The sequence below is a fragment of the Perognathus longimembris genome, chromosome 17 (assembly GCF_023159225.1).
Source record: "Perognathus longimembris pacificus isolate PPM17 chromosome 17, ASM2315922v1, whole genome shotgun sequence".
Lineage (NCBI taxonomy): Eukaryota > Metazoa > Chordata > Mammalia > Rodentia > Heteromyidae > Perognathus > Perognathus longimembris.
The window spans coordinates 10,642,217-10,748,743 of NC_063177.1; the positions used below are offsets into that span (position 1 = coordinate 10,642,217).

At 47.6% G+C, this 106,527-nt stretch overlaps 3 protein-coding genes across 3 annotated transcripts; 2 read left to right on the forward strand and 1 right to left on the reverse strand.

The window, feature by feature from the left end:
* The first annotated feature begins 10,133 nt into the window (after window positions 1-10,133).
* Itgae (integrin subunit alpha E) lies at window positions 10,134-74,225 on the forward strand. Its single transcript, XM_048366257.1, has 31 exons — window positions 10,134-10,226; window positions 22,377-22,497; window positions 31,992-32,083; window positions 34,054-34,121; window positions 34,573-34,690; window positions 34,917-35,069; window positions 35,383-35,498; window positions 36,287-36,438; window positions 37,008-37,161; window positions 37,978-38,128; window positions 38,462-38,529; window positions 38,991-39,132; window positions 39,584-39,726; window positions 40,232-40,372; window positions 41,146-41,370; window positions 42,260-42,390; window positions 43,848-43,978; window positions 45,056-45,225; window positions 47,615-47,743; window positions 49,086-49,159; window positions 52,955-53,087; window positions 54,476-54,574; window positions 55,001-55,086; window positions 56,585-56,659; window positions 58,074-58,137; window positions 58,314-58,421; window positions 61,785-61,853; window positions 62,014-62,109; window positions 67,003-67,098; window positions 72,879-72,989; window positions 73,922-74,225. The coding sequence occupies exons 1-31, from the start codon at window positions 10,196-10,198 to the stop codon at window positions 74,015-74,017; spliced, it is 3,543 nt and encodes a 1,180-aa protein (XP_048222214.1). The 5' UTR covers window positions 10,134-10,195; the 3' UTR covers window positions 74,018-74,225.
* Window positions 58,995-61,652, reverse strand: Haspin (histone H3 associated protein kinase). The gene has a single exon (XM_048365960.1). The coding sequence runs from the start codon at window positions 61,614-61,616 to the stop codon at window positions 59,514-59,516; it is 2,103 nt and encodes a 700-aa protein (XP_048221917.1). The 5' UTR covers window positions 61,617-61,652; the 3' UTR covers window positions 58,995-59,513.
* An 8,615-nt stretch (window positions 74,226-82,840) lies between the features above and the next one.
* Window positions 82,841-102,751, forward strand: P2rx5 (purinergic receptor P2X 5). The gene is made up of 13 exons (XM_048365595.1): window positions 82,841-82,977; window positions 89,960-90,110; window positions 90,728-90,799; window positions 90,994-91,069; window positions 91,153-91,249; window positions 91,740-91,820; window positions 92,015-92,153; window positions 92,932-93,065; window positions 94,831-94,924; window positions 95,046-95,111; window positions 98,048-98,130; window positions 99,385-99,555; window positions 101,477-102,751. The coding sequence occupies exons 1-13, from the start codon at window positions 82,841-82,843 to the stop codon at window positions 101,544-101,546; spliced, it is 1,371 nt and encodes a 456-aa protein (XP_048221552.1). The 3' UTR covers window positions 101,547-102,751.
* The last annotated feature ends 3,776 nt before the right edge of the window (window positions 102,752-106,527 follow it).

Consider the following 106,527-nt stretch of genomic DNA (forward strand, 5'->3'; position numbering starts at 1 on the left):
AGAGTTAGCTCTAATTCCTCTTCAGTTGAAAGCTGAGGGTTCTCAGCTCTTGCTCTGGGAAGCACACAGTTTAGAGCTAGGCTCATAGGAGGAGGGCTTGGGGTGTGCTTAGATTAAGAGGTATAAGAACGTGAGAGTCATTAGCTCTGTCCTGTGGGTTTGGGCCTTGGTTTCATCTAGCAAATGAACGGTCTGGTAGACAGCTGGTATTTTTGACACCTCTCGGTGGTCTTAACTCTTTCCAAAGTTGTGGCTGCAGTACCATTTTCTTGTATGTGACAGGATGGTCAAGGAAACAACTAGGGATGGGCAGGAAGTTGTGGATAGGGACTTAATCCTATTGCAGTCTCTGGTTTGACTGGTGAGTTACACTGGTTCTGCTTGTTCAGAAAATGCCCCTTCATAGGCATCTCTCTTTGTTTCCCATGATGGCTTTTTTCCACTGGCATCTCATGCCACTTTGTCCAGAGCCTGTCACCACTGTCTATCTCCTGGTAGAGATCAAGGGAAGCTTTATAAAAAAGGGTGCACACTCAAAAGTGAGCCAAGAAAACTGCCCTTTAGCAGCCTAACATGAAACTTAAAGTTATTGGCCTTCCTAGCCTCTTGTGTTTTTTAGCTTGCACTTAGCTGCTCAGGTCTTCCAATATCTTAAGCATGTTCTGTCTGCCCAGCCTTGTTTTTGGTGATTAGGGGTGAGTGAATAATAGGACAGCTGCAGGCAGCTTGTTGTACCTTGGGTGCTTTCTGTACATGCAGGCTGAGTCCTTGCATGTAGATGTTAAATATAGTTTTGCTACTTGATGATAATTGCAGATACCTCATTTCTGTTTCCTGTTGTTCTCCCTGGGGAGAGAGGTACCAGGTACCAGGAGATCTTGAGGAACCGCCTTCCATCCCTGGTGCTCTTCTTTTTTTTTTTTTTTTTTTTTTTTTCTTTGGCCAGTCCTGGGCCTTGGACTCAGGGCCTGAGCACTGTCCCTGGCTTCTTCTCGCTCAAGGCTAGCACTCTGCCACTTGAGCCACAGCGCCGCTTCTGGCCGTTTTCTGTATATGTGGTGCTGGGGAATCGAACCTAGGGCCTCGTGTATCCGAGGCAGGCACTCTTGCCACTAGGCTATATCCCCAGCACCCCTGGTGCTCTTCTTGTCTGATCCTATGAATCCTTCCTCTTGCTAACTTCTGTCCCACTCTGTCTGTATAAAAGCCTCTTCTCTGTTCTCCCTCTTCTTTCTACACTCAAGGTGAATTTTTGTTGTTGCTGGTAATATAGTTGAGTTGTGATTTACATAGTACACAATTCTCCCACTTAAAATGTATACTGAGTTGGGAATGTGGCTTAGTGGTAGAGTGTTTGCCTAGCATGCATGAAGCCCTGGGTCCTATTCCTCAGTATCACATAAACAGGAAAAGCCGGAAATGGTACTATGGCTCAAGTGGTAGAGTGCAAAAGAAGCTCAGGGACAATGACCAGGCACTGAGTTCAAACCCCAGGACTGACAAAAAATAAATAAAATAAAATGTATACTTCAGTGGATTTAGGATAGAGCATTGTGTAGTTGTCATATCATATCATATGGCTGTGCCTATTATGGCCATTTCATAAATGGAATCACATGCTATATAACTACTACTGGTTTTTTTCACTATATTTTCAGGGTTCCTCCATGCATAGCATATATCAGTACTTCATTTTTTTAATTGCTAAATAACACTCCATTGTATGGATATACCACATTTTCTTCACCCATTCTTTTTATATATATATATATATATATATACTTTATATACATACAGACACACTTGTGCACAAGCTTTGGGGTGCACTTAGATTTTTTTAATTGGCCATTTTGTAAGTTTTCTGGAATTCCAGTGTCACCCATTCTTCAGTTAATGGCCATTTAGATTGTTTGCTTTTTGGCTATTATGAACCAGTTTTTATGAATATTTATATACAGGTTCGTTGTTGTTGTTGTTGTTGTTGTTGTTTTCTTTGCCAGTCCTGGGTCTTGGACTCAGGGCCTGAGCACTGTCCCTGGCTTCTTTTTGCTCAAGGCTAGCACTCTGCCACTTGAGCCACAGCGCCACTTCTGGCCATTTTCTATATATGTGGTGCTTGGGAATCGAACCCAGGTCTTCCTTCATGTATACAAGTCAAGCACTCTTGCCACTAGGCCATATTCCCAGCCCCTGTATACAGGGTTTTTTTTTCCATGGACATGTGTTTTCATTGTTCATGAGTTTATACCTAGAATTTCTGGGTAAATTGTAACTATTGTCAATCTTTGGAGGAACTGCTGGCTGTTTGTCTAAGCAACTATCTGTTTTGTTTTAGAGATCCAGTTTCCCCACATCTTCACCAATACTTTTTATTTTCCAGCATGCAGTAGTTTTGATTTATATTTCCCTAAAGACCAGTGATAGTGGGCATCTTTTTGTATGCTTCAAGATGAACTTTCTTGGGCTGGGGATATAGCCTAGTGGCAAGAGTGCCTGCCTCGGATACACGAGGCCCTAGGTTCGATTCCCCAGCACCACATATGCAGAAAACGGCCAGAAGCGGCGCTGTGGCTCAAGTGGCAGAGTGCTAGCCTTGAGCGGGAAGAAGCCAGGGACAGTGCTCAGGCCCTGAGTCCAAGGCCCAGGACTGGCCAAAAAAAAAAAAAAAGATGAACTTTCTTTTTTCTTTTTCTTTCTTTTTTTTTTTTTTTTTGTTGTTGTTGTTTTGGTTGTAAAGCTTGAGCTTTTTTTGTTCTTGAACCTTTTAGTTCTCAAGGTTGACGCTCTACCACTTGAGCCACAGCTCCACTTCCAGGTTTTGAGTGGTTAACTGGAGATAAGAGTCTCATGAGGACTTTTCTGCCTGGGCAGGCTTCGAACCTTGATCCTCAGATCTCAGCCACCTGACTAGTTAGGATTACAGGTATGAGCTACTGATGCCCGGCTAAGATGAACTTTCTTAAGTGTAAATGTAATTCCAATGTTCCATTGCTTGACACTGTTCAAGAGCTCCACCCCAGACTCCTTAAAGACTTACAAAGCTGGTTAAAATCTAGCATCTCACAGTACATTTGTCCTGTTCTCCCCTGGCATGCACCCATTAGTTCCTAATCTGTCATGATCTTTCCAGGCTGCACAGTGCACACCCACAGTGATGTTTCACCTTCCCATCTCAGCCTTGCCTTCCTAGTAAAGTCTGAGTGCTTAAGGTAAAAGTGGAGTGTCATAAGAATTCCTCTCGGAAATCCCAAGATAAGTGCCATATTGAAGACCACAGGTCCCTTGCAGTGAGTTCTTTCTGTGGGAAAAACATGTTTCTTTGGTTAAGCACCAGGTGAAGTGCTTGGCCTAAAGTTAGGATTGTGTTGTGCAAAACTCACTTATTTTTAGAACTACTTTCAATGAGCAGGTCACTTTTGAGGAGTTTGGGAACTTACACGGGCCATAGGAGCATTAGAGGTGCACACTTGGCTGGGTTCTCCTCCCTGTGGGCCCACTGAGGGGAGGAGGAGCTAGAATAGCCCAAGCAGTATGCAGCTGCTTTTCATTGTCCCTGCCTGCCTCCTTAAAAACAAAACAAAAAATTAAAATACCTTTTATGTTTAACTATAGTGTGTGTTTCATTCTAAATCACTACAGCCCTAACTTCGTGCATCTATATTTTGGAATGTAATTTCCTAGCAACAACCTAGTCCCTCTGTTGTCTGTTTGCTAACTGTAATTTCCTTGGAATTTCCCCAGTACCTAGAATCATGCCTGCCCCCTCACAGGCTGATAAGTATTTATGGAATTTGTAAGCCCCCAGCCTCATAGGCAGCTTCATCCTCTGAGACCCTAGGCCTTCTTACAGGCCCATCCTCCTCCTTCTGTGATGTACATAAAACATTTTATTTTCCTGTGTGATTTTTCTTCTAGCCTGTGAGCTCCTAATGAGCAGGTATCTTTGTGTTGTTCTCTCTCTCTCTCTCTCTCTCTCTCTCTCGCTCTCTTTTTTTTTTCCTCTCTCTCTCTCTTCCTGTTTTAATTGATTTACTTTGTTATTTTGTTTTTTTCCTTTATTCTCACATCAGGACAGCCTGAAGCAAGTAGTGCTTCAGAATTGCTCAGGAAATGAGTGGACAGCAATGCCCCATCCCACCTCTGGCACCACTGTCTACAGACTTAAGTCTAGATGGGACCCCTTGATATAAAAAGAGGAAGATATTGTGTGAAAAAACACTAAGTAGGCCTTGGTGAACATGGTATTTTAGTGACCTGCAGGTATCTGAACTGAAGCTTTATAAAAAGAATGCTTGGGCTGGGAATATGGCCTAGTGGTAGAGTGCTCATCATATACTTGAAGCTCTGGGTTCGATTCCTTAGTACCACATATACAGAAAAAGCCAGAAGTGGCACTGTGGCTCAAGTGGTAGAGTGCTAGCCTTGAGCAAAAAGAAGCCAGGGGTAGTGCTCAGGCCCTGAGTTCAAATCCAGGACTGGTAACAAACAAAAAACAGAATGTTCTTGAGAAATCATGGAGTTAATATTTGTTTTGTCTTGTATTTTACTGCCAATGGGGCTTCAACTGAAGGCCTGGGCACTGTCCCTGAACTACTTTCTGCTCAAGGCTAGTGCTCTTCCACTGGAGTCACAGCTCCACTTCCTGCTTTTTGGTTGTTAGTTGGAGATAAGAGTGTCATATATTTTTCTGCCTGGGCTGGTTTTGAATAGCAATCCTCAGGATTACAGACATGAGCCACTGGCACCTAGCCAGAATATATTTTAGCAAAGCATTCATTTGAGATTGGAGGTATGGCTCAGGTGGTAGAGTGCCAGCCAAGCATCAGATACTAATCGAGTCCTGATCTCAGGCAAAATACATACATACCACAAAAACAACAACAAACCCACATTCATTTGCCCCAAGATAAGAAAAAAGAAAGCTGGCAGATAGATAAGAGGCCCCAAAGAGGGACCTGTGAGCCAGTTCTTAGCCTCTGATACTGTCAATGAGGAAAGTGACAGCAGTATAGAAGGTGACAGGAAACAGCTCATTCCCAGCGCCAGTTCTCTACAGCGTTCCTCAGGCTTGCATGCCATCCATCTTCAAGGTTATGGTAAAGTGCTAATGAATATCTTGGCTAGAATCAGCAGCAAGTTTTAGTTTCCCAGACTAATTAGCTTCTATGCAAATAAGTCTGATACAGAACTGTTTGCTTTTAAATGTCATATAATAAGAAGTTAAGAAAGAGGTAAGTCAGTTCTCCCAAGGTTAGAACTAAAGGAGAATGCTTTTGGTTGTCTTGAAAATAGCACATTTTGCTTTAAGGTAAATCAACAACAGCATCTAGAACTTTAGTTTTACATGTTTATAAAATCTAAGAAGAAAAAATACACCCAACCTCTCCATGAAACTGAATATTTCAAATAGCTTTAATGTTCCTGGGAGCCATAAGGAGAATGCTGTCTCAAGTCTGTTTTAGTTGTGAAACTTAGAAATGGGATTTTGCTGTGCTATTAGTATAACTAGAGTCTGGGTGGTGTTTAGCCTACTTTGGTAGATCATTACCCAGCCTGGGGAGTCTTGAGCTATTGTTGTGTGATTCCAGAGCCGCTCTCTAGATGCCTGGATTCTGAAATAGTTCAGATTTGGTGTTATGTCAGACTACACTTCCATCCCTAGAGCAATGAGAGAGGCCCACACTTTTGGGGGATTGGCAGGGGAGAAGACTCGACTTTTCTGCCTCTCTTCGTAGGGTAGTCCTAGTGTTTGATCCTGTGATATATTCTACTGCTCATGGGCAAGGGTTCACTAGAGGGGCTATGAGAAATTGGCAACCCTTTTAGGAAGGCAGCCCAGTATACATCAGTCTGCCCAGACTTCTGTAACAAAACATGAGACTTAGCTTAACAACAGATACTTACTTTCAAGTGAATGTGGAGGCTGAAATCAAATCCAATCACACTACTAACCCAGTCAGGGCCTTTCCTTCAGGTGTACCACCCACCCTAGGAGATAACAGCGAAACCACCACTCACAAAATGACCTTCTCAAAGTTGGATCTTCAGATACAGAGGAATTAGAAATGAGAGTGTCAGCATCATTTGGCGGAGAATATTATTTGGTCCAGTAATGTTTGCACTTTGACCAGTAGCACAATATGTCAGTCTGTTTGTGAAATGAGGGCTCTGCTCTTCAAAAGCTCAAACCTAGGGTCTGAAGGTAGAGTTGCAAGTGGCTCAGAGTACTAATTCTGGAGGAGCCAAAAGCTGTCTGGGCCTCAGCTCAGCCCTTCACTCTCCATGTGACTGTGGGTCTTTCGAGTCGGCATCCATGCCTGGGAGGTCAGGAGCCCTCAGATGAGGTCTCACACGGCGGCCTCGTCTGGTGCTCCCCGTTTGCACTTGGTCTGTGCAGATCACTGCTCTGTCTGCCTCCAGTTCCCCTGTGGTCACTGCTCTTCACAGCTTCCAGGGACTTAAAAAGCAGGTGGGTGCTTAGAACCATTTTCCATGACTAGAGGCAGGCTAGAGGACACCCCTGAACTGGTGGGCCACATCCTGTTCTGTGACTCACTTTCTCCAGACAGTGAGTCCACCAGACTGCACTGCACACCTCTTCTCCCTGAACATTTCTTTTTTTTTTTTTTCAATTCAATTTTTTTTTTTTTTTTGGCCAGTCCTGGGGCTTAGACTTAGGGCCTGAGCACTGTCCCTGGCTTCTCTTTGCTCAAGACTAGCACTCTGCCATTTCTGGCACAGCTCCACTTCTGGCCATTTTCTATATATGTGGTGCTGGGGAATCAAACCCTGGGTTTCATGTACACGAGGCAAGCACTCTTGCCACTAGGCCATATTCCCAGCCCCCTCCCTGAACATTTCTAAAGCTTTTTTATTTTGAAATAATTTCAAAAATCACAGCACAGTGTCAATGGTAAAACAAAGAACATTTTGCCACATTTTACTACTCATGCTTTGCATCCTCTCCTCATCCGTTATCTTTCCTGCCTAGCTGAGCCATGAACTATTCTATTTGCATATATGATGACCTTACACCCCTACAATTCTTGTTTCCTGAGAGCAAGGATATCCTCTCAGATAAATAAAAACATGAAATTTGTTGACTTTTTTTTAAAATTAGTGACTACTAAAGATGTACCAGAAACATTTAAAAAAGGTCATCCTCTCATGTCTATAGTGTAGTTACCAAATTGAGGAAAGGGGATGTCTGGTCACTGTAATAGTTGGTAATTTGTAGTTCATGTTCAGTTTTGCCAGCTGTCCAAGTAATGAGAATTAAGTGTTTTTTCTTGGTCCAAGATTCAATCCAGCATCACATACTGGACTGCCTTTAGCCTCTCCTCTCTGGTTTCCTTTAATCTGGAATAATTGTGCAGCCTTTGTTTTTTTATGGTGACACTGACATACATGTATTTATTTAGGTGGTGCTGGGATTTGAATTGAGAGCCTGTGCTTGCTAGGCAGGCACTGTACTGCTGAGGCAGCCCTGCCTCCTGCCCTCTTTACATTGTTTACTTTTGAGATGGGGGGGGGGTCTTACTTCCTACCCAGGTGCATGCCTGGACTGTGATCCTATTTTGGGCTTCTGGTTGTAGCCATTATGCCCATCTTCCATTGAGATGGAGTCTTGTGGACTAGTCTACCTGGGCTGGCCTGAAGTTTGACACTCCCCATCTAAGCAAGGGTGACAGGCGTTTGCCACCATGTCCAGCTTTTGCTTGAGAAGGCAGGCATTCTGTAAACTTCTTTTTGCCTAGGGCATGATCCTCAACGGTTTCAGCCTCCCAAGTAGCTAGGATTATAGACATGAGCATTGGTATGGTTGACATTGAAGAGCACAGTCCAGTTGGTGTAGCCCTTTAAGTTGATCCCTTTACGTTTGTTTAAAATAAAATCAGGTGGGAAATTCCTTTCACATTTCTTTCTTTTCTTTTTTTTTTTTTTTGCCAATCCTGGGGCTTGAACTCAGTGCCTGAGCACTATCCTGGCTTCTTTTTGCTCAAGGCTAGCACTCTGCCACTTGAGCCACAGCGCCACTTCTGGCTTTTTCTGTTTTGTTTTGTTTGTCTTTTCTTTTTTGGTATTGGGGATTGAACCCAGGACATTGCACTTGCTAGGCAAGTGCTTTGCCACTGAGCTACATCCCAGCCCATCGGCTTTTTCTATATACATGGTGCTGAGGAATCAAACCCAGGGCTTCATGTGTATGAGACAAGTACTCTACCACTAGGCCATATTCCCAGCCTCACATTTCTTTTAAGCCTGTATCTGCTGAACTCTCAACCTTGCACAGGATACTGTCCAGCAGGAACATCACACAACAAAGGCGAAAGTGTCACCATCAGATGGGCTTAAAGGGCCCCTCTGCATGCTCCTGCAGTGACGAGCCTGGATAGATATGTCTTGGATAGATGTGGGAGGGCTACAGAGACGGAGGGAATGACCGCGCTGCCTGTCCAGCCTCTGGTCATTGACATTGCCTGGCTCCAACCACTGCATCTGGCTTCTTGAGCAAGTCTTGTGTGATCTATCCTGGGTCCTAACCCTGCCCTACCCAGGCTATGTTTTGGGATACTGGACTGCACTCTTCCTTTCTGAGCCATTGCTAGGGAGAGGGGGCTCTGTGGCTCTACCCAGTGACCTTAGAACTCAGGAGGACAGCCTCCAAGTCCTGCAGGGGTGGGAAGATGTGGACACGCAGCCTTCAGATTGTGATGTGGCCAGCAGGCCATTAGACCAGGGCCTTGTTCCGCTGTGTGGCTTCCCTGTAGGGTAGTGTACAGGGGAAGTGAGCAACTACAGTCTCTACTCCAGTAATTGTTTAAAGTCTCCTCATAAGTATTCTGTCAGACCAAAGCAGATGATGCAAAACTGAAGTGTCATGGAATCTTCACAGAATTGTTGGCCAAGCAAGTGCTCCCTGTGAAAAGCAAAATCAAAAATTGATTTTCATGTAGTTATTCAGTCACTAACTGTACACTAACATTTCAGCATGTGCTGAGGCTACCGATGCCCATCTAACCAGGAGAGATGTAACACCTGCTTTTCTGAACTTAAGATTAAATACAATTAAGATTGTCCATTGTAAATGTACAGATGTACACAGAAAAAAAAGATTGTCCATTGTGTCAGTGACATTTTAGGGCCTCATCAGCTACTTGTGACTAATGGCTACTGAATTACACGGTGTAATGTAGAGCAGCTCAGCTCCACAGTTTTTGTTTTGTCTCTGAGACTGGCTCTCACTATGTGTCCCAGGCTGGCTTTGAACTTGTGATCCTCCATCTCAGCCTCCTGAGTTTTGTGATTATAGGTATGTGCTACTGTGCCCAGCTCCACAGAGCTCCTTATATAAGGGCAGAACTCCTTATATTTGTGGCAGCCTGGGGAGCAACTGTGCTGTTAGTCACATGGGCACACCTGACTGATAGGGAATTCCGTTGACCTATGAATATGAATATGACAGCCCCTAATGGGGATGCAACCTGTAGGGTTGTGCTGAAACACTAGGGAGTTGGCCCTGCTGCTAGGCCTGTAGCTCAGATAGGTGTGTGTGTGCGCACTGTGTACACATCAATGGAGGGCAGAAGGAGTCTTAGCTTTGAATGCTAAGACTTGGAAGCAAACCCAGCCTTGATTGGATCAAGGAAGTGATTTTAGCCAACTTACGGGTCACTCTGCTCACTTGGCCCTTTACAGCCCCAGGAGCAGGAAGAGGACCCCAGTTTCTGGTGGTAAGGCACTTTGTAAGGGAGGGGTCCTCTTCGCCATGAGTGAGGTAATGGAGACCTGAACTTGTTGGCGAGCTGAAGTGTGGGATTGGGAACTCTGGGGCAGGGCAGGAGACCCGGAATTCATATGGATATGGACAACAGGCTAGGTAATAGTTGTTCCTGCACTTCCAGCATCTGCCAAGGACAGCCAGGATTCTAACCCTGGCCAAAGCCCAACTCTGAGTGATGGAAATCTGAGCGATGGAGCTGCAGGTGTCTGCAAGGTTCTGGGTCCCAACCCGCAGCTGCAAGGGAAGCCACATGCTGGCTGTGCACTTGAAAGCCACACACTGCCTGTGGGCCAATGTGTGTGTAGGTGCCTCTGTCCCCGCCCCCAACTGAGGTGGGGAAGCTGGGCTCCCACTGAGGCCAGTTGCTGACATCCCACTCTGCTCTTCCCTGCTGCCTCTTCTCCAGCAAGGATGTGGCTCTTTCACATTCTCTTCGTGGCTGGTAAGTCAACCTTACCCACTGCCCTGGACCACTGTCCCCACAACCATGTCTGTGTCTGCTGGGGGTCTGGGGTACAGATCAAAGAAGGTGCTTCCCCAGGGAAGTGCTCCTGCTTGGTGGATTGACTCTCCAGACTCTGGGAAGAGCCTTTGAGGCTTTATATTCACCACTGAAGGACCATGGTTCAGACTCCAGAGCTCTGCCACCCTGTTGCTTTCCATCCAGCCTGCTTTTATCTGGACAGGGTTTTGGACCTGTGCAAATGAATTCCCAGGGTCTGGAGGCTAGTAGTGCCCCCACTCTATCCAGCACCAGCAGAGCAGCTAATGAGGGTAAGGACTTGGGAGGATGGGGGCCTTAGCAAGAGACTGGGGGCAAATGTTGGCAAGGTAGAGGATGGGCATCTGGGGAACCTTGCCTCAGCCCCACATCCTGGCCTAGGGTCCTCAATGGCCAGAGACACCAACCCTAGTAGCTTCACTCTGGACCCTAGCAATGGTCATCCACCCCTCATCTCAGCACCTTGTCCAGTGTGTGCCATTTGCCTACCCCACTGAGGTGTGGGCACTTAATTTCCAGGCTGATGGACAGAGAAAGTACAGGGAGACTTCCACTGAAATCACTCACATCAAAGCCTGGCTGTACTGGAGGTGGGGCAGGACCAGAGCACAAAGCAGCTCCATCTGGGTGGAGAAATGACGCTGAGCTCTGCTCTGTACTGTGAGGTCCCGAAACCTGGAGATGGACCCGTGTTTGAGAGCTTCCTGGAAAAGGTGATATGTCCTGAGTCCTGAGGTTCTTGGGGAGTCTGAGAAACAGGCAAGGGAGGGGCTGGGAATATGGCCTAGTGGTAAAGTGCTCGCCTTGGTTACATGAAGCCCTGGGTTCGATTCCTCAGCACCACATATATAGAAAAAAGCCAAGTGGAGCTGTGGCTCAAGAGGTAGAGTACTAGTCTTTAGCAAAAAGAAGCCAGGGACAGTGATCAGGCCCTGAGTCCACACCCCAGGACTGGCAGCAAAAACAAAACAAATTTTAAAAAAAGAAACGAGTAAGGCAGAGTGTGAAGAACTCAGACTGTAGCCAGGTGTCTGTGGCTAGGTGGCTCGTGTCTGTAATTCTAGCTTCTCAGGAGGTTGAGGATGAAGGTTTGAAGCTAGCCTGGCCAGAAAAGTCTGTGAGACTATTTTCTGCAATTAACCACCAAAAGCCAGAAATGGAGCTGTGGCACAAGTAGTCGAGTGCTAACCTGGAGCAGAAAAACTAAGGGACAGCACCTAAGCCCTGAGTTCAGGCCCCAATACTGGAGCATGTGTGTGCCTGTGCACACGCATACACACACACACACACACACACACACCTCAGACTATAAGTGCAGGCCCAGTGCTCTAAATCCCGGGCCCTGCCTGGGCCTTCCAGAGTGGTTGCAAATCCAGAACTACTGGCCTGGTTCTGATCTACCTTCCCAGGCCCCCACCAGAGTGACAATCCTATCCATCACATACAGGAAAACAGGAAGAGAATGTTAAATGTTGTGACATTGATCAAGATGCTTTGTGCTTGTCAACTGCTTTGTTAAATGGCAACTCCTTTGTATAACTAAAGATAATTTAAAAAAAAAAAAGAAAACAGGAGACAAGTGTTCCAAGGTGATTTAAGAGAGTTAGACACAGGTACACCGACACAATGAGAGCTGGAGCTGCTCACATTCCGTTTCCCAACCCCCACATGCCCTGCGGACCTGTGACCTGCCCCGGCTCAGTCCTCAGCCCTGACTCATTCTGTGGCCATAGCCACTCACTTCTCCCTCCCGAGTCTACTTCCATGTTTATGTGGAGAAGGGAACCAGGCAATCAGCTTGTGAAACCCTACAGAGGTTCAAAAGCAAAAAGGAACCTCAGAGCCCAAGGCCTGTGCTGTTGAGGGCTCCAACCCAAAATAGCCCTGTTGGAGCATGCTGGGAAGTGGGAAGCCACCTGCCGCCTAGGTCTCAGAAGTGGGGCCTCTGGTGTCCAAGGTGGGCCCTAGAGACTCAGGAGATCCTCAGCAAATGTACAGCAAAGAAGGGATTCCTATGCAAGGGAACAGGAAAGGCAGAAACCTGGCTAGGGGAAGATGGAAGTTGCGGGGCCTGCTCCTCCCAGGCCCGGACCTGCTGGGCCTTGGCAGAAGGCACCATCCCTGCCTGGGCCCTTGTGCACTGAGAAGGCAGCTCCCACACAGCGGCCCCTCACCCCACAGAGCTCCCATGGCTGGTGCTGGGAGACTTAGAAAAAGGCCCAGAAAACTCTCCTCAGGCACTGGCAACAGCCTAAGCAGGGGGGACCTGTCAGAGGAGGGTGTTTATGGGTGAGTAGGAGGGTGGGATGCAGGCTAGAAACCCCATATCTCTAGCATCTGGGAAACTGGCTTGTATGAGGGCTACCATTGCATATGGGGCATGTGTGGAGCACACAGGTGCGGGGTGGGGTGGGGCTATGAGTATAGAATGTGTGAGAATATGGGTGTCTATGGGCTATGTGTAGTCACATGGGGTGTAGGAAGTGTGTGTGTGTGTGTGTACATGGGGCTATGTGGGATGTACAGGTATACATGGGTATGCATGCTGTACTCAGATGCAGGTGTGCTATACGGTAAGAGGTGTGCAGTGTATAAGAGGTATGTGGTACACATGGTAGCTGGGTGGAGTGCATTGGTGTATAGGTATAGTGTGTGATGAGTATGTTGTGTCAGGTACAGGTGTATATGGGGTAGAGAAGGCATATGACTGTGGTGTGTGTTGTACAAAGTGTTATGGCTGTGTGTGAGGTGTGTGCTGTGAGGTGTGTGTGGTGTGTGTTGCACAGGGTGTTATGGCCATGCGTGAGGTATGTGTGGTGTGTGTTGTATGGGGTGGTATGTCTGTGTGTGAGGTATATGTGATGTGTGTTGCACAGGGTGTTATGGCTGGCAGGGCAGGAAGGGGGGGCATGGGAACTCCACATGGACTTAGCATAGTATGGTGCCCACACACAGCTGTGCCAAGTGCTTGCAGCCATCTTGTGTCAGGTGCACTGGAAGGTGGGAGAGGACTCGGTGCCCGTGGCATGAGGCTCGGGGCCGAGGATGGGCTGCTGGCCAGGCAGGATCCACAGGTGGTTCTGACATGGAACCCTCTCCGAAGCCTTTTGGGACTTCTAGACCACCTGGATCTAAGACTATTTTTTCTAATTTTTATTTTTTATTGCTATTATTAAAGGTGATATCCAGAGGGATTACAGTTATACAAGTCAAGTAATGAATGCATTTCTTTTTGGACAATGTTACCCCTTCCCTTGCTCTCTCCCAGTTTTTCCCTCCTGTCCCCACCCACAAGTTGTATAGTTCATTTTCCACATAGTGTCTAGTGAGTTCCACTGCTGTATTTGTTCACCCTTTGTCCCTCCATACCTGTGCCTCCCCGTACTCTCCCAAGATAAATAAGTGAACAGACAAAAAGAAAAGAAAGCAAAAACAACCACAAAGAAAGGCCCTCTTGTTTCCATTTCCTGGAGTTCATTTCAATAAATACTATTTCGTATGATCTGATGCACATAGGCATTGCACCTTCATGTTCCTCCGCTAATGCGTCCTCCTTTGGTTTCACTGTGTGGGAACACCTAGAGTCCTGTATGATTTGTCATGTCCTGAGTATTTTAGATCTAGCTTCTGCATATGAGAGAAAACATGCTATTTGTCTCTCTGAGCTTTACTTATCTCACTAGATTTGTTCTAGGTCCATCTATTTCCTTGCTAATGACATAATACTATTCTTTTTAAAGCTAAGCTTACTTCTACATCAGCTTCTACTTAAATGTGGCAAACTGTGCCCCTGGGCCTCAGCTTATTGAGGACAGTGATCATGCTGAGTGTAATGGCTCACACCTGAATTCCTAGATACTCAGAGACTGAGGATCACAGTTTAAGCCAATCTGGGCAGGAAAGTCCGGGAGGTTCATTGCTCTCCATTAACTACCCAACAGCTAGAAGTAGAGCTATGGTTCAAGTCTTAGAATGCCAGCCTTGAGGTTTGAGAAACAAAAATGGCAAACTAAGGAACAGCTCTCAGGCCTTGAGTTTAAGCCCTAGTACCAGCACACGCGTGCACGCATGCACACACACACACACACACACACACACACACACACACGGGGCAGGAGGTGCTCAGAGCAATAGAACACGGGGTGAGGCAGGCAGGGGTGCTGGCAGGCTGGGGGCACTTCAGTCTGACTCAGCTGCCCTGTGGCTGGGAGCAGGCTGCGGGTAGCGTGGTGGCTGAGGCTGGTTTAGCTGACAGTCTGCAGAGGCAAGTGAGGCTGGGCTTTGACAGCCCCTCCTCTGCGGCTATGCGGCTCACACCCGTATGCGCTCACTGAGACTTCCAGCAGCAGACCCTGGGCCTCACAAGCAGCCCTAAAGAACGGTGACAGACCAAGGTCCTTCTGTGGCATATCAGAGATTTGAACTCAAGACTCTGTGCCCTTGGGGCCCATGCTGTTTTCTGAGTCTCTGTGGAAATTGCAAAGGAAGAGGTTATATGACCAAGGGAGCAACCAGGCAAAAGTGAAATGTCAAGAGCAGTGAGCCATGCCAGCCAGACTCAGACACCACTGCACCCGCTCCTGTACCAGCTCTCTTGCCACCCCACGCGCACACACCCACACCGGCTCTCATGCCACCCCATACCCCACACACCCACACAGCACAGCTTGCTCTCGTTGACCTAGTTTTCAGCTCTAAATCCAGATCTCCACTAACTCAGTGAGCTGCCAGAAAACAGAGCTGTAGCCAGCCCTGGAGGCCATTAGAGATCCCCCTTGATCTCTATTAATCAACAGATATTTCAGCGTGTGTGTGTGTGTGTGTCTGCGCACACGCACACACGCCAGTCCTTGGCCTTAATACCAAGGTCTAAGCACTGTCCTTTAGCTTTTGTGCTCAAGGCGCACTCTACCCCTTAAATCACAGCTCTGCTTCTGGCTTTTTGATGGATTTTTGTAGGTAAGTGTCTCATGGACCTTCGTATCCAGGGTTTCAAACTGCATTCCTCAGATCTTAGCCTCCTGAGTAGCTAGGATTCCACATGTGAGCCACCAGCACCCAGCGGCTTCCAGCTTTTACCAAAGACTTTAGAACAACCTGGCCCTAGACACAAATACTCAGTTTACTCAAGGTCCAGGAGCACATTGCTCAAACTCTGAGCCATATCCTGTAGCATATGGCTGGAGACGGCAGTTGCACTGACGGGGTGGTTGCGGCTGTCTCTTGCCTTTCCTCCTCTTTCCTACTCCCTTCACGGGTCTTTCCACCAAGACTTGGCAGTCAGCAAAATACATGAGACTGGGCAAGGAAGGGCTCTCTGGCCCATCCTGGCATTTTCAAGCCCCCCTCCCCCTTTAGGCCCAGTCCTGTTCTGAGCTGATTTGGGGGTTGAGGTGTTGTAGATGACTCAAGATCACAATTTTGGGGAGACAGACATCTCAAATCATGCTGATTGAGAAGGGATTTAGTCAGAGTCAGATGCTACAGGGTGGGTGTGTGAATGGGCTTCGGGCCGACCTGCTCACGCTGCTCAGCATCTAGATTGACAGCAGGGTGTCTGCACAGGGCCAGGAGGACAGGAGACCAGGCAAAGGGTGAGGAAGGAAGCATGAGGGCGGAGGGAACGATGTGGCAAGTCCTGGAAGCAGGCAGCAGGCAGATGGTGTGTAGGCAGTGGGGTGAGAAGAGACTGAAAGCATAACTGCAGTCATATTTTGGAGTAATGTGTCCTGAACCCCATGGTACACACATGCACTTAAATAATGAAATTCCCAGAGACCACCAAACAAGGGAAACTCTGGGTCCAGCTACCATATTTTCTGTGCTCTGACATTGGGGCTTGGCGGGAAGACACAAATTGCAGCCTTGAGGAACACAAGGCTGGTATTGGTTACTTCTGTGTGCTTTTGATTTATTTGTTTTGTGTTAATACTGGGGCTTAGCCTCAGGGCCTCAAGCTTTGTGGTTGGAGCTCCACCACTTGAGCTACACCTCCACTTCCAGTTTTTTGGTTGTTGTTTCTTGTTTTTTTCTGGATAAGAGTCTTAGATTTGTTGGCTAGCTTTGACACCTGATTCTCAGAGCTCACCTTCCTGAGTAGCTGGGATCATAAGACATGAACCGCCAGTGCCTGGCTCTGCCTTGACTAGAGAATCCTCAAGGAAAATCTTCAATTTTAAATAGCATGAGTAATTGTACTTTGCCAGAAGAATTTCTTTTTCCAATGTTATGGGTACTATAAATTATGTTAACTAATAGTTTTTCTCTTTATATTAAAGTTTAGTTTATTCATTTATACATTTATCCTGAAAATAACTTCATTAAACATCTACTGACTGTCATTTCTGCCTTCATAGCCAAGGTGGGACGCATCTCAGCACATCCTGCCAGCTCCTACATAGACCCCCTCACAGGGGACCTCCCTCTTGGTTCCATTGGATTCCTTTTTTTTGGACAGGGTCTCATTATGAAGCTCAGGCTGACCTTGAACTCATGATTCTCCTTCTTTCAGTTCCCAAGTACTGGGATTACAGATATACATCACTATGCCTGGCTCCGCTCTTAAAAAAAAAAAAAATCCCCAAACAACAACAAAAACCCATCATTTTCCTTCTGACCATTTTTTTTTTTTTTTTTTTGCCAGTCCTGGGCCTTGAACTCAACGTCTGGGCTCTGTCCCTGAGCCTCTCTGTGCTCAAGGCTAGCACTCTGTCACTTGAGCCACAGCACCATTTCCAATTTTTCCTGTTTATGTGGTACTGAGGAATCAAACCCAGGGCTTCATGCATGCTAGGCAAGCACTCTACCACTAAGCCACATTCCCAGCCCCTTCTGACCATTTTTTCTCTGCTCAATTGTAGGTGACTTTCATTACAGTGCATGTTTTTATTTTTATTATTATGTATTTATTTATGTATTTATTTATGTATTTATTTATTTATTTATTTATTGCCAGTCCTGGGGCTTGGACTCAGGTGCCTGAGCACTGTCCCTGGCTTCTTTTTGCTCAAGGCTAGCACTCTGCCACTTGAGCCACAGCACCACTTCTGGCCATTTTCTGTATCTGTGGTACTGGGGAATTGAACCCAGGGCCTCATGTATACGAAGCAAGCACTCAGCCCCAGTGCATGTTTTTATGAGTCAACAAAAAATTATTCCAAAAAGCCTCCTAGTCACTGGATGGGAAACACTGCTAAGAATGCCAACCCCAATAGGGAGCTGATGGCCATGCACTTAAAAACGCTCCTGAAAGTTCAAACTTAAAGAGTTCACATTCCAATATATATATAAAACAGTATTCCCCAAATTTCTGGACTCTAAAATAGGTACAGAAATGGAAATTTGCCTTGTTGCAACACACAGTGCACAAGATGAGCTAAAAAGTTACATACAAACACCTTGTATTATATTTTATATTTTGTAAATACTGTATACCATGTATTATGTGTATATTGTTCATACTTGAGAGGTACATTATAGTTTTGTTATGAAATTATGTATTTTGCCCTGCCAACGTGGTAGGTGTTTTGTATATATACAGTGGAGAAATTTCATGTGCTAAGGCACATGGAAGACTGATTTATTTGCACATGGTACTGTTTTTCTAAGAAACAGCTGTCAAATCTCAAAGTGAAAATCTAAATGTGAAGTTTACTAATGCACTACTGAAGTTTAAATTTGTGGCACAATCATTGTGAACATGAGGTTGTGTTTCCTTAAATTGATTTCTGCCATCTAATCTGTAATTATTGGAAAACTATTCCCATTTTTACCAAACATAATTGCTGGTTTTGGTATAGCCATTTTTTCATAAATTTAAAATGCTTCTAATTTAATGCCAACAAAATTGGTTGTAATCAAATTATAAAATAATAATTGGCCTCCCCCCCCAAAAAAATATTCCAAGCAAACAATGATACAAAGAAAGTAGAATAAAAGAGATGCCTACTATAAGACTATGAAAATATACATATGTAATATACTATAGCATATATAGTCAAACACATAAGTGTATGTATGTGTGCATATTTCCATTCATATGTTTGACTTTTGTTCCTTGTTAGCTGACATACAAATCCTTATATCATGGAATTTCCCCAGTGAAGCGTTCTGTAGCCAGTGCTGGAGTGGAGCTGGAAGCCCCTGTGCAGCCTCAGGATGGGCCTCCGCATAGGAAGCAAGCAAGGATTACAGGGCTGGGTGGTCTTTCAGCTCCATTCTCCATCTCCAAGGAGGGGAGAGGAACTGAAAGTCAAGTTGATCACCAATGACCAATGACTGAATCAGTCCTGGATGTATAATACAGTTTCCGTGAAAATCCCGAACAAGGGACCCACACTTGCAATCCTAACGACTTGGGAGGCTGAGATCTGAAGTCTGTGGTTTGATGCCAACCCAGGCAGTCAAATCCAAGGGGCTCTCATCTTTGGTTAGCCAGCAAAAAAGCTGGAAGTGGAGATGTGGCTCCAGTGGTAGAGTGCCAGCCCTGAGTGAAAAATCTCAGGGACTTGGGGATAACATACAGGTCTTGAGTTCAAGCCAAAAGTAAAAAATTAAAAGAACTAGATTACCAGATCTTCCACACAACATAATAGGTGCCAGGTCCCAGAGACAGAGTGCCAGGAGAGGGCAACATCCACAAGCCTTGCTCTATCTATCTCTTCATGGGGATCCTTTATGTTAACCCTTATAGTAAATCAGCAAATATACTTGTTTCCCTGAGTTATGTAACCACTCTAAGAAATTAATTGAGCTTAGACAGTATATTGGAAATGAACTTTACAATCTGGCTGGGAAGGGGAGTGGGGAATGGTAAGTGGGAGAAAATGAGGGAGGGGGTAACACTGATAAAAAGGAAATGTACTCATTACCTTACTTGTGTAACTGTAAACCCCACCCCATCCCTGTTCATCAACTATACATGTTTTTTTTTGGCAGTCCTGGGGCTTGAACTTAGGGCCTGGGCACTGTCCCTGAGCTTCTTTTGCTCAAAGCTAGTACTCTAACACTTAAGGCCACAGCACTACTTCCAACTTTTTCTTTTTATGTGGTACCAAGGAATCAGACACAGGGCTTCATGCATGCTAGGCAAGCACTCTACCACTAAGCCATATTCCCACCCCTACAACAAATTTAAAAAAATGTAATTGAACTCTCCCAGGCATTGGTGGCTCACATGTAATACTAGATATTCAGGAGGCTGAGATCTCAGGAACATGGTTCAAAACCAGCCTGGGTAGGAAAATCCATGAGACTCTTATCTCCAATTAGCTACCAAAAAGCTGGAAGTGGAGCTATTGCTCAAGTGGTAGAACACCAGCCTTTAGAGAGAAAGTACAGGAACCATGTCCAGACCCCTGAGTTCAAGTCCCAGGACACACACACACACACACACACACACACACACACACACACACTAAAATAAAAATAATAGGAAGATGGGCATTGGTGGCTGTAATCCTACCTACTTAGGAAGCTGAGATCAGAGATCTCAGTTCAAAGCCAGCCTGGGCAGGAAAGAACATGTGACCTTTATCTCCAATTAACCACCAGAAAAACAGAAGTAGAGCTATGGCTCAAAGTGGCAGAGAGCTAGCCTTGAGCAAAAGAGCTCAAGGACAGCACCCAGGCCCTGAGTTCAATCCCCATGACAACAAAAATAAAATATAATGAACAGAAGGAGGGGTTGTGGCAGCCATGTCTTAAGGCCAGACAAGCCCATCTGAGGGTTTTTGATGTGCACTGGAGTGGAAGGTGGTCTGAGACTGACCTCCACTTGTGGGATGTTAAGCTGTTTCCAGGTGGATGAGGTCAGAACAGAGCTGAGTGAGAGGACATTGGCTGATGGCTGCAACAGGTCCAAGTGCACAGGAGAATTCTGAATATAATCAAGGTGTGTTTCAGGTCCACGGAGATCAGCTGGAGTGAAGCTCAGTCTGGCATGCACTGGGCTCTTCATTCAATCTGCAGCATCTCTCTCACACATACACACACACTCTCACGCAGACACACTCAAAGACATACAGGAAAAAATCTTGTAGCTATGGGAAAATAGTGTATGCAAGTCAAGCAACTCAAGGAGAAGCAACATTTGTAACACATGGCCAATTTATTTAGAAAAAAGTACAAATAGATACAAAACTAATAGACATGGGTTCATAAAAATGGGTAATGTACATGAGTGAGAAGTAGATAAATTTAGATAAAGCAATGACATCACATCATAAAGAACCAATTTTTGTTGTTTTGTTTAACCTGGTACTGGAATCAAATCTAGGGCCTCCCACATGCTAAGGCTGCCTTCTCAGCCCTAAAAAATAGCTATCTGTCTATCTATATCTACCTAACTACTTATCTATCTGTAGTTTATTTTTTGTGCTGCAGCTGGGACTTGACCTCAGCATCTTTCACTCTGATTTGGCTTTTTCACTCAAGGTTGGCACACTACCCCTTGAGCCTTACCTCCAGTCTGATTTTTTGCTGTTTAGTGGGATATAAGAGTCTCATTATCTTTCCTTCCCAGAGTGGCTTTAAATCTTGATCCTTAGATCTCAGCCTCCTGAGTACCTGGTTTTATAGTTATGAGCCACCAGGGCTTATCTTGAGGATTATCTTTTAAAGCAAGACTGAGAAGGTATACACATAGTTCAGGGGAATACTGTGGGCAGTCCTATTTTTTTTATTGGAGGATAAGTTATCACAACCTTTTTTTTTTTTTTTTTTTGGCCAGTCCTGGGGCCTGGACTCAGGGCCTGAGAACTGTCCCTGGCTTCTTTTTGCTCAAGGCTAGCACTCTGCCACTTGAGCCACAGCGCCACTTCTGGCCATTTTCTGTATATGTGGTGCTGGGGAATTGAACCCAGGGCCTCATGTATACGAGGCAAGCACTCTTGCCAATAGGCCATATCCCCAGCCCCTGTCACAACCTTTTTTGGGCTATGAGTAAAACTCAATTCCCCACAATTTTGAATGGAAAATACTATATAGAAAGAAAACTAAAACTGAGTTGCCAGTGGTTCATGCCTGTAATCCTAGCTACTCAGAAGGCTGAGATCTGAGGATCATGGTTCAAAGCCATCCTGGGCAGGAAAATCTGTGAGACTTTTTTCTCCAATAAACTATGCAGAAAAAGCCAGAAGTGGTATGTGACTCAAGTGGTAGAGTGCTAGTCTTGAACAAAAGCTAAGGGACATTGCCCACGCTAGAGTTCAAGCCCCAGAATCAGAAAAAAAAGAAGGAAGGAAGGAAGGAAAGGAGGGAGGGAGAGAGGGAGAAAGAGAAGGAAAGAAAGAAGGAAAGAAAAGTTGAGAGACTATAAATTGGACACATTAACCTTTGTTATCCAAAGTTTTGTCAATATATAACATTTTCATCATTCTTAAAAGTTCTTTCCTGTCCCTTCCCAATGAAGGAACTTTTCCACTCTGGCAATTCCTTTACTATAGCTGAATGTTGCTAGTTCTAGAGCCACGGAACCACACAGTGGATATCTTTCTAGTATGTTTTTTTCACTCAGCGTGAAGATCTTCTGAGGTTCCCGCTACACAAAACATGTACCGCCAGTTCCTCCCTTTTCCTCCTGCATTCCCATTCTGTTAGGTGAACAAACATCCACAATTAGTTTGTATTTTCTTCCATTAATGGACTGTAAATGAGTAAAGTGTGGAAGAACATTCTAGGGTAGGTGTTTCTGAGGACCTATCTTTTCTCTTGGGTAAGCTGAAGTGGAGTTCAGCACGTGTCATACCCTCTCTGGGGGCTTGTGGTCTTTCTTAACTTTGGTGAAGGACTCAGTGACGGATCAGCTTCTTGGGACAGGAAAAAGGCTGGCAGAAGGCATGAGCAAGTAGACGGTGGCCCCACAGGGAAGGCCTTGTGGAGGAGCTCTGCGGCCCACACAGCTTGGTGTAGAAGGGGATCAGAGGCTCTGGGTCAGATGGGCCCTCATGCACTCCTACTCCTTGGGGGTGAGAGGGTCACAATTCTGTCCTGTAAAACAGAGATAATGACTCCACAGGATCGGATGGAATTTGGGGGGTAAAGGCCTCAGCAAAGTGTTCATTTCATTAAATGTTCCTCTTCTGCTCGCAGGCTGGGCCACACTTGTTGCCTTCAATGTGGATGTAACCCAGCCCTGGCTCACGCCGGAGGGAGGTGGCCCGTTCGTGCTCAGCTCCCTGCTGCACCAAGATCCCAGCACCGGCCAGACATGGTGAGTTGGGGCCTGCGAGCAGGAAGGAGAGGATTGGGAGGGCTTCCAGGAAGCCCGAGGTACATACACCCCAGGAAAGGCTGTGGCACCCCACCCCACTGACTGGGCAAAATTCCTTTCACTTTCAGAAGTGTGTCCAGGGCTGAAAGAGAAGGTGGAGAAGCTGGGCCCCTGGCAAGTCTGTGGGGTCCTCAGACCCCCCTGACCCTCTGCTCACTCACCTTCCTGGGAGAAGGGGGAACTTAGAAACAACTTTAAAATAAAGGTCATGGGCTGGGAATGGGGCTTAGCATGCATGAAGCCCTGAGTTCGAGTCCTCAGCACCACATAAACAGAAAAGCCGGAAGTGGCGCTGTGTCTCAACTGGCAGAGTGCTAGACTTGAACAAAAAGAAGCTCAGGGACAGTGCTCAGGCTCTGAGTCCAAGACCCAGGACTGGCTAAATAAATAAATAAATGTCATAGGGATTTTTTTTTTTTTTTGCCAGTCCTGGGCCTTGGACTCAGGGCCTGAGCACTGTCCCTGGCTTCTTTTTGCTCAAGGCTAACACTCTGGCCCTTGAGTCACAACGCCACTTCTGGCCATTTTCTGTATATGTGGTACTGGGGAATGGAACCCAGGGCTTCAAGTATACGAGGCAAGCACTCTTGCCACTAGGCCATATCCCCAGCCCGTCATAAGGGATTTTATGTTAATGTAGTCAGTGTAGAATATTTGGAAAGGGACCAAAAAAAAAAAGGCAAATGCAGACTGAAGACATGAAGCCCAAGAGCTGGAGGTTGAGGCCACTGCCATCAGCCACTGGCTCCACATAGAATTGCTGTGGTCCCTGGTGGCCTCGTGGAGGAGCTGAGCCAGGAGTGAGTCCTCCCCTCTCCATGGAGGTGGTCATTTCCCTACTTCTCAGGGTTGTTGCAGACTACTCAAGATAATGAACCTGTAAAGACCATCACATAACTTCTGGACAAATGAAGGCTCAATAAAAATTACCTTATGTTTTGAGAACATCCTCTGTATCCACCCACTAGATCAGCAAAAAAATGTCAATTCTGACAAGCTGTGTGAGGAAGGATGTGGTGAGACAGGCAGTGGGGGAGGGAGCTGTGTCCCCCTTGGAGACCAGCGCTGCCATATCTGGTAAAGTTGAGGGTGTTCATGATGCTGATGAAGAGGTCATATCCCTTAAATTAGGGAAACTCTTCGGACCAGGCACTAGTGGCACATTCCTTAGTCCTGCCTATTCAGGAGGTTGAGCTCTGAAGATTGCTGTTTGAAGCCAGCCTGGGCAGAAAAGCCCATGAGACTCAACCACCAAAAAGCTGGAAGTGGGGCTGGGGACATGGCCTAGTGGCAAGAGTGCTTGTCTCATATACATGAGGGCCTGGGTTCAATTCCCCAGCACTACATATACAGAAAAGGGCCAGAAGTGGTGCTGTGGCTCAAGTGGCAGAGTGCTAGCCTTGAGCAAAAAGAAGCCAGGGACAGTGCTCAGGCCCTGAGTCCTAGCCCCAGGACTGGCAAAAAAACAAAAAAAAAGCTGGAAGTTGGGAAGTGGAGGTGGCTTAAGTGGTAGGAGGCCCACCCTCAGAGGAAAAAAAGCCAAGTGAGGACAAGAGGCTCTGAGTTGAAGTCCTAGCACTAAATAATAATAATAATAATAAATTGTGCTGGTACTGGGGCTTGACCAGAGGACCTGGGTGCGGTCCCGGAGCTTTTTTGCTCAAGGAGAGCACTTTACCACTTGAATCCACAGCTCTACTTCTAGTTTTCTAGTAGTTAATTGCTACAACCCTAGCTCTCACGTTAAAATGTTGATTGTGGCAGTGCTTATAACAGTGAGCAACTATAAATATTCATCGCTAGGCAATGGGGAAAAACAAGATGGAAATTACGTGCTGCAAAATTATGCTTTAATTGTCAGTAGTGGGCTTCTGTTGCTTATTAACTGAGAACTCCAAAATACCAAGATTAAAGTAGCTGGTATTGATTGGTGTGAACGGCTTTAAAAAATCATTTAAATCTCTACTACTGGAGATGAAATGCTTCCCAAGCTGGCATGGTGTGCTCCTGGGATTCTCCCTTCCCAGAGCAGTGCAGAATGCCATGCTGGGGCTGGGGCTGGGGCTTGCCCCGGGGGTTCAGTTAGGAACAGGGGCGGTCAGGGGCAGTCAGTTCTTTCATCCACGCACGCATTCAGCAAATATTTATGGAATATCTGCTCAGTGCCAGTTAAGGTTGGAGAGACACTGCTTCTCTTGGGGAGCTCCTGGATCCATGAAGGGGGACAGAAAAATCAGACAAGGACAAGAGTGATGGATCTATCCTAAACAGCAAGTCCCAAGATATCAAAAAGACATTTGTACTTCCATGTTTATCACGGCACAATTCACAATAGCCAAAATATGGAAACAACCCAGATGCCCCTCCACAGATGAATGGATCCAAAAAATATGGTACCTATACACAATGGAATACTACATAGCGATTAGGAATGGTGAAATATTGTTATTCGCAGGGAAATGGTCAGAACTCAAACAAATAATGTTGAGCGAGACAAGCCTAGAACACAGAAAACAAAGGGGCATGATCTCCCTGATATATGACTGTTAAGAAAGGGAGACGGAGGCTGGGAATATGGCCTACTGGCAAGAGCGCTTGCCTCCTACACATGAAGTTCTCGGTTCGATTCCCCAGCACCACATATATGGAAAATGGCCAGAAGTGGTGCTGTGGCTCAAGTGGCAGAGTGCTAGCCTTGAGCAAAAAGAAGCCAGGGACAGTGCTCAGGCCGTGAGTCCAAGGCCCAGGACTGGCCAAAAAAAAAAAAGAAAGGGAGACGGAGAGACAGTAGAGACCAAGTCTGTGAAACCAAAAACTGCTTGTCAAATGGTATTTCCCACAGGATTGGGGCAGCGACCCAACAGTATGTAACTAAAACCAAACAACTACTCAACATATAAAGGTCAAAAATCAACCTCTCGGGCTGGGGATATGACCTAGTGGCAAGAGCGCTTGCCTCGTATACATGAAGCCCTCGGTTCGATTCCCCAGCACCACATATACAGAAAATGGCCAGAAGTGGCGCTGTGGCTCAAGTGGCAGAGTGCTAACCTTGAGCAAAAAGAAGCCAGGGACAGTGCTCAGGCCCTGAGTTCAAGGCCCAGGACTGGCAAAAAAAAAAAAAATCAACCTCTCAGTGGAATACAATAGCTCAAAAGCTATGTATGTACATTCATATAAGACTACTGTCGACATATTGTCTAATATCGACATCACATATAAAGCCCTAGGCGATTTTTCTTGGGCTTGGCCACGTGGCTACTGTATATGTTCTTGATACATTGTATATTGTATATATGTCTACCTGACCTAGAGAAGGGAAAGAAAAACAGGGCGTAAGATATCACAAGAAATGTACACACTGCCCTACTATGTAACTGTACCCTTTTTGCACAACACCTTGTCAAAAAAATTTGTGTTCAATTAATAAATAAATTAAATTTTAAAAAAAGTGATGGGAGCTGTGGCTAGGGATGTCTGGGACCGGAAACAGGGGTATTCCAAGGCACCTACACAAGAGCTTAGGAAACAACTGGAGGCAGCAAGAGGAGGCTGACAGAGGAGAGTCTAGGCAGAGAGCAGCTTGGTGAAAGGCCGGGAGGAAACTTCTTACTCAGAATGTCCTAGGACTGAGGCTGAGAGAGATGGAGGGAAAATGGAGGATGTAGGTAGGAGAGAAGGAGGGTTGGATGTAGGGGTAGTGAGATTGTCAGGAAGATTTGTGCTGCAAAATCTGAGCTGGAAAGCCAAGCACCAGTGGCTCACACCTGTAATCCTAGCTACTCAGGAGGCTGAGATCTGAGGAGCAAGGTTTGAAGCCAGCCTGGGCAGAAAAGTCTGTCAAATTCTTATTACCAGTTAATCACCAAGAGCCAGCAGTGGAGCTGTGACTCAAGTAGCACTAGTCTTGAGCAAAAAAGCTCAGGAACAACACCAGAACTCTGAGTTCAAGCCCAGGACTGCCCCCCCCCCTTCCAAAAAAAAAAAGAATTAGGACTTATTGTGTTGTTTTTGAAAAATATCCAATATAATTTTTATTATTATTAAGGCATTGTACAATGGCATTACCATGTCATAAGTCAGGTAATGAGTACATTTCTTTCTTTGGACAATGTCACCCCTTCAACGGCTTCCCCCCACTCCCCCTCCCATCTCTGCCCACAAGTTACACAGTTCATTTTCCACTGAATAGCATGACTGAATTTGTTCACTCTTCCTCTCTCCTTTTCTGCATCCTCCCTTTGTCCCCTCTAAAAACAAACAACAACAGTAACAACAAAACCAAAGCAAAACCAACCACCACCACCACCTACAACAACAACAACAACAAAAACATGTTTCCATTTCCTGGAATTGGTTTGGATAAATAGCATTTTTAATTTTTAGAGGAGTTACACCTTTATGTTCCTCTCCTAAGGGTATCCACCTTTAGTCTGTGTGAGAATGCCTGGAGTCCTGTATCAATTATAGTGTCCAGTTATAGTTTAGATCTAGCTTTCACATATGAGGGAAAATGTGTGCCATTTGTCTCTCTGAGCTTGGCTTACCTCACTTAACATGACTTGCACACACACACAAAAGCACTTCTCTTGAGCCCGTGTGTGCACCTAGTGAATGTTCACAGAATGTTCCTGAAAGCCCTCAGAAGCCCGAGGCTTCCAGGCAAACCTCTACCAACAGGGATCTCTCCTGACTGGAGGCTCAGGCTGAATGAAGCATTGGAGATGGGGAGATGGGCTCTCTCTGGCTTTCACTCCACATGGAGAGCTCTTTCATGGTGCTGCCTAAGGCTACAGACTTATGCTCCTTCCACTAGCAGGGTGTGTGTGTGTGTGTGTGTGTGTGTGTGTGTGTGTGTGTGTGTGTGTGTGTGTGTGTGTGTGTGTTCTGGAGCTTGAACTCAGGGACTTTGCTTAGGGCAGGAGACTTTCCTGCCTAGGTTAGATCCTCAGCTCTCAGCCTTCTGAGTAGCTAGAATTATAGACATGAGCCACTGGCACCTGACATGAGCAGGTTTTAGTCAGTGATCTGTGACCATCTTCTGCCGAAGCTCCTTCTACCATTAACCTTCTTACTGTGTGTTTCCCCAGTTCTAGGCCTCACATACCTTAGTATATTCTGTGTGTGTGTGTGTGTGTGTGTGTGTGTGTGTGTGTGCTGGTCCTGGGGCTTGAACTCAGGGCCTGGGCACTGTCCTTGACCTTCTTTTGCTCAAGTCTAGCACTCTACTACATGAACCACAGCTCCACTTCCAGCTTTGCCTGTGATTGAGTGGAGATGAAAGTCTCACGGACTTTCTTGCCCTGGCTGGCTTCCAGACTCCATCTGCAGATCTCAGCCTCCTGAGTAGGTAGAATTATAGGTGTGTACCACTGGTACCCGGCCTTTACCATCTCTTTTTTAGAAACCAAATTGTCCAGGCAAATGAGAGGTGTGTGTGTCTGAAGGGCTAGATGTGTACAGAGGGCTAGAAGTCTGCGGTGGTGGAGTCTGGTGGGCGTCTGCTGAGGCAGGGCTTGTCTCACTGGTTTGCACATGGTGGGAGGAGGATGTGGTGGACGTGGGGCTTCTGAGCCTGGGGCCTGAAGCATGGGACAGGAACTGCACTGGTTGGCTGGCCCAGGCCGCAGAGGAGCAGGGCGTGAGGAACAGCTGTGTGTGGCCTGTCTTTCTCACCTTCTTTCTTTAAAAAATATTTAAAAATTATTTTTAGCCAGGTGCCAGTAGCTCATGCCTGTAATCCTAGCTACTCAGCAGGCTGAGATCTGAGGATCAGGGTTTGAAGCTAGCCCCAGGCAGGAAAGTCCCTAGGAAACTCAGCTTCAATTAACCACCAGAAACCAGAAGTGGAGCTGTGGCTCGAAAGTGGTACAGCACTAGCCTTGAGCAAAAAGAGCTCAGGGACAGCATCCCAGCCTGGTGTTCAAGCCTCATAACTGACACACACAAAAATATTTTAAAGGTTTTTTTTTTTTTGCCAAGCTTGGACTCAGGGCCTGAGCACTGTCCCTGGCTTCTTTTTGCTCAAGGCTAGCACTCTGCCACTTGAGCCACAGCGCCACTTCTGGCCGTTTTCTATATATGTGGTGCTGGGGAATAGAACCCAGGGCTTTATGTATACAAGGCAAGCACTCTTGCCACCAGGCCATATTCCCAGCCCCTGCAAAGGGGTTTTAATTCAACATATCAATCTATGAGTACAGTGCATCTTGATCAATTCACCCCTTTCCTCGTTCTCTCCCATGTTTCCAACCCCACTCTTAGTTTCTAACATATAGCAGACTAGAGCTGATGGCATACTGGGCTGTGACTGCAAGAAGGGGTGAGGTGGGACATAAAGCAAGCCTTTCCATGGAGATTCAGAAATGCCTCAGTTAAGCCAGGCATGTGTGGTTTATGCTTATAATCGTAGATACTTTCAGTAGGCTGAAATCTGAGGATTATGGTTTGTTTTTGTTTTGTTTTTTGCCAGTCCTGGGGCTTGAACTCAGGGCCTGAGCACTGTCCCTGGCTTCTTTTTGCTCAAGGCTAGCACTCTGCCACTTGAGCCATAGCGCCACTTCCGGCTTTTTATATATATATGTGGTGCTGAGGAATCGAACCCAGAGCTTTATGTATACGAGATGAGCACTTTACCACTAGGCCATATTCCCAGCCCTGAGGATTACGGTTTGAAGATAATCCAGACAGGAAGTCCATCTTTTATCACCAAAGCCAGGAATGGAGTGGAGCTGTGGCTCAATTGGTAGAATGCAGCCTTGAGGGACAGAGCCAAGGCCCTGAGTTCAAGCTCAGTACTGGCGCAATCAATCAGTCAATCAATAACTAAATTAGCAATGTGTGAGACTATTGGCTAGGAAATCAAATGGGTGGGAAACAGCGGTGGTTTAGACTGGACACAGGTCACTGAATTGCATGACTGCTAGACGAATGGTAATCATGGATCTGCAATATGTAATAGCTCCTGGATGTCTCTTGGAAGCTCACAGCCCAAGTGGAAAGCAAAAGCTGGGATGGAGGTGGGCTTCTCCTTGGAGGGCTGGAGGAAGCTTTGGGAAGGTTCCTAAAGAGTAGTATGAAAGGTGCTTCAGGTGGAGAAAACAGCCTGGACAGAGTCTCAAGAGGAGAAATGAGGTTGCTCTAGGCCTGCACCTGAAATGTGATCTAGGGGAAACTGGCTAAGTGCACCTGCTGTGGGGAACAGAAAACAAGGGGCTGGGTCATCAGACCAAGCTGAGGTTTAGTCTGGGGAGAGAGAGGGATGCTGAAGGGTGACCTAATTTGGGAGCCCAGGGGCACCAGGCCTCCTACTTTTCAGCCCTGTGGCAGATCAGCCCATCATTGCTCAAGGTGTCATTCAAGCCACATGACAGACATAAGTTCATGTGCTGTCCAGGCACTGTTCCAGGCCTGGAATTATATGGTGAATAAAGTGGGCAAGAACCTTGGGGCTCACTGGTTGGTGGGAGAGATAGATAAGGAAGTAAATCATCAGGTGGTGACAAGTTCTGAGAGAAGGGAATAAAACAGGACGCTGTGACGCAGTCCAACTGGGTTGTGAGGCAGGGCTGGTCAGAGGAAACACTTAGGTGGCAGGCAGTGATAAGTGAATACAGGAGTATGAATGAGCTGCATTGGGGAGCATTAGGGGAGAGCTCCGTGTGGAGGGAGGAAGTGACCTAGCAGGTCTGGGCTCTGCAACATGTTAAAGCCTAAAGCATCACATTTTCAGATCTTTCTCTGACTCTGGTTCTCATGCCTTCCTCTTTTAATGACCTTTGTAGCACTGTGGATTGGCTCAAGTGGCAGGGGGTTTCCTTAGCAACTGTAAGGTCTAATCCCCAGGACAGTAAGAGGGGGAGGAAGGAGAGGAAGAGAGAGGAAGAAAAAAACTGAAAAAGAAAAAGGACAAAAAGAAACGGGCCTTGTGGTGGCATAGGTCCATCCAGATAACCCAGACTTACCTCATCTCAAGATTCTTCATTTAATCTAGTCTAGTAAGTCTCTGATGTCCTCAAAGGTAAACTATCCACAAGAAGAGTGCATCTCGGGGGCCACTATTTTGCTGACTAGAGCCATAGATGGTTCTAGTAAGATGTCAGGGCCCAGTATAAACACGACAGGAGCTCTCTTCCTGGTCTCCACCTGAGGAGGTAGTCAGGACACACACTGCAGAGGGAAGGCGAGATGGACTAAACCCTGGCATGGGAAGGGATCACTCAGGAAAGCGTGCTGGCTAGAAAGAAAGGACTCAACCCCAGAGCCCAATGACATCCAGTAGTAAGACAGCAAATGTGCCAGCAAGGTGTTTGAGGAAGAAAACTAGTGAGGGAAGCCAGGAGGAAATGATAAAGGAGAAGATGGTGGCTTGTGTGCCATGCTGCTGAGAGGCTGAAGAACATGAGTGCAGGGAGGAGCCCACAGGGTGGACACGGATGACCATGACAAGAGCTATGACAGGGGACAGAAACCAGCTTACTGTGGTTTAGCAGCTGGAGTAGCGCCATTATTCTTATAATTAGGGACTATTATGTAATAGTTAATAATAATTAGACCTGTTAGTCTGTCAACCACACAAACATGTGAATATATTTCATCAGTTAAAACATATAAACTGACAGGAGTTGGGGAAATGAAGAGGACACCTCATTTCCCTTCCTCAACCCACCAAAGCCACATCCATGACCTTTCAGAAACAAAGTCTGATCATGACTTCTGCTATGTAAAGTCTTCCATTATTTCCTGCCACCGACAGCATGAAGACCCTGAATCTGTTCACGATTGCAAGCTAAGCCTCAGATCCCCTTCCTCACCATCTTCCCTTCAGTCCCAGTAGGGCACACTGGCCGGTCTCAGGCTGGCCGGGTGCTCCCTGACCCCTTGAGCCGCAGGATGGTGAAGTCATTTGGGCTGACACTGGAACTCCTCCTAGTCTGTACTGGAGGGCGGCTATCAGGACTCACATCTAGGATGTCTTTTCAAGCCCCAAGCCTCTAGGAGAGTGGTGCCAGGAGCTCCTGTCAGGAAGTGCTGTGACCAAGGCCAGGTGGGGCAGGCCTCTGAGCGGCCACCAGGAGGCCAGCACTGCCCCCAAAGGAACTGGCTGTGCAGCTGGGGACCCTGGCTCCCCCACTGCCACCTCCCATTGTTACCAGAAGATGTTTCCCCCACCCTGCCTTGTCAGGGTGGGCGGCAGGCGAAGAGGGGCTGCGTGTCACCATTTTCTATGGAAATGGAGACTGAGGAAAGGCCTTCCCCACAATGCAGAGTGCGTGCTCTTGTGTTAGGGGAATAGCTTGTTTCTCTCCTTTCTGGGCCTTTGTCATGGCTGGTCATACAGCAAGTCTGTGGGCCTGGACTGGGCCTGTGCTTGGGCAGGCAGGGAGGAGAAGGGTCCTCAGCCAGCCTGGCTTTGTTGTCTGCCTTCCACTCAGGCTCCTGATCACCAGCCAGAGCACCAACAGGACCTCAGCACCTCTGCATCGATGCTCCCTCACCCAAGATGAAATTGTTTGTCAGCCATTAGGTAGGTCAGCCCTGTTTCCAGGGCTTGCACCCCTGGACCCCTTTCTAGGAATGCCACTCATCCTAGCCCCACCTCACCTAGTCCTGCCCACCCAGTCCTCCAGCCCCATTCCCAGGCCCAGCCTCACCTAATCCCACCCACCCAGTCCTCCAACCCTATTCCCAGGCAAAGCTTGCCTGACCCCATTCCAAGCCTACCTGTCCTGATGGTCTTAACAACAGAGTCACACACTTGAGGCTGACACTGCCATTTGAGCCACACCTCCACTTCTGGCTTTTTGCTGGTTAACTGGATTTTCCTACCCCAGCTGGCTTGAAACTGTGATTCTCAGACCCTAGCCTCCCAGGTAGCTAGGATTATAGGTGGGAGCCACCAGTAACTAGTTGCTTCATTCTCTCTGTGTGTGTGTGTGTGTGTGTGTGTGTGTGTGTGTGTGTGTGTGTGTGTGTGTGTGTGTGTGTGTGTGTTCTGGGGATTGAATTTAGGACCTGAGTGCTGTAGCTGAGCTTTTTGTGCTGAAGGCTAGATAGGACTCTACCACTGGAGCCACGGATCCACTTTTAGCTTTTTTTGGTGATTAACTGGAGATAGAGTCTCATGGACTTTCCTGCCCAGGCTGGCTTTGAACCAGGATCCTCAGATCTCAGCCTCCTGAGCCACCAGTGCTGGTTGCTGGTAGTGTGACCAAAGGTCATACCTCTAGAGTTGGCAGCACTGTGGATGCAAGATCCACTGGCTGATTCCAAACACCAGTCCACACAACTCATACCTCAGTGGACTCCAGTCCTACCAATCCCAATCTCCCTCTGGCCTTCCTGGTGTCTACCATGGCGCCTGCTGTACATTAGGCACACATAAGTGCCATTCAAATGAATGCATGAAGAACAGATCTACCTGGAGTCATCCTTGGTTCTGTGAGAGGCACTGAGACTCAGTCTCTGTCCAGACAAGTATACTGTCAACAGGAAGGCTAGAGCAGGCACTAGTGGCTCATGCTGGTAATCCTAGCTACTCTGGAGGCTGAGATCTGAGGACTACAGTTCAAAGCCAGCCCAGGCAGAAAAGTCCATCAAACTCTTATCTCCAATTAACCACAAAAATGCTGTAAGTGGAGCTGTGGCTCAAGTGGTAGAGTGCTAGCCTTGAAAACAGAGACAGTGCCCAGGCCCTGAGTTCAAACTCCAGGACACACACACACACACACACACACACACACACACACACACACACACACACCCTCCTTAATGGGAGGGCTGAGAGGTTCCATGACTTAGAGGGAGCTGGGGAGGCGGAGTGGGGTGCGGGTTGCTTCTGGCCTTGGGTTGTGGGGCAGGAAGATTCCCTGGGACGTTCTTTGAGGCTGGAAGGACCATAGATCCACACAGGCCGTCCCACAGTGTCTTGCACACTTTGTGTGCTACACACCTGCATGCAGTGCTTCTTCACTGAGACATGCCCTAGATGAGAAGTCCCTCAGGGAGAAGCCACGGGTCATGGTATTTCTGGATCTTGATCCTCATAAGTCACAAGGCTGGTCATAGAGCAGGTGTCAAAAGTCATTTGTTGGGCTGGGGATATAGCCTAGTGGCAAGAGTGCCTGCCTCGGATACACGAGGCCCTAGGTTCGATTTCCCAGCACCACATATACAGAAAACGGCCAGAAGCGGCGCTGTGGCTCAAGTGGCGGAGTGCTAGCCTTGAGCGGGAAGAAGCCAGGGACGGTGCTCAGGCCCTGAGTCCAAGCCCCAGGACTGGCAAAAAAAAAAAAAAAAAAAGTCATTTGTTAAGATGGTAAATTGGGCCAGGATAGGCACTACATCCTGGACATTTCCAGGTCTATTTCTGAAGCTCCAGCTCCAGCTTTTAAAGGCTGCTTAGCAGGCAGACCACAGCAGGCCTGTGCCCTTTGACCCTGGCTCTAGAGCAGCCTCCAGGTCTTTCTCCATCCTTATCTGGTTGACCTGTTGCAGGGCATGTCCCTATCCTAAAGGGGAGGCACCGGGGAGTCACTGTTGTCCGGAACCAGCATGGTGTGTTGGTGAGTAGGAATGGATGGGCGGAGGGTCAAGGGGAGGCTAGCACTGACTCCTGTCTTCCTTGTGCCTGGCTGAGTCATGCCTACACTAATGCCAGGGCCGGCCAAGTATTCCTCATGGCCCATGTATCAACCAACCAAAGCTTTGACCCCAGCATCAATCCAGTGTGTGGGAAGCTAGATGTTTCTGTGTTTCCTAATTGGCTAGGAAATACACTGAGTTCTGGAATGGGGTAATAGTATATAACTAGAAGACTGACTCAGCCTGTTTGGGGAGTATGTATGTGTGTGTGTGCGTATGCGCGCACACGCGTATTTGTGTACGGGTTTGTTTGAGATAGACTGTTACTTTGAACTTGCCTTTTTTCTGCCTCAGTCTCCTGAATGCTAGGATTACAGGCATGTCTACAATGGCCCAGTTTTTTCTCCTCTTCCTTCCTTCCCTTTTGTCCAGATATGCATTCAGGTGCAGGCCCGGCCACCCCACAGCCTCAGTGCAGAACTCACAGGCAACTGCAGCCTGTTGACCCCTGACCTGCAGCCCCAGGCCCAGGTCTACTTCTCTAATCTTGGTGAGAACTGGTCACTTGTTGGTTTGGGACAGCTCCACAGAGAGCCCTTACAGCCCTCAGGGAGAAGTGTTAATCCACGGGAGAGGCTGTGGGCACTCTGACCCACAGTGTGGCAAAGCAAGTTTGAGGTCCCTAATGGAAGGCATTATCAGGTCAAAGCTAAGTGCTAGCTTGCCTTGGGGAATACGAAGTCTTCTGACTGGATCCTCACGTGTTTTTCTTAAAGAAAATCTACTGGAATCTGATGTACATGTGGACACTGGCCACTGCTCCAGGAACAAAGGAGGCCTCCCAGGGGAGGAGGAGACCTTAGCCAGGAGGCGTCGGACCCTAGAGAAGGGAGAGCAGCAGGAAGAGGAGGAAGAGGAGGAGGAAGCTGGTGAGAAAAGGCACATCTGGGGCTCCCAGGTCAGATCTCCTGGCTGCAGCCTCCAGGGGCAAGGTGTTTCCAGGTCTGGAACACAGAAGGGGCTAGATTCTTCATTATTCCTGCCACGGTAGTGATTCACACAGCAGGTCAGAGCCTGAGAAAGTTCTGGCTCGCTTTGCCTCTAAGACAAGAGTTTCATTCTAGGCAGCTTCTCCAACTTCATTCCTCAACTCAACATTTGGGGCTTGAGTGGAGATGTATGCTGTCACTTCTGCCCCAACACCCGTGTCCCTCCTGACCTACTGTTCCCTGTCTTGGCTAGGAACTGAGATTGCCATAGTCCTGGATGGCTCGGGGAGCATCGACCCCCCAGATTTCCAGAAAGCCAAAGACTTCATCTCCAACATGATGAGGAACTTTTATGAGAAGTGTTTTGAGGTGGGTTTCCATGTGGCCTGGTCTCATGTCACCTTTGACTATGTGTCATCAGTGCCTTAAGACAACCCCCTCAACTGGGTGCCAGTAGCTTACACCTGTAATCCTAGCTACTTGGGAGGCTGAGATGTGACAAAGCCAGCCAGGGCAGGGCAGTCTGTGAGATTTTTATCTCCAGTTAACCACCAGAAAACTGAACATGGCACTATGGCTCAAAGTGGCAGAGTGCTAGCCTTGTGCCAAAGAGCTCAGGGACACAGCCCAAGCCCCGAGTTCAGGCCCCACAACCAAAAAAAAAAAAATCAAAAGCACTTTTGTATTTTCCCACAGCCCTTTGGAGGGCTAGGCATTTGGGCTGGATGTGGCGGATAGCTCTCCTGTAGCTCTTGCCTGCAGTCACCCTGCAACTACAGACAGGTGCCTGGCTTGGCTGGGGCTGTGTAGCCTGAGAGAGCCTCACTCACTTGTTCAAGCCACGAGTCTCCAGCTGGTCACCTTGGCCTCTCATGGCAGCAACACTCCCGTTGTACACATTTGCTTCTGTCCCACTAGCCGAAGCAAGCCACCTGGCCAATATTATAGCCAACATTGAGGGGCTTCATGGGGACATGGATTCAGAGAGAGCCGATTCACTGGGGGCCCTGATGATTACATCTTCCTCTACCTCTCAGTTACATAGTTTCTCTCCCGCTCAGGCTCGGGTATATGGGGGGTATCCAGGGAAGTCCTCTTGAGCAGGGGTGGCCTTGGACATGGTAACACACCCTCCCCACCGGCCCTGCTCCCTCCAGTGCAGCTTTGCCTTAGTGCAGTATGGGGGTGTGATCCAGACTGAATTCAACCTTCAAGACAGCCAGGATGTGATGGCCTCCCTTGCCAGAGTCCAGAACATCACTCAAGTGAAGCAGGTCACCAAGACTGCCTCGGCCATGCAGCACGTGCTGTGAGTGGGATGGGGGGTGGTGCATAGCCCGCCTGGACGCGGCTGCTGCACAGAGCTTGAGGAGGGTGCCAGGGCTCAGCTCTTCCCCGGCTGAGGGCCTGTGTGGGGCCTCACCCAGGACAGCCCTCTAGACATTCTCTGAGGGGCAGTGAAGCCGGGCTGGGGACAGGCCTCATGGGTCTAGCTTCTAGCTTGTGCTGTGTGGCCTTGGGCAAGTTATCCAACTTCTGTGTTTCAAATTCCTCACTTCTAACAGGTAGATAATTGACTTTGCTTTGTGGGATTTTGTGAGAATTAGGTGGTGCCTGACACATAATCAGTGCCATGTTAAGTATTGTCTGCTGGAGTATTGTCAGCATGGTTCCTGCCTGTGCATGAAGGGGGCAGACATGGGCGCTTTGTGTCTGGAGCAGGTGCACATGCCTTGCTGTGACATAAGGGTGTCCCTACTCTTCTCGGGGGCCTTTTGTTACTCTCTTCAATTCGGAAGCAGGACAGTGAATAAAACCTCCTCCCAGACCTTAGCCATCCCTCCCGGAAAGGACCCTTCACTCTCTGTCTATTGTTAGAGATCACATCTTCACACCAAGCCATAGCTCCAGGAAAAAGGCATCCAAGGTCATGGTGGTGCTTACTGACGGTGAAATATTTGAAGATCCCCTCAACCTCACGACTGTCATCAACTCTCCGAAGATGCAGGGTGTTGAGCGCTTTGCCATTGGGGTAAGAACCTGGCCCCCCTCCCTCGCAGTTCCTCCCCCAGCAGCCAGAGTGCGTGGGTGGGAATCCAAGGGGAACTTCAGAAAGCAGTATACCCAAACTTAACACTCATTCTTTCTGTGTCTCTCTTTTTCTCACGTCTCTCTCTGTGTCTGTCTTTTTCCTTCCTCTCTCCCCCGCTCCTGCTCTCGCTCTTCCTCTCTCTCATCTGCCTCTCCTTTTTGTACCAGAACTGGGGCTTGAAATCAGGGCCTGGACACTTCTGTCCCTTAGCTTTTCAAAGCTAGCTGCTCTACCACTTGAGCCACAGCACTTCTGGCTTTTTCTGAGTAGTGTATCGGAGATAAGAGTCTCATGAACTTTCCTTCCCAAGCTGGCTCTGAACTGCAGTCTTTAGAACTCAGCCTCCCGAATAAGATTACAGGTGTGAGTCAACAGTGCTTGGCTTCCCTTTTTTTTCCCTCATGATTCCAATATCCTGTCCACAACTTCATGGCCATAGGCCTTATTTTTGATGGTGAGCAAAAGCTTGCTGGCTGAGTGGGCTGGGGAGAGCCGACAGGAAGGGTCCTGGCGGATGACAGGGGTGGCTGGCCTCCGATGGGGAAGGTGAGGAGGGGAGGCCTCTGCATGAGCCTGGTGTGTCAGAAAAACACATGGAGTATGGCAAAACTAGAGTGTTTTCCTGAATGTGTGTGCATGTGTGCATGTTGCACATGTGTTGCTTGTGCACTCATGTAGGGGTCAGAGGCCGGAGCAGGGAAGAAAGAAAGAAGGGCAGGTGATGGACCTGCTATTGACACCGAGGCCTCTGTGCAGGTAGGGAATGCGTTTCAGGATCCTAGGAAGGACAAGGAACTGAAGCTGATAGCCTCGGCCCCCAGTGAGACCCACACCTTCAAGGTGACCAACTACACGGCCTTGGATGGGCTGCTGAGCAAGCTACAGCAGAGCATCATCCACATGGAAGGTTTGGCTGCGGGCCCCACCCAGCGCAGCAGGCCCTCCGTCCCACCCCCAGCCCCGGCCTGAGCCTCAGTGGCTCTTTGGCAAAAAGACAGCCACCTCCCCAGCATCCTCACCCCCAAGAATCTCAGTTCAGCTCCGCTGAAACTGAACTGGCACTCCGGAAACAAGGACTCCCGAGGCCCAGAAAGAGGGAGGGAACTGCCCAGGCTTGATAGTTGTGGCCAAAGCGAACCCCAAAGCTCTGCTGGCGGCCAGGCGCTCTCCCGTTATTCCAAACACCGGTTCTCCGGGGCGCTGGCGAGGTGGGGATCTCACCAGACTCTCTGGTTCCCAGGCACCGTTGGGGACGCCCTTCACTACCAGCTGGCACAGACTGGCTTCAGCGCCCAGATCCTGAATGAGGTCTGTGGTCCGGGAGGGACCGGGAGATAAAGGGGAGCCAGTCTGTTACCTGAGTCGTTTTGCTTGCACGCGGGTCGCTCGCTTCGCCCGTGGAGAGGGAGAGACGCCACGGGCCCAGCACCCTAGCCACGCAGGGCCGAGCTCTGGGGATCGGGCTCCCCGCCGGCGCGGGCCAGAGGCTCCCAAACCCTCACCTCCGACCAGCCACCAGAAGAGCCGGGAGCGGCTCAAATGGGGGAGCGCTACCCCTGGGCAAAACCCGCAGTGTCGGACAGCGCCCAGGCCCCGAGTTCAAGCCCCACGGCTGTCAAACAAAAACAGAGCAAAACAACACCCAGTCCCCGGGCCCGGAGGGGACGCGTGGCGCTGCCCAGCCGCCGAGCCCGCCCCGCCCCAGCTCCTCTCCGGTCCCGCGCCGCCGCCCCGAGCCCGGCCCTCACTGCCTCTCCCCGCCTCCGCAGGGGTGGCTGCTGCTCGGCGCCGTGGGCGCCTTCACCTGGTCCGGGGGCGCCGTGCTGTACAGCCCCGCGCAGCGCCGGGGTCGCTTCCTGAACCACAGCGCCGAGGCCGCGGCCGCCGGGACCGCACGGCACGGATACCTGGGTGAGGGCGGCCGGGAGAACCCCGCGGGAGGGAGGGCGGGAGGGCGGGGCCTGGAGTGGGGACCGGGCCGGGTTCAGGGTGCCTGGAGGCCGCCTAGGTAAGCTCAGGAGACTGGAATATTGATGCTGTCGGGAGACATTAGGATTCTGGGTGGGATCAATGGAGACCCTCGCTGGGGACCTTGAGGTTGAGGGGACAGGGTCAGTGATAAACACAAGGTGATTCCCTACACCTCGCCCTCTTAACCCTCATATACTGTTTTCTCCCACTGCAAAATATTCCTTTCTTGGCTAAGAATTCTAAGGAGTTGTTTTTGTAATAATACACACACCTGATTTCCATCCCTTGAAGAAGAAAAAAAAAAGTGGCAGGCAGTGAATTTGTGTGTACAGGTTCATTTCCAGTGGAGTGGTGTAGCTAACAGTGTGAGTCCACATCTACCTCCACACAGGTTACTCGGTGGCAGTGCTACACAAGGCCTGTGGAGTTTCCTACGTCTCTGGGGCTCCGCGGTACAAGCAGTGTGGGGCAGTGTTTGAGCTCCAGAAGAAGGACAGAGAGACCACCTTTGCACCAAGGCTGGAGGGAGAGCAGGTACCTGCTGCCAGTAGGGGCCTTGGGGACCCTAGGGAAAGAGATGAAGCCAACCTGGACAGAACTTAGGCTCCTGGGTAGAAGTTTGTAGCTCTGAGTGTCTTGTTTGCCTGGTGGTCACAGTATCCCTAGTGAGCAAAACGATCAGGGGCTGGGCCCCAGGTGGCTCATGTATATAATCCTAGCTACTTAGGAGGTTGAGATCTGAGCATATCTATCAAAGACAGCCTGAGCAGGAAAGCCTGTGAGATTCTTATCTGCAACTAACCACCAAAAAGTCAGAAGTAGAGCTGTGGTTCAAGGGGTAGAGCACCAGCCTTGAGCAGAAAAGTTAGGAATAGTGCCCAGGTACTGAGGTTCAAGCCCCAGCACTGGTGCATGCACACACAGAATGATCTGAACAATCCCACTTGATGGTCCAAGAACTGCATGAGCAGGAGCCTGGCATTGCTGTGGGTTGGAGAGGCACCCCAGGACTCAGCACTGATTTTTTTCTGGGGTTTAGATGGGGTCCTACTTTGGCTCTGAGCTGTGCCCTGTGGATGTGGACATGGACGGGACCACAGACTTCTTGCTGGTGGCTGCTCCATTTTTCCACATTCGTGGAGAAGAAGGCAGAGTCTACGTGTACCAAGTACATGAGCAGGTGGGAGTGTCTTCTGTTGGTTGTTTTTATTTTTTATTTTGCCAGTCCTGGGGCTTGAACTCAGAGCCTGACCACTGTCCCTGGCTTCTTTTTGCTCAAGGCTAGCACTCTACCACTTGAGCCACAGCGCCACTTCGGCTTTTTCTATATATGTGTTATTGAGGAATTGAACTCAGGGCTTCATGTATATGAGATGAGCACTTTACCACTAGGCCATATTCCCAGCCCCTGGGAGTGTCTTCTGTTCCCCAAGTGTGCCAAGGCTGTGGCTGTTCTCCAGGTAGTGGGGCTGGGTGAGCCCTGGCCCTGCCTGGAAGCAGTGGGCAGTAAGGGAGGCTCTCAGGGTAGATGGCTTCCCACCTCCAGCTTTTCACCCCAGGGCAGTCACCGGTACATGTTTGATAGGCTGACGCAGCACACGCTGTCCATACCATATGTGTCTTAGTTCTCCTGGTAACTGGAAGGTAGCCATTACTACTCCTGTGTTACAGATTAGGAAGTTCAGTGATACTGAGACTTCCTCAAGTTTGCCGGGCAAGTGTGTGGGAGGGCCTTGCCTGGGACCCAGGTTCCCAAATGGCTAACTCCTCCTTCAGTAGGAGTCAAGGGGGTGAGGCTGGGTGTCTTGACATGAAGATGAGAGGATCTCAGCTTTACCACACTCTGTGGAACCTCAAGAGTTCCTTACCCATCGAAGAGTCAGAGAGAGCAGCCAGAGGCAGGGAGGATGTTGTGTATGCCTTTCTAAGGACTGCCTGGTTTGTGCATTGCAGGACGGTTCCTTCTCGTTGGCACACACACTGAGTGGACATGTGGAGTTCGGTGGTGCCCGCTTTGGCTTTGCCATGGCCTCTGTGGGAGACATCAATCAGGACAGGCTTACAGACGTGGCCATTGGAGCCCCCCTGGAGGGCTTCACAGTGGATGATGGGGCCAGCTTCGGCAGTGTGTACATCTACAATGGACGCTGGGATGGCCTCTCTGTTAGCCCCTCACAGGTGACTTGGGGGCCCTCTCCTGCCTCTCCTCTGAAGCGTGTTACCCCTAAACAGGGTTACCTGAGCTAAGTCAGCCCCAGGGCTTAGTGCTAGGCTGGCCCTGAGTGTCTGGATATGTCAGTAAAGACAAGAAGGCAGCCAGGCCTCCTCCAGAACCCCCAGAAGGGAGAGACCGGGCACTGTTCACCTTCCTCATCTACTTCTCCTTTTTGTTGCTGTTCTTACCTCAGGTGCCTCCCTCTCTGCCTGGTCTCTGTATCCCTCCCATCCCCCTCATGCTTCCCCTAACCCTGGGCCCACTGCCAGCCTGGCTGCACATCTTCTAGGCCTGTCCTCTGCCAGCTGCTTTCTGAGCACCTGCCTCTGGATGGCTCCCAGTCTTCTCACTCCCACACTGCCCAGCGGGAGCCAGCCCCTCCCCAGATTCCTATGGGTTCCATTCCTCTCTTTCTCCACCAGAAACCTGGGCCAGTCACTTGGACAGTGTCAGCCCAGCCTGTCATCTCCATGTACTAATGACTCTAGCTTTGTCCCAACCCCAGCCCCTCCTTTCCATCCCCAGCATCATGGACCCAGCTCAGGCCTTGCATCCCTCCCTGGGATTCCCACCCTGGCCTTGCTCCTGTCTGTGCTCCCTCTGAGCCTTCAGTGCCAACAGTCCTCCAGCCTACAGGAAGTCTCCTTCTGCCCCCAGCTCCTGCCCCTGGCGGCCCCACCCCTACCCCCTTAGAGAATCCTCTCCTGACTCCTCAGTCTTCCTCTGCTGCTCTCCTTTGTAAGGGCTCCCTGGGGCAGGAAGTTGGGGGGTGATGCAGGCTCCCAGACAACCAGGGAAGACTTCTCTTTCTCTTTCCTCACTTCACACCTGTGGTTTTTCTTTCTGTCACAGAGAATCAGGGCCTCCACCATGGCCCCAAGACTCCACTATTTTGGCATGTCCTTGGCTGGTGGTTTGGACATCAGTGGCGATGGCCTGGTTGACATCACCGTGGGCACGCTGGGCCGGGCAGCTGTACTGTGGTAGGACAGGCAATCTGCCCTGCCTTCTAGCCTCAGCCTCACCCCTGGTCTGTCCTTGGTACAGCCACCAGGCTGCTGCAGGTCCTAAGGGATGGTGCCTGTTAAGGGAGGGACTGCGAGGGTTGGGCAGGGCTTGCAGGTCCTTTCCTGCTGCAGGAGAACCACTGTGCCCTGACCCCAGAGCTCTAAGAAAGCCTTGCCCTGGCCAATGAGCTCCCGGAGGACCTGGCTGTCTGTCCAGCACTCCCGTGGCGTTGGGGTCAACAGCCTCAATTTCCCACACACCACCATGGAGCTCGTATTCTCATCCTGCTCTCAGGCTTCCTGCCTCTGCACCAGCACCAGCATCGCCAAGTACCCAGTTCAGAACAAAAGCCTGAGTCAACCTTAAGTCCTCTTTTCTCTTTTTCTTGTTATTATACAAGGAAAGTACAGAGGGGTTACAGTTGCATAAGTCAGGTGATGAGTACGTTTCATTTTGGACAACATCATCCCTTCCTCCCTCTTCTTCTCTACCAGTCTGTCAGCATTTTGTGGGCTGTCTCTCCAGAACACCTCCGAGAGCTGGGCTAGCAGCTCACATTTGTAATCTTAGCTACCCAGGAGGCTGAGATCTGAAGATTCTGGCTCAAAGCCAACCTAGGCTAAAAGGTCTGAAAGACTATTATTTCTAATTAACTAACAAAAAGCCAGAGGCAGGGGGTATGGCTCAAGTGGTAGTGTGTCAGCCTTGAGGGAAAAAGCTAAGCAGGAATGCAAGGCCCTGAGTTCAGGCACCCACATGCATATGCATGAACATTCATTCACACACACACACATGCACACACGCACACATGCACATACGCAATACTTACAATTATAAGAGACTGTCATCTCTCCCAGGTCTGCTCTCTGCTCTGTCCCACCCAGTAGCTAAGTGATCCCTTCACTCTCCTGCCTCAACCCCTCAAAGGCTCCCACCTGAGGCCAAGTCCCAGGTCCTCATCGGATCCTGCTTTCTGTGGCTGGCTGTGTCTATGTCCTCTGTCTCATTCATTGTACCCCTGTCTTGCTGACCTTTGTGTTCTTCAGTCCAAACTCATTTCTGCTTCCAAGCCTTTGCACTAGCTGTGGTTTCTGTCTAGAATGGTCCTCGTCCCTCTGAGATCACAAAGCTGGCTTTCTTGTTAACAGACCAAAACTTTAGTGCCTCTTCATTGGGGAGGTCAACTTTGGACCAAACCATCTAAGAAGTCCCAGTCTCTGTTACTTTGTCCTATTTTATTTTCACTATAGAATTATCAATACATAACCCTCTCCCCTCCCCCCCACCACAAGTTCTTGCTTAATGTGCTTGTTGTCTGCTTCCCCATAGAGCAAGGATTTGTCTCAGAATTCCCATCATGGCTTGTGTGAATGACTCAGCCAAGCACTGGCCCATGGTCACTTCTCATGGGCCTCTTTGCTGTCTCGTTTAGCTCACGACCTGTGGTTCACCTGGAGGTGTCCATGAACTTCACCCCCAGTGCATTGCCCATTGACTTTGGTGGCCGTGTGAATGTAGATTTGTGTTTTGAAATCATTTCAGCAACCAAGGCTGCTGAGTCAGGTAATGGTATCCTCTCAGAGTCTGGCGTGCTATGTCCATTCTCTGGTGCTGGTAGCAGGCAGGGAGATGGCGGAAATGGGGGTTGGTGTGGGCCCTGTTCCTGAGCTTCCTGTTAGCCCTAAGCTCTTCTGTCAGAGCTGTTGCACGTCCCCAGCCTAAGAAAGGTGGTCCCATGTCACATCCACACTGGGGAGTCCTTGGCTTGCAGGGAGTTTCTTTCTCCATCTGTCTCTGCCTGTGTGTATGCCAGTGAGGCTCCCGAGGGTGCCCTTCCTCTCTTGTCTGAGATAGATTTTCTCTGCTCCCTTCATCAAGGCTCCCTGGCCAAGGTGAGAGTGAACAGCCTGCTGAGAGCCAGGCCTCTCTTCCATCCTGAGTGGGAAGACATTCCAGAAGTGGCTAGACATGGCTCTCAGAGCCAAGGTAGCCACTGCAGCCCAAGAGCTCCTCCAGGCAGCATCTGGGTAACAGTCCCTAGGGGGTCATCCTCAGGAGCAATCCGGAGATGGCTGCCTGCTGCCTGCAGGTTTCAGAGCAGTCTCCTGGGGTGAGGGCCACAAATGAACTTGATACTAGGAAGTGACAGACCTATTACCACACAGAGCCTGCTGTGTGACACTGGGCAGGTGCTTTCCTTTCTGGGCTCCAGCTTCTGTTCTATACAGGAACAGGCAGATAGCCCAGGCACCTTCAAGGCCTTTCTGTACTCAGATTTTACTCAGTGTTTTCCCTCTTTGTCTCTATCCTTCTTCTTCCTCCTCCTCCTTACTTGCTCACTGCATCCCAACTTCCTGCCCATCCCTCTTTCCCTAAGGGAGACAGCCTCAGCTTTGGGAATGGGCTGTACTGGTGTAGGCCAGAGCCAGAGGAGGGGGTGGGGGTGGGGGGCACACCCACTGCCAGTGCCAGAGGCTGTAAGAAATCCCTTCCAAGTGAAGAACCTGGCGCTGGCCCCAGGGAAGGGCCCACATGGGGCCTGTGCCCAGCAGGGGCTTGTGGAGCCTCAAGCAGGGTGGGGACCTCTGCCTGGGCCCTGCCAGGACAGCCTCAGCCTCCTCACGAAGTTCTGGTCTTCAGCCCCAGGCCTCAGAGAGGCCTTGCTCAACTTCACGGTGGATGTGGATGTGGGGAAGCGGAGGAAGAGGCTGCAGTGTTCCCACATGACGGGCTGCCAGAGCTGCCTTAGGAACTGGACCAGCGGGTCCCCACTGTGTGAGTCCTTCTGGCTCATCCCCATGGATGAAGAGGTAAGGGGGAGAATTTAGACGAGAGTCCAGAGAGACCAGTGATGCTGACAAAAGATCCATGCATCCGGGCATAGGTGGCTTGTGCCCACAATCCTCATGATTCAGGAGGCTGAGATTTGAGGTTCAAAACCAGCCTAGGCAGGAAAGTCTAAGACCTTTGTCTCCAAATAACTACCCAAAGAGCTGGAAGTAGACCTGTGGCTCAAGTTGTAGAGCACTAGCCTTAAGCAAAAAAGCTCATGGGGAGTACCCAGGTCCCAGGAGTGGCAAAAAACAACCAGCCAACCAACAATCCATGCAATGCAGGACACACACTGGTACATGCAGATGAGGCAATGAAAGTATTCCTAACACAGGGGTAACAAATTTGACAAGGAATGTACTCACTACCATACATATATAATTGGAAACCCTCTGTACATCACCTTGACAATAAAATTAAATTATGTATACAAAAAGTCATCCTGACACATCAAGAACCACAAAATGGCACAGACGTAGTAGATAATCATACCATAAATTCACATGAAAACAGCCAGGGCTATGAGTTTAGCTCCATGGTAGAGCCTGTGCTTGTCTCGTGCACGGACAGCCCTGGCTTCTGTCCATAGCCATAAAAACAAAACAAAATGAAAACAAACAACAAGCAAGAAAACAACAGCAGGAAGAAAAAAACCTACTAAAATTGAACACTGCATTTCTGAACTTCTTGGAACTTGGACCTAGACAAAAAAGGAAATGTTCTTATCACTGCAAATTTTTCTGGTAATAAATCAGAAATGTTATGCCAGGGTTGGTGGCTCACATCCATAATTCTAATTAATCAGGAGGTTGTGATATGAGGATGAAGGTTCAAAGTCAGCCCTGGCAATTAATCAGAAAAAAAATGGAAGTAAAGCTATGGCTCAAGTGGTAGAGTGCCAGCCTTGAGTGAAAAAGCTAATAGACAGCACCCAGGACCTGAGTTCAAGTCTCAATACCAACACAACAAACACATACATATACAAACATGGTTGTTATCTAACCTCATTTGATAAGGACAGTAGGATAAAGAGTCTTATACAAATCAGTGTCAGAAAAATTGAATAATAACAGGAAAGGTAGTTATAACACAGCCTAAAAGGACCCAGAACTCCGAACCCATATGGATCATTTATTCCAAGAAACAAAATCCTGCATTCTGCTTCTGAGTATCCTCTCCCAAAGTGTTACTTTAAAAAAGTTTATAGTATACCCATAGCCTTTTTTCACTAGAAAATGAGACTCATTTGTTCTGTATATTCAAAGCTCTTTTCTTGGTAGGGAGGCTCATTTAAACAAAATACAGCAAATGGTATCCTCTGTTATCCCTTTATTTTCAGGGTTCTGTGGTGTGTGTGTGTGTGTGTGTGTGTGTGTGTGTGTGTGTGTGTGTGTGTTAGGATTTGAACTCAGGGCCTCATACTGCTTGTTGTTCAGTTTTGTTTCACTCAAGGCTGGTACTCTTACCACTTAAGCCACTTCTGGCTTTTTCTGGTTAATTAGAGATAAGAGTCTCATGGATTTTCCTGTCTGGGCTGCCTTTGAATCTTGATCCTCAGATCTCAGCCTCCTGGATAGCTAGGATTATAGGTGTGAGCCACTGGCACTGTGCTTATTTTTAGTTTCAATATGTTCAATGCATCCCTCTGTGCTGCTTTGAGAAAAACCTTTGAAAACTCAGATGTGACTGACTCTCCTCCCATTTCCCCTCCAATGGGGCTGGGAATATGGCCGAGTGATAGAGTGCTTGCCTCCCATTTCTCCTCCAAATACAGTCCAGGACAGTTCTTGGCACCAGAGGGCCACAATCCTTTTGTGATTATTGATAGAACCAGAAGTCACGAGGCCCCAGGGCAGTTTTTCTACTGCTAGTTGGCAGCTTGCTCAAAAACAGTTTTCTTTCAGGCTGCATTCTTCAGAAAATGCTTTAGACCTTCCAATTTATTGATCTCTCTCTCTCTCTCTCTCTCTCTCTCTCTCTCTCTCTCTCTCTCTCTCTCTCTTTGGTCAGTCGTGGGGCTTGAACTCTGGACCTGGGCAGTTTAAGGCTAGTGCTCTACCACACTGAGCCAGAGCACCACTTGTGGTTTTCTGGGTTCATTGGACATGAGTCTCACAGACTTTCCTGCCTTGGCTGGCTTTGAACCGAGATCCCCAGATCTCAGGCACCTGAGTAGCTAGGATTACAGGCATGAGCCACTGGCACCTGGCTTTGTTGTTTGGTTGTACTGAGATTTTGGATTCATGGCCTCATGCCTGCAAGGAAAGCCTTTTGCCATTTGGGAATTTCTTAGTAAGAAAGAGTCTTATCATCATTTCTTCCACATGTAATTCTGCTCCTGCCTGCCATGTGCTGGTGATCCTGCAGCTCTGTGAGGAGGATTGTTTCTCCAACATCAGCATTGTAGTCAGCTACCAGCTCCAGATCCCTGAGGGCCGGAGAGGCCATCCCAGCCCCATCCTGGACCACTACACGGAGCCTTCTGCCATCTTCCAGGTGACTGCCATTCTGGGTCCATCCCACAAAAAAAAAAAAAAAGAAAGAAAGAAAAGAAAAGAAAAACCTCTCCTGACTTCCATAAAGGCTAGAGTCTGGAAGGAGGGTCTTCAGGCCTTGGTTGGCCCTTCCCTGGATAAGTAGGGAAGTAGAGTCTGGGAGGTTGTAAATTTGCTCACTGGTAGACAGCAGGCCTCCAGACAATTCCCTGAGACAGTCTCCTTTATGTTTGCAAAAGTGCTCACCGAGTATTTCATGAAGCCTATGAACATGGTGCATTCTGGGGCGTCTGAGGGGTGTGGTGGGGTCTCTTGTGGGAGTTGGACTCAAGCCACCCTGTCCTGGGCTGCTCAGAGGAAACCTTCCAGTCACCTGCCTCTGCAGGCCCCAGCCCGCCCAGCACTGGCCCTTCCTAGGAGTCACCCAGCCTCTTCTGGTGCCATCAGTGCTGCTGACACAGGCAGGTAGTAGCTCAAAAGCTCTTCACAACTAACAGGATCAGGGAGGGGCAGGAGAGAAGAGACAATTGACAATCCTATGATACCTAAGGTGATTTTGTGATCGGGACTCGGACCTGGTCTCCAGAGTACTCTGACAAGCTTTGTTTAGAGCAGGGAGAAAGAGGTGACAATGCAAGCATTAAAAAGTATTCATTGCAGGGCTGGGAATATGACCTAGTGGTAAAGTGCTCGCCTCCCAAACATGATGCCCTGGGTTCAATTCCTCAGCACCACATATATAGAAAAAGCTGGAAGTGGCACTTGTGGGTCAAGTGGTGGAGTGCTAGCCTTAAGCAAAAGAAGCTCAGGGAGAGTGCCCAGGCTCTGAGTTCAAGCCCCAGGACTGGCTAAATAAATAAATAAAAAGGATGTTGCCAAGAGGTAATTTCTGTCAGGAAGCTTAAATACTTTAACCCATTTCACTGGGATTAAGTAAAAGAAAAAGGGACATGTATATATATATATATATATATATATGACTAGGAATGAGGCTTAGTGGTAGAATACTTGTGTTAACATGCATAGGATATAGGGTCCTGGGTTCAATACTCAGCTTCAGGGGAAAAAAAGTAAATAAAAGAAAAAGAAAAAAGCATAGCAAAAAAACCCTACAAACAAAAATTCCCCATAAAACTAAAACCCCTTTAGCCCAGTTAGAGCTCTTTGACTGACTTTGGGAAGCCCAAAACCTCCTTTCAAGCCCTGGGCTTCTACTCTAAGCTCAGGCCACAAAATCCTCCTTGCAGAGTACTGCTGTGCACATACCCCTGGGCAGGGACACACAGAATCCTAGCTGAGACCCCCCCCCCCCCACTGACCCTTGCTCCTCTGTCTGATCCTAGCTGCCCTATGAGAAGCCCTGTAAGAATACGCTGTTTTGCATTGCTGAGTTCCAGCTGGCCACCACCATCTCTCAGTGAGTTTGATCCTGTCTTTACAGTTTCTGCAGTTGACTCCATCCTGGACAAACACCTCTACTGGAGCAATTACATAGTTCCTTCTATCCACACCCCTCACCATGGACTGCAGAAAGCATCAGCATTGGTTATCTCAGCCACTCTATATGTGGGAGACAAGAAAGAGATTTGAATTCTTATTTTACAGATCATAAATCAGATTCACCAGGTACAGTGGCTCAAACCTATAAGCCTAGCTACTCAGGAGGCTGAGATCTGAGGCTTGCCTGGGGTGGCTTTGAACTGCAACCCTCGGATTTCAGCTTCCTACATAGCTAGGATTACAGGCGTGAGCCACCAGTGCCCAAGGACTATAGTTTGAAGCCAGCCCATGAAGGACAGTCCATGAGACTCTTATCTCCAGTTAACCAGCATAAAGCTGGAAGTGGAGCTGTGGTGTGTGGTAGAGTTCCTGCCTTGAGTTCAAGACCCAGTACCAGTGTGGGCGCCCACACACACTCAAAGAACTGAACTGATAAGGCAGGTTTGGACATGTTGTTGTCTTAAAACCCCCTTTCTGGCAGCGAGCGCCATATGTGTATCATGACACTGGTGGCCAGCTGACCTGAATTGGTATCTGTGGGGAAGGAGTATGTTTCTCAAGTCCTGGTAAGCACTCTCAGGCTTGCATTTCAGATGTAGACAGCTAAATACTGCCCATCACTATGGACCCAATTCATGACCTTCGAGTGCTTTGGAATGCTGACCAACGAGCAGACACTGGCTGTGTACAGCAGGGAATTAGACATAACTACCCTTTAGCCAGTTCCCTGTGAAACAAGGCACACATAGCTTGCCCTGCATTGCCCTCTAGTGGATGCAACAAGCATTATCTCCTATTTCAAAAGTATGGCCAAACCTAACAGCAGCCTTTGACTTGTAGACATGGATCTAGTGAGAACTACAGGTCCTCTCTCTCTAGATTACATGTGTATTCATAAATGTTTACATCCTAAGTCCTTCTGAAACTGTCTCTCAGATTAAGAAACTTTGTCACATGTTCTGGTGATTCTCAGATCTCTTTTCAGGAATCTAGAACAGTAGAACCAACGTTCAGCGATTCTACCTTTTTATCCTATAGGCACCTCTACTCATGTCTCACAGTGAACTCGTCTTCCTCCATCCTGGGGTCTCCTTCCTCAGTGTTCTCTTCTTCAGTGAAAACATTGTTGGACTATCCAAACTAGATGCTCTAAATGTAGCTTTGTGTGTGTGCTTGTGTGCATGTGTGTACCAGCCCTAGGGCTTGCTCTCAGTCCCTGTGCTGCTTCTGCTCAAGGCTAGCACTCTACCACTTGAGCTACAGCTGCACTTTTGGCTTTTCTGGTGATGAATTGGAGATGTCTCATGGACTTTTCTGCTAGGGCTAGCTTCAAACCATGATCAGCAGATCTCAGCCTCTTGAGTAGCTAAGATTACAAGTGTGAGTCACTGGCCCCAGCCCCCAAATTTGTTCTTTAATCCTCTTTCTCTGGGTCCCTCTCCATCTCCTACCTGCTTCTTTCTGTTCTTCCAGCTTTATCATCTCTGATTTTACCTCCACTAGTGATGTCTTACTGCAGGCATGTATCTATCATTTCTTGCATGGATTTTCCACAGTAGGCCCCGTCTCTGTCTATTTTTCCCTCAACCAGTTTCAGCTGTGATAAAATAAAAACAAAACAGTAACAAAAGACATGCCACATTACTTCCCAGGTTCGCATATTCCATCTTCAGACATTTAAAAAAATGTGCCATGGCTGGGAATATGGCCTAGTGGCAAGAGTGCTTGCCTTGTATACATGAAGCCCTGGGTTCGATTCCCCAGCACAACATAGATAGAAAAAAACAAAACATGGCCAGAAGTGGCGCTATGGCTCAAGAGGCAGAGTGCTAGCCTTGAGCAAAGAGTAAGCCAGGGACAGGGCTCAGGCCCTGAGTTCAAGGCCCAGAACTGGCAAAAATAAAAAATTAAAAAATGTGCCAGTCCTGGGGCTTGAACTCGGGGCATTGTGCTTTTGCTTGACTTTCTCACTTAAGGCTGGTGCTCTACCACTTGAGCCACACCTCTACTTCTGGCTTCCTACTGATTAAATGGAGAAGAGTGTCTTGGATTTGTCTGCCTAGACTGGCTTTGGACCTCAATCCTCAGATCCCAGCCTCCTGAGTATTAGGATTACAGGTGTGAGCCACCAGTGCCTGGCCATCTTTAGACAGTTCAAATGGCTAAAATGCTCCCTTGTTTTGTATAGTAGTGTATGCTTGTAATACCAACACACAGAAGGCTGGGCAGGAGGACAGAGAATTCCAGGGCAGCCTGGACAATATAGCAAGACACTGTCTCAGAAAATCAAACTCTTTTTTTCATTGTGCTGTTCCCATGTTGTCCTATAGATCTCAATTACTTAAATCTCTTCGCAATGAGGGGAAGTTCTACATTCCAAAGGCTTCTCTCTTCTCCAAGCTGAACAGACTCATGGTCTTGAACAGTAGTAGCCTTTGAATTGGAAGGGCCTGAGTGATTTAGTGAGCGGAAAAGCTAAGGCCAAGAGAGAGGGCTTCCTGAGACAAAAGCAGAGCTGTATCTTGGGTGCTGTGCTCTCCAGCATTGAGAGGGCACCTGGCACATATGCAGGGCTCCAAAATCCTTTGTGGAACAGATGCATTTGTGTCAGAGGACCTCTTAGAAAATCTGGACTGAATCATTGCTATTTTCTTTCCTTTTTCCTTTCTCTCTGTCTTTCCTTTCCTCTTTCCTTCCTTCCTTTGTGCTGTGCTGATACTGGGGTTTGAACATAGGGTGCTCGGGGCTGTCCCTTAGCTTTGTTTGCTCAAGGCTGGTTCTACCACTTGAGCCACACATTCACTTCTGGCTTTTTGATTAATTGGGGATAAAGGATTTCATGGACTTTTCTACCTGGGCTGGCTTCAAACCTCAATCCTCAGATCTCAGCCTTCTGTGTAGCTAGGATTATAGACATGAACCACCAGTGCCTGACTTAGATTCAATTTTTGTAACTTTTTTTTGGCTGCTACTAGACCTCAGGCCTCTCTTGGCTTGCTTTCTCTTCTACAAAACAGAGATAGTGGTACTATTTTGTAGGGTTATAATGGGGATTGAGCATATGAAGCACAGTTTGGCATATGAAGCACAGTTTGGCATATGGCATATGATAAGCACTAAATGGTATATATGATCTCACCTAGCAACTGTGGTGGGTGTAGTATCCAGGTGTGTGCTTCTGTTGAGGTCAAGACAATATAAGCTAAATGCATCCTTTAAGCTGGCACGGATAGTTCACCCCTTAAATCCTAGCTACTTGGGTGGCTCAAATGGGAAGGGTTATTTTGAGGCCTGCCTAGGGAGAAAAATTCTCGAAACTCATATCAAAACACAGCAAAAGAAAAAAGGATCTGTTAGGCAGTTTATCTAAGAAGTTAAGAACATGCTATCCTAAAGCCGGGTGCTGGTGGCTCACGCCTGTAATCCTAGCCACTCAGGAGGCTGAGATGTGAGGATAGAGGTTTGAAGCCAGCCCAGGCAGATAAGTCCAAGAGACTCATATCTATGATCTATGATCAACCAACAAAAAGCCAGAAGTGGAGTGCTAGCCTTGAGCAACATAAACCTCAGGGACAGTTCAAGCTCTAAGACTGGTGTGTATGTATACACATGTGTGCGGGCATGCATACACACCCAAGAATATGTTACCCTACTGTACTGAAACTTTTGCAGGTTAAATAGACAAGTAATACTTTTATCTTCACCTGTACAGGCAGGAGCTGGTGTTGGGTCTCACCAAAGAGCTCACCATGAACATCAGCCTAATGAACTCTGGGGAAGACTCCTTCATGACAAGCATGGCTCTGAGTTACCCCAGAAACTTACAGTTTAAGAAGATGCAGAAGGTAATCACCACAGCAGCTTTGGAAGCATGCTCTCATGTCTCCTTTGCTGCATGCCTGTTTGGTGTGTGTGTGTGTGTGTGTGTGTGTGTGTGTGTGTGTGTGTGTGTGTGTGTGTTAGTAGTGTGGCTTGAACTCAGGACCTGGGTGCTGTCCCTTAGCTTTTCACTCAATGCTGGTGCTCTACACTCACAGCTCCACTATCAGCTTTTTGATGATCAGTTGGAGATGAGTCTTACGGACTTTTCTGCCTGAGCTGGCTTTGAACCACAATCCTCTTATTTCAGCCTCCTGAGTAGCTTCAATTACCAAGCCCCAGCCCCTGGCTGAGACTTTGCCACTTGAAGTTGTATCAGTAGCCATGAAATCATCTATATCACTCTTGCCTGGAGAAACTAAGTCACTTTTACAAAGAAGCAGATTGACTTTCCATCTTATATACAAAGCTTCAAATAAAATGTTCTGGACACAGCTTGCCTCATCTATAACTTAATCATTTCCAAGGAAATGGACCGCTCCACAGTCTAGACCTGTCCTGGACCGATCCCTTTACACAGCCCAGCTTTGCTTAGAGGCTGTCAAAACAGCTTTACCCATGCTTTGCCCCAACCCCACTCATTCCTAGAGATATGCCACAGTGCAGTTTTCCTCATTGCAGTGCCTCAATAAACCTCACTCACTGGAACTACAGCTTTGCCCTCAGGGGTTGGTCATAGGTTATTTGGGCAGATTGAATTTCCATCTTATATATAAGCTTAAGGTAAATTGGGACATTAGTCCACAGCCCAGTGCTGAAGTAACATGTCCCTTGTGAAGGCTGTGGTCTCTCTTTCTATCTAAAACTAATCTCCTGTCATTTCTGCTCTCTGATGCTGTCACTGAACCATGTTAGGCCTTGTATCTAAACTCCTTAGTTCAGCCAGGTACCAGTGGCTCACGTCTATAATCCTAGCTTCTCAGGAGGCTGAGATCTGAAGATGGAGGTTTGAAGCCAGCATGGACAGGGAAGTCCATGAGACTCTTATCTCCAATTAACTGACCCCCCCACCAAAAAAAAAAAAAAAAGAAAAAGGAAAAAAAGATGTTGTAAGTAGAGCAGTGGCTTAAGTGGTAGAACCCTATCTTTGAGCAAAAAGCTCAGGACAGTACCCAGGCCCCAAATTCCAACCCCAGCACAAGCAAACAAAACAAACAAAAACATCTCTTCAGCTTTCTTCCCATTGAGCTCTCCTGCCCAGCTTGTGAGGAAGACCAGGTCCCAGGCTGACTTAGTGCATCCCTAGCTCCTGCCACAGTATCTGGCATGTGGAAATCAGTGAATGATTACTACATTTGTGTTAGGAAATGGTTCCTCTTTTGCTTAAGAACAGTATTTCCTTCTGTGTTGACAGCCGTTCTCTCCAGACATTCAGTGTGATGACCCGGTGCCAGTTGTTTCTGCCCTGGTCATGAACTGCAAGATTGGCCACCCCATACTCAAGAAGTTGTCTGTGAGTCTACTTGGATGAGCTAGTTCTTTTTCCCACCAGAAGTCAGTGCTGTCCACACTTGAGCCCCATTCAGGTCTTTCAGCCGTGGTCACTGCGATTCTCTTTAGTCAGTCCACAGCAAGTGCTCAGGACTGCTAGGCAAAGTGGTGCGATGGGGAAGTTTCCCAAAATACACCCATAGCCTAACATGTTGGCTCATCCCCAGCATGCAAGCGTGAGCTGCTGTGGTTTCTACCTGTAGAAAAGGGCTGACTGAGGACCTTACTCTGCATTTGCACCTTGAGGCTTACTTGAAATTATGGACATGGAGTGCAGGGGTGCTGCCATGTGCACAATTAACACTTTTCCTGGCTCTGGTTAGTTAGGAAGCAGTTTGGGTTGTGAATGGCATATCATGTGACTATCCCCTTCCCCCCTCAAAAACAGGCAAACGCCTCAGTAGTTTGGCAGCTAGAGGAGAATGCCTTCCCCTTTCCAAACAGGACAGCAGACATCACTGTGACCATCTCCAAGTAAGTAATGCCTGCATTACGCACAGCATACTAGTGCTGTGACCTTGGAATAATGTAATGTGACTGCTGTCACAACCCCACTGCCCAGAGAGCAGGTGGACTTCAGGGAGCCTCTGTAATCTAACAGTGACTGCCTTCTCTTCTTATCAGGTCTCTTTCTCTCTCCTCATTTGTTTTTTTCACTCAAGATATCACTTCACCACTTGAGCCACATGTTCACTTCTGACTTTCTGGTGATTAACTGAATAGAAGTTCCTCAGGTTTGTCTTCTTGAGCTGAAGGCATAATCCTCAGATCTCAGCCTCTGAGAGGCTGGGATCATGGGCATGAGCCACCAGTGCCCAGCTATCAGATTCCTAGTTATGATTTTAACTTGGGAGTAACTGTCATCTGACAATCCCCCTTGTATAGGGGTAAGATGCTGTGTGGTATCAGGAAGGGGATCTCAGGATAATTCTGCTCCCAAGAAGCAACGTCTGGAGACATTTTTTTTTTTTTTTGGCCAGTTCTGGGGCTTGGACTCAGGGCCTGAGCACTGTCCCTGGCTTCTTTTTGCTCAAGGCTAGCACTCTGCCACTTGAGCCACAGCGACACTTCTGGCCGTTTTCTGTATATGTGGTGCTGGGGAATTGAACCCAGGGCCTCATGCATGCGAGGCAAGCACTCTTGCCACTAGGCCATATCCCCAGCCCATCTGGAGACATTTTTGATTGCCATGACTTGGGAGGTACCACTGGCATCCAGTGGGCAGAGACCAAGGATATTGCTATTATACAACATATAGGGTAATTCCACAACAAAGAATTGTCTGGCCCACAATGTAAACAATATTGAGGCTTAAAAAGGCCATTTAGTCAGGTGGCTCACATCTGTAATCCTAGCTATTCATAAGGCTGAGATTTGAGTATCACCGTTTGAAGCCAGGCCAGGCAGGAAAGTCTGAAACATATCTCTAATAAACTACAAAAACAAAAGCCAGAAGTGGAGCTGTGGCTCAAGTGGTAGAGTGCTAGCTTTGAGAGAAAAAAAGAAAGAAAAACAAAGCTCAAGGACAATGCCCAGGCCCTGAGTTCAAGCCCTAAGACCAGTAAAAAACTAAACTAAAATAAAAAATTCTCTAAGGGTGGTTTCCTAGCAATTTGATTTGATTTTGTTTGTTTTGACTAGATGAAATGAATTGCTTTTACCAAGAGACTTTATCATCTAATCCCACCTTAGGGCTCTGGGATACAGAATTAACTGTTGAATATAAAGCGGTCATGCTCCGAACTTTCTTTTTTTTTGGCCAGTAGTGAGCCTTGGACTCAGAGGCTGACCACTGTCCCTGGCTTCTTTTTGCTCAAGGTTAGCACTCTGCCACTTGAGCCACAGCTCCACTTCTGGCCATTTTCTATATATGTGGTGCTGGGGAACCACGCCCAGGGCTTCGTGTGTACGAGGCAGGCATTCTTGCCACTAGGCCATATTCCCAGCCCTGAACTAACATTCTTATTCCCAGTTCTGAGGAAAGGTCTTTGGCCAGAGAGACCCACAGTCTTCAACTCCGGCATGCCTTCACTGCTGTTCTCCCCAGGTAAGGACTCCCAAGAGGCTGACACCTGTGTAACTCCTCACACAGGACAGCCTCAGGCCTCCTGTGATGGACCTGCCAGCAAGGTGAGATATGGTCCTTGTCTTCTCTGAAAGGCATTTGACACTCATCTAGGACACTACTGTTTGGGTTCTAGACACTTCACAGTGGTCACCAAAAAGAGCCAGGCCAGGGCACTGGAGGCTCATGCCTATAATCCTAGCTACTCAGTGTAATATGGAGGTCAGATCTGGCCAACACCATCACTGGCTGTTGAGTGGTGTCAGATTGACTCCATCTCAGATTAGAGAACAGAATCTCCCCTGCCTATCCAGGGGAAGTTCCTCTTTGCTGTGATAAGATTGTGTAAACTGCTTGACCACCAGAGTAGTAGAACGTTCAAGGTTAAACCTGTGCCCTCCCATGAGTAGGCATATCCGCCTGCATCATGTGAGCCCCACCAAATCTGTGCACCAAGTCTAACTAACATGATAGGTTGGTTCAAACAGTTGCTATGAGGCAGATTGTAACTCCATTGGCCACCTGCATGTGACCTGGCATGCTCTGTAAGTGTTGTAACCTCATTGGCCGCCTGTGTGTGGTAAGTTTGACCACATGGTGTTTGCCTTTATAACCCAATTCTGAGCATGGCCAGGGGTGTGGTCCCAGCTCCAGTTTGGGCTGCGGCCCTGGCTGCCCAGCCTGTTTTTTACATTCACGGTTTCCCGGTCTCAACTCCTGAGTCTGGGCCATGACCCTGGCCGGTCAGTATACTTTTTACTTCCCCAGTAAATCCATCTTTTTACTTGAGACTGTCTCTGAGTGGTGGACTCTTAGAGGGATGGGGGATTCCGCCCCCCTCAGACCCCATTACATTGTGGTCCCCTCCCTTGGGGGGACCCCATTACACTCAGGAGGCTGGGATCTGAGGATCATGGTTCAAAGCCAGCCTGGGCAGAAAAGTCCATGAGACTCTTATCTCCAATTAGCCACCCACACCCACACTCACACACAGTGTAGCTGTGCCTCAAATGGTAGAGTGCTAGCCTTGAGCACAAAAGCTCAGAGACAACAAACACTCAGGCCCTGAGTTCAAGCCCCATGACCAGCAAAAAAACAAAAATCACTGACTAGATTTCTATAAGAGGGAACAGATGTGATGGTATGGGTGGAAAAGGACTATAGGGTTGGAAATTAGGAAGGGCACTCTGAGCAGCAATCATTAGAAACAAACCAGCCCAACTATTCAGAATAGTCTACCTCACCCCAACCTCCTTACAACCATTTAAAACTGACATTCAGTTTGATTCCTTTGAAGGGGCAGGCACCCTCTACCCTAGGATATACAGTTATAAACAGTCTAGTTCATTCAAAAGAAGGGGACTTTGAGGCTTACCGTATTTCTTCTCGATTGCAGACCATCAATGCTGTACATGAATACAAGCCTGGGGCTTTCTGACCACAAAGAATTCCTTTTCAGTGTGAGTGCTTAGTGCTTGTTGCAAAGCAATATTAGCTGTCATTATTTTCCTTCCTCTCTGTTTAAAGCACCTCAGGCTGGCCTCAAACTCATGATATCCTACCTCAGTATCCTGAGTGCTAGGGTCACAGGTATGCACCACCATACTTACTCTCTTGCTCTGATTTCATTTGACAGATAAATGGAGAAAATGTCTTTGGAGCCAAATTCTACTTGCAAATTTGTGTCCCAATTAAATTAAAAGGTCTCCAGATTGTAAGAGTGAGAAATCTGACAAAAACTCAGGTATGTAAAAGTGACTCTTTATCATGATCACATCTCGTTCTATTGTGTATAAAGACCTAAAAAATTACTAGAACTTTAGGGGGCTGGGAATATGGCCTAGTGGCAAGAGTGCTTTCCTCATATACATGAAGCCCTGGGTTCGATTCCTCAGCACCACATGTATAGAAAAGGCCAGAAGTGGCGCTGTGGCTCAAGTGGCAGAGTACTAGCCCTGAGCAAAAAGAAGCCAGGGACAGTGCTCAGGCCCTGAGTTCAAGCCCCAGGACTGGAAAAAAAAATGTTTTAAAAATTAGAACTTTAGGGGGGAAAAAAACCCCAAGATTAATAGCTGAGCATGACTGTAATGCCAACACTCAGAAGGCTGGCTGAGGTAGGCAGATCATGAGGTCAAGGCTACTCTAGGCTACATAGTAAAACCCTATGTCAAACAAACAAACAAAAAACAATCAACCAACAACAAAAAAAAATCAAGATTTACCTACCATGGGAAAACAGAAGAAATATTGATCACTTAGCTCTTAAAGCAGCATTTCTTTTCCCTCTGATAAGTAAAAATTCCAACATTATTAGTAACCATGAAAACATTTATTTCCCTTTTGAAAATTGAAATTCTGCTTTATGTGATAAGAGAACTTGAAAAACATTTCTCACACTTCCCTCCACAAACTGTCTGTCTTCCTTTTCTCTCCCTCTAGTCTTTCCCTGTCTTTGCTTCTGACTCTGTGCTCCCAGTTGACTGTGTCCAGTTCCCAGGGGAGGCCTAATATCTAAAGTAGCAACTCAGCCTACCAGCTGACACTTGGACTTTCTTGATTATTGTTTGCATTTTGTTTGCTCGGCCTACATAAAAGATCAAGGCTCAAAACCAAAAATATGCAATTTACAGATGGACTTTGCTGACAACTAGAAAGAGGACTTACAAGTTATAAATACTGGTTCTTATAGGTAGTTTAAAGAATATCTGTTAACAGCAACCTTAGTTAATTCAACAAACATTTGTTTCCACCTTGAGACTGGGGATGGAGACCGAAAAATAGTACCAGAGGCTTTAAGATCAGGGACCCTCTGTTTAAGGCAGTAAAATACACTGGTTTACTGAAACAGACTGTGCTGGCAGAGCAAGTCGGTGGCAGATCTGAAATCGAGTGCTGTCCTGTGGAAATGTTGGAGCTTCTTCTTCATTTGCTTCATGGCAGGGGTGTTACATTTAGACCTAAAGGTCATTTGCTTCAGAATCTTGTCTGTGAGGTAATGTAACCAGAGCACATTATTGTAAGGGTGATATGCATCCCAGCAGTTGTTGTTCTCCTTCCTCATGAGCCTGTAGATCTCAAACTGGTAGTCACCTTCACCTCTAAATAGATCTTCATCCATGGAAATGTCACAGAAAACCACAATTCCATCCCGCTCCACTCGGGACAGAGTGTAGTCAATGATGTTGACTTGCAGCCCATGGGTGCGGATTGTGCTTGTCTCCCCATTGAGGGTGTAGTGGAGCTCCTTACGGTTGGTTTTCTTTAAGAGCACATTCCCCCAGTGCAGGTCCCGGTGCTCAAAGCGCAGAGCTGTCTCTGCCACTGCAAGGGAGGCTGTGATCTGATGTAAAATGCTCTTTGCAGTTGCAAAGGAGGCCAACTTTGTTCTCATTTGCTCTAAGTCCATGCCACCAAACTCAAATTCCAGTACAATGAACAGTTGGTTTTCCTCAAAAATATCAGGCCTATCATTCTGAGACCCTTTGGTTGAGTTATAGTGATCCCAGGCCTTGAGGAGCAAGGGAGGGTAAGACCCTTGGACACAGTGCACTGAGTTCAGCCCAATAAAGCCTTCTGTACGGTTGCAGGTCTCATCAGACAAGAGGCTTAACTCTTTGGAGATTATAATTTCTGGCAGGATTTCCTCAAAGGTTTTCTGATGTGATCCATTCACTAAACTTGCTCCTTCAATGGCAATGATTTTTAGTGCTACAGGTGTCTGGCCAGCCATTGTTTGAAACACCTCACCAAACACCCCTTCCCCAATCTTCTCACAGTGTTTCAGTTTTTCTGTGGGAAAGCAAGAGATAAAGGGGATAGGACCTTCCTGATTGCATTCCCCATAAACCTTTTCAGCACCAGATGCCCTTCTGTCTGGGACGTGTACAGTCTTTAGGGGACTTAGCAAATGCATAGAGGAGGAAAGCCAGGATCCAAGAGCACTATTTGTTCCATTCATGATAGAAAGGTTTGAACACTCTGATAAGAGAGACCCAGAGAGAGAAGTGGCAATGGTGTGGGTGCTGCATACCTCTGACACATCAGTCACAACTTTCTTCTTGTGGAGATTCAAAGAGGCCCTGGTTTTGGCCCAAGAGCAGGCTTTGTCTAGATGAGTCACATTCTGGGACGGGTACGAATCTTTTTCCATCTTTTGGCCGCTTTTAGTCTGGTGATAATGGAAGGCTGAGATCTCCCCCGCTTCTTGGTGTTTCCTTTTCCGGCTAGGCCCAGCTCTCACAGGGCGGTCGATTTCCCCAGGTGAATGAAGTCCCTGACAGCCTCCGGGCCCACGGCCATCTGCGGCTCTGCTCTTTCTTGTGCTTGGGCCCTTCAGGCCCTCTCGCTGCCGCGGCCCTTTCGCGTCCACGAGGTTTCCCGATGAGTCCAAGGCGCTGAAGGTGGTCTCCCGCAGGACGCAGTCTTCTCCCGTGGCCGATTCCCGGGACGGGCGGGGCGCGGGGAGGCGGCGGCCGCGCGGGGCTGCATCCGGCGAGCCCGGGGACCCGGACGGGGCCGGCGAGCTGAACAGGGAGGCGCTGGCGTCCAGGGCGCCACAGCCTCCGGGCAGGCCGCACACGCCGGGGTCTCGGCCCGAGCAGCGCGGGCTGGGGCCGGGGCTGGGGAAGAGCGGCGGGTGGCGCGTGCTGCACGGGGTGCTGCACTTCTGCGGGGGCCGCGCCCGCAGCCTCGGGCGCCGCGGCCGGGCGGTCACCGTGCGCCGGGGCCGGGTCACCGGGCTGCCGGGAAAGTCGGGGTCGTCGGGGTCGTCGGAGGCGACGGACGGGGAGGACTCGCCGCTGCTGAAGAAGCGTCTCCGGTCCTGCGGCGAGAACCAATGCACGACCGTCTCGCCGGGCCGCCGCCGCGGCCTCCCGCCGCCCCCGGCCCCGTACGTGCGGAGCAGCCGGCTCCCCGGCGGCTGGAACGACGTAGCCATGGCCGGTGCCCGCCGATCGGTTTAAACTCAAACAACGCGAGACTTGCCGCGAGGGCGCGCGCTTCCGACGCCGCCCGCCGCGCCAGGCCTCAGTTCCCGCGGCCCGGCAGATGCCGCCAGGTGGCGCTCGCGGGGCGTGCTGGGACAGAGCAATGGCTCTCGTTTCAGGAACGCACGGTGTGCGCTCAGAGCCAGGAGCGGGCTTGCGTGAGCCAGAGCTGGAGCGGGGCCGCGCAGGTGATCCCCACCCGCCCCCCCACCGCCACCCCTGAGGGCGGAGGGAAGACCGGGAAAGGCTGGGGGAGGGTCTGGGGAAAGGCTGAGGGAGGTTCTGGGGGCAACATCAGCTTCTCATTTTTCCTGAGGGATTACACTAATAAGAGTTTTGTCTTTCCAGCACGTGGAGCAATGGCATTTAGTGAGCTGTGCCATCACATCAGATAGAGAAAATGTAACTGTGGCTGCAGAGATCTCCTTGGATCAGGCTAAGCAGGTATTTGGCACTGCAGCACTTCGGATTTGATTCTCCAGCGCTCTGGCATCTGCTTTAGAAAGGAAAACAGCATACGAAATGTAATGTCAAAAATAGGCCTCTTGCTGGAAATATATGGCATAGTGGTAGAGTGCTTGCCTTGTATACATGAAGCCCTGGATTTGAGCACCACATATATAGAAAAAGACAGAGGTGGCATTGTGGCCCAAGTAGTAGAGTGCTAACCTTGAGCAAAAAGAAGCCTGGGACAGTGCAAGTCCCAGGACAGGCAAAAAAAAATGAGAGGGGGGGAGGGAGGGAGGAAGAAGGGGGGGAGAGAGGGAGAGACTGGGGGGGAGAGAAAGAGAGAGAGAGAGAGAGAGAGAGAGAGAGAGAGAGAGAGAGAGAGAGAGACCCTCCACCGTCTGTCCCAGTTTGTTCCTTAGCCAGTCAGTCAGGCAACTCAGTAGGTAATTTACTCCGGTTCCACACTAGGAAATATAGGAATTACCTGCCACTCCTTCCCATCTTGCATGCCCATATCTGTTCCAGCAGCAAGGATCTCCCATTTCACTTCTAGAATATATTCATTTTTCTCCATCTCTACTGCTCTCACAGTCTACTATCTCTTGGGGCTATTGCAGTAACCTTGCAACTGCTTTCACTGCCTCTGCTTTTCTCTAACTTCTACAAATAATTCCTCACTTGACAGCTACCCATCTTCTGAAAGCAAACATTGTGCCAGGCCCCCTGATGAAAGAAAAAAGAAAGGAAAAGGAGGGTGGGAGGTAAGGTGGGTAATGTATAAGTGTAGAGAGCACCTGCCTAGAAAGTAGTGCAATTTGAACTTAGACTAAAATCCATGGTTTTGGGTTTGTTTGTTTTTCACCATCTACAAAGTACTACCCTGTTAATTCTTTTTTTTTTTTTTTTTTTTGCCAGTCCTGGGCCTTGGACTCAGGGCCTGAGCACTGTCCCTGGCTTCTTTTTGCTCAAGACTAGCACTCTGCCACTTGAGCCACAGTGCCACTCTGGCCGTTTTCTATATATGTGGTGCTGAGAAATCGAACCCAGGACTTCATGTATAGGAGGCAAGCTCTCTTGCCACTAGGCCATATTCCCAGCCCTACCCTGTTAATTCTTTAGCTTTAGCTTTTTTGTTGTTATTGGTGGTGGTGGTCATGAGGCTTGAGCTTGGGGTTTGGATTCTGTCCCTGAGCTTTTCTGCTCAAGGCTAACCCTGTACCACTTTGAGCCATAGCTCCACTTCTGGTTTTCTGGTGGTTAATTGTAGCTAAGAGTCTCACTGACTTTTCTGCCTGTGCTGACTTCAAACTTCCTTAGATCTCAGCCTCCTGAATAACTAGGATTACAGATATGAGCCACCGGCACCCAGCTCAAGCTTTATTTTTTATTTTTATAGCCTTTTAAAATTAAATTAAATTTATTTTTTGTTTATATGGTACCAAGGAATCAAACTCAGGGTCTCATGCATACTAGGCAAGCACTCTACCACTAAGCCACATTCACTCCCCAAGCTTTATCTTTTAATACTCACTTTTCTCTCCTATGTATTTATATTTATTTATTTGCGTGTATGCCCTTACTGGGGCTTGAACTCAGAGCCAGGGTACTTGTAGTTTGTTTCTTTCTTTTTCTTAAAACATGAACATTTTAAGGATTTTTATAGTCAAACTCATAAAACTTAAAAACTGTACTTCAAAGTAGGTATTGTAGCCTACTTTTTGTTTTTAAATTTCACAAAAACTTGAAACTCCTTTAACTAAGACAAACAATTACATAACTACTGTACATATAATATGGACTCATTGTGTACATAAGATTACTACTGCAGTGAGGGAGGATGCAATCATAATATTCAATGCAATTTGAGGGGAGGGATGGGTTTGGGAGGCATGGGGAGAACAATGAAAAGCGTGATATTGATCAAGATGTCTGGTACTCATAAACTGCTATGTTGAATGACAATCCCTTTGTATAACTACTTAAAGATAAAAATAGAAAAATATAACTTTAAAAATAATTTACGCAGGGCCGGAGGTTCATGCCTATAATCCTAGCCAATCAAGATGCTGAGATCTGAGGATTGAGGTTTGAAGCCAGGCTTGGCAGGAAAGTCCCTGAGACTCTTGTTTCCAATTAATCACAGGAAGCCAGAAGTAGTGTTAACCTTGAGCAAAAAGTTTAGGAACAATGCCCAGGCCCAGAGTTTGAGCCCCAGGATAGGCAATAATAATAATAATTTGAAGAACAAAAGTACTGGAAAATACAAACAAAAATCCTACAGTGTTCCTCAAAACTCTTTATTTCTCCAGAAAAAAATATCAGTGCTTTATCCCACTGTAGCTTTAGATTTTATAAAAGTTAACTGTTTTTCTTTTATTAGCCCCTTATATTTTATCATCATTTTCAAGTAAACCAGTTAGGAGTTATGTTTATTTTTATGTATATGTTTATACAAACCCATTAAGTGTTTATAGCTATTAGTTTCAAAAAGTTTCATTATTCTGTTGATTTATATCTCAAGTTAAATTCCAAAGTACAGGTCTTTGGTTATGATGACTTTTTAAAACATAATATGCTTTTCCTCAGTTATATCCACAAAAACATTTTTAAATTTTATACTACAGGGGCTGGGAATATGGCCTAGTGGCAAGAGTGCTTGCCTCCTATACATGAAGCCCTAGGTTCGATTCCTCAGCACCACATATATAGAAAACGGCCAGAAGTGGCACTGTGGCTCAAGTGGCAGAGTGCTAGCCTTGAGCAAAAAGGAAGCCAGAGACAGTGCTCAGGCCTTGAGTTCAAGGCCCAGGACTAGCAAAAAAAAAAAAAAATTATACTACACGGCTGGGAATGTGGCTAAGTGATAGAGTGCTTGCCTAGTATGCATGAAGCCCTGAGTTCAATTCCTGGGTTCAATACCACCTAAACAGAAAAAAATTGGAAGTAGCACTGTGACTCAAGTGGTAGAGTGCTAGCCTTGGGTAAGAGAAACTCAGGGACAGAACCCACGCCCTTACTTCAAGCCCTAGGACTGGCAAAAATAAATAAATAAGATTTATACTACAGTATTCATTGTGTTTTGCCTAAACTATAAAAAAAAGCTGGTTTTTTTTTTAAATTGCTACTGCAGTAATAGTAACAGATTTATTGTTTTTTATATAATTTGTGCGCAAATGAAAATACATCATCAAATTGTTCTTGTAACTTCTTTGCATAACATTACCTTTTTTTTTTTTTTTGGCCAGTCGTGGGCCTTGGACTCAGGGCCTGAGCACTGTCCCTGGCTTCTTCCTGCTCAAGGCTAGCACTCTGCCACTTGAGCCACAGCGCCTCTTCTGGCCGTTTTCTGTATACGTGGTGCTGGGGAATCGAACCTAGGGCCTCGTGTATCCGAGGCAGGCACTCTTGCCACTAGGCTACATCCCCAGCCCCTGCATAACATTACCTTTAGTCGTCTCATTAGTAGTTCCTTTTCTTTTTTTGTGTGCCAGTCCTAGGACTTGAACTCAAGGCCTGGGTATTGTCCTTGAGCCTTTTTGCTCAAGTCTAGTTCTCTACCACTTGAGCTACAGCACTGCTTCTAGCTTTTTCTGTATAGTTTATTGGAGATAAGAGTCTCATAGACCTTTCTGCCTGGGCTGGCTTTGAACTGTGATTCTCAGCTCTCAGCTTCCTGAGTAGTTAGGATTACTATACAGGTATGAGCCATCAGCAGCTGGCTTAGTAGTTCCCTTTTATATTATTAGCGCCAATATTATTTTCATAGTGAGGCCTGTCTGACAACTTATTATAAAGTGGGAACTAGTTATCAAGTTTCACATTTGCAATGATCCATATGAGAGTGGTAAGGTCTGAGCTGAGGAAGTAACCATGGCATTGGGACAAAATGGGCATATGCAAGACAGAATTTTTTTTGTTGTTGTTGGTCATGGGGTTTGAACTCAGGGCCTGAGTGCTGTCTCTGAGCTCTTTTGCTCAAGGATAGTGCTCTACCACTTTGAGCCACAATATCTCTTCTGGTTTTTTCGGGTGGTTATTTGGAGATAAGAGTCTTGCAGATCTTCCTGCCTGACTGGCTTTGGGCCATGATCCTCAGATCTCAGCCTCCTGAGTAGCTAGGATTATAGGCATGAGCCACCAGCACCCAGCTAGAAAGAATATTTAAAAAAAAAAAAAAGAATTGTCAAGATCCAGGTACCAGTGGCTCATGCCTATAATTCTAGATACTTAGGAGGCTGAGATCTGAGGATTACAATTTGAATCCAGCAGGAAAGTCCATGAGACTCATCTCTTACTATTCCCCTTCCCCCTCCCCCCACAAATAGGGTAGAAGTAGAGCTGTGGCCCAACTGATAGAGTGCCAGACTTGAGGGCAGAAGCTAAGGGACAGCACCAAGGCCCTGAGTTCAATCCCCAGTACCAGCACCAAGAAAAATTATGAAGAATGACTTTGGGTGGGAGGTTCTGACACAAGATGTAGGGTAAGGGAAAATGAATGAGGAATAACTGCAGATTTCTTGTTTGAGTAATTGTGTGGGCGCTGAGGCCATTAACAAGGCCCCCAAGAATTGAAGAGGGCTGGGGATATAGCCTAGTGGCAAGAGCGCTTGCCTCGTATACATGAAGCCCTGGGTTTGATTCCCCAACACCACATATACAGAAAATGGCCAGAAGTGGCGCTGTGACTCAAGTGGCGGAGTGTTAGCCTTGAGCAAAAAGAAGCCAGGGACAGTGCTCAGGCCCTGAGTCCAAGGCCCAGGACTGGCAAAAAAAAAAAAGAATTGAAGAAGAAATACCTATAAAAGGAAGGATGGTAAATACTATTCAGAAACAGTGAATCTATGTCTAAAAGATGTTTTATTTCCTTCCTTTTTTCTTGTCTTGTAGTTACTAAGAGATGTAACTGAACTGCAGGTCTTTGGTGAAATATCTTTCAACAAATCTCTGTATGAGGGACTGAATGCAGAAAACCACAGAACTAAGGTAATCCCTGGCAGGTTTCTGGGTAGTGCCCTGGGAAAACTGTGCCCACCTTTGGGGGCTTTGTACAGAAAACCATTTCTTATCACTTCTGATCTTTACTCTGCCACCAATTAGTACAAGAAGAATTTTTTTCACTCTCCCTGTCCCTGCACTCCCAATTCCCTTTCCAAAAGCAGCTATTCTTGATCACTTCTTATATGTATACTCTTAATTTATTTAGATATTTTCCCCACTTACTAAAGCTTTAATTTCTGTAGTATAGATCCCCTGAGATTCCTTTCTTTAAATTCATTGTCATAGCAAAATAAATAAGTACTTCCTGCCAATAAGCACCTGAATTGCAGTGAATCTATAGATATGAATAGCTGTGTACCCAAATGCATTTCAACCACAAGGGGAAAATCCAGTAAATGTACCATCAGAACACATGCTGCTATCTGTGTAGGTAGGGCAGCAGACCTGGGCTCAGGGGCCTCCTTTTCTGGTTCTTGTGTTGATATGCCTTCTCTCATGGATAGCACAAATCTACCCAACTCCAGATAGTGTTCAGGTGATTTCTTATCCAGAATGCTTAGGGCCAGATGTATTTCAGATTTCAGAGCATTTTAAATTTGGCAGTATTCCGTTTTGCTGGTTGAGCATTCTTTTTTTTTTGTCAGTCCTGAGGCTTGACCCTTGAGCTCTTCAGCTCAAGGCTGGTGCTCTACCACTTTGAGCCACAGTACCACTTCCAGTTTTCTGATGGTCATTTGGAGATAAGCGTCTCATGGACTTTGTTGCTTGGGCTGGCTTTGAACTACAATCCTCAGATCTCAGCCTCCTTGAGTAGCTAGGATGACAGGTGTGAGCCACCAGCGCCTGACAGCTTTTTTTTTTTTTTTTTTTGGCCAGTCCTGGGGCTTGAACTCAGGGCCCGGACACTGTCTCTGAGCTTCTTTTGCTCAAGGCTAGCACTCTACCACTTGACCCACTTCCGGCTTTTTCTGCTTATGTGGTACTGAGGAATGGAACCCAGGGCTTCATGCATGCTATGCAAACACTCTACCACTAAGCCACAATCCCAGCCCCTGGTTGTTGAACATTCTTAATCCAAAAATTGAAATAGAACATCTAACAAAATCTAAAACTTTTCAAATGCCAATGTAATACTAAAAAATTTTTGGATTTTGGGAAGAGGAGGTGTGGCTCAAGTGTATTAGCCTTGAACAAAAATGTCAAACATGGGGCCCTGAGTTCAAGCCTCAGTACCAGTGCACATGCATACATGCACATGCATGTACACACATGTGTGTACAACACATACACACACATTTTAGATTTTGGAGCATACTGGATTTTTGAGTTTTTCATTAGAGAGGCTCAACTTTAATTTTCACATGACAGAATATAAGATGCAAGGCAGGAAGCAAGAAGAGGTCAGCAAAAGGATTTTTCTTCCATGTTCCTTCCCTTTGGAACTTATGAAAACTCCCATCAGGTGCCCTTTCCATCTTGTTAGTGTGAACTGGATCTTCTCCAGTCGCTGGCAAGGGAGGATGGCTCTCTGATGACTCCTGATCAACTTCTGACACAGCGGCTTCTGTGTTGTCCACTAGGAGTCTTTGTCACCCACAGTATATACTATGTCTTGGCTCTTCCTTCCTGCTGCCATGGTAGCCTTGGGACAATTTGTGGAGAACTGTGCATTTAAGCCTTTGAAGAGACTTGGGGGAGGAAGGGAGAAGGCTTGAGGAAATAAGTTTGTGTGTGGGGGGGTGTTGTTTGTTTGATTTTGAGTGCTGGTTTTGGGGCTTGAACTCAAGAGCCTGGGCACTGTCTTGAGCTTTATTGCTCAAGGCTAGCACTCTACCATTTAAGCTATGGCACCACTTGGGGCATTTTTTTGTGATTTATTGGAGATAATTATCTCATGGTCGCTGGGCACTAGTGGTTCATGCCTGTAATCCTAGATACTCAGGAGACTAAGATCTTGAGGATTACAGTTCGAAGCCAGCCCTGGCAGAAAAGTCCTTGTAAACTCTTTATCTCCAATTAACCACATAAAAAATGGAAGTGGCCCTGTGGCTTAAAGTGGTAGAACCACTAGTTTTGAGTGAAAAAACTCAGGGACAGTGCCCAGCCCTGAGTTTAATCCCCATGATTGACACCCCCCCCCCCAAAAAAAAAGTCTCATGGTCTTTGCTGCCTGGGCTGACTTTGAACTATGAACCTCAGTTCTCAGTCTCCTGAGTAGCTAGGATTACAGACATGAGCCACCAGTGCTTGGTGCATTGTTTCTACTCAAATCTGGCCAGTTATAGCACTGTTACCTTGGGGTTCCTTTCATGTCCTAAGCCCAGGTTTGAGTCTTCCATAGAAAACAATCTGTGCTCTTGTTCTTCATCCTTTGTCCTGCTCTATTGCTTTGGTATTTCTTCATTCCCAAGCCCCAGAACGAACTTCTGTTAAGTTCAGCTACTTGTGAGTTATGCAGGGCCTGGAGGGTGAACCCTAAAACTAGTCAGCATTTTTTTTTTTTTTTGGCAGTCCTGGTGCTTGATGAACTCAGGGCCTGCACACTGTCCCTGAGCTTCTTTTTGCTCAAAGGCGCTATAGCATACTACCAGTTGAGCCACAGTTCCTCTTCTGGCTTTTTCTATTTATGTGCTACTGATGAGGAATTGAACCCAATGTTTCATACATGCGAGGCAAGCACTCTACCACTAAGCAATATTCCCAGCCCCTCGTCAGCATTTATAACTTAATTAGAAGAAGTCTCAAGGGTCAGAACATCTCTAACCTGGTGCTAAATCTCAAGCAAGAAGGGAACTATGTGTTTTGGACAGGCAGAGAGGTGTTTTTTTTTTTTTTTTTTTGTCTGTTTGTTGTTGTTTTTAATGCTGGTACTGGTGCTTGAACTCAACCTTGTGCTCTCACTTGGCTGTTTTCACTCACCATTTGAATCATGCCTCCATTTCCTGCTTTAATTAGAGATCAGCTCTTGGATTTGTCTATCCAGGCTGCCTTTGAGCTATGATTCTCAGATTCCAGTCTCCTGAATAGCTAGGATTGTAGGCCTTGGCCTCTGGTGCCTGGCAGGCAGGGAAGTCTTGATGGCCCTCTGGCCCCACCTTGCAATGTGCTCTGACCACCGCCTGGGAGCCCTTGAGTCCCAGTGGAAAAGCATGTTCCATTCCAGTCTGTTCTAGCCCAGCCTGGAGAAAATGACCCCTGACAGAGACAGAGCCATAGGAAAACGAATGACTTCTAGTGATAAGCCCTACTGGTACCACACAAGGACAGAACCTTGAATATATTGTGTCTCCCAGGAACATACCTTCTTAGGTGGTGAAAAGCAGACCAGTACCTGTCACATTCCCCTTTGGGGAAGATATATTTCGAAAGACTTTGGGGGTTTGTGCAGGATTTTTAAAAGTCTGTCAGCGGGTACCAGTAGCTTGTGCCTCTAATGCTTATAATCCTAGTAACTCAAAAGAAAATCTGAGAATCTCAGTTCAAAGCCAGCCAAGGCTGACAAATCTTCTAAGACTCTTACATTTTTTTCTTTTTTTTTTTTTTTTCCTTTTTCTGCTATTCCTGGGGCTTGAACTCAGGGCCTAGGCACTGTCCCTGAGCTTCTTTTGCTCAAGGCTAGTACTATCACTGGAGCCATAGCACCACTTCTGGCTTTTTCTATATATGTGGTGCCAAGGAATTGAACCCATGCATGCTAGACAAGAAACTCTACCACTGAGCCATATTCCCAGCCCAAGACTCTTAACTTTTGCCAGCAGAGTGAAAGCTTGAAGCCCAGAGTTTAAGCCCCAGTACAAGCATAAAAAACAAAACAAAAACTCTTTCCGACTTAAATTGGATAGCCCTTGGAGATTGTTTACATAAGTCACTACTTTAAGCTAATGATAATAGGGCTCAAGGACATACAAGAGCACAGCTAGATGTAGAACCCTGTCTTTGCTGCCAGGAGACCTTCTTTCAGACTGTCAGAGCATCATTCTCACAAGGTTGCACTCTCCTGACAAGCTGGTTTTTCTAGATAAGACACTAGAATGGTTTCCTATAAACTATTTTGGTCATTAGATGACCCAAAATGCTGCATAAGTGAACATGCCAATTTTTTGCTATACTGTCATCATTCTGGATCAATACACAGTATGTTGCCAAGGTCTCATATTTTGTTTTTTAAAATAATATGGAAACCAGGATACGGCAAGGACACCTGCAATTTCAAGTTCATTGCTGCACTGTTCACAATAGCCAAGATAGGGAAACAACCCAGATGCCCCACTACAGATGAATGGATCCAAAACATGTGGTACCTATATACAATGTAATTTTATACAGCCATTAGAAAGGATAAAATAATGGCATTCACTGAGAAATGGGTGGAACTAGAATAAATCATGTTGATCAAGATAAGCCAAGATCAGCAGCTGGGAGTGCCTGTCTCATATACATGAAGCCCTGGGTTCAATTCCTCAGCACCACATATACAGAAAATGGCCAGAAGTGGCACTGTGGCTCAAGTGGCAGAGTGCTAGCCTGGGCAAAAAGAAGCCAGGGACAATGCTTAGGCCCTGAGTTCAAGGCCCAGGACTGGCCAAAAAGAAAAAGAAAAAAGATAACCCAAGATCAAAGAGACAAAAGGTATTTGGTCTCCCTGATATGTGGGTGTTAGATTTAAAACACAAGGAAATATAACAATGTAATCAGGACTCCAGATACCAATATACAGTGAGACCAAAAGAGGATGGCCTTGGGAGAAAAACACCAAATAGTAAGACCCAAGCACCTCTTCACATGTACGTAAAATAACATACAGACTGAAAAGTGCCCCAAAGATAAGGAAACAAAGGACCTCTTCTGAAACTGTCTTACTATTTTTAGATGACTCTATATTCCCTACCTCATATATGGGGTATGCACGAACACATCTCAGGGAAGCTGGGAAGAGGGTACAGAATTAATAGAAAGCGGGTGAAAAAAAAAAATACAGTAGAGCTGGGGATATGGCCTAGTGGCAAGAGTGCTTGTCTCATATACATGAGGTCCTGGGTTCAATTCCCCAGCACCATATATGCAGAAAATGCCCAGAAGTGGCGCTGTGGCTCAAGTGGCAGAGTACTAGCCTTGAGCAAAAAGAAGCCAGGGACAGTGCTCAGGCCCTGAGTCCAAGCCCCAGGACTGGCCAAAAAAAAAAAAAAAAAAAAATACAGCAGAGGAGCCCATCAGCTACATCGGACATTGATGAAAGTGAACTGAGCAACTCAAGGGTGGTGTTGGGAGGGAAGGAGTGAGAAAGAGGGAACAGACGTTACTAAACAAAAGGAAAGAAATGTACATATCACCTGACTTGGAAGGAATTGTTTTATTGTAAAAGTTCATAGAGTTCATAAGCTTTGTAAAATAGAATGATGATTGTCATCATTGTGAAGGTTAAAATGTATACTGTAAAATATATGTGGTTACTTAAACTCAATAAAAACTTTAAAAAAATATTCCAAAGGAGAGGGAAAAGAAACTGTAATGTAGCTATAATGTCTGGAAACACAGAATTTAAATATACGTAATAAATGATTATTGGTAGTACCTTACAAAAATAGAACATATTTAATGATATTTTATGTTCAACACATTGACTTACAAGGCATGGTTTAATGTATTATACAAAAGTGTGAATGTAGCTCATTAAAATAGTATTTCCACTGGGCGGGGGGGATAATAATGTGGAATTTTTTCCCTCTTTTATCTGATTTATCAAGCGATCTTTTTGCCTCGTCCAGATCACTGTCATCTTCCTGAACAGCGAGGAGCCTTGTTCTTTGCCTCTCATAATTGGCAGCAGTGTTGGTGGCCTTCTGGTTCTGTTGGTGATTGTAGCAATCCTATTCAAGGTCAGTTCTACTCTTTTTTTTTTCACAGGGTAAGAGAGGACTGCGCTATGGGTTTGGGCCCAGCACCCTCTAGTTGACCAACTCTGAACCTAGTGCAGCTATTCTAGACTTGTGGCCACTTTTCTCTCTTGCTTTAACCATAGCATGCTTTAGGCAAAACAAACAGAAAGAACTGCTTAAACGGGTCTGACTGGCATTCCCCTTTTAAAATTCTTACCTTGTCTTCTATTCTAGTGTCCCAACTATTTTCTTGCTATTCAGGCCCCTCTATTCTTCAGCCTCTTCCCCTCTCTGCTCCTAAGTGTTTGCTTTTTCCTGTAGCCCAGTTGAAAATGGCCTTAAAGTCATGTTTCTTCTGGAGAACCACCTCCCAGGGTTCCTGTACCCACTTTTCACTTTGCTCTTATTCATTCTTCCTTGAAAACAGCCTAGCTCCTCCTTCTTGAGTTATGTGTTTGTCCTGTGACCCAGCTCCCTTCTGAAAACCTTCCAACTGTGGCACTTGTTCCAATGTATAGTAATTATTGCCCTTCCTCCTAGATTCTGAGTTCTGGTGGTAGGAGGTCCTGCTTGAGCTCATTCTGTCCTAGCAGGGCAGGCTGTACTGAGTATTCTTACATGAACAGGATTTGATCTGGTATAGCTAGAAATATATGACTATGCGGAATGGGTTAAGCTGAAAGGGTTCAAGTGCTCTGGGGGTTCAGAGGAACGTGGGAGGTTAGCTCTCATTGTAGGATGAACACCAGGAAATGCAGCAGTGAAGAAGGATCTGGAGGTACTGGTGTTCAAGGAGAGACTCAGACGAGGAAGTAGGAAAAAGAAGTATGAACAGAGCATCCTGGGGATATTTAGGCAGCCATCAAATTGATTGTTTTGTAAAACATGGATATTTTAGGTCTGTAATTGGGCTTTCTCTTCCCTCGTTTCAGTGTGGCTTTTTTAAAAGAAAATATCAACAGCTGAACTTGGAGAGCATAAGGAAAGCTCAGCTGAAATCAGACAGTGTGCTCACCGAAGGAAATTAGAACCTGCTTTCTCATCTATTGGCAGAGAATACCAACCAGTCCCCAAACATCTAGACACTTTGAACTTCCGACTACATTTCTACACAGTGGTCTAGAGCAGTATCAAATGAATAGTATTGTTTTTACCACATATTGTCTTCAAAGTATCTTTGTATTCTACAAAAAGAAACTTGAGAAACATTACTATTAAAGTTAGTTTTCTTTGTAATAATGCGTTTAATATGCAAATATTCTTTATGATTTGTAGTAAAATTTGGTCTCTCTCTCTCTCTCTCTCTCTCTCTCAAAAAAAAACCCTCAGGGACAGTGCCCAGGCCCTGAGTTCAAGCCCCAGGATTGGCACACACACAAAAATAATAATACTATGTTGAAAATGAACCATACAACACGTGAGTGGGGATGGGAGTGAAAAACTGAGAATGAAGGAAGGAGTGTCATTGTCCAAAAAGAAATATTCTCATTACCTGACTTATGAAATTATAGCCCTTCTATATCACCTTTATAACAATAAATATATTTTAAAAGATAAAAATAAGTAAAATAGGTAATAATACTGCTGAGTACTAGTGGCTCATGTCTGTTAATCCTAGCTCCACAGGAGGCTAAGATCTGCAGAAAAGTCTGTGAAACTCTTATCTCCAGTTAACTACCCCCCAACAACATGTCAGAAGTGGAGCTGTGGCTCAAGTGGTAGAGCACTAGCAGAAGAGCTCAGGGACAGGCCAGGCCCTGGGTTTAGTCTCCCAGATAAATCTTAATTTTTTTTCAGGTTTCTAAAAGAAACTCTTTGGAGTATGTGTATGCACTTGAGCCTTGTCTTTCTGTTGAGAATAGTGAGGTCTGAGATTAAGGCTAGAGTGTCAAGGTGAAAGGAAAATGCCCCTGCTCCATTTAGTGGGCAAATGTTTGTGATTTCTACATCTAGCAAAAGGCTGCTAGCCTAACATGAATTAAGACACTGAGGTTTGCAGGTAGTTTGCCTCTTAGAGACTTGGCAGGTTGGTAGACTGACTCACTGCTCAATGATGCTGTGAGTTCCAGGTCTGGGGCTTCTGAGTTGTGTGTATCACATTTGCTTTTTTGGGGGGCTGGGGATATGGCCTAGTGGCAAGAGTGCCTGCCTCATATACATGAGGCCCTGGGTTCGATTCCCCAGCACCACATATACAGAAAATGGCCAGAAGTGGCGCTGTGGCTTAAGTGGCAGAGTGCTAGCATTGAACAAAAAGAAGCCAGGGACAGTGCTCAGGCCCAGAGTCCAAGCCCCAGGACTGGCCAAAAAAAAAAAACCAAACACATTTGCTTTTGACAGTTTAGCAACTCTATTTTCCATCTTTTTCCCCCCAAACACTGTTATGTTAACATGTTCAAATATAGAAAAGTTGAAATGCATAGTGAGTATCTGTCTATTTAACTCCCTTTACTCAGTAACATTTTACTGTGCTGGACTTATTACTTATTTTCTCATGGATATATCCAACAACTTTATTTATTGGTCCTGGGGCTTGAACTATGGGCCTGGTTGTTGTCCTTGAGCTCTTCAGCTCAAGGCTAGTGCTCTACCACTTGAGTCACAACACCATTTCTGATTTTCTGGTACTTAAGTGGAGACCAGAGTCTCAGGGACTTTCCTGCACGGGCTGGCTTTGAACCACGATCCTCAGATCTCAGCCTCCTGAGTAGGTAGGATTAAAGTCGTGAGCCACCAGCGCCTGGTCCAACAACTTATTTTTTAAAATATTGTTATATTTTTGCTGGGTGCCAGTGGCTCATGCCTGTAATCCTAGCTACTCAAGAGGCTGTTATCTAAGGATCATGGTTTGAAGTCAGGCCAGATAGCAACGTCTGGGAGACTCTAACCTTCAGGTAAGTACAAAAAGCCAAAACTGGAGCTGTGACTCAAGTGGCTGAGTTCTAGTCTTGAGCACAAAACCTTAGCTACAGTGCCCTGAGTTCGTCCCCCAGAACTGGCACACACAAAATGCATATGTGTGTGTATGTATATATATATATATATATATATATATATATGTATGTATAGATGTATATATATATATGTATATACTTAAGAAGCTGAATGCTGGGGGTTCACCTATAAGCCTAGCTACTCAGGAGGTTGATATTGGGAGGATCATGTCCCCTACATGGGCTCTCTCTCTCTCTCCCCTTCCTCCCTCCCTCTCTTCTTCCCTCCCTCCCTCCTTCCCTCCTTCCCTCCTTCCCTCTTTCCCACTCTCTTTCTCTCGTCTGTTTCTCTCTTCTCTCTGACATCTAGATATGTCTGGCTTCAGACTCAAGATCTTCCTGCCTCAGTCTCTTGAATGTTGGGATTACAGACATGACTGTCAGCCTGCCCTTTGTAATTTGCATCCGGTTTTTAATCTCTCCTGGTAATACTGTCTTTGTTTTATGTGTGGAGATAACTTATTCAAGGTCACAAGGCTAGGGTATGGCAGAACTATTGTTCAGTGGAAGGTTTCTGGATTTCAAGCCCAATGCTTTTTCTTTTTCTTTCTTTCTTTCTTTCTTTTTTAATAAAAACTTCATCTCAGATGGGGCAAGGCATGAGTGACTGTAGAAGAATGCTTTTCACACCTGGCTGATGTAAGAGCTCAACTGCTCAGGACCTGTTCATCCCTGCCCACAAAGGCCCTAGCAGCTCCAGTTTAGCTTGGGAACCTGAGTTTTTGCCATTCACTGCAGGTAATTTTTGTTTAAGAACCATACTCTGTGAGCCACTAGTTGAACAGCCAGCTGTGTGATCACTTTGTGCATTTCATTGCACACTGTCCTTACTACACTTGGATCTTAATGACTGAGAGTTGCCTCAGGAGGCAAATTTCATTTATTGTTCAGGTAGAAATCTCCATAAACATATAGGGTCATTCCACTCTGAACACTGCAAGTAGGCTAAAGGAATCTCTCCTTCCCTCCATCCCTTCTCTCTTTCCCTCCCTCCCTCCATCCTTTCCTGCTTCCCTTCTTACCATGGTTTTACTAACCTCAATGACTAATAAAGGCCCTGTAGTGAAAACTGGCAAAGACTGTTCCTATCTTTAATAAGCTACAGATCTTTCCATTTAAAAAAAAAATGCTGGTACGGGAACTTGAATTCAGGGCCAGAGAATTCTCCCCTAGCTTTTTTCCTCAAGGCAGGTGCTCTACCACGGGGAACCACAGCTCCTCTTCTAGCTTTTTGCTAGTTAATTGGATATAAGAGTCTCAGATTTGTCTCAGATCTCACCCTCCTGAGTAGCTAGGATTACAGACATCAGCCAGCATTGCCCAACCAGCTCTGTGTTTTGTGTGAGAATTTCATGCTCATTTTCCCACTTTAGTCCTGTGACCTGAGGCCCGAAGGTGTGAGAGGAACGGAGAGTGCATGTCGGGGGTGGGAGACCCACTGGGAACTGGAGAAGGACACATTCTTTTCTAAACTGTGTCCCACACCCCACAGTGGTGTCTTGATTGCCTCATTTGAATCTATCCATTTAGGACCCAATGAACTGGAGTTTAACTCCTTACTATTTTTTGGTGGTGGTGGTTGTTTGGTTTGGTTTTGTTCAGTGCTGAGGATGGAACTCAGGCTTTGAACTTGGAATCCTTCTTCATCCATGTACCAAGTTCTGGGAATTACATGTATGTACCACCCTGCCTGGGTAAACTTCATTTTTTTTTTCTGAAATGCAAAAGCAAGGCTTTTTATTCAGGCGAGCTGCAGCCTGGGGGTAAACTTCATTTTAAAACTCACTCATGGCTAGAGGATATTCCCCACAGAAAGGCTCTTTGTTTTTTCTGCTGTGTTTAACAACATTAATAATGAATGTGCTAGATCTTACGTAGATCAGAAGTATCTATTAATGGATTATGTTAGTGATAGCAGAACTGCTCAGATTGCCAAGAGTCTTTCCCATTTTGGGCCTTTCATTTCAGACCTTTCCCATGCTTGGCTGCCTCCTGGGATACACAGCACTCTGAAGGAGGCTTTAAATCCACCTCTTGGTTTTCCCTCTCCCTTGGAGTGGGAAATAGAGTTATCTATCTGTAAGTAACATCTGAACTTTCCATTCCAAGAACAGTATTATTTTGTGAGATTTATGTTTTCTTTATTTTTATTTTGTTTCCCTCAACGTCATGGAGACTGTTGTTTGAGATGGTGAGCCTCTTAGACTAAGGGGAAACTTGACTTCAGTCTCCCTAGGGTTGAACAGAACAGGGGGCCCGTGTCTTTGGAGACTTTAAGTGCCCTCTCCAAGGGGCAGGTGGAAACCCCTGATGCTGTTGGCCAGTCTCTTGCAGCCACCCACCCATTACAGGTGTTTTCCCCTTTGTATACCCTTTCTGCTCATCCTCTAATGGGAGCATTTCTAGATTAAAGGAAATGCTTATGCATTGGAAGTCTCTTCCATTCTTTCTCCTAGTGTGTAGAATTCACAGGATATCAAATAGTGTATTCCTTAGAAAGCCAAAATCAAAGTTCAGCAAATAAAACACCAGAAAATGGGTACTGAAAAGGAATTGGGTGGGGTCATGGAGAAAAGGGTAGGTGAATGAAGAGAAGAGGGGAAAATGCATAGGAGAGTCCAGTGTATGTCCTACAAAATGAAGAAGAGTGAGGAAAAGGGTGGGTCAGAGAAGGATGGGTGAGAATGTTGAAAGGGATGACATTGTATTCATAAATTGTTAAATGGTAACTCCTTTGTACAACTACTTAACAATGATAATTTTTTTAAAAAAGGAAAAGAGAAAGGCACGGGAAAAGGCTGGAATTAGAGACAAGAGTTGGGAAGGCTTCACTTTGTGTGTGTGTGAATGTGTGTGTATGCACACGCATGCACACAAGCAGGCATGCCTTTGTCTGTCAGTCCTGGAGGTGTCCGTAAGCTCTTTTGCTCAAGACTAACACTACCACTTTGGTAGAGTGGAGCCAGAGCTCCACTTCTAGTTTTCTGGTGATTACTTGAAGATAAGACTCTCAAGAACTTTCCTGCCTGGACTGGCCTTGAACCATGATCCTCAGATCTCAGCCTCTTGAGTAGCTCTAAGTACAGGTGTGAGCCATGGCCCCCAGCTGCCCTGAGCTTTTTTTTTTTTTTTTAACAACTTTTTTGTTTTGTTTTTGTTTTTGTCAGTCCTGGGGCTTGAACTCAGGGCCGAGCACTGTCCCTGGCTTCTTTTTGCTAAAGGCTAGCACTCTGCCACTTGAGCCACAGTGCCACTTCCAGCTTTTTCTATATATGTGGTGCTGAGGAATCGAACCCAGGGCTTCATGTATACAAGACGAACACTTTACCACTAGGCAATATTCCCCGCCCCGCCCCTGAGCTTTTGTGTACTCCACTGGACCCATGGCTTTTTAGATAATTTGAGATGAGAGTTTCACAGATTTTCCTGCCTGGGCTGGCTTTGAACCCAGGTCCTCAGATCTCAGCTTCTTGAGTAGCTAGGACTACAGGTGTGAGCCATTAGCACCCAGCTCTGCTGTGGTGGTTTTTTTTTTTTTTTTTTTGCCAGTCCTGGGGCTTGGACTCAGGGCCTGAGCACTGTCCCTGGCTTCTTTTTGTTCAAGGATAGCACTCTGCCACTTGGGCCACAGAGCCACTTCTGGCCATTTTCTGTATATGTGGTGCTGGGGAATTGAACCCAGGGCTTCATGTATAGGAGGCAAGCACTCTTGCCACTAGGGCTGGGGAGCCCATCCGCTGTGGTTTTAAATGGAGACTTTCCTAGGACTCACAACAGAGCTAAATATTCTCAGGAGCAGATCCAAACCACACAAGAACAATAAATAGGCTTAAACATAAGACAAGCCTTAGGAGCAAAGAAGACATTAAAGTAGGTAGCTGAAAAGGGAGAACACCACACGTGTTATTCAAGCAGGAAAAAATGTTTATTCCCGAACTGCTGGCCTGTGGCAGAGATGATGCATGGCCTGAGAGAAGAGCCTGAAACACTGAAGGACCATGCCTTATCTAGGGCAGGGGCAGGAGGTATGGCAGGGGGATTGGATTTGACCTCAGAGAAGAGGGCGTTAACTGCCTCCAGGTGTGCCAGTTACCTAGTAATGCAGGTACTGGGTACAGACAGGTGTGTGTGGGGGAGGGCGGAGTATTTGCATAGAGCCCTCCTTGGGGGTGGACCTTACGGATATAAAGAGAAAAAGGCCCTTTAGAAATTTATGTGAAAGTAGGATGTGCGTGGCTCATGTCTGTAAGCCTTGTTACTTAGGAGGCTGAGATCTGAGACTCGAAGTTCAAAGCTAGCTAGGGCAGGAAAATCTACGAGAGTCTTATCTCCAGTTAACTCCAAAAGGTCAGAATGGAGGTGTGGCTCAAGTGATAGAGCACCAGCATCAAACAAAAAGGCTAAGGGGCAGTGTCTAGGGCCTGAATTCAAGCCCCAGTAAGCAACCCATTTTGATAGAAAAGATACTTCTTCTCACAACACACACACACACACACACACAGAGAGAAATTCATGTTTAACTCCCCATCACGTCATTGCATGTTCTTTAAAGCACCTGGCTGGCTCAGGGCCCCCCCCCCCCGCCCCACGAAGCCCACCCCTTGCTTCAGGTGAGGCAATGATGGGCATGTGGCAAGGGAGCGGCAGGAGAAGATGAGGCCTTTGGCAACTCTGTGCGTCCCTGACTCCTGACCCAAAGTGTGACGCAGAGGGTATACACTGGGTCCTTGGCATGTTCGGATGGTGCTCCTGGGCCACTAGGCAGTAGGCCCGGCCCAAGGTATCTGTTCTCTCTACTGATTCTCTGAGGGCATTGGGAGGGCTGTTTCCCTCTCAGAAGTGCTGCACAACTTCTTAGGAAGACAGTGTCTGTGGGTCCCTGACCCTAGCAATGGCCTCTGATGTCACATTGAACGACATGCTAAATGTCCTCCAGAATGGGCCACAGTCACCAGAGGACGGAGCCTGAGAGCCCCAATGAAGACCCAGGAGACTGGCTGGTAGATATCTTCAGCAAGGAGGAAGTGGGCTTTGTGTGACCTTTCTGATAGTCCAGCGAGGCCATGTGGAAATGGTAAAGCACAAAGAGGTACAAGGACAGTGCCCAGGCCCTGAGTTCAAGCCCCAGGACTGGCACCCAAACAAAAAATTAGTCAAGCCGGGCACTGGTGGCTCATGCTTATGATTCTAGCTACTCAGGAGGCTGAGATCTGAGGATCACAGTTTGAAGCCAGCATGGGCAGAAAAGTCTGTGAGATTCTTATCTCCAATTAACCACCAGAAAAACTGGAAGTGGTGCTATAGCTCAAAGTGGTAGCGTGCTAGCACTCTAGGGACAGCACTCAGGCCCTGAGTTCAAGTCCCACAACGACAAAAACAAAATCAAACCAAAAAACTAATTAACAAAGTACTATGTGCATACCTTGTTTTCAAATATGTGTTTCAAAAACTTTCAGTTAATGGTGGAAATGGTGGAAAAAACTGGGAAATATATTACATAAGTAAAAATTTATAGAGAAGCCAGGTGCCAGTGGCTCATGCCTTTAGTCCTAGCTACTCAGGAGGCTGAGATCTGAGGATTGCCATTCAAAGTCAGCCGCAGCAACAAAGTCCATGAGACTCTTATCTCTGATTAACCACCTGAAAACTGGAAGTGGTGCTATGACTCAAGTGGTAGAGCACTAGCCTTGAGCTGAAGAGCTCAGGGACAACTCCCAGGCCCAGAGTGACAAAAAAAAAAAAAAGACAAAAAAAAAAAAGGAGTGTGTGGCAGAATTCATCCTTTGTTTAAAGGGATATTCTGACATCAATAATCCAGATTTGGAGAGCAGGCCAACATTGATATCTCTGGGTCAGGTTGATAAGACAGTCTAACAGCAAGAATGAAGAAATGTACCAGGTGACAGAAAAAAGGGAAGCACTTATTCTAAAGTGAATTTGAGCCACACCATAAACACCTGTGGTGTTGAGGCTCTTGTTCCACCAGTGAGCAGATGCACTTGCTGTATTAATAAGCTTTCTCTACCTCAGTGTGTCTTCAAATTTCTAATTGCAACAGTATCACAGAACTAGGTGCCCAAAGGCCACCAGAGACCTTCCATTAGGAGACCTGCATGACTGGTCTGATAACAGATCTGGCTCCTGGGGAACTGGGGACCCACCTGGGCTTACCTGAGGACACTCTTGTGGAGTGTGTGTGTGTGTGTGTGTGTGTGTGTGTGTGTGTGTGTGTGTGTGTGTAATGGGCCTTGAAGTCGGGCTGGGAGGTCTCCCCTGGCTTCAAACTGCAATCCTCAGACCTCAGCCTAGGGAGTAGCTAGAATGGTAGGCACCAGAACTACCACTGCCAGGCTTGAGAAGGCTCTTTGAGGTCCATCCCCTGTTCACTTACGCTCCAGCCCCCACTCTAGGCCTCCCCAACCCCGTGCCTCAGTTTCCTCATTTGTTCAATCGGAAGCTCCCTTTCATGACGTAGTTGGGAGAAGGCACAGGGCACGGGAGGGGGTGGTGCCTTGAAGAGCACCCGGCTCCTCCACGCCCTCCCTCCTCCAGCGTGCTCGCAGCCGTGCAGCCCCGCAGTGCGGCCCTTCACGGGGCCCTGGGCGTCCTGGCCGGCCCACTGGCCCGGGACCGGCCCAGCGGTGTCACCGTGTCAGCGGCGGCGGCGGCGGCGGCGGCGGCGGAGGCGGGACAAGGTCGCCGTCCAAGGCTTGGAACCAGCGCGCCCCGTACCCCGCGCGCCCAAGCCCGTTGGAGCCGTGCGCCCCGGGGCTGCGGCAGCCGGAGGCGAAGCCCCACGCAGGGCTCCGGGCCGCACACGTGGGGCTAGGCGCTCGGCAGGCCCGGTGAGCCGGCGGCATGGGGCGAGTGGACTGGAAGAGACTCTGCCTGTCTCTGTTTGACTACAAGACCGAAAAGTATGTGGTGGCCAAGAACAAGAAAGTGGGGCTGCTCTACAGACTGCTGCAGCTCTCCATCCTGCTTTACCTGGTCCTGTGAGTCTTTGGGGGCTGGGAAGGGCGGGGACCGGGCGGCTGGGCATCAGGGGCCCCCGGAGTCCCTGACCGACACGTGCCGGGCTGCGGTGCCTGGGGGGCGGAGGGGGGCTCAGCGAGTCTCTGGGCGTCAGGATGGGGTTAGGAGCCCTCTCTGCCCCCACGAGATGTGAGCTTGTCATGCATGGGCAGCTCCTTTTCCACGGGCCGAGAGCCCTCAGTGTCAGGGCCGAGGGAAGAGGTCGGGAATGCAGTGAGCTTAGTGCAGCTGCCCCCGTGCCCCCTGCCAGCCGCCCCGGGCAGCCTGGCAGGTTATTTATAAGCACGGAGAGTCAGTGTCTTACTCTTGGTGAGGACGACTCATCCGCTTGGCATTTTCCAGAGCTCCCCTCCCGTCAGCTCGCCAGGCCTGTGAGTGGCTCTGTGATGGCCTCTGCCCAGGGACCTGGAGCTGACCCCAGCCCCACTGGCCACTTCCTCGCCCCTCTGCCCAGGAGGCACCGAGGCCATCAGCCTAGAGGTGTGGCCTTGAGATGGCTCAGCCAGGCCCTGGAGAGAGCCTCAGCCCTGCGAGTTGGCTATGCTTAGCTTGAACAAGTAGAATGCCTGCATGTATGCGTGTGTGCATGTGAGTGTGTGAAGGTACTGGGGCTTGAACTCAGGGTTTTGTGCTCTCCCTTGATTTTTTTTGCTCAAGACTGGTGCTCTACCACTGGAGCCACAGCTCCACTTCCAGATACTTCTCTCCCCCCCCCCCCCCCCTTTAATTGGAGATAAGAATCTCTCCGACTTTTCTGCCCAGGCTGGCTTCAAACTGTAATCCTCAGATCTCAGCCTCCTGAGTAGTTAGGATCACAGTTGTGAATCACCAGTGCCCATATGGAATGCATTTCTTTTGCGCATCTCGTCCTGGGAGCGGGGCACTGACCCAGCCTTGCTTCAGAGGCTGAGCACACCGTACCTCCCACTCATTACTCCATAGCACCTGGCTGTCTTCCCCCTTGGGGCTTTTTTTTTTTGGGGGGGGGGCAGTCCTGGGGCTTGGACTCAGGGCCTGAGCACTGTCCCTGGCTTCTTCTTGCTCAAGGCTAGCACTCTGCCACTTGAGCCACAGCGCCACTTCTGGCCATTTTCTGTATATGTGGTGCTGGGGAATCGAACCCAGGGCCTCATGTATACGAGGCAAGCACTCTTGCCACTAGGCCATATCCCCAGCCCCCCCCCCCCTTGGGGCTTTTTATGTGCTGTTCCTTAGCAGACTTGCTTTTCTTTTTTCTTGATTAGCTTCTTTCTGTTCTTCTTGGAGACCAGGATTCTCACATAACTCTCCCTGCTTTCCTCCCTAGCATTCCCACAGTGTAATTACAAGCCAATTCTGAGAAGCACTTGCTCCCTGGCTGGGGTTGCCATGTGGGTAGGGCCTAATCACTCAGTAGGGAACAGATGTGATATGAATGGGTAAACAAAGGAAGGAAGGTACTCTAATAATTTGCCTAATATTCTCATCTGGGCCAGGCTCAGCCTGTCTTCTCTGAAATGACTGGTTGGCTTGCAGGTTACACCCCTCTCAGGGTATCTTGGAGATATGACAGCCTAAGGCCCACGATTCCCAGGGTTGCCCTAGATACGAGGAGGTGAACCCTTGGTTTGGCTGGTTAGTTACACTACTGTACTAAGTAACCTCACTGGCTCCCTGGAAAATGCTGGTATCCACACTCCCTGCTCTATGACCTCAGGCAGACAGGAGACTGTCTCCTGTCTTTTTTTGTCTGTTTTGTTTTGTTTTTTTTTGTTTTTTTTTTTTTGTCAGTTCTGGGGCTTGGAACTCAGAGCCTACGTACTGTCCCTAGCTTCTTTTTGCTCAAGGCTAGTACTCTACTTTTTTTTTTTTTGCCAGTCCTGGCGCTTGGACTCAGGGCCTGAGCACTGTCCCTGGCTTCTTTTTGCTCAAGGCTAGCACTCTGCCACTTGAGCCACAGCGCCACTTCTGGTCATTTCCTATATATGTGGTGCTGGGGAATTGAACCCAGGGCTTCATGTATATGAGGCAAGTACTCGTGCCACTAGGCCATATTCCCAGCCCAGTACTCTACCTCTTGAGCCACAGCACCTTTTCTGGCCTTTTCTATATATGTGGTGCTGAGGAATCGAACTCAGGGCTTCATATAGACAAGGCAAGCACTCTACCACTAGGCCTTATTCCCAGCCTCTGCCTCCTGTCTTCACCTCAGTTTCTCCAACTTCCCCAAGAGGGGTTAACCTGGACTATCCTAGCATCAACACCAACAGTACCCTGGTGGGTTATGTGTGAGCTCTTCACCTGCTGCCACTTCTCATTGTGCCTTGTGTGTGACATCCTGCTCATCTTAAATGTATCTTTTGAGCTGGGCACTGGTGGCTGAGTACTATAATCCTAGCTACTCGGAAGGATGAAGCCTGAGGATTGAGGTTCAAAGCCAACCTGATCAGATAAATCCAGTCATATCCAAGTAACCAATGAAGACAAACAAAAAAAAAAAAGCTGAAAGTAGAAGCCAATCAAGCAAGAGCACAATACCCAGAGTTTAAAGCCCCAGTCCTGGAGCATGTGCATAGGCATGTGCGCGTGCACACACACACACACACATACACACACACACACACACATATATTGCCAGTCCTGGGGCTTGAACTCAGGGCCTGAGCACTGTCCCTGGCTTCTTTTTGCTCAAAGCTAGCACTCTACCTCTGGAGCCACAGTGCCATTTCCAGCTTTTTCTGTTTGTGTGGTGCTAAGGAATTGAACCATTGAACCCAGGTGCATCATGCATACGAGGCAAGCACTCTACCGCTAAGCCACATTCCCAGCTTATTTTGTGTTTTGACATCATGTTAGACTTAGAGAAAAGTTACCAAAAAAATTGGAGTTTGAGGCATGGCTCAGGTGGTAGAGCACCAGCCAATGAATGAAAAGAGTGTCAGGTAATGAGTTTAAGTCCTAGTTGTAGACATACATCTATATATTGAGAGCAGGGCACCAGTGGCTTATGCCTGTAATCATAGCTATTCAGGAGTCTGAGCTCGAGTCTTGCAGTTGGAAACCAACCTAGACAGGAAAGTCTGTGAGCTTTTATCTCCAATTAACCAGCAAAAAGCTAGAAGTGGTGCTGTGGTTTATGTGGTAAAGTGCCCAATCTTGGGCAAAAAAGCTGGGGACAGTGCTCAGGTCCATAGTTCCAGCCCCAGGCCCAGCACACACACAGACATCACTAAATGCCCTTCCAGCAGAGTTCTCAGATGTTAGTGTCTTGTTCTCTTTGCGCATATTCACATCCATGCAGCTTCTCTTGACTGCTGCGAGAGTAGATTGCAGGCAAGGAACCTCCTCATTCCCAAAAGCTTTCTGTGCATCTCTTGAGATCAAGAAATTTCTCCACACACACACTTAAGTGATAGAGACTTACTTACTAAGGTTGTGAGAGCTGGAAATCCCTGGTCATAATGCCAGCACAATGTCAAGCCTCTTGACTTGAGATGACCCATGTGAATTCTGTTCTGTTATGAAATATAAGTATGAAAAGTAGAGATTAAGCTAGTGCTGGTGGCTCACACCTTCTACTCAGAGGCTAAGATCTGAGGATCCAAGTTTAAAGCCAGCCTGAGCAGAAATGTTTATGACACTCTTATCTCCAAGTAACCAGCAAAAAGCTGGATGTGGGGGTGTTGCTCAAGTGGTAGAGCACCAGTCTTGAGTGAAATAGCCAAGTGAGAACATGAGGCCGAGTTCAAGACCTAATACCAGCATGCAAGCACACGGGCACGCACGCGCGCGCGCACACACACACACACACACACACAGAAAATAAAAACAAGGGGAAAAAAACAAACAAAACCTCAAGCCTTGTGAGTCCCCAGTACTGGCACACAGAAAATGAAGAGTAAAGATTAGCATTAACATTAAAATTAGCATCAAATCCAGGTGCTCACACTTGTAATCCTAGCTACTCAAGAGGCTGAGATCTGAGGATCCTGATTCAAGGCCGGCCGAGGAAGAGAAGTCCATGAGACTCTTTTTTTTTTTTTTTTTTTTTTGCCAGTCCTGGGGCTTGAACTCAGGGCCTGAGCACACACGGTCCCTGGCTTCTTTTTGCTCAATGCTAGCACTCTGCCAACTTGAGCCACAGTGCCACTTCTGGCCTTTTCTCTATATGTGGTACTGAGGAATCAAACCTAGGGTTTCATGTATATGAGGCAACTACTCTTGCCACTAGGCCATATTCCCAGCCCTGTGAGACTCTTATCTCCAATTAACCACTAAAAAACTGGAAGTAGCACTGTTGCTCAAAGTGGTAGAACACTAGCCTTGAGCAAAAGAGCTTAGGGACAGCGCCCAGGCTGCAAGTTCAAGCCCCAAGACTGACAATAATAATAATAGAATTATCATCAAGCAATTAAAAAATCCAACCTGTAGGCCTTTTGTACATTGTTCTAATAGTTACTATATGGCAAAGGAAATCTGAAATGTCTTGCATTTAACTGTCATATCTCATAGTATCCTTTAATCTGGAATGATTCCTGAGTTTTTCTTCTGTTTTTCCTGTCATTAACACCTTTTCAAGAGTAGGAACTTTTTTTTCATCATTTCTTAATTGAGATGAAATACACATAGCATATAATTTCACATTTTACCTATTTAAAATGCTAGCCATTTAAGCATAAAATTATATCACTGAGCACCTCTTAGGACATCCACAGTGTTACACTGTTATCACTGCAGTCTAATTCCAAAATATCTCCATCCTCTCCAAAGTGAATCTGTCTCTTTTACTGGTTGACTGCAATTCTCTCCCACTCCTACTCCTTAGGAAACTCCCTGCTCTCTATCCCTTATAAATCTGTCTGTTTTGGACATTTCATAAAAATAGATTATACAATATGTAGCTTCTCCTAATCTTGTTTATTTCATTTAATGTTTTCAAGACCTGGTTGTGTTGTAGCATGAGTCTGTACTTTGCTCATTTTGCATGGCTGAGTAATATTCCATTGTATGGCTATATCACATCTCATTTATCCAGGCACCGATGACGTGGATTTTTCAGCCACCACGGATAATGTTGCTAATAACATTCTTGTGCAAGTTTTTGTGTGGATGTGTTGTTAGGTCTCTTGGTTACATGCTTAGAAATGGAACTGCTATGTTATCCAGTAACTTTATCTTTAACTATTAGAAGAAATTTAAAATTTTTCCCGGTGTACATGTCAGTTTACATTCTCACCAGGAATGTGTGAAGTCTCTAATTTCTTCACTTCCTTGCTTAAAAAATATTATTATTAAGATCCAGGCACTGGTGGCTCATGACTGTAATCCTAGCTACTCAGGAGGCTGAGATCTGGGAATTATATTTCAAAGCTAGCCTGGGCAGGGAGGTCTGTGAGATTCTTATCTCCAATTAATTACTAAAAAAGCCAGAAGTGCCGGGACTGGGAATGTGGCCTTGTGATAGAGTGCTTGCCTAGCATGAATGAAGCCCTGGGTTCAATTCCTCAGTACCACAAATACAGAAAAAGCCGGAAGTGGCACTGTGGCTCAAGTGGTAGAGTGCTAGCCTTGAGCATAAAGAAGCCAAGGACAGTGCTTAGTCTCTGAGTTCAAGCCCCAGGACTGGCAAAAAAAAAAAAAAAAAGCCAGAAGTAGGGGCTGGGGATATGGCCTAGTGGCAAGAGTACTTGCCTCGTATACATGAGGCCCTGGGTTCAATTCCTCAACACCACATATATACAGAAAACGGCCAGAAGTGGCGCTGTGGCTCAAGTGGCAGAGTGCTAGCCTTGAGCAAAAAGAAGCCAGGGACAGTGCTCAGGCCCTGAGTCTAAGGCCCAGGACTGGCCAAAAAAAAAAAAAAGTAGTCAAAAAAGCCAGAAGTAGAGCTGTGGCTCAAGATGTAGAGTGCTAGCCTTGAGCAAAAAAAAAAAAAAAAAGCGAAGGGATAGTGCTCAGGTCCAGAGTTTAACCCCAGGACCAACACACACACACACACAATTATTAATTATTATTGAGGCCATTCTAATGAGTACAAAATAGTATCTCAATATGATTTTTGATTTTTTTCCTAATGATATTTTTTGTATGTGCGTACTATACATAATTGTGATTATTTGGAGATAAAAGTTTCTTGGATTTATCTATCCATGTTGGTTCTAAACCTGTATATTCTCTCTCTCTCTCTCCCCCCCCCCCAGCCTCTTTGTGCTCAAGGCTAGCACTCTACCATTTGAGCCACAGCACCTCTTGCAGCTTTTTCTGTTTATGTGGTACTGAGTAGAACCCAGGGCTTCATGCATGCTAGGCAAGCACTCTGCCATGAAGCTGCATTCCCAGTCCTAAACCTGTATTCGCACATCTCAGACTGCTGAGCTAGGACTGTAGATGTGAGCCACCAGTGCCTGGCTAACCCTTGTTTTGAAGCAGAATCTTGTGAAGTTCAGGCTTTGCGCAAACCTTTTGTCTCTGCCTTTTGAGTGCTGGGATTATAGGAGAATGCCACTGTTCCTGGCTTGTTCTTTCATCTCACTGTCTCTGTTTGGGTTTATCTGAGGCTTCCTCATGCTTAGATTTAGGTTATGCACTTTCTCATTTCACCACCCCCACAAACCCTGGTGGGAGGGACTATTATCTCCACTCTAGGCTGGGAAAGCTCCTCTTGCTCCCAGAGCTAAGACACTTGCCTGCTGCCAGTATATGGCTGGAAGATTTCAGGCCAGGCCTTCCCAATTTGGGGCTGCAGTTCCGAGGGCTGTGTTCTTTACATCACTAGAGCTCTGCTTCTGGACTCCTATCACTTCTGTTGTTTGCAGGACAGAGTTTCAAGCAGCAGTTGGAGCTGTGTCCTCTTCCCAGGAGCCATTAGAGTTCTGAACCACACTCTACCCAAGAAGTTACTGACTCCACAGTGGCCTGGGCAGCCATTCGGCTGACGCACATTTGCTGATTTCCTTCCCCCAGATGGGTGTTCCTGGTGAAGAAGAGCTACCAAGATACCGACACCTCCCTGCAGAGTGCGGTTGTCACCAAAGTCAAGGGTGTGGCCTACACCAACACCTCAGAGCTTGGAGAACGGCTCTGGGATGTTGCTGACTATGTCATTCCACCCCAGGTGAGGCCATCCCTCCATCCCAGTCGCTGGGGCCCCAGCTGGTGGGGATGGCTTGGGGTGGATCATACAGGAAACTGCTTGGGTGCCAGGGACTTCCATCCATGATCCTCCTGGGCTCAGGATGCCCAAATCTTTTTTCCCTTCCAAGCCTTGTCTTCATTTCTGTGCCAAGGGTGACTATTCTGTTCCCAGTGACTTCCCAGTGAGATCATGAGTCCCAGAGAACTTCCAGGTCATTGTGATTAGGTGGTCTGACACAGAAAAGTCCTTCCTTACCTGCCAATGTCCTTGGGAACAACAATTCACACACTTCACAATCATCCTGGGCCAGGACTAGGGCAAGCCCATCACTACTTCTTCCAAATCGTGGCTTGCCCCAGCCTAAGTTCAGATTGAAGATTCACCTGGCAGGGTCACTTAGGGTGGTGGGCCTGGAAGGGACCTGTGAAAGGATGTCTACTTAGACTCTGCAAGTCAGCAGGAAACTTGGTGAGGTCCCCCAATTTTGTGGTCCCATTGAACCAAGCACCCATTCAGAGGGCCCATCCACCAGGGAGCCTGGCTAAGGTTCCAAGGAGGAGAGACAGAGGTTCCTCAGCCCCTCTCTGCTTCCTCAGGGGGAGAACGTCTTCTTTGTGGTCACCAACCTGATCGTGACTGCCAACCAGCGGCAGGGCATCTGTGCTGAGGTTTGGTGTGGAGGAAGGGGTGGGAGGGCTGCCAGCTGTGGTTGGAAGTGGGGGCTTCAGTCTGTTCCAGGGGTCCTGGGATTCTGCATGCACCTGCACTGTCTGGTGGAGAAGCAAGTTCTCAAAAGGGGTGTGGCCTCAGGCAGCTCCTGGATGAGGCCTAGGCCTGAGCCAAGGGTCCTCTTTCCTGACAGCATGAAGATATTCCTGATGGCATTTGTTTTCAGGACCACGACTGCCATGCTGGGGTACCTGTTATAGCTGGACATGGTGAGGAATGACCAGGGATAGGGGGAATGAAGGGGACCTGAGGCCGGAAGGCTCCTGGCATTGTTCCTGTCCCACCCCTGCAGGAGTGAAGACTGGCCGCTGTCTGAGGGTCTGGAACTCGACCAGGGGCACCTGTGAGATCTTCGCCTGGTGCCCAGTGGAGACACAGTCCAACCCAACGTGAGTGGGTTGGGACCCCCGAGAACCTACACCATGCCTTAGCCATTCCAGGAGCCTCATTCTGAGGGGATGTCAGGACAAATCAGAGGGGCCTGAGAACCATGTAGAGAGGGAGGGCTCCAGGAGAGTAGGGAATAGGTCTTGGGCCTTACCACAGGCCAGGGGTGGTATGAAGTCTTTGTCCATGAAAAGTGCTTGTGGCCAGCCACTGGTGGATCAGACCTGTCATCCTAGCCACTCAGGAGGCTGAGATCTGAGGATTGTGGTTCAAATCTAGCCTGAGCAGAAAAGTCCATGAGACTCTTATGGCCACTAAATCAAAAGTGGAAGCATGTCTCAAGTGGTTGAATGTCACTCTTGATCGAAAAAGAGAAGAACTAGAAGCCTTGAGTTCAAGCCCTAGGTGTTTTTTTGTTTTGTTTTGTTTTGTTTTTAAGAGCTCATGTGGGTAGTTCCCCTTTTGCTCAAGCTTTCCTGGTCTGGTTTTCAGAGAGCCACTCTTGAGGGAGGCTGAGGACTTCACCATCTTCATAAAGAACTTCATTCGTTTCCCCAAGTTTAACTTCTCCAAGTATGTGGGGCTTGGGACGCCTGGTTGGCCTTCCTGTGGCTGTGCATGTTTATTGGGCACGCACATGGGGCCATCTCCCTGTGAGAGAGCCTCAGGGCGATGCTGAGAGAGTGGTTGGGGCGACCAAGGGGCCCACTGACTAGTGAGTTGTACCCAGAACAGAGTCACGCTCTTATTTTATGACTTTCACCCAGAGCCAATGTGCTGGAAACAGACAACAAACATTTCCTGAAATCCTGTCGCTTTGGGCCCAAGAATCAGTACTGCCCCATCTTCCACCTGGGGTCTGTGCTCCGCTGGGCAGGAAGCAGCTTCCAGGACATGGCGCTGAAGGTGGGTGGCATGTGCCCTGGGGGTTCCCTGGGGACCAGGCTCTGCAAAGGGGAGGTAACTGTGGAGTGGGACCTCTAAGGTGAGTGGGAGGTGGCCCTGCAAAGTCACCTGCCCACAGGAACTCACTGTATTAGAACTAGCTGTGACACACAGCCAGGCTGTGCCAGGCACTCACTCAGTATAGGGCAGATTTGGCATCGGTTCCTCAGGCCTCAGGGTATCCATAGAAAAGAGTCCGAGAAAAGTCCCCTGAAAGCTTGGTGCCAGTGGCTCCTGCCTGTATTCTTAGCCACTCAGGAGGCTGAGGTCTGAGGATTGTGACTTGACCAGTTAGGACAGGAAAGTCTGTGAGACCCTTATCTTCAATTAACCACCAGAAAGCTGGAAGTGGCGCTGTGGCTTAAAGTGGTAGAGTGCTAGCCTTGAGATGAAGAGCTCAGGGACAGCACCTAGGCCCAGAGTTCAAGCCCCATGATGGACAAAAAGAAAAGCCCCATGAGTACATACTTGTTCACGTGTGAAGTTGCTGTCCACAAAACATGCTTATGTGGGCAGCTGACTCCCTGTTCTGAGCAGCGAAAGGAGCTCATGTGAGCGCTAGGGTGAGTCAGCTTCACAGTTGCTGTAGGGCTGGCGCTGGCTGGGACCTCTCCAAAGCTGCTCCAGCAGGCTGACCTTGGGCTGACCTTGTCCAGCTCTTGTGAAGAGCTGCCTGTGACTTCTGTCCATCTTCGTCTGAAGATATGCTCTAGGCACTGACCTTGTTTCTTGTATCAAGGGTGGTGTGATAGGAATTCATATTGAATGGGACTGCGACCTCGACAAGGCTGCCTCTGAATGCCACCCGCACTATTATTTCAACCGTCTGGACAACAAAGAGACCAAGTCTGTGTCCTCAGGGTACAACTTCAGGTAACGGCTATCTTGTAACAACTTCTTCTTCTTCTTCTTCTTCTTCTTCTTCTTCTTCTTCTTCTTCTTCTTCTTCTTCTTCTTCTTCTTCTTCTTCCTCTTCCTCTTCTTCCTCTTCTTCCTCTTCTTCCTCTTCTTCTTCTTCTTCTTCTTCTTCCTCTTCTTCCTCTTCTTCTTCTTCTTCTTCTTCCTCTTCCTCTTCTTCCTCTTCTTCCTCTTCTTCCTCTTCTTCTTCTTCTTCTCCTTCCTTCTTCTCCTTCCTCCTCCCTCCTCCTCCTCCCTCCTCCTCCTCCCTCCCCCTCCTCCCTCCCCCTCCTCCCTCCTCCTCCTCCTTCTTCTTTCTTCTTCTTTCTTCTTCTGCTTGAACTCTGGTCCTCTGTTCCTGAGCTCTTCAGCTCAAGGCTAACGCTCCACCACTTGAGCCACAGCGCCATTCCTGGTTTTCTGGTGGTTCATTGGAGATAAGAGTCTCATGGGGGGCTGGGAATATGGCCTAGTGGCAAGAGTGCTTGCCTCATATACATGAAGCCCTAGGTTCAATTCCCCAGCACCACATATGTAGAAAATGGCCAGAAGTGGCGCTATGGCTCAAGTGGCAGAGTGCTAGCCTTGAGCAAAAAGAAGCCAGGGACAGTGTTCACGCCCTGAGTCCAAGGCCCAGGACTGGCAAAAAAAAAAAAAAAAAAAAAAAAAAAAAAAAAAAAAAAAAAAAACTCTCATGGGCTTTCCTGCCCAGGCTGGCTTTGAACCACGATCCTCAGATCTCATCCTCTTGAGTAGCTGGATTTCAGGTGTGAGCCTCTGGCACCCAGCTCTTGGACCATCTTTTCTTTTTTTTTTTTTTTTTGGCCAGTCCTGGGCCTTGGACTCAGGGCCTGAGCACTGTCCCTGGCTTCTTCCCGCTCAAGGCTAGCACTCTGCCACTTGAGCCACAGCGCCGCTTCTGGCCGTTTTCTGTATATGTGGTGCTGGGGAATCGAACCTAGGGCCTCGTGTATCCGAGGCAGGCACTCTTGCCACTAGGCTATATCCCCAGCCCTTGGACCATCTTTTAATCCTGGCCCTGACCATGCTCTGTGCCCTTCCCTGGGCACTAGCACCATGACACCTGTACCTTGGGGTGGGAGTCACGGCAGGAGGTGCAGGGAGGGATGGCCGAGGAGAGGCCAGAGTGCCTCAGAGCAGCCTGAGCAGCCGCTGTGACCACTGGTTCAAAAGGGGGGTCAGTTTCTGTCCTGTTTGCACCCTCATGGCTCCAGGGCTTGGCTTCTCTGGGAGTCAAATCCCTCAGTGCTTTGGCGGCCTAGGGCTGGTGCTGTGCACAGTGGGAAAGCCCTGGCTCCTTGGAGAAGGCAGAGGTTTCAAAGGTATGGATGTGTCTCCCTTTTTTTCTTGTGCCTGTATTGGGACTTGAACTCAGGGCCTTGTGCTCTTGCTTGTCTTTTTCTGCTCAAGGCTGACACTTTACTACTTGCCACACTTCTACTTCTGGCTTTTTGCTTGTTAATTGGAGATCAGAATCCCTCAGATTTGTCTTCCCTGGTGCTGGCTTCAAACCACAATCCTCAGCTTCCCGAGTATCTGGGATTTCAGGTGTGAGCCACCAGCACCAGTCAGCTGTATCTTGTACGTGGCTCAGTGAGTAGGTCTATGTCCTCTATGGCTGTTGAGGGTCAGGGTCCTGGGGAGCTCTCAACGCAGTGCTCTGGTGCCACCAAGGGAAGTGCGAGCAGGCTGAGCCTCCCTGGGCCCTGTGTCCCTCTAGGTTTGCCAGGTATTACCGAGATGCCGCCGGGGTGGAGTTCCGCAACCTGATGAAAGCATATGGGATCCGCTTTGATGTGATAGTTCACGGCAAGGTGTGTGGGCCACCTTGTTCTCAAGCTGGGCAGGCCGGGAGGGTAGAGGGGGGCTGGAGAGGCCCGGGAGATCTGGCTTCCCATCCTAGCTCTCTCAATCCTTTGTGTCTCTGTTTTTCAGGCAGGGAAGTTCAACATCATCCCCACAATCATCAATGTGGGCTCTGGGGTGGCGCTCATGGGTGCTGTGAGTATCTAACCCACTGTCCTGCCCTCTGAGGGATGGGGAGGGAGACTCGCTGCCCAGAGAAATCTGTCCAATGTTTAGAGATGGTGAGGTCACACACAAGTGGGTAAAGAGGCTTCCCAGGGTTTCATGCCCTCCCAGCTGCCCCAGGTGGCAACCTCTGTTAAATTCTCTTTACAGAACAGAGAGGCATTTGCCTGTCTGAAGCTCTATACTTTGAGGTAGGGTGGGGGGTGGTCCATCTTAGGCATAGTGTAGGCTGGGAGCTTTCTGGCATCCTAGGTCAATCGAAACACAGGATCTTCTAATGTCTTCTGTCTCTGCTTCAGCTAAGAGGTGGGTACATACCTTGTTCTTCAATCTTGACACTGATGACATTTGGGGCCATTAATTAGTTACTGTGCCAGTACTGGGTCTTGAACTCAGGGCCTGGATACTGTTCCTTAGCCTTTTCACTTAAGGCTAGCACTCTACCACTTGAGTCACACCTCCATTTCTGGCTTTTTGGTGATTAATTGGAAATAAGAATCCCTAGACTTTCCTGCTCAGGCTGACTTCAAACCTTGGTTCTCAGAACCAAGCCTCCCGAGTAGCTAGGATTACAGGTGTGATCCACCAGCCCCCAGCTCAGCCATTGTTTGTCCTGCGCACTGGGGGATATTTAAGAGCATTCCTGATGTCTACCTACTGGGTGTCAGTGGCCCCTCCCATCTGCTGTGATGCCCCAAAGTGGCAGCTGCTGATATGGCCAGCTCAAAGAATGAGAGGCAGGGGAGGTAGTTCTTCCTCAGAGGAGGCCCCAGCTCTCCCAGAGGCGGGCACAGAAGCAGAAATAGTAGTTGGAGAGCAGGAAAGGTTTTTCTCCAAATGCCTGGAATGCCCTTTGTGATCCTAAAGTCACCAGTGGGAGCTTGTGCCCACACCTGCAAATTCCCTTTCAAGGTCTTTGCAGACTCTTCCCTCACTGCTCTATCTGGGCCCAAGAGGCCTAGTGGGGGTTCTATCAAGCCCCCGGATCAGATATGGTTACACTAGGAAGACAGGAGTCAGAGAGGCAGTGCTCTTGGGAGGGGACCAAGAGTGAGTCCCACACAGACTGCTGTTATCCTTAGGGAGTCCTGAATGTGTGTGCAGCTTTTTGTTTTTGTTTGTTTGTTTGTTTGTTTGCCAGTCCTGGGGCTTGAACTTAGAGCCTGACCACTGTCCCTGGCTTCTCTTTGCTCAAGGCTAGCACTCTACCACTTGAGCCTCAGTGCCACTTCTGGCTTTTTCTATATATGTGGTATTGAGGAATCGAACCCAGGGCTTCATGTATACAAGGCGAGTACTTTACCACTAGGCCATATTCCCAGCCCCATGTGCAGCTTTCTTGTACTGTGCATAGTCCAGGCATCTGAGAGCCACCCCATCTGTGAGCTCAAGAGGATGTGCAGACTCAGGTATGGTGGTCTGATGGAGTTAGAAGGAACAAGGAATGAATGATTTGCATTCATAGCATCTGAGGAAAACGTGCTGCACCCATGGCCAGAACACTGAGTTCCCCTGTTTGCCTCCTCCCCTTCCTCCTCCAGCCTTCAGGGACCACACTCCCACCCATGTGGTGAGCGGGTGCCATCTGTTGGAGCAGACAGGCATTGCATACAGGCCTCAGGCTGGTCAGGACTGTGCTGAAGGGTGGGTAAGGTCCAGCTGGGTTTCCTCAGGCCTCCTCTCTTTCCTTGGCCACTACTATAGGTCCATATAGTGAAGCTCAGGCCTCTTCCAATCTATTTCACATTGCAACCAGAATAATCTTTTTCTTTTTTGGGGGAGGTGTCATGAGGCTTGAACTCAGGGCCAGGCTATCTCTAATCCTCCAATCTATTTTGAGCCTTCCTTCCTTCCTTGTCCTGACGCTTGAACTCAAGGCCTGGGCACTGTCCATGAGCTCCTTTTGCTCAAGGTAGCACTCTACTACTTAAGCCACAGCACCACTTCTGGCTTTTTCTGTTCATGTGACACTGAGGAATGGAACCCAAGGCTTCATGCATGCTAGGCAAGTGCTCTACCACTAAGCCATATTCCCAGCCCATTCTTTTCCTTTTTTCTGTGCTTGTCCTGGGGCTTGAATTCAGGACCTTGAGCTTTTGTTCTCAAGGCACTATAGTGCTCTACTACTTGAGCCACAGCTCCACTCTGGCTTTTTGGTAGTTAATTAGAGATTAGAATCTCTCAGATTTGTCTGCCTGGGCTGGTTTCAAATGGAGATCCTCACATCTCAGCTTCCTGAGTAGCTGGGATTGCAGGCATGAGCCACTGGCACCTGGCCAGAGGAATCTTTCTAAAATTCCTCCCCATGAAGGACTAGAACTCATGCCTTGAAAACATTCTCACACAAGCTGCTTCCTACAGATTTTTCTAGAAGAGCATCTTGCTCTTTCCCCACAGGCTCTGTGGCAGCCTCAGGCACCAAACCTTGCTCCTCCCTCTGCAATGCTTTCCTCAGGCTTTGTGTCAACTCCTTTTCTGCCCTCAAGAATTCCTTTCCCGGACTTAGCGAAGTCCTGTGTTCTGCCTGCTCCTATTCTCTCCATTATAGGACATGTCACTCTGTCACAGTACACTCCCTCGCCTCTTGCAGCAGAGGTGGTGTTTTTAGAAGGTCTGTATGGTCAGTGTCCTCTCTGTCCCCCCACCGGAGCCCAGTACAGACATGTGCTGGATCCTTGACAAACGTGAAGGAATTGGAGCTGCTCAAGGTAATGTGTGTCCAGCCTCAGGGATAGGGGGCAGCACTTTAGTCTAATTTTGGGTTTACCACAGATCCTTCTGTGGCACTGGACAATGGTGCTCCATTCTGGGTCCAGTTTCCTCTTGCATTAAATGGGGCCATGATAATTTCCCTTGTCTTGTCTGTTGTTCTGAATTTGAGTCAGGCCCCCCGACTTTTTTTGCAGGGGGCTTTCTTCTGTGACCTCGTGCTCATCTACATCATCAAAAAGGGAGAGTTTTACCGAGACAAGAAATATGAGGAAGTAAGGTCAGTTAGTGTTCCTTCCTACCATGCCAGCTTATCTCCACCTGGTTGGTACTGTGGTTGGGGTGTGGAGGTGGAATGTTGGATGTAGCTCTCCAGAGAACGGGGCGCTACCTCAGAGCTTCTGGGGGAAGCCTCAGGCCACCTAGCAGAAGACCTGCTTTGCAAGCTCAGCATCACAATCTCTGTGATTTTGGATCAGTCCCAGGCCTCTTTGGGCCTCAGTTTCTCTGTCTGCAAGATGAGTGTTGATAAGAGGCCTCAGTTTCTCTATCTGCAGGATGAATGTTGGTCCAGGGGTGAGGAAACTTTTTCCTACCAAGGGTTGTACATCATGCGCAGGCCATACAAAATTATCTCTATCAGACAGCTGTAGATGAGGCACTTGGGGGAAGCCCTGTGTGTCTGTCCCATTGTGTACCAAATGATCTCATGGACCTTAGGTGTCTGGGGCTAGCAGTTCCTCTCCCTGGGCAGAGTGCCTCCCAGCACTTGTGTCTCACGATTCTTGCCCTTGGTGGTGCTAGAGGGCAGGGTGGGAGTTTGGAGGCAGTAAGGGAAGGGAAAAATGAGTCCTTCACCCCTCCCCCTCCCCAGGATCTCTTTCCAGGGTCTCTCAAGTGGGCTTTGCAATGTGCACTTGTACAGGTGCGTGCACACATGTGTGGGATGTACATGTGCAGGTGTATATACACAGCAGCAGATCACAGTGAGAAGGGACCATGTGGTCGAGGTGCACAGGAACGGGAAAGATTCTGGCCCTTGAGAAAGCGTTCAAGAGGTGCTAGGACCAGAATAAGATCCTCACCCTGGCACTAGTGGTTTAGGCCTGTAGCCCTAGCTACTCAGGAGGCTGAGATCTGAGGAACATGGTTTGAAGCTAGCCTAGGCAGGAAAGTCCATGAGACTCTTATCTCCAATTAATCACTAGAAAAGTGGAAGTGGAGCTGTGGCCCAAAGTGGTAGAGCACTAGTCTTCAGTGAAAAAGCTCAGGGACAGCGCCCAGGCCCTGAGTTCAAGCCTCACAGCCACCAACAAGAACAAAAAGACCCTGGACCAGGCACCTGTGTGATTCCTCAGCCTCAGCCCAACCTATGATGTCCTAGAAGTGGGGCCTGTGTGGTTTGCCTGGGTTGACTCCAGTTGTATCCTGAGCTCTGAGCTCTACCTGGCTATAGGCTGCTCACCTGGAGGATGGAGGGCAGATGTTGGCAGCAGCAGGGCTGGACTAGTTTAACAAGTCATGTCCTGCCCAGGGGCCGAGAGAAAAGGTCTCTGGAATCCAAGGCCAAGACTGAGGGTGAGGAGATGAAGCAGGGGCTGGAGGAGGATGAGCCCCTGGAAGGGGGTCTGCCCCTTGAGCAGCCCAGCAACAGCAGCTGGAAGCGGAATGGCAGTTTGGACCCACAGATCCTCTGGCCTTCCAGGTGAGGAGCTTCTGGGAAGATGAGATGGGAGTTCTCAATATGGGAGCTGCTAGTTCTCAATATGGGGGCTGGGCCCCTTGAGTCCCACTGCAAAGCAAGCACCATGCTGTACAGTTCCTGATTTCACAGAGTCTCAAGCCTCTCCCATCCAACACTGCCCTGAGCTATTAGTATACATTAATTTGTTTACACAACTTAATGAAGACATAGGTAGGTCCTAACTAATGAGGAAATCAAAGCTCAAAAAGGGTTAAGCAGGGCTGGGAATGTGGCTTAGTGGTAGAGTACTTGCCTAGATGCATGAAGCCCTTCAATCCTTCAGTACTACATAAACAGGAAAAGCCAGAAGTGGTGCTGTGGCTCAAGTGAGAGAGTGCTATCTGTAAGAGATTTTCAAGTAGACGACTGATGATAGAGAATTCCATGTGGTATTTGGGCAGAAGAGCGAACTTTATTCAGCCGAACTGCTGGCCTGCTGCTAAATCCAATGTACCTGTGGCAGGCTAGAGAGTAACTCCTGGGCCATGCCTTACCCGAGGCAACTTGCTCAAGCCCCACAGTTAATAAATGGTAGAGTTGGTATTTGAATCAGGGAAGCCTATCTTCAGGTCTTGTTCTCCAAGAGGTGTGCTTACTTGGTCAAGCCTTCCAGTCTCCAACCTCCTGGCAGGCAACTCTCCTTGGTCCCTTTTCTCTGTGGATATTCTTTTTTTTGGCCAATCCTGGGGCTTGGACTCAGGGCCTGAGCACTGTCCCTGGCTTCTTCTTGCTCAAGGCTAGCACTCTGCCACTTGAGCCACAGCGCCACTTCTGGCCATTTTCTGTATATGTGGTGCTGGGGAATCGAACCCAGGGCCTCATGTATATGAGGCAAGCACTCTTGCCACTAGGCCATATCCCCAGCCCCATCTGTGGATATTCTTGAGCTACCTTTCCTTGAGGTACTGCCCTGAATTCCTGCTCAGCCTGGCCTTTTTTTTTTTTTTTTTTTAAGAGACCCTCATTGCTGCCTAGTTGTGTTCTCTGTCTTGTTTTCTTTTCTTTGGTAAATTGTGTGTGTGTGTGTGTGTGTGTGTGTGTGTGTGTGTGTGTGTGTGTGTGTGTTGGAACTGGGGCTTGAACTCAGGGCCTGGGCACTGTCCCTTAGCTGTTTTGCTCAAGGCATGCCCTCTACCCTTGAGCCACAGCTCCATTTCTGGCTTTCTGGTGGTTCACTGGAGATGAGTCTCATGGACTTTCCAAACCAGGCTGGCTTTGAACTGTGACCCTCAGATTTCAGCCTTCTTATTAGCTAGGATGGGCTACAGGGAGAGCTACCTGATCCCTGCTCCTTTATTATTTCCTTCCAGTGTGGGGCTAGTCAGGCTCTGGCTCTGCATCCTGTTTCTGTGAGCCACAACCTACAGAGTTCCTTGGCCTGGGACAGCATTGCTGGGGCTTTAGCTTTCAGTCCTTGCTGACTCAGGGTTTGGCAGCCTTTGGCTGGGATCTGGGCCAGGGCAGAAGAAGAGCAGAGAAACAGCCTGGGACAGGGTGAAAGAAAAATGGAGGTTGAGGACTGAAGTAGCAGGGGAAGACTGGCCACCGTCAGCTGTCCGTATGCTCCCTGATCTGTCACTGTCTGGGTGCCCATCTGAGCACCTTACCTTCAAATGGCTGCCTTGGCCCAGCCCTGGCTCTGTGCTCATGGGTTGGACTCCAGTTACTGTTGCTTATTACTAAGCAGCGCAGAGGCCTCAGCCTGAGCATTTCCATGTGTCTGGGAGGTGTCCAGGAACCCCAACAGGGTGCGCCTCTTTCCAAATACTCTGCACACCTACTTGCTGCCAGCAAGAGGCAGAAGCTGCTGTGTCTCCTACCTTTTGGGAGACACAGGCCTGTCCGTCTTCTCAGTCTTTGTGTGTCCCTCCTTTCATAACAGGTCCAGCCTCCAGGAGGATGCCATGATGAATGCCAAGCAGCACCAGATCCTGCAGACAGTGGAGACGTAGCCAAAACTTCTGGCTTTTGAGTAGACTCAAAGATGTTGGGGCCAGTAGAGTTCACAGCTCTTCACTGAGAGGAGGCATCCTTGTGCCTGGATTAGACAGGGGCTTTCTGGAAAAGCCATTTCTCCTGCATGTTAGAGTCCCACTATAAGCCTTTCCTGTGTGAAGGGGAGTCTTCTGGTGACCAAAGTGGCTCAAATGCAGAGGCGGAGTCCCTGGGGCAGGCACCCAGGGAGAGGGCAGGCCAGGGGCCTGGGCCATACTAGAGTGGTTGAATTTTTCCTGATTGGAGATGCACTCATTCATCTATGCAGAAAATGTGCATTAAAACATGCCTGTTGCTGGGTGCATTCTAAGAGATGCTTAAATGAGCTGCCAACCTGGTTCTCGGGAAGGAGATATACGTGTATCTCCCTCTGGAGCCTACACCGGCATGACAGCCAATCTGGGTATTTAACCCTCCTCTGGTCTCTAACTTAAGTTCTTTTTACAAATCCCTGTAGAGAATGATGCTTAATTAGAAAAATCCCTTGGACAAGATCCAGGAACATTTGGTTGTACTCCCAGGGACAAAATTTAAAAGTGATCAGAGAGGCAACTGGGAAAAGGCCAAGCCAATCAGGAAGCAATTGGTGCTTTAGGGAAGAGATCAGCTGCAGAGGCTTCTTGAGGAAGGGGAGGCAGGGAGGCTTTTGCTCCATACTGCCACCCATCCCCAGAACCAGGAAGCTCTGGGAGTACTGACTGGCTGAGGTGAGAGATGCCTTTGTGTGTGTAGCTGGCTCTGGTTGTTGTGTGGGGCTGCTTGTCTCTGACTAGCTGCCCCCATCCAGCTCTTAGAAACCTGGGCTGAGGTTCAGGCCTAAAGTTGATAGACTCCTGCCCCACCTTCCCCCTGCTACCCCACCCCACTCTACTCCACAGATTTTTAAGGGTACAGAGTCCTGCAACTCAAAATGGGGTCTATGGACCAGCAGTGTCAGTCTTTCCAGGAAGCCAGTTAGCAATGCAGTCTCAGGTCTTTCGCCTGTCCTACCAAAACAGACCTGCTTCTTCCCAAGAACCTGAGGTGATTTGTGAGCACGTGATTTGGGAAGTTGTGGTTGAGGATGGGAGGGGGCCAACTTGATCAGAAGGCATGTTCTAGGTTAGACTTAGACATGCTGTCTTGAGAGCAGCATTTCCTCATTCCCATCACAAAAGCAGTAATATGCTCAATTTATTTTAATTAAAGTATTTTGACTAGGTAATACTATTATTTTGTGTGTGTGCCAGTAATAGGGATTGAACTCTGGGCCTTTGAACTTGCCCTTGCCCCTCTTGTTCCTTCCCACACCTAGAAGTAATATGTTAGATTATAAAACCTAATTGCTGTAATGAGGAGCCCTTCCTTAGCTTTTTCACTCAAGGCTGGCGTTCTGCCAGTTGGGCCATAGTTACATTTCTGGCTTGTTGGTGGTTAAGTGGAGATAAGAGTCTCATGGACTTTTCTGCCCAGGCTGGTTTTGAACCTTACCATCCTCAGATCTCAGCCTACTGAGTAGTAAGGATTACAGGAATGAGCCACCTGTGTCAGGCTTGACTAGGTGATACTTTCACAATTCAAAAATTTAAAGGTACAAAAAGTAGAATAAGTGTCCTTCCTACATATGTTCTCTACAGGGGCAAACAGTGTGATCAATTCCAAAAGGCTCCCTTGTTTTGTTAATAATGCACTGGTTACTTGTGTGATCACTCAGGAAATGATCTTTTCCTAGAAAAATAATGTCTCGTGTCAGAAATGCACATGGAAAGCTTAAATACTGGGCTTGGGAACTGGGTAGATCATTTCTCCTTTCCCCTTACCTGGAAGAGTTCCTGCAGAAGAAACACAAGGCTAGAAAGAACCTACCACTCACTGTTGTCAGGACTGTGCAGCAGGAAAGTCCTCCAGAGCTGCTTTGATTGGGTCCTGGGCATTGTTTTTGAGCAGCTCCCTCCTCTTTGGAAGGGTTTCCTTTGCACATGCAGAGGGAAGCAAGCATCATTCCATTCTACTCGAGCCTTTGGAGGTTGTCATCAGAAGGGACCTGGCGAGCTGAGTGTGGGGGCACACACTTGTAATTCCAGCACACGGAAGGCAGAGGTGGGAGGATCACTTGGACTCAGGACTCTTGCCTGGGCAACGTAGAGTGAGGCCCCATCTCAAAGGAGGTGGGTGGGCATTGGTAGAAGTTGCTGCCCTTGGAATCCCTTCTGGAGCAAGCAGTTCCCATACCTTGATGTCTGAGCCAGTTTGCCCTTCCAAATGGAAAGTGAAGAATCTGGGTGATTTAGTTAGGTGTTTCACTTCCCCACCAAAGTAATTGGGTTTTATAATCCAACATGTTACCTTTATGTGTGGGAGGAAATGAGGGGCAGGCAAGTCATGGCTGCTGAAAGACTAGTTTGGTTCCTTTTAACCTGATTCTGAAATGGTGTGGCAACAATCAGAACTTGAGAACAATTGTACTATTATGTGGGAATGAAAATGTCTCACTGTAGCTATTCAGTCAGTAAATATTAATTGAATCCTATCATGTGTCAGGTGTTGGACATGCTAGAGATGTGGTGAACAATATACACAGCATGGTCTGGCAAGAGTTAACCAAGAGGCCACACCTGTCATCATGAACTTATGTGCTTGGCAAGTTTTAACCAGGAGTAGCCAAACGTAGGTGTTGAAATCTGAGCTTACCAAGGCAATTAGGCATTCTCAGTAAGAGAACACAGGCACAGAGCTGTTCTGACATGGGAAGAGGAAGAGGATGAAGCAGATGTTCCCCCCTCCTTTTCTCCACTCTTTCCATGCTCCTTCTCTTTTTTTTGCCAGTCCTGGGCCTTGGACTCAGGGCCTGAGCACTGTCCCTGGCTTCTTCCCGCTCAAGGCTAGCACTCTGCCACTTGAGCCACAGCGCCGCTTCTGGCCATTTTCTGTATATGTGGTGCTGGAGAATCGAACCTAGGGCCTCGTGTATCCGAGGCAGGCACTCTTGCCACTAGGCTATATCCCCAGCCCCATCCATGTTCCTTCTCTTGAGTCAGGGTTTCAGTTGGTCTGGTCCTGCCTCTGAATACATGTGAATACAATGTACTCTGAATACACCATGCCCAGGGGGTTTTTAGAGGCAGGATTTGAACCCAAGGTCCTGCCTTGTTAGGCTGGTGCTTTACTATTTGAGCTACACTTCCACCTCTGCTTTTTTTGCTGTGATCCTTCAGATCCGAGTCTCCTGAGAAGCTATGGTTGCAAGTGTGAATTACCAGTACCTGGTCTGTGGCCCATGATACATTCTTTAGCCAAGTTCTTTCTTTAATCATAAGGACATCTCAAACTTTACAGCCTTAGATACTTAACCTATTCATTGCTGATAAAGCTTGCTGGGTGGCATCCCTAGCCAAGGATATCATTGTGGCTTTTGGACAGAACTGCATATCTGCTCCTGTCTTTCCACACAACCTTGGTGTGAAAGTTTTTGAGACAGGTCTCAGACTCTTCTATCTTCCAACTCCTCATCAACTTCAGCCTTCTAAGTGTTGGGAATACAGGCAGAAAATGGGCTTTTTTTTTTTTTTTTTTTTTTAAACCAAGAGAAAGTTTGACAGAAAAGCAGTGAAAGTAGCAAACACTCTCCATCTGGAGAAGGGACCCAAGAGGAGTCACAGGAAATGGACTTTTATTTGGGGAAAGGTAAAGCAGGAACTTAAAAGTCCTAAAGTTGGGAAAACTTTTCTCCCAAAACACTGGTTCACTGAGGGCACCAGTGTTCCTAGAATTCTTTATTTTAGCAGTGCTGAGAATCGTAAACAAGGCCTGCACTGTACCACTGAGGGACTCCTTTCTATTCTGGTATTCTAGGATGAGATGAATTGTCTGTACTTATTTTCAGACCCCATCCTGTGCTGGAGTCATCAGGACTAACTAGCCTTGGCTGTGTCCTTCCTCTTGGTGTGGGCCAGTCATAAGGGGGACTGTGACTTCCTCCAGATGTCTGTACACACCAGCCAAGTATGATGTCTTACAGAGTTCCTCAATCACTTTACATGGAGTGATCATCTCACACATCTGGAAAGAGGCTCCACTTTGCTCCAACCCACCAGGCCCCAAGTGTGTGATTGTCCTCACAGCATATTCTTCAGCAGATCAGAGATTGCTTTCTTTTCAAAAGACAATTTTTCCATTTGTTTCCCTTTTGGCCAGTGCTGAGCTGAAGGGGCAAAATGATAGATACTTTCTGGGAACTACCCCAAATACATATTTTCTGACACATTTGGTTCTAAAACAATTAAAAAGCATCCATATTAAACATGTCCCAAATATTTGCCTTCCTATCTTTATGGCTATCCTGCGTTTTTGTTTGGTTTTGGTTTTTTGCCAGTCCTGGGGCTTGAACTCAGGGCCTGAGCACTGTCCCTGGCTTCTTTTTGCTCAAGGCTAGCACTCTACCACTTGAGCCACAGCACTACTTCCGGCTTTTTCTATATATGTGGTGCTGAGGAGTGGAACCCAGGGATTCATGTATACAAGACAAGCACTTTACCACTAGGCCATATTCCCAGCCCTATCCTGTGTTTTAAGGAAAAAAAAATGTAAGGAGGGGAAAAAAGACCAAAAGAGACAGACAGAACAAACAATAGGCAATATATTATGCTCATTATCTTGTAAAGGAATTCAAATAAAAAGATTAGAAGTCTTTAGAAGACTAAAAAGGCACTAATAAAGCTGGTATTTTCATTCAAGTGTAATAAATCTGTCACTTTGCCTCTTAGAAGCTTATTACATTCCCTCAAAACAACATAAGTGTTAAGACATTCATCTGTTTTTTCTTCTTTTTCATTTCCAAACAAGTTTACTGCCTGACAGTAGGGGAATGGTTAAGTAAATTAGCACACAGGCCCTTCATCCTTTTCCCCACTTCCAACAGGAACCCTTCTACTTACTTTTTCCTTTGCATCAGGAATAAGT

Coding starts and splice junctions, on each gene's coding strand:
- Itgae (XM_048366257.1), top strand. CDS start 10,196: ATGTGGCTCTTTCACATTCTCTTCGTGGCTG. Junction 36,439..37,007: donor TCGGCCATGCAGCACGTGCT/GTGAGTGGGATG, acceptor GTCTATTGTTAG/AGATCACATCTTCACACCAA. Junction 38,530..38,990: donor GCGCCCAGATCCTGAATGAG/GTCTGTGGTCCG, acceptor CCGCCTCCGCAG/GGGTGGCTGCTGCTCGGCGC.
- Haspin (XM_048365960.1), bottom strand. CDS start 61,616: ATGGCTACGTCGTTCCAGCCGCCGGGGAGCCGGCTGCTCCGCACGTAC.
- P2rx5 (XM_048365595.1), top strand. CDS start 82,841: ATGGGGCGAGTGGACTGGAAGAGACTCTGCCTGTCTCTGTTTGACTAC. Junction 91,250..91,739: donor GAGACACAGTCCAACCCAAC/GTGAGTGGGTTG, acceptor TCTGGTTTTCAG/AGAGCCACTCTTGAGGGAGG. Junction 99,556..101,476: donor CAGATCCTCTGGCCTTCCAG/GTGAGGAGCTTC, acceptor CTTTCATAACAG/GTCCAGCCTCCAGGAGGATG.